The sequence below is a fragment of the Pholis gunnellus genome (genome assembly GCF_910591455.1).
Source record: "Pholis gunnellus genome assembly, chromosome: 10".
Lineage (NCBI taxonomy): Eukaryota > Metazoa > Chordata > Actinopteri > Perciformes > Pholidae > Pholis > Pholis gunnellus.
In genome coordinates this window covers 16,627,788-16,771,966 of record NC_136537.1, presented here as the reverse complement: position 1 = coordinate 16,771,966, position 144,179 = coordinate 16,627,788, and the positions used below count along the sequence as shown (strand labels likewise).

The window sequence follows — 144,179 nt, the reverse complement described above, 5'->3', positions numbered from 1 at the left end:
TAATTAAAGGCATAACAACATGGTAACGTAGCCCAGCTCAGGGCCACATCAAACACTCTTCTTCATGCCAGTCTGGAATCTCATCTCTGGGATGTTGAGGCCCTCTGTGACCTGTGCTGGGAGCCTGCTGGGCCCTCGGCCTGACCTGAGAGCTGCGAAGTGAATTAGAATGGGTCAGGATCACTGTGGGGTGCACCTGGAGCAGACTTACCTGCATCTGTGTATCTGCATACCAAAACGTGGCCATGCGGCTGTGTAGACGCGGGTGCATGGACTCTGACCTGCACAACAAAGTAAAAGAGAGAGCCTGGGTGAGAGGTCAGGAGGAGAGAGGAGGCTCAGGGAAAACACACGTAGGACGCATTGGCTAAAGATGATCAGAGGGACACATATGTCTCAGCTGAGGAAGAACCACGTGCCCTCCGATGTCCTGGTGAAACATGAGCTCAATGTAAACACATCACCTCAGAACGGATTGTGCTAAAGCTATGCTTAATTTAGAGATAAGCTTCAATCAAGAGTCAATAACACTGTTTATGTGGTTATCGCCTGTTAAAAAAAGATTCTTGAATTTGGACAGTTACAAATTAAAAAGCTGTTTACTCTCAAAAGAACACTGAGCTCAGACATAATGAGCACTCTTTCTGAACAAAAGTACCTGAGGCCCACTGAGGAAAGGTTGTTCCAGCCAATATTTATAGACATGCGATAAAAGACAAAAGATAAAAGAACGGATGGTTGACTCTCTCCGGGTCCGTCTGTTTCTTCTCTGTATCTGTATGTCAGCTGTAGAGCCTGTGTGTAGCTAACTAGAGAGGCATATACAAACACATCTTTTATGAAAACCGTTGCTCAGATGCAGTTGCAGCGATGATACAAAGCTGTGGAAATAGTTGTATCACATGATAGAAAATACTGAGTATTTATGAGTTCATTTAGGTAACCTTGAAAGCTTGTGCGTAAATAAACTGCAATTTTATGTTTATTCCACCGTTTTTAGTTTAAATTCTCATCACCTTCTGAACCAAATGTTTTCCTGTTTACTTACTTGGAAGTCAGCTTTCAAGGCTCAAAATGATGGGGCTGATGAGCACGATCATATAGGTGGCAGTTGCAGTGCTGATTCAATATTGACTCTAAAAGGAGTGTGGCAGAAGGGTGTGGGCGTTATCTAGGTCCAGGGATCTGGCCCTGTTAGGTGGAAGGCTCTGGATGCTGGTGCTAGTGCCCTTCTGCCAAGTCTAAGAAGATATCTGCAGTACGGCACCATGGTGCGTCTCCCCGGGGAGCCACGCTGCAGCACCCGGCCCACCTGAAGCAGGTCTCTGTCTCCACCTGCCACACGGAGCGTTGACACAGCGTCACACAGCGATGCATGCAGGAGAGACCTGTCTGCAGGCATGTCGCTGTCAGCTCAGACGGACACAATTTGCCACCGTCTTGGGGAGGTGACACACAGCACATCTGACGTATGCAAAGAACATGTTCCAAACTGCACCATTCAAAATAGAGGATTTTCTTTTTTTTTCTTGTCTGCTTACACTTCAGAATTACAGAGAAAAATTAAATCCAGCTTACGTTGGATATTTGTGCGCCTGGCGAGCAGGAGGCCTGAACAAAATGAGAAAGCCCTTGACTGGATTTCGGGGGCCTAATATTATTCTGCCACCCTGGGCAGCCCAGGTTCTCTTGTTGTGTAAAATAGAGCGAAGGCAACTTTCCGCTTCACGTCTTTATGGCTTCATGCTCGGAGTGACTGGCTGTGAGGGTCTGAGTGCTGTGTTCTTTCAGCAGTCATCGTGTGGTCTCAATCTCCTTACACGTTTCACTGCCAGGCTCCTCTCCACCAGGCCTCCACAAACTGTGTAATCAGCAGATGTCTTTATAGAGCAGCCCACTGCCATGTGCACACCCTGCATTCTTTGCCAATTTCATTCTGGCAATATATAATTTTTTTTCTTTTAGATTATTATTTTTATTCGTTGGTTGGTTCTTAATGTGTCCTGGGGTTGCAGATATCGTTTCACTCAGCAGTTTGAATTCACATGTCTGAATGATATATCCCGAGTGTACTTAAGTTAGTCCAGTCTATTATCCCTCAGACCTGCTGATTTAAACAAACTGACGTAAAGTAATTCAAAAGATTCCCTTGACCTTCCCAAAGACAAAGTCAAACTAGCTGAGCAGGTTTTAGGGCTCAACATCCCTGAATAGTTTCAGTTACATAACATTAAGAAACCAAGGACTCGACTCTCATGAAGAACATTTTGTGAAAAAACAAGTGTTCTTGAATTGCTTCAAAGACATGAGAACTGTAACACAAATCCAAATTATGCTGAGCACACATGGTGATGTGAAATGTATCAGCAGTGAAATTTGTGATATTGTACTAAAATTATTTATATTAGAAACTGGTATTGTAATGATTATTTGTGATGAAATGGCTGAAATACATGAGACACACTCATAATATCAGTGCAGTTCCTAAAGTATAATTTTACGGTACTTGTACTTTACTTGTGTTTTTTCATTTGATTATACGTTGCACTTCTACTACACTACTTCTAAGAAGGAAATATTTAGTTTGTTATATTACTCCACTACACCTTTTTTTTCAGATTACTGTATGATGTTTATAAAATGATACATTGTGAAGGATTAAACTCAGGCGGCAGCTATTCCATCATTTCATTTTTAATAATTTAAATTAAGTGTTAAGTGTATGAATCATCAAAAAGTAGGGAAAAACACCCAATACAACTTTGCAGAGCCCAAAGCGATGTCATTATTTTTATCCGACTGATAGTCCAAAACCAGAAGATATTTGATTTACTGAAAAAACAAGCATGAAATCCTCAAAAAACAAGCATGAAATCCTCATATTTTGATAGTCCGATCTTTTATTTTGATTGACCACTCGCTGATTAAACTACCTGACATTATATTAAACAGGTAAACTTAGCTCCACCATGTACAACTGGAACATTAAAATGCTGCTCATGAATGTGATACTATAATATAACGTAATATAACACTGACAAGAGGCCATACAGTATTTTTATTAGTGGGAGCAAAATGTTTTTTTGTAACTCCGGGGGTCACAGCATGGTGGTGGCAGCACTGGATCTAACCAGTCTAACGGTAGCAACAGAAAGTTTGCTGATCCGGCTGTGAGTCGGGGCGGTCCGGTATGTCGCCCGCTTTGTTGAGCAAGCACCTCAAAGCTTTCAGTGATTATGAGCATAATGACCGACCAGGCAATCGATTGTAGTTTTCACGAAGTCGATTGTCAAGACCACTGAAGTGAGTTAACATATTTGTGACAGAGTTGCGTCTTTCTTGCACTCGCTTCCAAAAACAAAAGCACGTGCTAGCTAGATCAAGAAGGTAACAACAAGAGGCAGTGGTGCTCATGGAAAACACTACCGCCAACATCAACGCAAAATATAAGTTACTTGGAGTTGCTTTAAGTAGAATTTTGAAAGCAAAACTTTAACTTGGAACAACGTATTTCTACAGGGATGTACTGTACATCAGTAAAGAATCTGAATATTTATTTTATAACTTTCAATATGTTTGTTGAGAAGTCAGTTTGCAAAACTAACTTTTCTGGCCCGAACATGGCTCCGCGAGGCAACACCCATTGATCCATGTGACAGCATGCATTTCAGCACCACCTGGACACCATCAGGGCACCAACATGCCAGTGTTCCTTGTCTGTCACCATCTTCAACATTGCTGCAGAAGGTGGCAGACTTGTTAAGGGTTGGGTACTCGTGAAGTGAGCTGTCAAAATTAGCAACGTTGGTTAGTTTAAAAGGCAAAACGGGTTGCGCGCCGTATCAACAGCTAAGACCCAAGAGGGACGCCGTGATGTTCGCCGCTGAGAAATTATTCATTACGTTATCACATCAAGAAAGTATTTTTTTTTCATTACCATCTGAAATAACCTGTCAGTAATGGGAACTAATTATTTCTTATCATGGTGCCATATTAAGTCATATAACAGTGTTGATACTTCTGTTACTTACTCCTTAATATCTAACCTGACCTTTGATGGCGATTGTGTTAATGACAACTCCATGAATTCCCTTTTCATTAATTGGCGATTTGTCTAGTGTAATGACATGGTGTGTGTGTGTGTGTGTGTGTGTGTGTGTGTGTGAGAGAGAGAGAGAGACTCATAAGTGGTGATGTTGGACTTGTGCACTTGGCAAGCTTTTTTTTCGCTCCATTTGGTGACAGATTGGGTTTAAATAACATTATATCTTCACAGTTGTGACTCACAAGCCTCAGCGTTGCAAAGTCAGGGTGAGGTTTAGCACTTCAGATGAGGACGAGAGAGGACCAGGTCGCCTCGCTTCGTCTTTTAGTTTATCACTTTCTGCTGAGGCTAATCTGGGACTCAATGAAACAAACCATCAACACTCAATGCTGTCAATCAACCCAGTAAAGCCCATTCTTTCTACACCTGTCCTATTACAGCCAGTGCATATCTAGTAATATAAATGATAAAGATAATTTGATTTAATGTCCAAAATAATTTGAAATATAAATACAGGTAACCAGCTGACATTTAAACAAAAAAAAAAATAGTTTGCAGAAGTTGTGATACGCAGTTAATTCAACAGCACAAGTGGCCAGTGTTTGCATGCCTGCTTTACTAGAAACACACTTTCGATTGCGGCATGTTGCTTTGTGGGTTGCTAAGCATTGCTGAATGCTTCTTAGCAACCATGCTAGCAACAGCGCTACAGTTTTTGACATGACTTTGAATTTTTCCGCCGAGGTCATAGCAGGGTGCATCTCCTCCCTGAGCCCCAGGTAGGAGGGCATGTAGGGGGATATTTTTTTTTTTCATTATTGATGCTCTAGGCTCGCAAAGCTCCTTTAACAGTAAAAACCAGTATAATGTATGTTACTGTCGGCCCTACCCCCCTCATCAGCCATGTTTGTTTTTGCTGGTGCTATCAAAGGCTAACTGCTGTACAGCACCTCCTGGTGCTCCCCGGGAGCAAACTTTTCCTTCTCGAATAAAGAACTCAGCCCACAGATTTAAAGGTAATAACAGTCTGTTTCACTATGTCCTTTCATAATTTAACAAAACGTTGTTGATTTGTAGCGGTTTTGCTGCAGGGATCCAAGATCTGCCTGATATTGAGGCTTTTAAAAAAAAGATGTGAGGATTTGGGCTGATGGATTCATTACAGATCGACTTCACACACTCAACAGATAACTTCTTGCTCATGACCGTTGCCCTTTAACTTTTGTTTAGCTAAACCTGACTGTCTGGCAGATGATACATTCACTGTGACATGTCCTTTTAAAGCAGTGGGTGTGGTGTACTTGTTGTCTGAGGAAGATACACTAGAATGTGGCCTTTTGCTCTAAAGCTTTGCTTACGCTCTGCTTTGGCGCACTTGTTCTGTCCTGAGCTGCCTGTCCTTCAAATCCAGGGCTTAGTATGAGGTGAGGCACAGAGGAGGGATAAGGGCTGTCACTGCTGCTGCTGGGGTGCCCACGCCAGCATTGCATATTGACTAATAAAGACACACACTGGCAGGACCCCGCCGACCGAGCAATGAGATGTCACCACAAACAAGCTGCAGGACGTTAGCAGTCAACTTCCTGCTTCTACAATGCTGACCCATTTGTCAGGATTATGTAACCTGGAGGAACACCTCAAGTGTATCACGCATAGAAACACCAATATTAATATTACTTTGCTTTTTGTATCCGCTGGTTTTTATATTTAGACACAATTTTACCAATCGCTCCGCAGTAGAGATGGCAGGTGTCGTCTAGCTTCACTAGCTAAAATGTAGCTGCAGAAACATAAGCAGAGCGAAAGGTTTCTAAATCTCCTCACTTTGTCAGTTGCACTTCCTCTTTCAAACTTGAACATCAGAGTTCTTCAAATCAACATCAGCTCCAGCTCTAACATGTGCACAGGTCACATATCATGTATGTCATCTTCTGCAAATATTGAGTGACATGCAGCGGATATTCCCAGAGCAAAACGTGATGAATGACAGCACTCAGCTCAGACGTGTGTCGAGATGTGATGTGTCGTGATGGTAGGACAGGTAATGCCAGTGATAACAAATTTTCACCCAAAATATACATCAGCAGTCAAAATAGAGTACTGATAAATACCAGATATGACTGCATGTCTTCAAATCTGAATGGGACCGTTATAAGTTGCAGAAAAGCAGCGACCAAAAAGTGTCAATCCATCAATAGTCAAGTCTAAATGCAGGTTAAAATGACATGCAGTATATTTTAAAGAATTTCTTAACAGTTGAAGTGTTTTTACAAAATATAAATAATTTTACTTAATTTAACTCCAAAATATAATTTCTCAGATTGCATAAATAATACCTATAAGAAAAAAAGCCTGAAGACCAAACAGCAGGAATAACACTCATGGAACTAAAGTATAAGGGTGCTTTAATTTGACGGTGTGAAATTGGAGCGCCTTTGAAGAACGTCCACAAAAACCTACTCGCTATTTATTTCTCCTCAATTGTGTGACTCTGACATGTCCCTTTTGTACACTAGAATTATGGCCGAGCTCATTTAAGGTGCATTTAAAGAAATATGTGACCAGAACCTTCAGGTGAATCAATTTAACTCGACAAAATTAATGTGGGGCCTCTGTGATATAAGCAGGCCTCCCACCTCTTTGAATGCATTTGTGTTCACAATTCTCTCAGTCATCATCATCATCATCATCTTCCTCAGCTCAGTTTCCTTTTTTCTGTGTATTCTGATTGGTACCAAAACACTCAGTGTATTTATTTTTAAAACCGAAGACATTTTATCGCTCGCTTTTACTAAAAGACAGTTAGTGTAAAATAATTATTATGAAACATTTAAAAAAAAAGGATTACCGTGTTTCTTTAGCAACGGAAACATTCAAATAATACTACAGTGTGATTAAAAGTGTTGACCTTTTCATTTTACAAATAAGTAGTGCTCCATAACCGTTGACTTTATAATATATGTGAAATTAAAGTGGGACACATAATAATTCATTTGAAATTGTTACTGACATTAAAAGCTGAGGCTGTAGGGTGTGCAGTTGTATTTAATTTAATTTTAGTTTTGGTAAATAAATCATGTTATGGAAAAATTGTTTTATTCAATATATAAATACAAATAAAAAAATATATAAGACTATTTTAAGATTAAAACGATAGTAAAAACAAAACTATTTCAAGTGTTTTTATTCTAATTTAAAAAAATACATAAAACACTTAAAATGATCATATTGATCAGATAAGTATCAGGGCCATTTTGGAATTTTAAAACTATTGCTAAATTTAGATAAAATTGTACAATCTCACTGTCAGGGAGCACAGGTCTCTTGAAATTAAAACTCTCAATTATATTTCTAATTTGTGTGCGCACGAACTTGGTTTTGAATTTGTATACACACCCAAATACTTTTCACTTAAGAGAAACAATTAGAAATCAGCATTATAGTTTTAAATGTTAGTTTCAGCAGATGGAGAAAAGAGAGTTATTGTTGCGTCGTTGAAAACTTTTCCAGCTTATGTCAGACAAATGGTATCTGCGAGAACAATTGGAAAGTGATTATACTTTGTGTTAGTTTAGCTGTTTGTTGAAGAAGCCATCTGTTTGTATGTTTCTTTGTAATTCTTTTTAATTGTTTTTTTCATTTGCAAAACTTCATGCGCTGCATCAAAAGACAACGAAATTCATTAGCTCTCTGTTTCAAGGTGGTGTCTAACCAGCAGAAGATTCTTTTATTTCAAGTCTTTTTATTTCTTCAAGGGACATTGTCTAGAATGGGAGGCTCTCATCATAATCTAATAATATGCGGTGATAAATAAGAAGCAGAGTTTTTGATCAAAAACTGTGAGTCAAATCAGATGTTTCTCCTACGCTGAAACGAGAAACTTCTCTCAGTTTGCAGAATGAAAGGCCACCATCTGTTTTTCGTATGTTCATCTGTAGAGAGGACAATCATCTGTCAGCAGAGTCCCTCCTACTTATCTAGACACTCAGACATCCCCACAACACAAATCTTCAATTCTATATGAATCTTTTGTGTTGTATTTACATCAGTGGGTCAACTGTATTAAAAGTGAATGAAAATTATGTTCATATAAATCGATTTACTTACACTAACTGCTGTGATGTTAATGTGAAATTGTATTTTACAGTAAAAAATCTGATGACAAAATTAATATAAAGAAGTGGTTTGAACAAATGAAATACAAATTTAATTTCCATTGTTTTTCAAAGCTTTTTCTTTCTTTTCAGTCCTTTCTTTCTTTTGCTATAACCAACTTTAAACTGTCATAGAAACTTTGAAACATTATGAAGCATACTCAAAACCCCCCAAAATATATTCACCTCCATAACCTACACTTTAAAATCTGACATCAGTTGAAAAGTATACTGGAAAGTTACCAATCTTATCCTTTAAATCTCGATTACAAAGAAAAATATCTCTCACATGATTTCCCAAAGTTAACGCATAGGGAGAAAAAAAAGGATAACACATTTGAAGGCTTTCCTTGTGTCATACTATGAAGGCTTTCAACTGCAAAGACTCAAACAGACTTTCATATGAAGCTGTCACATTTTACTCATCTCATAACTCCCAATTCAGGCTGAAAATATTTAAGTAGTTGCCTATTCTGCTACAGAAGTTGAGTGAAGTATGTGCTGTTTATTTACACCATTGTTCTCAATATGGTGTAAATAAAAACAACCTCATGCTAAGAAAACTATTATGTGTTTCAAAAGTCAATCTGAAGCTGTGATGTCAGGGGACCTTTGAGAGAGGGAACCGCCTGCATAACACAGCACATACTAAATATCTGAAACAAAATGTTCGAGAGAATTAAGCTGCTTAAGCTATTAGCTGCTCAAACAAGCTGGACAAAAGAAAAATTCCTCCATTGTGTGTGTTTTTTTGCTTTAATATCGTTAAAAGTCAACTATGAACGTGCTGCTTTCAAATAGCATTCAAAGAGTTTCAGCTCCATCTTCCTCCTCCACCGTTAGCTTAGCAACAGCGGCCATTTTGTCTGCATTTGCATTGGTCAAAGCGTATTTTTCAGGTCATGCCTAATTTCTTTGAAATTCTGGTCGGGTGATGATGGTAATATCAATTTCAGGGCAATTTGTAGCAACGCGATCTCTTAATTTGCACCTTCAACCAAGATATTTGGTGCAAAATGTGGATTATATCGGACGTGCTCCGTGCATGTTCCAAGCAGTAATGCTTTCATTTTTTTGCTCAGAATGTACCAGTAAGTGTTTAGTGTTAACCACATGACTGTCGCATTAAATGTATAAACATAAAAGACACATACGTGAGCACAATGCAGGCACACACACGCACAGACACACACACATAAAATAGGATGATCCCTTCCTTGGAGTCTGCGTCAACCACCCGCTGCTCCCACCTCCACATACGTAGACAACCAACCATGGGATGTATAAACCCAGCTCTCCAGAGGTCACCTTGGCTTGTTTACTTGAAGTGGCTGCACAGTGAACATCTCACCTACCAACACGCGTTCAGCTCTTATCTCTCATCTCTTACTGGATCCTCAGTCAGTGTGGGTGAGTACAATCTGTAGATTTTACCCAAGTCAGATGCACCAAAAAGGAAAAACTGTGGTGGACAGACCTGCTGGAGACGGTTCTCTTTTATGTCTTTCAACTCTTTGAAAATCTGTAATTTACACACGAGTCATCAATTAGTTATACTTCTACCAATTAGTGTCTTCCTTTTCGACTTTGCCAGAATAACTCACAGGATATCAATACATTTTTAATCTAGTGATTCACAGTAGTTAGCTTGGGCTACCAGGGGATTACTGTAAAACGCTCTTCCTCCAATACTGTTCTGAGCCTTAAATAGAAATGACCACAGTTAAAGTCATGGAGATGGATATTTTCATGTATGAGATCTTCAAATTATTGCATTTCTATGAAACTGCAACTGAAAAATGGATGTGAAAATGTACAAAGATCTACAAAATAAAAACCATTTTACCATCTAAAGCATGCTGATGTGTTAACTGTCTGCATTTCGTAGGTTTGTGGACCAGTTGTCACCTCGCAGGCCGAGCCACCAATCCTGAACACGCTTATACGTACCAGGTACTAACCCAGCTACTGTCCGTTGTCGCAGACAGCACTGCACACACACAAACACACACACACACACACGCCCACACAGACACTCACCTCTGCACTGATGAAACACACCACTATTGAAACACTGGAGACTCGTCTGATTCTGGTAATGTCCAAAATGTCCAGGTTATTGGCACTGAGGGGTAAAAGGACTTTCTGGGATTGAGGCCCCGGAGACTGGGCTCTCTGTGTTTCCAGAGAGCTGCCCTGACCACCCTGTTAAATATAAGAGAAGAAATCCTTTTCAGGTTGAGAGTATGACACAGGACTGCCTCATAAATCAGTGCAGGCCCAGCCCGGCACAGGCTGGGAACGCCATGGGAGTGGTAGGCGGCTCTACGGTGAGGTTTTTGGGGAAGGATTATGGATTGAGACGTACAGCTGGGAGGCTAAAGTTACACTTTTCATTACCACTTCGAGGGGGTCTTGGCTGCCTGGAAGCCAGTCAGATTTGTGAAGACCTCTTTCTCCCCCTGGAATGGTTGTAATTCTGCAGGCGCATTCTTCACCTGAGGACAATTGTTTTTGATATGGCAAAAACAATTTGGTGAAACGCGATGGGAAATGCTGTTTTTTTCTTTTTTTTTTCTTTCTATTTTTTTGCCAATAGAAGAATGAAAAAAAATAAAGAAAAAAGAGAGGGCATTGTGAAAAGTCCTCATTCACCAAAAGACCAGAGTAAAGAGAGAGCAGTATGCCCCCTTCTGGCTCTTTTCTTCTCTCCCTCTTTTCTTCTCCTTTTTTCCCTGGCGTCTGGAGATGTGAAGAAATGTCTTTTGATCAGCTCTGACAGAGCCTGGGCCATGTGAAGAGGGTGGCTAGCGGGACTCTGCCAAACCATGCAAGGCAAAAATGTTCCTAATAAGAGAGTAATAAGCTAAGGAGTGCTGGGTGTCTCTCTGATCCACATTCTGGGTACTGTTTGTGCCAACACACCCAGTGCCTTCTGACGTGTACCCGACTCTCATCAGTCTTTGGACTGTTTGCCAGGTCACTGCGTTTCACCTGGCTTGTCCCATATGCTCTCACCAATGGTGCAATAGTTGGAAATGTGGAACCTTGTGGGTCCAACAAAATTGAAAGTGGGAGTATTTCTATTTCTGATTTTACACACATCGCAGGGTTGTCAATGTCCAGAATGTGAAATATGTTTCATATTTGCTTTGCTGAAAATATATATACGGGTGGAAAAATAAAGTGCAGGGTTGGTTTTGAGCAAAGCAAATGTGTCTCACCTTGCCCACACAACATCAACTTGGGCTATTTCCACAATTGACTGCTTCCATTGTATGTGTGGGTTTGAAGTGGTCACATATCAAAGGGCTCTGTCTCTGCAGGGTGGATTCTCTGGTACTCTGTAGAGCACAACAAGGAGATAGTTACCTCTCACAGCTTCTCACTGCAGCATCCCAGCCCAAATAAACACATCACCTCCACTGCAGGGGGAGGAGGACAACAGCACAGCTGCCAACCCCCTCTCCTTTTTCTTACCCAGCAGCAGCACCAGCCAAGTCCACAGTGCTGCGGGGCATCCCAGGCATGAACAGGTGCTCTGTTGGTGGAGTTGGGCCTGGTTTTAGGCCAGTCTCTGGGCCTGTTCTAAGTGCTGGATGTGTGATGGCTGGTGAGGACTGACTGGCCAGACTTTAATGGTGTGTTAGTGAGTCCTAGGCTCAGCACTGGTAATTATGGTGGGGAGAAGGCGATTAGGCAGTGCTGAGCAGCCCAGCGAGGGGGACGGGCCCACGCCCAGCAGGGAGGGGAGTCCTGCCACGGGAGGGACCAATCAAGTGTAAAGCAGAGCGCAGACCCTGGGCCTTGGTTCAGTGGGAAAAGGCTTGGCCACTGGTTCAGAGCGCCGCAACTTTCACGGATTAGTAGAGACACTATTCTGAAGACTGAAAGGGGGAACACAGCACGGAGGCAGCATCAATGCATGCGTGCACGCACACAAACACACAGTCACACAGTCTCTCTCTCTCTTACCCTTTCTCTCTCCCTCTCTCCCTCTCTCTCTCTCTCTCTCTCTCTCTCTTTCCCTCTCTCTCTCTCGCACACAAAACCCACCAACAGCTGGGAGGAGGGCGACAGCCATTGCCATATTACCATAGCAACGGCATATCTCACATTTGAGCCCAAATGAAGACACTTTGGGCTGCAACCGGGGTATTTTCTTTCTCCCAGCTAATGGAAGTATTTTAATAGTTTCTCTCCGTGCTTGTAGAATGCTTCCCCCTGACTGAGTTAATGAGCTGCAATTGGAGGTGCTTGGTGCAGACAAGCATCTTGTCATTTTGCAAATTACAGGATATCTTCACTGCAAATTTAACTTGTATATTTACGTGGCAAAGGGGCTTCAATATATGCTGTGAAGTCATTCAAATTTTGGTTAATCTTCATTACTTCCTTAGGTCCACTGTGGAATTTAGTGCAAACAAATGGATCACATTTGAGAGAAGAAGCACTTTCAAGTAAAGTGATTTCAGTTTGCTCAAATTAAACAATTTTCCCTGTTCAATGCCTTGAGCAGGTCGAACAACTTTGAAGAAAAATGTTATGCTGCGCTTAACATGCATTAGATCATTTCATTCATTTGGTTTTAAATGTAATTCTTGAAAAGCAGATAAGAAACTTGAGAGCTGTTAAATAGCGGGGGTTGGTGCTGTGAGGAAAAAGGGCCTTAGTCATGATGAAAAAGACAAATGACTTAAAAGACACGTTTTAAAAAACCTGTTTGTACTGTGAAAAGTTTAAAAGTGCTGCAAATTGATTCAGATACACTTTCAATGAACGTGCCACTTATCTTGGAACTTTCTTGTAACATTCGAATAAAGAAATGAAATAGACCATTTGGAATCACTGTGTTCACAGTCTAATCTAAAATTACACAGGTATATTGTCTGCTGAGCTAGTTAAACAAGCGCATTGGCAGTGAAAACACAAAATGTAACTATCACAGTAAACATCTGGCTTTGGCTGCTGTTGTCGAGGCTTTGGAGGCTTTCATCAAACATGACAAACATCTTCAGTTTCCTTAGGTTGCCTATTTGCCGTGACTGTTTTGGTTCAGTTTTGTCCTCATTTTGGAAAGAGAGTAAACTCATAAATGGTGACGCTGATTTGTTTCTGGATGGGTTTGGGGTATGAGAGCTCAAGTCCTATTTCATTCTGTTTAATGGCGTCTATTCCCCAGACAGACTCTGTGTGTGTGTGTGTGTGTGTGTGTGTGGGTGTGTGGGTGTGTGTAGGTGTGTGTATGTGTGTGTTATTTAGCATTCTTTGAGATGAGGAGTATTCCTGTATCCAGGGGCCTCCCCCCCAATCCCGTGCTTGCTTTGAGTACAATCATTTTGCAAAGCGTTCTCTCTCTCTCTCTCTCTCTCTCTCTCTCTCTCTCTCTCTCTCTCTCTCTCTATCTCTCTCTCTCTCTCTCTCTCTCTCTCTCTCTCTCTCTCTCACTCTCTCTGTGCATTGCTCATCATGCTTCGACTTTGAAGTCACTGCTTTCTCTTTCCCTTTTTTGTCTCTGTGTGGCTTTGATTCAATAACATTCTGTGCATAGTTCCTGTAATGCCTGGCTCCTTGCGCCTTTATTTTTCTTTCTCTGCCAGTGTAGGAACGGTGAGTCTCTTGGCTTTGAAACGACGTCCATAAATTACAACTTGTCAAGTGTCATTTTCCTTGTTTACAGCCATTTTGGGCTCCTACTCCCTCGTGTTCCTCTCTTGTGTTTCACATTTAATTGCACCAATAATGTTGGTGGTGCTCACCAGCTCTGCACATGCAGCTTGTTGCCACTAAGGGGGTGCGGAAACTATTAAAATATTTTCCAGGCTTTTTACGAGTTTTATGTGGATAATTTGTGTGGATATACCCCACTGTGTTACCACCAACTAGGAGAACAGAATGAGATTGTGCTGTGGCCTGTGTTAAAACAGTGAGAGGGAGTCAAGAGGAGACGGAGGGAATGGGCTGAAGGGTAAAAGGAGGAGTTAGAAAGGAAGAAAGGGAGAGAAGGAGAGTAAAGTCTGTACAGGAAATCTGCACTAAGTGTTCCTAAAGAGCTCGTGTTTTTCCTCCCCTGCACAAACAGCTTAATTTATTGCATGTCTGCTGAAGTCAACAGCCCTTTATAACCCCACAATAATTTCCCATATGTTCCATATATCACCACAGAGAGAGGGCGGAGGAGAGAGGGAGAGTGGAGAGGGAAAAAAAGACTGAGGCAGCAAATACGTTCAAGACTCAACACACACACACACACACACACACACACACACACAAACACACGGGAGATCTGGCCAATTGCAACAGGGGCAATACCCTCATCTTAATCAAACCCGCATTGTATGTGTGGATGTATGTGTTATTCCCAGCACACCGCTACACCTGTGGGTGGGCCATGAAATATTAAACACTCTTGCTCATGTTGTTTACTTTCATCATTAAGGGAGAGTCCTTGATAATAGGAAACTTCTCTCCTCTGGCTCTGCAGCGGGGAGTGCCTTGTAAGGCGTCTGGCCCAACCTCCACTTCTCTAGCAGGACCAGTTTGTTCTTGTCAAAACCGATGTGCCACGACGAGGCTGACGAGGTGTAGGAGTTAAACTAAGAGGGATTTGAGTCAGCAGCCCGCTAAATCTCCTTCTTAGTTTTAAGTGTTTGGAACGAACGAGGATGGGCAGAGTTTTACCTTTGCGCTGTTGAAAGGCTATGAGTAATAGCCCAGTCTCAAGGCAGTTCTTAGAAAAAAAGTCACGAAATTCTAATATAGTGATTTGTGTACGTGGACACGAATTTTCCTTTTTTTGTGTCGCTCAGCACGTAAACAATGTCAACGAAATGTCAATTATGATCCATTGCGTGGTGGACACACAAATCATCCAACGGTCAGAGCTAGAGACGGAGTAATAAATATTGAGGAAGACCACTGGTGGCTTGACCAGGATTTTGAGCCACGAGACCAGTGTTCTACACAGTGTCCCAAAGTGTTGTTTTGAAGTGATGCGCTTCTGACGCTATACCTAAACATAATGTTCGTTTCGTTGCCTAAACCTAAGTATGTACTTATTTAAGCCCAACCATTCTGTTTTTCTGAAACCTATAACTTAGAGGTTTTGTTGCCTAAATCAAACAGGTTTTGTTGCGTAATGTCGTCCCTACTGATGAAAAAATACATGGTGCAGGCACGAAAGATACTTCTAATTGAAATACATTAGTTTGAAAGTCGTGCTGAGAGACACAAATTATATATGCACAAGTTAGCAAGTATAAGTCCATATATAAACATGTAATAAATGGTTAATAAAAACGCAGGACCATCACCCAGGAGTCCGCTGTTCATGGCCTGTTGGAAACCAGAAGTAAACGTTTACTGTTGGTACGTAACATTGTTATGCTTATGTTACGTTATTATTTTAACACAAACCATGATCTATTTTCTAACCCTATCCAAGTAGTTTTGTTGCCTAAACCCTAACTAAACACAGTCTGACAGTCTATTTGTCTGACAAAGTAAATCATGTGGCATTGGGCTTTTCTTCAAGCGTGAAAAGAGGCTGATATGAAACCTCATAGACATCATTCAACGTACCCCGTGATCTGCAGAAACATACAATGCAAACATATGGTAAATAGGTTGATATGCGTTCAACTCATCATGTGTTATAAACCATATTTGATAAATGCTAATATGCAGCCTTTAGATAGATGGGGAGGGAAAGTGAAGTGTTACAGATAAATGCTCAATAAAAATAGAAAAATGCATGATTTAAATTCAGGGTAATACAATAAAGTGTTATCTAAAACACTTATTTCCTTTTGATATATGATATCAAACAAAATAAAAATAATTTAACATACAGGATATGCCTGAAAAAGTCAAAATTATCCTCCTATCGCCTATTTCTCAAATTGCTCTACATGCCGTATTGCATATTTATAGTTTGTGAGTTTTGTGTCAACTTACGTTGGTATTTGTGTCCTCTGACATCTTACTGATGTTAACTTCACTCAGGCCAGAGAAATGAAGAAACAGGCAGCCCCCGATTGGTCTGCGTGATACAGCCAGGGATGGGATGGGATTCTGGAGGTGGGGGCCGGTCGGTGGGGGGTTAGGCTGGGGTGCCAGAGAGCTGATCGATCCCCAGCTGCAGGTGGCCGAGCTGGAGAACAGGCGCCGAGCACTCCAAAACATGGCCTGACTACAAAGCACACTGCAAACACGGGCACATAACAAACAAAAAAATCACATATGGAGGGACTATACGCTCCAGCAATCATCGGATCAGACAGATGTATACTAACTTGAGGAAATAGTTTGAGAGTTGTCTGATTCAATATTTCATTATGATCCTCACACAGAATGCTTCATCATTTGATGACTTTATACATGATAGCAGAGCCGGAACAGTTTGAAATAAGACATGATTTCTGTCAAGTAAGTTATGATCCTTGTCTGTGTCTGTGATTCATGATGTATAATAAAGTTATATTCTATTTGTTGATGGGTTATTAAAAGCTCAGAAAACATCTCTCTTCTTATAATGAATGAACATTGTGTTTGGAGATTGAACTTTTCCACACTACTGCACCATCATACATAAGAAACATTGTGGTCGATGAGATACATATTCAAGTAGCAAAACGGTTCAATCTTTTTCTCTCCACGTATCCACGAATGACCGACTCATCAATATACGGTGAGAGCAGCCCCATCCCCTCCAACTCCTTATTCATACAGAAATAGGTTAAGCCTTGATGTTTAAATCACAGGCAGAGTTTAAATCTCTTAAAATCCTTCCATGCTTGTAAAGACAAAAGGGGCTTGTTTGGGAACACGTCTTTAAGATCATAGTTTGTAGTGGCAGCAGCTACGTTTGAATCAATATAAGGTGGAATGGTGTAAGAGATGGACGCAAAGCTGGAGACAAAACACAAGAGAAAGAGAGAGTCAGGCAGGAAGAATGAGACTATTCCACTTTAAAGTTTGTCTACCCTAAGAGCTCTGGCAGCTCGGCAGACACACAAGTTAGCTTAAAATGAGAGAATGATTTAGTGTTTGGGTCCCTGGGGATGGAAACTGTCTGGACACAGTGTGCACTCAATAGCAGATCAATATCTCTACAATATCAAGCAGACCCAACTTGGCTCCCTCCTCCCACTATCCGAAGCACAAACAACATGAAATGAAATGTTATTTGATGTTGCACTGTGGGCAAATGATTGAAGGTTGCCTTAGGCTAAAGACAATTTGGTAGGAAAAGAAATCTTAAATACGTCCCCGGTGCTTAATGACTTACTGTACATACAGGTTCTGCAGTGAGAAGCACAGACGTATCTCAAGTATTTGCTGCTCTATTGCTGTTAATACCCTATATTACCTTATAGGCCTGTGCGCTCAGGGCCAGGACGAAAAGGGGAGATGTACTGCCTCGCCAAAATGTAACAAACAGGCTTTATTTGCTCTTTTCTACTGATACACAGGGAAATTATTATCCCTGACGTGCAGCAGTAAAGAACTGATATTAGAGTGGTGATGGATCGAGTATGTTACAGCTGAGGCTACCAGTCTGGCTCATGACTCCTTATAGAAGTTGTTAGAATAGATGAAGTGAAAATTGGATCCTACCTGAAACCCTGACCGCTCCCTGGTTACTTAATGAAAGCCATATCCTTAGAAATTTTCATCAATGCCCCCCCGAAGACTGTGTGAAGATTAGGGGGAAGATACTGTATGTAGCGGTGGCCTAAAATGAAATTCACTGGCTGCAACTGCCATTTTCTGGATAACAGGGTCTTCTATTTCACTTTAATTTCTGCAACACAGAGCAAACAAAGACTGGGGAAAAGAGAAAAATCATGTCGTTGATTAGAGGAAACGAGTGAAATGTCAAGGACTTCTCTTCATTACCAGAACGGCCTTCTCATAACTCCTCCTGGTGAATGAGCTCTTGTGAAAAGACTGCAGCATTCACCCACTATCCTATGCAAACAAGTTGTCCAAGAACCACATTGTTTCAAAAGACCTTGTGACACACAAAAAAAGCGGTCAATGTCTTGGACACACATGCTATCCCAGACTCTTTCACGCCCAGGCTAAACGTTTAGCCACCCTGGCTAATTAACTGCTGTGAAAGAGCGTTCATCAAAGGGAGGCGGAATTTGGAGACTCTTTGACCAACCCTCAGGTCCAAGGGTCAGCCCTCTCCAAGACAGAAGTTAGAACGTCCTGGCCCTGGACCTCTGGACGCTAACCCTTAACCCCTGCCGGAGCATATCAAAGCTCCGGCAGCAGAGGGTTGCACAGACGTCCCCCAACAATAACAGGAGGACATCAAAGAGCTGGTTGGAAAAAGAAGAGAGGAAAAAAAACAGAAAAAAGCGAGCCAATATCAAATTCCCTCTTATTCTGCAGATATTCCAAAAGATGAATATAATTCATCTCTCCAAGTTGTCATGGGTCTAAAGGGCTCTTGCTGTGCTGCAGCCTCCTTGGGGCACTTGAGGAGAATTATGTGATTAAACAGACCTGTGAATTCTGGACACAGGCGGAGAGAAGAAAGCTTCAGTCCCCTTCATAATGCCCCTAATGAAGTGGCTGGTGGCTCCGTCATCCCTGGCTGGGCCTTGTGCAGCCTGTTCACAATCTGTCTAATGACAGAGCGGGGGCTGCCGAGCGCACCAGTGCTTCCCAATGAGCCACAAAGGGAGATCACAGGCTCCATTGTGGCTAGGCACAGGAGCTTAGCACTCATCAGGCCCAATAAACCTGTCTCTAGTCAGTGTAGGACACACCCCTCCGCCGCCAGCCAAGAGCCCCACGCAGCACACTCCTTCAGTCGCTCACTCCGTCATTATGACATAAGGGTGACATGGCCTTATCACCCACTGAAATACAACTTACACTCTCTCTCACTACTGTTTATATTTACATGTTGACACTGGAATAACAAGCCTTTTTTCCCTCTTGGCCACTGATGTTGTGTGTGCTGTAGTGCAGATAATGTATGGGTATGTATCTGCATACACTGGGTGTTTACTTGCCCGCCCTTTTGCCTCCATTTTAAACAGGGCCGCTCCTCTTGGCCTGTGCTGCCTCCCGGAGCTCCTGCCAAACGTATGCAAATGAGCATGTCCACAATGGTGCCCACAGCTGCACGCAGTCGGCCAAAGACAGAGGACAAGGCGGCCGTCCCTTTCATCCGTAACCCCTGATCCCCTCTCAGTGACACGTCATGTTCACCCCAACATTGGTCCCCGCCAAAGAACCATGTCGCCTCCCAGCCCAGATACCCACTCCCCACAGCTTTTCTCTATACACACAGATGAGGCTTTGGCCTGGCTGTTAGGAGCGTTGGACAGAGTGTCCAGAATCTGCTCAGACATTCTGCATCGTGATTCACATACCTCCACCCTGTCGATGGCTCTTGAACCTTTGTTAGACCAAAGTGGAAAAGGAAATGTGGGGAAAAGTAAACAACTTGTGCCTTTTTTTTCTCCTCCACACTTTTTGAACAGCCTTTCCTCTGTGGTCATTATTTGGGCTAAAATGACTGTGCCGAGCGGACGGGTACAGAGGGAGGAGGGAGGAGGAGGGTTATCCAAAAAGAGTGGGGGTAAAGAACCTGATTGCTTTAATCTCAGTGCTCGCGGCGCACCCCTTTTCATAAAGCTCTTTGGCCGTGTGATTCAGACCCAGGCCCCAGTGTTCTGCGCCCCACTATTGTTCTCACATGAAAATCAATTCCCTTGAAGACCCTCCTTAATCCCGTTTTTGGCGTCAACAATGGCCACTTGTGCACGGCCTGATAGACTAAGAGCTGGGATGATGCGGCTGTCTGCTCTGATTCCAGCCCATTCAGGTAATGGCGGCCCGCATCACTTTGTAGTGCCAAGTGCAGGACTCGACAGGAAGACGTTTGCGATCATAATTTCCTGCAGAGCAGAGGCCCAGGCACCCTACACACCCACAAGACTTTTAATTAGGGCAGACAACCACAGAGATTAGAGATCGGCCTGTAACAATGACTGTCCCTTTGAACGGGCCTCAGCTTCTATCCCCACTGAGCCCATATGGAGAGCATAGTGCCATGATCACGCTAATAACAATCACCTCAGCAATAGCACACAGCAGTAGTCTCCACACTGGACCACATGTTCTGCCGTTCTGGACATCTCTCTGTATGCAAATGCAAATATGGAAAAACACAGTGATGTCTGTCACAGTCTGACTAAATCGTACTCAACTAAACTTTCATATGGTTAATATTAAATTGAGTTTTTTTTTTTTATAAGCTAGATTTTCAAAGGAAGATCAAAGCTTCTTCTGAGGCGTCTTAAGGACAACCTAGAGTTGGTCCTGCAGGAGTGTGTTCATAATTCAGTTTTTGGTTTCAGGTAGATTTTCAGATTTTTTCACTCTTTGTGTGTTGAAGACAACACAGTCATGTCTTGGCATGTCAGTTACTGGTTTTCGACAAGTTCTGATGTCAGCTGATCTTTTTATTGGATTCACACATCAGAAGAGTGCAGTTTGTGTGTTTTCCGGACTCCAGCTATAAGCTTTGATGCAGCCTTCCTCTAAATCTCCAAAGAGCAACAGGAAAGGCAGCAGAGAGCAGCATCACAGCAACAATCCCCATTAATTACAGTCAGAGCTATATCTAAAAAATCCTGATGAGGGATACAAAGGCCTAAGTCTACAGAAGAGATTTCATTACTCGTTCCTCTCCTTACCTTTTCTGTGTTTGGTAAAGAAAAGGAACAAAGGAGGAACCCTACTGATTGAAAACTAGCAGAACAGTGAAACAACAGGACACAACTGATCGCTCATGCATGGCTGGGATTAGGATAAAAGTAGAAAGAGCATGGAGAAGAAAGCACACAACAAAAGAAACAGGGGACTGACAAACTTTTTTCTTTTTCTTTTGTGGTGAAAAGGATGGAATGAAAGGTCTGGTCATATGAAAAGATAGAGAGAGAATGATTACCAAACAGAGGCGGTCCTTTTTAGCCTCTGTACGCCTCCACTCTCGTTCCTTTTAACCAGCTACATGAAAGATGAAGCTCAGGTCTCTGGTGGCCAATATAAGACAAACATACCAGATAAAAATGAATTGTTTATCATGATATTAGTATTAATTCATTCATTATTTGTTTAAAGACAAGGCGCTACGTGCCAGATATCTTCAATGTGAATTTCTGAGAGCACAAGAATGGAACATTGTGATTTCTATTGACCAACTGGCTTGTGAAAGTTGTTCATTACACACTAACTAACAAGACAGCACTCTTTTCAGCCCCTGCCTTCACTAAGTGGAGATCATCCAACAATACTTTGAGTGCCTCCCCTGCCTTTGGCCTCAGTTCAAATCGTATTCTATTCTTTATTTATCTCCCCCAACAAAAAAGGAGGGAAAGGCAAGTGATTAGAATTTTTGTCTTTGACTTCTCCTCATTTAAGGGGTATTTGTGAATGTGGGGAGGTGATGGCTACGCCTCTGTTTCGGCTCGTTTTGAGTGGTGCGCCACTCATCCTCCCTCAGTTTGGACTAAGGGGACTCACCCTTGAGGGGGGGGGGGCATAGTTAACTTGTCTGGAGGTGAATGGGGTCACGATGTGAGTGTGAAGAGGAGCACAGGCTTCTTAGAAAGAGGATGAAGAATTAAAAGCCACTATGTGGATGATAGCAAAGACTTAACTCACAACTGAACACCTCAAAGTGTTTTGTGTTTCATGCGTCGTGTTTGCATCAGAAGTAAATGGATTGATTATGTACACAAACTGCATCAGGCACGTCTCACTTTATGTAAGATGGTTTATTGGAATATATATCTGATTAATTCAAGTTTTCATCAATTGGGAATCAATTCATGTTGAACTACCGGAGAAAATCACGTGTTCACTAGGCCTACTCTTAATTGAATTCCCAGGTGATATATTTAAAGGAATCTGATACGATGTAAGAGCATCATTAGAGTTTTCCAGCAGAGCTAACCGGGTAAATAACCTTTGTGTTTTGTTCACATTGGCTTTGCTTCCAAATTTGTTTGTGGGCCCACAGACTCAGAAACAGAAAGTTTTGCATTTAGAAAGAATAACAATAACTTTTCTTCTTCATAGCAGTGATATTTAAAAATGAAAAATTGATACACAAATGATTATGATATTATGTAAATATTCCAGTGGCTCTTATTAAATCATTTTATTTATACAGTCATGCAAACTTTCTCCCTAAACTTCTTTTTAGAGTTTAATTCATTTGCGAGACAAAGCACACAAAAGAAAAACTTCAAATTTTCCATAGATAATGCAATACTATCGTTATCATGGATTGTTATGGCCAAGAAAATCGTGTAGTGAAATTCCGATACGGTGACAGCCCTACAGAGTGAAGTTACTTGTGTTTGAGGTCAGTAGATTCTAACTCCCTGTTAAATCTTTTAATGAACCAACTGTTAAAAAACGTGCATAACAGAAAACCGAATACACTTAATTGGGAATGGGAGGGGTAGTGCTGCTTAAAACGTTCTGTCAGCACCAATCACGGAAGAAAATCTATTGTATTTAACAATGTTGAGGTCTCTGAGACCCAAAACAGAAGTAGTGCGTCATTTTCTGTAACGGACTTCCAAAACATTTCATCAGTTCAAAATCAAGTTTATAAGCAATTCTCAGATAATTAGGAAATGTCATGAAGTATTAAGCTGATGTGTTTTTTGAACTGTGGCAGAGGGCCCGAGGGACCCAGGACCCAAAACAGACCATGAGGGTTAACATAACTTAAAGCCTGATAAATCAAGATAAAGTAACTGCAGCGTGAGAAGCAATGTGTATTAAATGTTATTAAATGTTATCAACTGTAGCATGTTGAATTGTATTGTGAGAGCAGTGCAAAATCCAAAGTGTCCCTTTTCTGAAAATGTATTTATAAAATCTTCATTGGATTGATCAGGATAATGACAAAAAGTAGGACAACAAAGCCTAGGCTGGAAATAACTACTTTAATTTTGTAAGTATCTCTTGTGAGCATTGACGGATGCAGAATAATCCAACAATAGCAGAGAAACTAAAACTCAGTTTGATAGATATTGTGCTGCATCACATCAGCGAGTCTCTGGAGCGCATAGAAATCCCAGAAATACAGTTCGGCATAAATGAGAGAGATGAGTTTCTAAGTGGTTGCTGAGAGAAAATAGTCTGTCTCACTGGCCAACTGTGCATGCACCAGCAAAAAAAATACCCTCAGCCGTATGAAAGCTGTGTGTGGTTTGTATCTGCAAACAACAACTACAGGCTCACACTCTCAGACATTTACAAACAGAAAAAAAGTCCTAATCTGAGTATCTTTTGTCAGTTTGACAATGACATTTTGTTCGAGTAAAGACTTGTTTTGTCCAGTTTCTCTATACGACTTCTGCAACTATAAAATGAACACTTGCATTATGCTACATAAAATAATGAAATCGCTTAATGCGCATCTTTTTCCTAAACATTGTCTGGATTATCTACGAGTAAAGAAGTAGACATTCTACACTAACGAAGCATTTATTCCTCAGAATTATTTTTCCACAGAAGAGGCGGTCTTGACTAAACCCTTTGTGCTGATGGTGTAAAAGCTTCGGTGTTAAACTAGCAATCAACCCAAAACTGACTACAACCAGAGAGAAATGTAAATGCATGCTCAAGTGTCTGATTTCTTGGATAAAAAAATACTTAACTATAATCCATACTAAGCCCCTGTCATGTATTCACCAGCAACTACAACCTGTGCAAACGTTTTTCATGCATGTGCAGACTCACTCAAACAACGATCAAAACAAACAGACACTGTCACATGTTGTTCATATGTTTGCTTAGGTGCTGCTGCCTCTTTAGAGGAAGCTCTCGCTATTATCCTGAAATATAAACCACGCATGTTGTCAAAGTGGCTTTCTGGAAAACAATAGTGTCTGTCCTCGAATGCAGGGGTCCACGGGGGGACTTTCCGTGCCACCCCCGATTCTCTCGCATCTTGTAGATGGCTCCTCTAATCGCCATGACTGGCTGACCTTTAGGCCGGTCCCCTTCTGGGATTTACAGCTTTCAGTGGCTTGACCTTTGCCACTCAACACTCCTACAGACCCTCCCTTCACGTGGACGCAGCTCCAAAGCTGGACAAGAGCTACTGCGGACCGGTGTGTAGGCTGCTACTGCTACCTCGGCATGTCAAAACCTCTCTAGGTGGTATGATTCAGTCAGTGGTTCATTAACCCCCACCTCTGCCCACCCCCTCTACCCCCTCCTTCCATAAAGAAAGTTTCCCCTTTGGCCTGGAGCAAGGTAGACCTACTTAAAGCTCAGCCTAATGACGTGTGCCATGGTAGAAGAGGCTAAATGCCACCACCACATGTGGGGATGATTACAGGAAGTGGTGCAGAGTTGCAGGGGACCTCGGGACTTTGGGGTGGGTGTGGGGTACTCAGTTGGGGCACTGAGACAGTGAATTCCCAAAGGCCATTGTATTGGGCAACTCAGCACAAGCCCCATCCTGGCCAGGTCACGCAAATTTAGGACCCAATGAAATTTAGATCCGATGGGGGGTCGTGCTCTCTTAATCTTTAATTAAACAGCCCTCACACTTTGCCTCAGCAGATTTAAAACAAAACAAAAAAAAATACCAGTGGTCTTCATTTAATGGTACTACACAAGCGGGGTGACACTGCAGTTTTGGGGCTTTTGAACAAAACCCGGCGGGCTCAGTCTCAGGTCGAACTTCTTAATCTACAACACTACTCAGCATAACACTTCCCTCTCGGAAACACAGTAGCTAAAGAAATACAGCATTTCCTCTTTGGGGGGCAGTTAATCACCTCTGAGCAAACGTGTGTACCGGAGCGTGAAGGCACCATTTCTCGCACACTTCACAATGAACCTTGTTTTAGTCCGCTGCTCCACCATGCCACACCGGCGAAAACCGCCAAACCAGAGATTGCTTTTCTGTTTTTGTCCACATTCGTCTGAGGAAAAAAAAATGTCCAGGGTCAGATTATAATGAAACCATAACAATAACAGGTTTGCCCTTAGCCCAGCAAACTGTTTTAACAGGCCGGAGGAGCAACTTTAACAGCTCTTATTTAGACTTTCCAGAGTGAAGCTCATTCTTCCCACTTGTCAGTCTGTAAGGCTCCAAAGGTCACAAGTTATTTTTTATTGCCTTGTTTGAGTGTGGCTTATGAAATCCCTGATGGCTCGCTCCTTGATGGAGCAAGTTGGTACCCTCCTACCCAATGAAGTGGGCTTTTCTCTCCTTTCTCACAGACAAACAAAAACACAACAACAAAGAGAGGCGGTACATAAAGGAGCTTTGGTCAGATGGGTCACATGCTGTCCATTGAGTCTCCGGTCCATCAAGACCATTCAGCAGGCTCTATAAAACCGGCAGGCTGCTTAAATACCTGACAGTGAGAAAAGAAACAAAAACAAAGAGAAAGAGGGGGAACAACAGATAAAATAAATAAGACAGCCCCTGTGACTGATGTGTATAGATGGTGCCGGAGAGTCACTGACAATTCAAGAAATGTGGCTGTGGCCACAAAAGGCGGCTGGAAAATACTGAAGGAGCTTGCTGGGCACATTTTTTAGGCCTTTCCCTCTTGGACCCCCTTTTGAGTCTTTGTCTGTGCTCTGGGTCCATGAGAAAAGTCAATCACAGACACTTGGCTGTAGATTTGTGGTTTTCCTTATTGCAGTTAGTTCCCGTAATAAGCCATAACCAAGATACTCTGTATGCCTAACTAAGCAAAGATGGGGATCTCTATTCCAGTGAAACTAAAAGAAATAGTAGAAATACAGTGCTTTCCTGTCATACCCTGATTAAGATGTTACTCATATGTTAGCCTTAAAATATGGCAACATCAAAAGATGAGTGGAAAAGAAAGATAAATACTGGGCAGTGATTAAAATCCATATTTATGCAGCCCAATTTTCCTTGCGAGGGAATTCAATGTGTTGGTTAGCTGGCTCCATTTGATCTGTGCAGAGAAAAGAGATGTCTGAACCTCGGGGGCCTGTGATCCCAGGCTAATGCATGGGCAAAAACAGTCAATTATATTGTAAATTATGGGGAGAGGGGCGTCAAAATGTTTGAAAGCCACCGTTTTTTTTTTCATAGATTAAAAGAAAGTCTGTGGAACACAAAAAAATGTGAAAATAAACAGGTTGGATCAGTGAGCATTTGGGGAATCAGATTTATCAACGCTGACGTTTAATTATAGCAAAGTAATCGCACAGTGTGTGCAACAGAGCAGCTCTACTCAGGCAGACAAAACAAGAAAAATAAAATGACATGACCTTAAAATGCGTCTTAAACCTCACACAGCACACAACAATGACATAGGAATTCTTTCAAAAACTATAAAGAAAGAAGTTTACATCAATGCCTCTCTACTTCTATGTCTGTGTCTGTTTTCCTGTCACAAACAATAGGCTAAACAGTAAGATGTTGTTTAGATCTTTTACTTCCCAATTCCAGTCAAGTAATCCACCATAGCATCCCCCCCCCCCTTCTTTAACATAGCCTTTAAAGAATTCAAACTCCTCCATAACTCTGAGCAAAGATTTCACAGCCTGCAAAATAACAGTAGTAGCAAAGTTTACTCTTTATTTGAATAGGAAATGTTTTCATGTTCAAGCCCAGGAATAAGTGTATAATTTCCCCAATGCCCCATTTTCTTGCAGTGTTTGCTATAAATCAGAGTGTGTGTGCCCTTGGGCAGTGGGGAGTGGGGAGCATTTACACTGTGTTTCAGGCTGAAATCCAGCTCAGCCGATGTTCTTTAACCTTGTGTTCATTCTGACCCTGCAGATATCCTGTAAATCGCAAATATGGACTTAATGCTGTTGAAACAGTCGGCGGGCCTTTGCACTGTTTTGATCTGCATAGCCTGATCCTCCAATCCAGACCGAGACATATTTTCCATTGCAGTATCATCCCTCTACAGCGAGACCAAAACACACTTCATCAATACTGTGCATGTTTTATGTTAGCTTTCATAGTGATTGATAAAACGATCAATCAATCTCAGCAGTTATTGAAAGGAATCATATTCTTCCATTATATTCAAACACGTTGCTGAGAACCAGGCCTGGTTTAGATTCTAATAACTGAAATCTAAAACTAAATGATGCACTAGAGAATGCTGACAAACAAAATAAAATAAAACTCAAAACATCAAATGGAACGATGGAAAGATATACTGCAAGATCCACCTATTCTGTCAACATTGTGAAGGCAAATGATCATGTGTTCATACCTTCATGGAGCTATTTTGATTCCCTCTGTCTGGCATTCTTCACACGTGCGTTCCAAAATTGCAATTCCACTTTGTCACTGTGACCAGTGGGCAAAAACTAAACACCAGTTAATTCTCTGCTTGAAATAGCAAATACGTGAGTAATCATCTGTCGTAATCTTGGCAGTGTTTCCCAGTAATGGAATAGATATTATGGTATTTCTTGCATGATGAGATGTGGTCGGCTCCCTCTTTGATCTCGTGCACTCGCCAGGAAGAGGTAGATTAAAAGGTTTTTGAAATTAAAATAAATCTTGAATTGGTTTTTAGTGGGGCGCTTGAATACAAAAATGTAAAACATTAGGGGCACATGGTGCAATACAGTGCGCACAGAGCAATACCAACAGCTGTCTCTTCATACTCATATAACCTGGATCTTTCAGTGCAGTGCGAGCCAGCCGGGTGCAGTTTTATTAAGGGATCACGTGTAACCTGAAAATCCACACTTTTAGGTTATGCTTTTACATGTGCTCAGAGATCACAGTCTATAAAATAATAAGCATGTCTTTGGTCATATTGGTGTGTGGTCAGAGGAAAGATGAGGGCTCCTTTTAGTGCAGGGCTGAAGGCAGGGGGGGTGGCTATTTGAAGTGAGCGCAGAGAGCTGGGTTTGATTGGATAAATCTAGGGCTTCACAGAGGAGCTGCCACTGGTACAGGAGAGGGAGAGTCGATTTTTTTTTTTTTCCTGTGGCATTTTTCCCCATGCAAGAAAAAAAAGATGGGCACTGGAGCTTGGCTGGAACGTGATCATAGGCCAGCACCAGACCAGAGAGCTCCCCATTAAGGTTTTGGGTTATAAACAGCATCTGTTTCAAATAGGGCTAAGACTAGAGGAGCACTCGCTCCCTCTTTCCCTCTGCCTGTACCACAGATCTGGCACAAACTATCAAGTCTCTTTTCTCTCCCCTCGCTTCTCCCATCTCATCTCATCTTATTGCATCTCTATTCTCTCTCCTCTTTAGCGTTTTATACGCCTCCTGCTCATTATGGCCATAAAAGAAAAGGATTTATTTAGTGAAGAAAGGCATGCATAGGCGTGCTAGTTTGTATTTGGTGCCATAACTTCAACGTGCAGTGTCAACACAAACGTGTCAACACAAACCACTAAATCACCAGGTTTTTTACTGTATTCGGTAACCTTGTTGTTGTAATCCCTGTAAGCACAAAAGAAGGACAAGGGTATTTCGAACTCAAATGGAAATTACACATGGACCGGTGGGGATAATATTCCTGACAGTTAATAAATATATTATTGATATTACAGTATTACCAGCTTTTCAATTGTCTTAAACTGAAAACAGTCTTTCCAGCTGAGGCTGTGTCTCTTAGAAAGACCCTCTAAGAGGCTGTGTGCCGCCCTCTGCTGGACACGATATTCAATTATGTTTGTCACTGCTTTGAGATTCCACTTCATGAACATCAAGCAGAGTGACTCTAATAAAGATATCACAATACCCTTCCATAATTTATGTTTGATTTATTGAGTTATATTTAATTCACATGTATATCATCAAGAGGGTCATTTACAAACAATTCCAAGTGACAGAATAACATCTTTGTGTCAAGACTGATGCATCCACCTTGACATATTATAAAGCCTGAGAGAGAGAGGCTCAAGTAGCTTCTGCACAGAGTAAACAGGAAGTGTGTTATATTTACACCAAAACCCCACTAATCCTTTCTCTGTGGACTGGTATCATTAGGGACTGAGAGTGTTCTTGGCAAATGGCCTCTTCAAATAACAGCTATTAGGGGGCTGCATCTTGTTTTTATCTAAGACCAATGGACATTCGATGCTCAGACTTTCTCCGGAAAATGTCTGAGCCAATTTAATTATTTGGACATTCAGATTTGCTGAAATAAAGAGGGAAAAATAGGCACTTTATTTATCAGGCGTGCCTTTTGTTGGTAAGTGATAAGGTGACTGATTTCAAGTTGAAAGGCTGAGGAGAGGGTGGAGGTAGGCCTCTTTGTTCCCAGCTTGCTGAGTGTGTGTGTGCAGAGCTCCAAGCTGCACCTATTTGAACACTATGTATTAAAGTTTATAGCAGCTCGAGGCCCCTGGAGTGAGAGAGGGAGAGAGAAGTAAAGACTTTCCAGAAAAGAGAAGTCACAGCTTTGTCTATTCAAAAATGACATGACACAAAGTTGCTGCTTTGTTCCTCGCCTGACAGCTGAGCTGCGATAAGAAATTTGTATGCGGGGAGTACGTATGTACACTCAGCCACTCTCTGTCTGACACCCATGTCAAAATAAGCCCTTGCAAAACACATTTTTACCCCTTTAATTTCCTTCAAATCAGCCAAAGGAGAGAAAAACGAAAGCATGTCAAATGGTCCACTCCATGATTTAAGAGGCTTTCTGACCAGACAGGTCTGCTACAGTGTAATAGATTGGCCATGCTGCTTTGCACGAAAGGTTGGGTGAGGACCGGCTTACACTATCACCGGACACTGTCTGGACTGAGACTGACCAACAGATGGTCACCTGGATTAATAGAGTCAATTAATTCATCCCATTATGTAATTAAGGAGGGAGTCTGATCAGCAGAGAGGGTCACGCTTGGCTTCCTAAGATGTTAAGCATCTGATTTATCTCCTAAAAAAAGCAAACCGGCAGCAGATATCTATCAAACAGCACCACGGTGTGGAAAACAACAAGTTGGGGGAGGCCACACCTTTTATTTTTTCTCACACTTCGCTCGTTTTCTGTCATCAGGCCGAAGATGGAATGAACTATGAGTCCATGTTTGGTCAAAAAACATAACAAGAGTCACTTGAGACAGAGGTAGGCTCTTCTTGCCCTTCCTCACCCTCACAGAGGAGTCCTGTCGAGCAGGGTGTTGTTGTAAATAGATTTGATGTCAACAATGATAAATGACAACTGACAAACAAGTAGTTTGCTATGTGTTTTTGTGACGCTACACTTCATTCAATGCATTACTTTATAACCTAAACAGTAGATGTCAAGAACAAAGTAGGATTAATTGTAGTCACATATGCCTCTGCAGCGACCCCAGTTTCTCCACTGGAGGGAGCTCCAGTGTTGCAGCAGCTCTCTGATCCACTCAGCTGCACAAATTGGCTTGCTGTGAGTTGCAGAATGGATCTGAGGTGAAAAAAAAGCATTTTCAGGGCACAGCTGACGAAATGTTGGATCACAGTGTGGAAAGGGGTGACATGAAAGTGTTGATGTCTTACTGTTCACGTCCTGCCTTCCTTCCCTGAAATCTGCGAGCACGTCCATTGCATCTGGATTCAGACAGAATGAAGTAATCCTCATTATGTGGCTTCCTGTGTTATTGCACATTGCTTTTTCAAGTGCGCGCAAGTCTGTCTGTGCGGTACCGTTGTGCATTACTGTATAATAAATGCTGTATTTACTCACCTGGAAAAAGATGTATGATGAGCATCAGTGCTGCAATAGTCAGTGTGAGTGATTTCCTGTCAGGATCAATGCATACGATCTTAAGCTGTCACCACACGCCTCATGTTTCAATTATAAATCTTACTTCTACTCTAATGAAAGCTCCCTAACAACATGTGTTCTGAGATGGAAGATGAAAGCAAAAGACGGAGAACATTCACAAAGGGAATAAAATTGTGTCTGCTCTATCTTCATGTCACTCATAAGAGTTGTGTTAATTTGGCTAAAGGGGCAACGATTTAGAATAGCAGGAAACCTCTCAAATAGGGACCTTGGCTAGACACTTCCCAGTAGGGAGCACAGTCAGTGGGGGGTATGTCCAGCCGAAGACCTCCTGTGTCACACACACACACACACACACACGCACACACACACACACACACACACACACACACACACACACACACACACACACACACACACACACACACACACACACACACACACACACACACAGAGAGATACAAGCATTTTGTAATCGCAGCTACTCCTGTTAATTACCACTCTATAATCTCTTAGGGTTTTCACACATATCAAGAGCTGGCCCTATGCTCATTTAATTTAATATAGGTTACTACGAGAGGATAAGAGGCAGGACAGTTAAGCTGATCTCTCTTGCACCCCCCCCCCCCCCCCCCCCCTGCCTCAGCATCCCATTGAAAAAAGAGGATGCTGTCTAAGACACGACTAATCTTGGCACACATTCCTTGTCTAGCCTGCTTGCAAACTGTTAAATGTTTAAGAACAATGTTGTTGTCTGAATCGCCTCTGAGCCTTCTTTGTTTTTGCCCTAAAAGACGAACGTTTGGGACCTGGTGGATTACACTGCCTGTTTATGTGGAGCCTTGAGGTCTGAGTGATGGAGGGAAATAGGGGTGTGTCTCACTGCCCTTTGCTGGAATGCATTTGCTACATCAAAGAGCCTTACCTTCTCTGTGCTTATCCGAGAGCAAAGCTATCCAGTGTGGAGTTTAGATCTCACTGGGGAGCATGGGGAAATAAGGTTAGTGCTGCACACTTTAGAGGTTAAAGGGGAGGAAGAGAGGAGAGGAGACAAGGAGCCAATGAGGTGACACCAAATTTATACTATATTTTTAGCTTCTACCATTCTGTGAGATGCTGTAATTAAACTTCACTCGGCACTTAACATTCCTGAAATAGAAACTTAACTACAGCGTGAAACAGCTTTTACCCAACCTAAGTGGAACAGTTGAAAGACAAACCTGTCCACCTGTTTGTTTTGATCCTAGTGAGATGTGACAGCTAGGTGGTGTGAGTAGAGACGTGTCTTTCAGATGCCAACTCTGTGTTGATCCCGTCTCTCACTATGCAAATATAATCTGCACCAGGTGAGATGAGACACCTCGCATTTCGTCTTATATTTACCTGCTTACATTCAGTAGTTTTCTCTGCTTTTCTATACCTTAGAAAACAGTCAAACACATAGTTTCGTTAAATTCCCAAAGATATCACACATCTCCTTTTGTTCGAGTGGTAAAGGGTGTTCCTACATAAATCAGTTCCTTGTTCTTCTCAGCAGATGGCAGCATTGCACATAAAATGCAGCCAACGGAAAGAGGAACGGAAAATCAGTAACATGTCTCAGGGTTAATAATTAATTCCATCTATCGCCTTGATGTATTTTTATCTACGGCACTTTTTGTTGTCATCAGGCAACAAATGGCACAGGTTCTTTTGTGGCAGCCAGATATTTTTTCACACTCACGTAACAATGACAGAACGCAAGTGAACATGTTTTGACGTGAGTCTCATGGGATTGTTGCACCTCTGCACCCTTATCATCTCACTGCAGTAATGTCTTTTTGAGAAATGACTGAAAATAGACGAGCTGAACTATTTGTGTAAAATACATCAATACTTTTAAAAAAGTGCAGATGTGTGTGAGGTCCCCTGCTGCACAGAGAACAACAGCAACATAGCCACATTTTAGTCAGTTGTCCTGTCGCATATTATCTTCCCACTTGAACTGAAAAGAGTAGTTGAAGCTTGAGCCCTAAAGCCACAGAGTCCTGAAGTACTCTTGTGTCTTATCACACAGGGCCGGTTATTGACTCTTCTGTGTGAATACTCTGGAACATTTCCACATGTGAGGGCTAACCTCTGGAGCCACTTTGTCAAAGCACTAATACATGCTGCGGCTGGTTGTCTGCGGACGCCTAATGCACCAAAAAGGAAATAGGGGGTCGAGCAAAATCAGGAAGTTGGTGCAGAAATGAGATGATACGATGGTGCTGAGGCGGAGGAGGACTGGCGCACTGAGCCAGTGGAGGAGGTGTGGAGCTGTAAAGAGAAACATGACCCCAGGGCATTTTCCTACTGCAGAGAACTGTGTAAAGTGAGATTAGCTGGACCACAGGGGGCATTAACACCGGAGTTTGTGGTGTCAGTGGATGATTGCCCAGGGTTAAGACCAGAGAATATCTCAAGATAAGATGGGGGGAATGTGGACAGCCAGGTATAGTACAACTAAAGTGACATGAGTCATCTCCGATAACCTCTGTGAGCAGCTTTCTGTTCTTCAGGGTTCCTAATATGAGCGTTTCCATGTTTGTCGCTCGTTGGAAATCAAACAAGTCATATTCATGGATATTATTGCTCTTACAAATGCGACATTATTCAAGACTTGGTTAACTTTTGAATAAATCTAAAAATGACTCTTTAGAAAGAGACAGGAAACTCATCTGATGCCTGCTTTTAGCTACAATGCAGATCATTTTTTTTTCTTTTTCTTTTCAGTTAGGCGCCACTTCAATTGTGCATTCATTTACTGCTGTGCACATGCATACACGCCCAGACACCTGCACACATGGCTTGGTGTTGGCAAGGAGAGCAGTAAGGATTCAGTCTACCATGCAAGGTTAATGGCAAGCGACAGGGCTTTGAGCATCTCCTGCATGTACGCTGTCTTCATTTCTCCCGTGTCACAATTCATTTTGGCCCGGCAGGAAGATGAAAAGTACTGTAGCATCAAACGCACTGCCCCTCTCCAGCCACCCACCCACCCACTGTGGACAGTTAGTGGATTGAACTGCACTCCTTTTAAAAATACATTTTCCCACACAAGACTCTGAACTTCTATCTTCTCGGACAAAATCATTCACAAAGGGAGACAGCGCTGTTTCGTTACTGCTCTTCTCTCTCTCCATCACTGTCAACTGTCGGCGGACGAAGTCCACTTCCTTTTTTACCTGATCTGTTCTACATCCATGCCGTTGAACTCGCCGATTTTCTTGTTATTGAGCTGTCAAAGATGAGCATGATGCGCCCTCAGTGATATCCCTGATTGATCCACATGCCCAACATCATTTAGAAGAAGGTATGGACTGCTCTTGAGAGCTCACGGAGGCTTTCAGGTTTATAAAAGATATATCTATATACGCAGCCTAACATCCAACGCTGTCAGCCTCCACAGACCCGGCATGCTGTGATTACATAACCAGAATCTGAATATAGGAGAGAAGACAGGAAGGAACAGACATACTGTACTGATGATAATTATCAAGCACTCCATCCCGGCACTGTAACCTATAGCCTCTGATAACACTGGCTGTAGAAAAGATCAGAGACGCGAGCTTCAAATTGTGATTTCTTTAGATTCTTGGTAAATAGTTATCTCTTTTTAGGGTGACACTAATGCTTAAAAAAGTCTCTGCCAATTGAAGGTAGCACCTCTGGCTTTTTTAATAATGGCAAATCTAATGATAATCATTATGTAATCTGACTGCACTATCCGTTAATAATGGATGTTAGTTAATAAGACAATGAGGGGATGAGTCAAATCACAATACGACGAAGTCAAAAGACCTCCGTGTTAATTACATTTCACACAGTTGTACTTAAATAAAGCAAAGACAGCATTGAGATGATACCTTAACCATCTAAGAGGAAGTCTCCTGATGAACCAAACGTATATTATCAAGCCACAGCTACGCGTATTTATAAAAGGAGGCGCACTATTTATTTCCTGGCCTGAGTTTTCTAATTTCTTTGATGAGCAGTGGTGCGTTTTTGTTTACTCTCTATTGATTGATGACAATAATTTTCCCATCCAGCTTAGCCAGCTGTCATCTGGCTGAAGTAAACAAAGGAGCTGTTGTGGGAGATAATTTGTCATGCTTTTTGTGAAAATGCAAAATGTTTATACCGTGTGAACAAATGTGAATACAAGCTACTTAAACTAAGTTCGTTCCATGCTCCAGAGCCTAATGCAGATAAACTTCATGCTTTGAGACTTTTACACAGGGCAGAGTTTATGACACACTTGCCCCTCCAGGAGTCGTGTTTATAGGCCTAACTGTGTCTGATTGTTATGTTGTGTCCTCCTGGGAGCCGTGAGGTTGGGGTTAAGTGTTGTCAGAGGTTAGGTTAGGGTTAAGGCCATGGGTGACACGACTGGGCTTGTAAATCACATGAAGGAAGCAATGAGACAGAAAGTGAATACCAATCTGTGTGGAAGGAAGTCAAGCATTTTATGCCTCCTCTGCTAAGTGTAAAACTCTGTGACCAAAGGCTTATCGGTGCTGCAACAGCTTAGGAGGCCGGATGGAGACAGAAGAGAGAACGACCGGCCTCTGATGTGTCACTGAGGAGCGGACAGCACTGACACAGACCCCCGGTACGTCCCCTGAGAAACTTAAAAGGCCTCTAAAGTCAGCTACAGTGCCATTAATCTCCATCTATAAAGCTGCAGCTACGGTAGTTTACTTGAACAGAGGGTTGCTTCTTGTTTAAAGTCAACAAGTGTGAGGTTAAATCAAAGCCAAACCTGAACATAAAAATACTATACAGTAGTAATTTCCCATACGGTTACAGATGCAATGTTAGTGCAAATGCAGATTGGAAATACATACCAAAAACATGGACTATTCGATCAAGGCTATTCATGGTGACTCTGACTGGTGCTTGCTGCAGTATAACCCTATTGATCTCCACTCTGTCCTGCCTCGTATCCAGCGGTTGAAGGTGGCTGCCTTCTAATTGTTAGATTTAGTATATGTTTGTGGTTGCTATATTGTTGACACAGAATATTTCAGAGGTAACCTCTCAGATTATTATCTAGAACACCCATGGTGACTTTTAAGGAATACAACTTTCAAAATGACACTTTCTTTCTTGCTACGGTTCCGTAAACAGTGTCTTTGTGACTGTCTTGCTCTTCGACCGTCGGTACATTTTCTGTTAGACCACGCCCGTGCCTCAAGCTCCCGCTCTCCCCTCCATCCCTTCATCCTCTGTGGCGCCTGATCCTCCCACAGCATCAGCCTCCTTCTCAGTGGCTCCGACGGTGGCTCCTCAGCTCCTGTGCATGTTGTCCCGGGTGACATGAATTAATGATAACAGCAGAAGCTTCACAGACCAGGCTCGTCCATTACATAACCCAGGCAGGTCTGCTGCATCCACTCAGTTTTTGACACTTAATGCACACTTTTGTACCGCACCTTCCACAGCTGACCTTTTCTGCCCTCCTTTCTCATCCCCTCTGTGTTCGGCGCTGCGCGACATATGGTACAGTTATTATGCAGCCATGTGGTAAGTGTCACAAGTCCATAACCTGTGCAGTGAAAGGTATATTTTTGAACACAAAATGTGGCTAGCAGAGCACTGCAGTATGAAAAGAGATGAACCTGATTTGATGACAGATGTTGAGGACTTTAGAGATGTTTTCCCACACTAACTTTTCCCTGAAAGTAATAATCAAAACTTCCACAATCAGGATGTACTGGTCTGTAGTTGCAGAGAGGGAGGCTCAGATGCTACCAATTAAACGGATGACAATCTGCAAGTCATCTCTCCAGTGCCATTATACATCAGAAGGCTGTTGTGCATGATCATTAATAGAAATTCATCTGCCTCAACACCCCAGGGTGGCCTGAATGCCATGGGCCCCCTCTGCACCGAGATACACCTCATGACATATTTTCTGTAATGCCACACAGGAGATGGTAACTGGTCACTGAGCTCTTTTGTTGGAAAACTCTTTAAAATACCAATTAATCTGCAAAATCTGGCAAATTAGCTGTGTTCTCTGAGGGGAACACTGCATGGGACAGAATGTTCTACATGAAGTGGGAACAGAGTATTCTCAACTTTGCTCACCCTGAATAATTAATCCTTTTTAAACTGCTCACAGTGTACCCAATAAGATAACTGACATGATGAACTAAGAATTCCCCCTTTGAAAAAATACTGTTTGTGAAGTGAGGAGTATGCTTTACTGCAGAGGTGTTTGGTCTAACGATTAAAATGAAGCTTTGTTTTCCCCATGAGGACTGTTTCTGTTCATCCTTCTTGGACATTCTGCACAACACCCTTATGAAATATTGAGTTACTTGCAGAATAACAAACCTAAAGTACAGTGCATACTGCCTGTTTTTGTTTTGAACTTTTTCCTTGTTCCTCACATGTTGGACAAAGTTAGTGCACCGACAGAATAAAATTAGTGCACTCCTATATTGTAGAGCACTTTTCTAGTCTTCCGAAACACTCAAAGCGCTTTAACACGACATGTCATCATTCACCCATTCACACCCATTGACTCACTGATGGTGCAAGGGGCCACCTGCCCATCACCTGCTCTATCTAACCATTCATACCCTTTCATGCAACGCAGGCGCAGCCTATGGAAGCAATTAGGGGTTAAGTTACTTGCCCAAGGACACATCGATACGGACTAGCTGCCAATCTTCTGATTGAAGGTTGAAGCTGCTCTACCACTGAGCCACAGTCGCAATACACTTTACGATTTAAGTTTAATGGTATACAGAATGGTGTTGTTGCCTCACAGATGAGCCTTCAGGAAACTATGCTGACTGCTCGAGAAGACAGTATCAACACGCTGTCTAGAATTCTGAGACTGCTCACTTCACTGTTTCGACTGTTAAAACATCTCATCCCAATGTGTGATTTTTATGTGTCATACCATCATGTATTTGTTTCTTTGTTTGCAAATATGTCCCTTTCCTGCTCCCCGTTATGCAGCTTCATGGTTAAAACTGCCATTAAAGCTGTGGAAAACTTGTGATAGGCCATTAACAGTGTATTGGTTGTAACAATTCCATTTCCTCTCTCTTTAGTTATCACACTGTCAAATGCTCCAAACCTCTGATTATAGGCTGTTTAATCATTGTCTCGAGACAAAGGCCTGGGCTGAATCGACTGAATTCAATTTACAAAACGCAAAAGGTTTGTGCCAAATACAAAATGATTCTCAGGTTACTGTACTGTACATTGTTACATAACTCACAGCACCCAAATTGGGTAAAATGCCAAGTGGAAGGCAAGCCGGTATTGACATAATAACGATTTTTTCTCCAATTCTTTTACATATTCATCTTTTTCAGGACTCTGGGCTGACAGTTTACGGTTCAGCTGGGTAATCTAAATCCAAAAGGCATAGCTTTCAATATACACACTCACACAAACACACAAATGCCAAAAATGATCTTAATCACTTCTGATCTCTGCCATGATGGCAACTCTGCACAGCTGTTAAAAAAAAAATAGGAAAAGCATGGAGGAGCACTATGGCTGTAATGGAAGTGTCATAAATAGTTGAGAGCAGTTTTCCAGCAGGCAGCAGCAAGCACACCTTGCAGCCTCTGAATTGCTGCTTGGCTTTCCAGTGGGAACTCCTCCAGAATTACATAATGCACCAGAAGTGTGTTTTGTTTGGCGTTATGCTGGCACACACTGTGAGCATGGAATTAGGAGACAGTAAAAGAAGGTTATCGGGATTCATCTATCCAATAAATCCTAATTTGTGAACTAGATATTCCAACGCATGTGATCCCAGCTGACGTGCCTACTTCACTGTAAATGTCATCTCTCTGTATGGGCAGACATTATAGAATCTAAGCTGATTAAGCTATAGAAAATAAACCTGGAATGTAACAGGGAGCTGCAATGGATGCTGAGCGGGAGCACGACTGGTGAGCATGTAAGCCTAAATCCCCTGTCTAAATATTTCCATTAAACAAGTCCTTATTTAGAAATCACTTGGGGAGGTGCCTTTGAATGTTTGCCTGAATGCTTATTGTGGAGTTGAATCACAGCTGGGCGTGAAAGAAGTTAATTGAAAAGGAGAGGGTTGTTGGGAAACAGATATATTGTCTGTGTGAGGACTCACTGCTTCCCTCTCTTGTTGTTGCTGCTAGCACTGAATGGCCATAAACAGCAATTGAGATGCTGCTGACATGCTGGAAAGGAGGAGAGTAATATGAAACCAGTCAAGTCAAATCTAATTTGATTTAAAGTGACCAATCACCAAGACTTACTTTGCAGTCTTGTTCAAACTTTGACCTCCAGTGCATGCTAGGAGTTGTTGTGATGAGAGTCAGAGCCTCAAAATTTGCAGCAACGATGCTCTGCAAAAAACAAACAATCAGTACAATTGTTCCCAGGTTTTAGAGCTGATTTCGAAGGACTGCCTGATAAATGAAAGACAGGGGAAGTTGAAAACAAATCGGCCATTTTCAAGTTAGAATCTCCCCCTGAAACACTCGGGTCATTGATTTCCACATTAAGCAGACCTTTACATTGACATTATTCCCAGGCGCTGCTCAGAGAGCTTATTGATTGTGGTGGACAGCCAGACACCGCAGATGCATCCTCAATCACTGATAGCTAAATTAAACATGTCCTTACGATAGCTGGGTATCTAATTGTAGTTTGAGTTTGGAGGAGCTATGAGCATTACCGAGAAGAGAAACAAATAAAAGAGACAGTTAGACCCTCTGGCCTCACGTTGCTAATGAGCTGAATTCATCCTGTGTGCAGATATGGTACTGCCGTAATTCTGTGTAAATTAATGAATGGTATGAAATGGTATGAAGCATCTAATGACCTCATGTTAAGATGGTATAAAATAACTGCAACCGGTATATTAATATCAGAGTCACATAGTATTAAGTGCATCTTGGTTGTAATATCAACATAGACTTCTTACAGACATACACATTATTCTCAATATCCAGAACATCAAGACTGAAAAAAGAAAATGTGAGGAGTCAACCACAGTCTCCATGACAGCGAGATTCGGAGGTGGGCGTTGAACTATATTCACCAGGGACCGGCCCCCGCAGTGTGACCCTGATCAGTGGAATCAGAGGAACTAAGCTACTCGCCTCCGTTGCCTTGGACCTGAAGCCAGGCTCTGGGATGCCCGCTCTTCTGCTCCAGGCTACAGCCTTCTCAAAGGCATATTATGGCTTGGGTTGCTTTATTGAGGAATACAGTCAACACACAATTATAGGCTTTTGCATGGTGTTTGGTGTGGAACTCAGAAGCCAGTGGGCAGATTGTGTGGGATTGGATCTGCATACTGTACTTGGCTTTCTGTGTGTGAGCATAATGTGGTTGAAATTCGACATATAAAATTCGACATATAAAATATGCATTTCTTTAGAAGTAGGTCATAAAATGTGAGAACATGGAATTGCAGATGCGGATGTATTCACTGCATATGTATGTATGTGTGTGTGTGTGTGTATCTGTATCTTTATCATTTCATTGCAGAATGGTTAAAAGACCTGTTGTGGGAGTTTGACATGTGACAGTGGGTTTGCATGTAGTTTTTACCATCAGAGTGTTGTTTTCTTAATTAAGATGTCCAAATGACCTGCACTACTTATATATTATGTATATATTAGACGTATTTGCTTGCATGTACTGCAGGGATCACTGCGGTTGTGAAGCAGAGGCACGTACCTACGCTTGATTGGGAAAAGTGACGGAGCATGTCGGCGGCCAGCCTTCTTCTACCGAAGTGAGGTGATCGACAGGGGTGCGTTTCGGCCCCCTGTTGAGGCGCAGCAGGAGGGTATGTAAAGGTGAAGTTCTGGGTCTCAAGGCCCACAAAGCAGACCTCCCGGGGAGGGTAATCACCATGAGGCCAGCAACAGTCAGCACAGCAGTGGCCCCTCGTCACAAAGACACTCCTCTCCAGAGACATGGCTGTGCCTTTGTGCTCCCACACACTCTGAGTGTGTCCCACTCCAGGGGGCTTGAGAGGCACCACAGGGTGCCCATTAAACCATTAGGAGTGGAGGACAGCCCTGACAGACTGATACACAAATACGTACACACACACACACACTCACTCACATACAAATACACACAAGCCTATGAGATCCTGGACATGTACTGTACGTACACAAATGCTCTGAGATGACAAAAGCAAAGCGTTGTTCACTTAAAATCGCTGTCAGCCGTTTAGAGCTTGAATGGCAGGACAATCTGCCATTTTTGTTTGCTCACTCACTCACTTCCTTCACTCATTGACTCACTTACTGACTGACTAACCGGCTCACTCATGCACTGTTCAAGTTCAATAGTTTATTGCCATGTCACCCGAGCACAAATGAAACAGACCACAACATGTTTTACACACTGTATAAGAATATGAATTGCTGACATAACTCGGTGTAATATTGAAGTGCCTGATGGCCTGAGGTTATGTAGGTCTCTACAGTGAGGAGTTCAGCATTTCATGCTCCTGCACCTCCTGCCTGATGGGAACAGGTTGGAGGAGAGATGACTCTCGTTGTGTTTTTTTTTACTTCCACGTTATTCTTGTTTTGAAAGTAATACATGCTGAAAGCTATCTATACTGTTGATGAGTACAAGTACCAGTATGTTGATCTGGTGGCTATGTCCTTATCAAACAAGTATGGAAGAAGTGAGCACACTCGTCATTGAGAAAACAGAATTGTGGGTAGTGAGACATGATTATGAATTTGACAACTTGTTTTCTGTTAGACCAGATGTTCCGGATGCAATGGCCCAGTGATATATCAGCATCTATTGATTGCAGTGTGTGGAGGCCCCGATCAAGAACAACAGTGGTAAACTCGGAACTGAGGTCAATGAAGAGATCTTCAGCATACATGACGTCATTGTGAAGAACAATTGAATATATGATCCACAATCGCACAACACTGGAGGGATGTTTACTGAAACCAACAAGTCTCTTGACATTAAGAAGAAGGTGAGGTGATGTAGGACCTATCCCTAGTGCAAGCAGAAACTTCGGAGGATAGTGACCAAATAAAAAAGGTTGTGAGCGCCAGGGTGTGTTCATCAAGTGCTTCAGGGCTGCTGTATAACACACCGGCCCTGTAGCCATGGTGTTTGTTTGGCAGAGGCGGGTTCTGGCTTCATTTTCTGAGATAGTAAAATGTTGGTTGCCATTAACAAGAGAGAGGGGGTGGATGGTGGTTTACACCAGTTCCGAATCTGCAGTAGAATCATTGAAACAGTCGAGGAAAGAAGCATTGCAGTTGAAACTATGATATGGTGCTTGGTGCTCGGTATCGTGCTTTGTGATGTCTGCCAGCCTTGACATCTTTGCCCTGAAGCTTAGACTATAATTTGTCTTTGAAGCAAGCTTTGTTTTTTTTCCACAGCCTTATGAAATTCATAGATCAGATGTTTGTACTGAACTCTGACACAGTTCTGAAAGGCGTCATAGTTCTTGCTACAGAGCAACCTGACTTCATGCTGTTGCTTGTTGTTGCTAACAAAAAGTTAGAATGCATGCGCTCTCTGAGAACCTGAAGTGAAACATTACAGTATCATTGCCGACATCAATAATGTCCTCTTCATCAGTCTTAAAAACTCTCCGATCTCTGCTGTCTTTCAGCATGGCAGTGTAGCTGACTCAGTCTAACACCTTCAGCCATTCAAATATTAGATGCTTTGTGTAAATGAAATCAAATTATATCTTTGCTCTCCCCATTGGCTGAGCGACCCCATGCACTGCACCTCCTGGTCGAGTCCTGATTTTTTGGCTCTAATTATTTTTATTTTATTGTGGTTGAATCATTGATACTACCCTCTTGCCTTAGTACCATCACTACCTCTCAGTGGTCATTGAGACATCATTTTGTTCATGGATATTGCAAACACAGATGGAAGGTTGTTTTGCTTGAATAAGGTTAATATTTAATTTCATCCATGTAATGATATTACAGGATTAAGGGCATTTACATTGTGAATCACGATAAACAGTGGATCTTAATCCAAGAATGGCAAATCCAGATCCCTATTATTTTGATGATGAAACGGTCAGATTTGACTGTATTATAATGAAAAGATGGTGCACATTAGACATATAGTTTGGGTGGGAGTTGGCTCACTCACTTATCCACTTTTACATTGCTGACTCCCATAGTCAGCATAAGGGTTATAAATATTCCATACTACAATAATCCGTTCCTTTCAGTCATGTTTATGAGGCACACCAAGAATAAACGTGCTCAAAACAGTAGAATGAATGTATGCTGCGTCTGTAATTCAACTTTCATTGCTGTAAGTGTCAGAAGCCTTTTACTGCATTTTTCAACCTCACTCAGTCTGTCGTCACATCCATACACCATTTGTTCTTTTGGTCTTTATTTTGACCTTTGATTCAAATAAATTTGATTTTAATTAACACATTTAATATATTTTAAACAGAATTTAAATGCTGCAGCTGGTAATCGGACTGAGTTGGCATTTCCGTTGGCTTCATTTTTCATGGAAGTTTGTGGCCCCAAATGCTGGTTACTTGGAGAGGCAAATAACAACATAGAGATTTTCTCTGAATTTCTTTTCAATACACGTCTTTTAATCGTTTAGTATTGTGTACTGATTTTCTTCTCAGAGTAGCATTCAGCAACGTGAGCTGGGTAATCTGGCAAAAAGTGTCAAAGGGGCTCTGTTAGAAGTCATGAATAATGAAGGGTGTGGTTACTAATGCTGATTCAAACGCTGAGGTGAAGTGGAATGGCCACATGCAGCATGCAATCGTCTTTAAGGACCACTGCTCGAGGTCTAACCATCACACAGCAGCATTCAGATAGTTCTCTCTCTCTCTCTCTTTCCCCAACACGTCTATACTTCTGTGTATTGCACGTCTCTCCGTTTTAGAAGAGGAATCCATCCTCAGTTGCTCTTCCTGAGGTTTCTTCTACTTTATTCCTGTTGCAGTTTATTTGGGAGGAGTTTTTCCTTGTCCGAAGCAAAGGGTCAAAAAGGCTATAATGATCATTTTCTATCCCAGAGCTGCACAACATGCTTAAAACACACTATATTATGATGTTTACACCAATATATTAAAGCATATTGACCTGTAAGGTGCTTTATTTGCTGGATTAGCCACAGACATATTTAGCATGTGATGATTTACACAATGCCGATAAACGCATGTCAGGGAAACACCCTTCATTACAATACCACTGTAATTCATGTGTTATCACCAAGACCTGCTCAGTGCATCCCAAGGCTTATTGAAGATAATCAATAATATATTTGAAAGGATCAACACATGCATATGCTGTAATAACATTGGGAATAGATGTTCACACAGTGTTTGGAGATGAATTACTTTCATTGAATATTTGTGCCAAAAGGAACTGAGAAAAAAACTGCAAACCCTGGCCAAGCTGGATAGACCATTTACTGTAAATGGAGAGAAACAGTATTTACCTGATTTTGTCACAGTCACTGTTTTACTGGTGTTTTCTTGTGCCTGAGTTGAGTGTTTTGGATTATGCTGTGTTCTGTCAATCTTCTGACACCCACAGAAAAATCCTGAAACGAATGTCTCAAAACACGCTGCCATGAACATATTATTGTTCCATTCATGTCCTCCTTTTTTTTTTTTTTTGGCCTTTAAATAGCAGCTATACCAAAATTCCAGCACTAAAAACGTCGTAATTTGTTCCATTTGTAAAAATTGGTGTCAGTGGCTGTGACCTTTTTCAAATGGATGATTGTTTGTTTTGTAACAAGTCTGTGCAGATGCTAACCAGCATGACATTGTATGGTGGCCAATCTTGTGGTGTTGTGTATTTGCTGCAGGCAGGAACATCTGTCGGCCAGTAAGCGTTTGTGTGCGTGCATGTGTGACGGTGTGTGTGTGCGTGTGTGTGTGTGTGTGTGTGTTTATGTGTGTGTCTAGATAGAGTGTGGTCAGTCACATGGTGGCTCAAAACATCAGGTTCGTTTTAACTACCCATAGTACACCCACAGGTCAGTGCCTCATTCATTGTGCTTTTATCTTGTGTGGCACAGTGGCTTTGGGTGTGGGGTGAGAGTTGCTCCTGTAACTGACATGTCGTGTCACTTGTTTTCCTTTTTTCATGAAAAAAAAACTACCCGATTGTTTGTGCCTAATAGACAGTCATGAAAACAACTTTTTCTGCAGATTGCATAACAGCAAAGCATGACACAGCGCATTACCATTCAGACGTGGCCTTTTTCAAAAGATACAAAGCAACAAGAATGGGAATTTCTTCTCTGTCACACAAACATAATAATACGAGTATGAATCAATACTAGTCCACGACACTTATTCAGTACAAGTATGTGTGTTGCATCTACCAGCTCTTCCATACTCCATATACTATATCTTTGGTAAAGTGCAGTTCAACATAGCCTGGCAGCAGCCTGAAGCCTGCGGTGCGTTTCTCAGCTTAATTTGACTGGCCTCGTCCATCTCTGTCATCGGAGGGCTGTTTTTGGACCTGGCTACCACATTATTAATAATGCTGATACATTCTCACACGCTAGAGGAAATTAATTATTCTAATGGGCCTAATTCCGCTGTAACTCCAATTCCCCCTGCTTAGCATGTGTGACAAGATGGATGGGATGCATTATTGGGGGGGGGGGGGGGGGGGGGGGGGGACAGTGACAAGGATGCATAAAATAAATGTTCTTAAATTAAGCTGTGAGCATGACGGAAGTGTCTCTACGTATACCAGAGACGTTGTGGGGGGGAGGGCGGGCTGTTCGATAAGCAATCATATCATATTGTAATGAATATTAATTAGCGGGTATTAACACAGGGTCCCCTCTGGTCAAACGATCTTTCAGCTGCTCATTTGTGGGAGGTCAGCCAAGCCAGTGTTGTCCAAACAGGAAGACATTTCCACGATCACACACTCTCTCTCTCTCTCCCTCCCTCCCCCCCTCCAATTTTCTTTGCTTTATTGGCATGAAAGTTTAGAAACAGTATTGCCAAAGCATCAACAAAAATTAAACACACAATAATATTAAAACACAATAACATCTCAATTATCAATCTCTCTCTCTCTCTGTGTGTGTTTTGATCCAACCATGCTCTTTTTTGATAAATATGCTGTCCGTGAAAAATCCAGCAACCAGTTGGCATTGCTCGATTTGGTACAAAGCCGTGCTCTAATTGGAAACAGTGCCATCACGCTGGATTTTAATTATGGTTTCCATAGCAACTGCACAAAAAAAAGGCTTCTTCTGTAGAGTCGTGATGTACTTGAGGAAGAAAATATGCTTTTTATGCATGTTCTTTTCCTGCTCTCTTACCTATAATAACTGATGAGCTTACATCCAAATCTGTATGATTTGATGCCATCCTGGCAAAAACAAACGACAGTATAGGATTATGGACGTTCTTCTGTGTATTTCATATCTCATCCTGCCGAGCTATTATCAGACTTATCTCACCCGGGGTGAGAGCACAGGTCTGTGAAGTTGTTAAAAGTTCGGAGTGGGCTCAGTGATCCTCTGGTTGTTGTAGTCAGCTGCCTCCTCTGCTTATCTCTCTCTTTCTCAACTTTATAATAACAGCATGCACAAAGACACACACAAGCAAGCACACATGCACAGACACGAGCACTTGACCAAAGCACATTCAAATATATTTTGTAGGGTTTACAGTAGAAAACTGCTACTGCTTGCCAACCTAAAGGCACAGAAGAAGCAGCTCTTATTGGTAGTGTATGTGTGAGTGTTTTGGACAAAAAACCCTGCTTTGTTAAGTTTAGTTTCACTATACTCTGAGGGGTTTTAAGTTCATGTGCTTGCTTGTGAGAGCTTAACTAGCTCAAGGAATAAAACTGATGATTTATGAGCCTATAAAATGATCAGATGGAGACATCCAAACAAAGTCATACCGGAGTTCATTTGTAATTCCACACTTGATGAATTTCAAAGTTCCCTTTGATGACAAGAGAGAATGGCGTGAATACTTTTTTAATCTATCCATGCACAAGTCTGTATTTTTCTGTTTGTCATTAATTCAATTAAGATCAAACACTATATTTAATGTTGTAAATGCTGTCTCTACTTACAGCTGACATCATGGCGCTTTGTTGTGTGGTGGAAACAGATCCTGCCACATAAAAGGCTAAAAGCTAAAGCCCAGTAATGACTCCCCACAGAGCAGTGTGTGTGTGTGTGTGTGTGGATAGCGATGACGGAGATAATATGACACATGTAGGCGAGGGACAGTGCCTGTGTGTTCTTGGAAACCTGCGTTGCTCCATCTGCTGCTGTTAGGCAACCAGCTGCCTGCCTCCCGTCGGCCCAGCAACACCATCAGCCACAACTACTGGCTGAAACCATGGCAACCGGCTCCTTTTTCTGTGCGCTGCCCAGAATGACTGACCCACCTCCCTTTTTTTTTCTCCATCCCTTCTTCTCATCTTCTTTTTTGTAAATAACGTCAAGGGTCTCGTATTTCTTGAGATGAATCATGAGCGCCTCTTGTTCGAGATCTGCTTCACATGAAGCGTATGCCCTATATATGTCAATACAGCGTGGCTCTGAGAATGAACATTCACTAACCAAGCGAACCCACACTACACACCCACACAGCATCAGTGTGCCGCTTTCTCAAAGGCACGCTCATTTGCAGACGCATTACATTCCAGCCATGCACACACACACACACACACGAGATATTGAGGATCCCTTCCATTCAGCGAGGGCCTCTCTCTTTTCCACATCTCCTGGTGAGACATTGGTTATCAGCACACAGAGCTTCGTAGACCCATTGCCTCAATCCTCATCACTTCACATCCAGTGTCTGCACACTCCAAACATCAGAAAATGCTCAGAGTAGATCAGGGGCGTGGGCGGTGCTCCAGCCACAAATGCACGACAGACTTTAAATTATGTTTTTGATATTTATTATTTTAAATTTAAAAGATAAGTAACTCTCCACTGCATGAAAAACAACCTAGAAAATGTGGGATTACAGTAAACTTCCCCACTACCTGGGAACAGCTGATGTTACAGCAAGCCGGCTGACATGCGTCCTCTAATCTCTACATCTAGGCCTGTATCGTGATCTAGACATGTTTAGTGTGTGTATGTAAATATAAATGACATATAGTTCATACAGGGATTAAGATAGATGGGTATGAATGCTTTTCATGAACTGTAATTATGAGCTCCTGGTGTCATTACAAACAACATCATTATTTAGTTTGTTACAGATTTTGTTTGACATTGTGTTTTATCATTGAAGGGATTGAACAAGGGATTGCTCACAGTATGTCACGTTATGACAGAAATACAGGATAAGTGCTTGCCGTCAGCATTGTTTACATGAACATGATTAAAGTGCATTTAATAAGATGTATGTAAAAACAAGAGCAAAGCGATTGTGGCAACCTCTATGACGGGTGAATCATCATTCATTCTAAGTGAGTGTAGAGCCTCGAGGCAATATGTTCATTCAACGTAGACCCTCATAGCATGCAATCAGCTATAATAGGTAATGACAAATGCAGCGACATGGGGCACACACACACACACACACACTTTTATTTTCCCACCAAAGCAATCGTTGCCCATAGCCAATACAAGGAGACACACAATATGCACACAAAGCACATCAGACACACAACTGACACCACCAGAGAGATGTAAAAAGAGCGATCTAAGAAGTGCATTTTACAGAATGTTTAGCATTGGCGAAGGTCTCAAAATGTTCCAGAGCAACTGTCATTATGCACGACCATGAGGCATGGTTGTTGCTATTTATAGCACCCATACCACTAATGCATCACATGTACCAATGAACCGTCATTAATAATAATCGTCATGTCAGAAATTATGAATCATTGATGATTCCTGTCTCTCACCTTAAAATTCATCTCCATCTAATTATTTCACCTGCATGGCTCGATAAAACCACGTCTATGCACGAGGTTAACACATTCTTCTTATAAATACCACTTTATGTGTTGGCGAATGTTTTTGTGCCTATGTAGTGTTTATACATCCGGCCTCAGTTGTTCATGGCTGTGGGCGGCTGTGCCACTAAGCAGGGCCACAGCAGTGGAGATGCATGCCATGGCTTGGCACGGCTAGAGGAAAAACAGAGGGCACAATTGCAATACGCTTAAAAATGTTAAACCCACAGCACGCACTGCAGTAGAATCATTCCGCCACGTGTGACTAAATGTTGAATTGCTTTCTATCACACACCACGAGGAAAAAATAAACTTGATCAACTCTGCAGAGCTGAATAACAGAATCCATTCTTTCCAGAGAGACACATGCTATGTCATCACTCAGAAATAAGAAGAATGTACCAATAAAAGCTTTAAACATAATATGTACTTGTACGTACTATACATTTTTACTGTATATGGGTTCATGCTTAGGCCTACGTACATACGTGTTGTTGTTTAACAGTGGGTGGCAAAGATGTTGTTTTCTTGCCATCTCACCAAGTGAGACTGGCAGACAGCACTGCGTCTTGGTGAAACAAGCTAAACTCTGTGCTCCCCAATGCAAACACTCAATGGCATTATGCTAATGAGATTCAGATAACTCACCAAAGACATCATCTCTGTCCAAATCTTGCGTCAAAACAGCAGCTGAAATGTCTTACTCTGTTTCCTATCACACTGGCATCGTAACAGTGTTCAGACAGATGTGTCGGTATTATTAGAGTATGAAGTGCTGAGGATGAAGCCATTTAAGGTGAAATCGTGATGTCTGGAAACCCATGAGGCGTGAACACATGTTCAGATAGGGGTGCTGTAGTGGTTGGTCGCACGTAAAGTAAGCAATTCTTTTTAATTTCCTTTTTTTATAATAAAGAATGAATAAACTGTGATTACTGCGGCACTAAAAGATAAAAATTGCTAAAAAAAAGCAGACAGAAGTAGTATAATGGCATACACAATTGAATTGGTTGTTTCCCTGACATGAGATGATATATCATAGTAATCTTTAACAACTGCAGTCCTTTCCACTGTGGTAGTGGCAACAGAGAGTGCAGAGATTCTGTATTTCATTGAAGTTCGGATACCTTCTGCCCAGCAGTCCTCCCTGTAGGCTTCTGGCTCCAGCTCCACTTAGAAAGCTGATCGACAGCCGGCCAAGATATTGACATCCTGGTACATTTGAGCTTCGAGGCTGAGCTGTTAATGGGGATTCAAGCCACAGATACAGATCACCAAGCAAGTGCACTATTCGTCCTTACCACAAGTCCCACTATTCACAAATGGAATCAACACGAAATGATCAGGAATGGGGAAGGTGGATGGGATGAAAACTCTTTCCACCTACTTGTGTGAAGCACAGAGACAACAATCGCATCGATGGAGACTAAAGAGACGACACACAAGCATAAAGCACCAGGCTGAGGGAGAGAGAAAGGGATTGTGCGCAGGAGATAAGACTGGGAGATAGCAGAACAGAGAGCCGCGAGAGAAACTGAGAAAGGAAGTTGTAATGATGTGGAAGAGGAGGGGAGACCGCGTGGAGTTGTGTGATAAGGGGGGGGGGGGGGGGGGGGGGGGTGAGATGAAAGATCTGAAAGAAAGCTCGCAGCTTGGTGCGTAAAGATCAAGACCAAGCCGAACTGAGTCTGTTCTAGTCCGGGCTAGATGCTGTTGAAGATTCAGAGATAAAGCCGTACACTAAATATCTTACGTGGAGAACAGCACTCGAAATATTTCCTTAACTGTATGTCACTCTTCAGGGCAAAAAACATTATAAAAGCTGTAATGAGAAATGCTGCCACTCACAAACGAGTCCTTTCCTTCCCCATACTATCTGCAGGTGGAACAAATGCTGATTTGCATTTTCTTTTGCTGACATTTATTTATTTTAATCTAAATTTGGATGGAAACATACAGCGGTTAGTACAGTAGTACAACATAGGATAAACGTGATGGCACAAACGTTCAATTATTGCAGCAAGCAGTCAACCTATGAGGACTTCCCTGCAGGCAGCTTGGTATTTTTCCCCATATTTCTTCTCCCTTTGTGTTTCTTCCAGCTCACACAAGTCCTAAGTCCTTTTCATTATCTTCTGTTCCCTCACTGTTTTCTCCTGTCACATGTTTGATGTCAAGCCCATTTATTTGTGCGAGGGGGGGGGGTTACTGGTATGCATATGTAGAAGAGGAAATGGCTTTCACTAACTGTCATGTTTTATCAGCAGAGCAAAGCCTCAAATATCAGATCAGTAAATCACACCATCCCATCAATACCAAAGGGCGGCAATATTGATTCATTCCCGGACCTCGACATGTGGCAGTCAATCCAACAGGATATTAAAGAAGCTCTTGCTGTTTTGAGGGACACACATCACAGACTACATCTTTTACACATTCTGATTAAGTCCCGTTGTTTACCAGTGACACCTGTTCAACATAATATCAAAACATTATGACACATTTCATTACGTGAGCTCAATGATTAGATATCAGACATCCTGAAGACATCCACTCTCATGTGTGTTTGACGTAGTTCCACACATATTTTCTGGTTAAACGTTTACCAAGTTCTGTCTACTGTTTTTGTAGCGCGGCAGCAGGAGAATGAGTTTATGCTGCAGAGGCTTCATTAATATTAGATATGGCCCCCTGCCTGCTTCTCAGTGCCTCTGCCTTATTGCTTGACTGCAATGCTAGCAGAGGTTGGTGCTTTAGCTGTCTGGCTCATTTGCTCACCGTTACATGATGCCCGACCTCACCCACTGCAGTGAGGCAAGAGTTGGGATTCCCTCCTGCACATGGAAACTAGTAGTGGGGAGAAGGGAAGAAGTGAGAGGGGAGGGAGGGAGAACACCATGCAGCACAAAGAAAATGGCAAAATGAAAGGAGAGTAGTAACTGAAATGCATTTGGATATCAGATGAGGATAGGATGCTAACAACAACCAAAATGACAGGAAATGAGCAGATTCTTGACTTTGTGGTTGAAATGTGAAATGTGTGGTTCACTATTGGAGTGGCTCATTATGGTAAGTAGGAACTGGGGATGCGCAGTGAGTGCGTTAGTCAGACAGGAGGATATGAGTAGTATACAAAGTGTTTCCTCTATTCCTGAGGGAATGACTTGGCTGTGCGGGACTGAGATTTGAATACAAAGCTAAAAAGTACTGAAGCAAATCCAGTTGGAACAGGTAAAGAGGTAGTCAAACTCAAAAAATGGAAGCAGTACTATTGAAATGTACTGCTGTTGCATAACACACCATGCTGTTTTTTGGACATCTCTTGAATTAACCTAATTTGAATTAGTATTTCAGGTACAGTACATTAATTGGTGATGTCTCTGGAAGAATTGATGCCATTTATATGTATGTGTATGTGTATATATACAGTGTGTATATGTGTATATGTATATATATGTGTATATATCTGTATGTATATAAGTGTGTATGTATATGTAATATATGTGTGTGTGTGTGTGTGTATATATATATATATGTATGTGTGTGTATATATATATATATATATACATATACTGTATATGTGTGTATATACATGTATATAGTGTGGTTGAAAGGTGTTGAAGACTGCAGAGAATATACAAAAAGAAAACTGAGAATAAAGTAGAAATATGAACCATATTTCTACTTTATTCTCAGTTTTCTTTTCTTTGGGTCTGACAGAAGATTACTTCATAGTATCTGATGAAAAGAATCACACAATCCTCTCAAAAACATGACTCAGAAGGTGCCATTATAAATAAAATGGCCTCACATTTTGAAAACAAGCAAACAAGAAAGCGAAACAGAATGATGTAACACCTTCTTTTGAGTGATGTGGAGGAGAGTGGCTGAAACGACAGAAGAAAGTGAGGGTATGACCTCACACAGCGGTTGCTATTTGAACCCACAATATAAAAGTAGATGAAATGTTTCTGATCCTTTTCTCTTATGTAAGACAAACTCAGTGTACCAATAAATCTTTGTTTTCGCCAAGTAAAATGGCACGGAATAGTGATACTTAGAACACAAACTCGTAAAATCTCACACCACAGATCTAGAGACAATTGTCACCCACAAATTCTGCATGAAAGCACTACACATACGTTTCTAGGCCAACTCTGTTTCAGTGTGGTGTATACAGTACATTTCTCTTTCCAATATCATACGCAGGACATTTCAGCAGAGCCAGTGCTAGTTGGTTGCACTAAAAAGTTCTAACATTTCTGACAGTAAACATCAGTCTTTGCTGTCAGTCCCTTAGATCCAAAGAGGAAGAGCTTCTTTGCCAGATAACATCAACTGACATTTAATAATCCTTCAGGGAGAAATGCATAATTAATGAAGCAGGGATACAAACTCCAGACTGTTACCTAAATAGACCAGAATACTATAGCCTCAAGGAAATATTGTAATTTTAGTTTGTTTTGTGCAAAATCACTCGTGGCATTTACAGATCATGTAGAATAGTGAGACGGGACATGTTGCTAAAAAGCTTGGGACATGCTTCATGTTGGTCTGGGACTTTTTCTTTTATGATATCAAGTTAAAAAACATTTTTAAGGCTCAGAATCGCCCATCTCATAAATGTCACCCTCAGGTGTGTCTACAGGCACATTTTAAAGTGCACGTGTCTGCAGAGACTCTCTGAGTATATTTTCATGCTTAAGAGCTTATTTCCATTTACACTAAATACCATACCTCGAGCAGCTAACCAATAAAGTTACTGTAGCATCCCCCTGCCCCTGATAAGAGAGCTTCACATAAAACAATAAGACTAGAGCTGGTGGCTTTTTAACTCCAGGACCACTAGCAATGTGTTTTTGGCCACAAATACTTCATAAAAACTGGGATGAGAACAGCTGCCACGCACAACAGAGAACACATTTCCTTCTTTCATAATTCACATCCAAAGCTGCTCTTCTACATTATTAACTGGGGATTATTCATTGAACTAATGGGTTCCAGTCTTTGTCTGGATTACAGTAACGCTAATCTGACTCTCCTGACTGAGACTGGGATACGTTGGTCAGAACCCTGTCAGGCTGTCAGGCTTTGGTGGTGCTGCATCAACCAAATATTTTTTCTCCATTCAGTCAAATTACTCTTTGTGTGTTTTATTATGTAATCTTTCACACAGTGGGTCTCCTGCAAAACGTCCACATTTACAGCCGATACATGACAGGTGTTCCAATTAATACGTCATTACTGGATTAAGTAAGAGTTGCTCAAACCAGACAAAGGGATTTTCCACCAGCACTTGTGTGATTTGTTATACTGTGTGGTCTACATCTGTTATCTAATATACAGAAATGACAGTGTTGTGCTGTCACTAAAGGCTTACATGATGATGTAATGTCAGAGGTCTTTGAATGTCCAAATGTTTTCAAGCAAAAAGCCACTTGATTTCCTCTCTGGAGAAGTGGTACCTTACTGAAATAACTACTATAAGTCTTTGAGTAAAGTCAACCCGCCCACAGCATCCTTCTCTGAATACACGAGCATTCATTTGCATACACTTTGAACTATTCCCACTCTACACTGATCTATCTGCGTCCACTGTATGTGCCATCAGTTGTAAATGAGAAGAACGGATGGTTAGACAGACCCACACATTGACTATGTTTACATGCACCAAATATTCAGTTTTATATTCCCTTATTCTGAAAAAACAATACTCCTAATAAGCTGTTTTACATGGCTAATGACAATGAATATTCCACTAATATTCCCATTTACATGCAGCCGTGCATTTTCCGATTAACGTAAAATGAGCCCACGCCGCCAAGTTGACGCTTTTCACGTAAAATGCTCCATTCGGAATACGGCTTAATAAGAAGTTTACATGAACCATAATCTAAATCAGAATATTGTCATATTCAGAATAGTAGTAGAATATAATTCACACATCTGATTTAAATGAAACGATGACTGTGAGGTAGAGGTGTCGACTTTTTCAGCCATGCTAGCAGCGTTGTTGGTCGGCCATACGGTTTGGTCAGGAGACCGTAATATCTGGAATATAACTGTCTGCGTGGACATTTTCTGCAGACATTCGTGGTCCTCAGAGAATTGTTTCCACTAGCTTTGTTGATATTTAAGTGCAGCTTCACAGAGTTGCTAGCAAGGCTATAGACTTTTAGCTTAGTTTAAGTATATTAGGGGCATTTTATGCCTTTTCTTTTAGTAGAGTTAACTGGGGAGAGCTGACAGTAAATAGGAAGAGGGACAGATGTGCTACAGAGGGTACCAACTGTACCCGAACCAGGGATGCTGCATCAAACAGCCACAACCTAAAGCTGATGTGCTGACTTTAAGGAAGCTATAGAGCAGGACCCATATCAGACCAGTGAATTACAGCCCTTTCTTTACATAGTCCTAGTGTAGCATGCCAAGTATCCTACATGTAGAAACAAAGCATCCAAAGAGTTAATTATTGCCAAACAGGGGAATGTTGACTGACCGATTGAATCATCTGACCTCAGTCCAACTTAGTATGGTTTTCACTTGCTGGAGACCAGGATGGAGTGAAAAAGGCCCAGTGGCTGCTGTACAGGCCTGATAGAGCATCACCAAGAAAAACCCCAAGTGTCTACTGATGAATGCTGCAGTCCAATTTCTATGCTAATCCACTGACAGTGTTCAACCGAGAATGTTTTATCAAGTGGGAATCCATTTAGTAAATTATGCTCACTACATTTAGTGATTCATTTCCACTTTACCTTGAAGACATTTTTTTTAATTTCAAAGTCAGTGTGGTCTGCTGGATCACAGAGAAAAATGGTCTCTCAAGTCCTGTGTTCTAATGTATTTCCTTTTAGTTTCCTCCTCAGTAAACACAAGTGGGTCAAGCTCCCACCTCTGATAAACAATCAACATTAAATCCAACTATAGCCTGAAGAGCACAAGCAGGAGGCAACACCCCAGCTCCTCTAATGGAGGGAGCCGCGATGTCTTGTGTGCTATTTCTGGGCGATGTTTTCTCCCCGTCCCTGCTGCTCTGATGTGCTGGTGGGGCTGATAAGCAGAGGTGCGAGACACTTTCTGCTCCGGGTAATCTGGTGAGAATGGAGCCACTGCCTTTTCTGTGCCAACCAGGGGCACATGGGGAGGATGATGGAAGAGATGCCGTTAGAGGGACAAATAGCAGCACACTCTATTTGAATTCTCGGCTCTCAGAGGACACCGAGGTGTTGTGGGATTGAGAGGCCCGACGGTTGGCAGTGGTGCATTTCATGCAATTCACAAATCTGTTTCTCTACCTGACTATTTCTCCTGTACGAGTTGAAGGCCCGCAGAATGTCAGTTTATGGTTTCGACTACTGTCACCTGATGAGCTTATTTTGTCTAAGTTCGTTTTGTTTCCCAGGCATAACAGCCAGTGCACTAGTTTTACACAATAAAAGTGTCACTTATTTGTTCTGCTTTCTACTCAAGAGGGAAGTGCACATCTTTGTTTCCTAACACTATAGCTGTCCCCCCCTCCTGCCTGTTTACTCTGAGTATGTCTCCAGGGCTCAGAGCCATATAGCTCGACATTATTTATAGTCTGCTTAGCTTCAATTTCTCTTTCTCATTTGTTTTGGTATAGTCCATTTTTGACAATACAGCTTCATATTCAAATAGACCAATTCTTGGCAACACATCATTTTAATGTACCCCTTTCATTTGCAAAAACATTGAGAGTAAGTTATTTCTAAACTGTCCCCAAGAAATACTAATAAAGAAAGAGAGGAAGGGAAGTAAATGAGAGCTGCAGCTGCCCCTCGTGGGAGGTTTCTGCGTCAGCCAGTCAATTACATTAAGTTGTCTTTGTCTTCTTCCGACGGTTGTAAACGCATCAATATTTCTGGGAAGTTGCGTTTGACTCAGTTTGCTGTACAATAAATTGTGTGCAAAAAAATCTTTCCAGCTTGTCTCATAATTAGAGTAATTTCATGCATTGACTTCTTGACTGGCAGGTGGAAAATTGTTTTCTGAATAACCTCTGGTGACAACGCGGTAAGAAAAAGGATAATGAAAGGCTACCAGACACATCTGTAACATCCACATTGTGAGTGAGAAATAACTAATCCCAGAAATAAAGAAAGTAACGATATGTGAAGTTAAAAGGATTTATTTTACAGCTTTGACTGTAAAACTGGTAAATCTGATCATGATGCATATCCTCTATACACTTGCAGTAAAGCATAGTCATGAACGGTTTTCAAATCGTTATTCATGATTTTATCAACGTTAATGAATCTTTTATTAATGCTAAGCTTGATACTATAATATAATTGCTGATTTGTAAAGCTTTAATGAGTAATTTAGTAATTTCTAATACAGTCAATAAAGAAGCACCAAAGGATCATGCAGTAAGCCTTTCTATTCAGTCCCATATAAAGCACATTATAGAGACATTCATGTCATTTCTTGACATGTAAAGGATGTCACGCTGAAAGTGCAACTGTGAATAAGATGACAAAGATGGAGAGACTGGGTGAGAGAGAGGAAGGAAGGCAGCCAGCGTGTGCTGGCAGTGATGAAGGGTAATGAGTTGTAGCGTTCACAGGTACACAGTGCTCACATATATCACAGCTCCATCAGCTCGGCTCGATTCGTGACGGATTATTGCCGACCGATCCCACTCGAGTTCTCAGAACCTCGCACGCTGGAGTGGCAAAAGCGTTGCTTCCCGTGCGTATACGTGCGTGGCGTGGCGAGTAGGTGCAAGAGACGCTCCGTCAGGATTTGCATCTTCTCTCTTCTTCTTTTCTTTTTTAGGGGCTCCATGAAGATTCATTAGTCTGGCCAAGTGAGGGGCAGAATACCTGATTGGTCAAGCAAGTGAAAGACAGAGAAAGAGGGAAATGGAGAAAGAGACGCCAAAGAGTGAAAGTGGCAGCCTACGTTAATGAATTGGACTGCCCCGTGCTAATGAATGGAGTCCAGAGATGGGCAAAAAGGAAATGAAGGGAGTAGGGGGATGTCAAACTGAACGATGAAGCTGCTCATATCGGGGCCTATATTACAGAGGCCTATTAGTCCTCCTGTCTCTGCTGGCAATGGGCGTAATGAGGCAGTCTCCATAGACCAAATGGATGCCTCCTCTATCGCACCCTCCGACGATGGAGAGTGAGTTTAATGTAGAGCTGTGCAGTATAGGCTGTAGTAACCAGCAAGTCTCTTTTGCCCTTAAAATATTGTACGATGACACAACTTCTCAAGCACATTCCACTACGACCTGATTTTGTTGACTATTCGTTAAATTCAGATTCAGAAAAATTGTCCATCAAAATGCAGAAGAGATTCGTCTGACGTATCTCTCTCTTTTTGTTTTCTTTTTTCTCGTCTTTTTTTCAAATAAACGACAAAGCAAAAGTTTTGGGGTCTCTTGAATCTTTTTAAAAAAAATTGTCAGTTACGATTGTCACGAAACTGTCTTTTAAAAGCTTAGTCTACTATGTCCTGCAGTATTCATTATTCAAATTGAATACATTCATTCACAAGTATTGATAGTAAGTGCGAGAAAAGATTTTCCGTTGTAAATGATGCAGCAAGCCGGAGACTGTTGCGTCAAGAGAGCCTGTTCTCACTTCTGTTTGTGGACCCAAACGCACCCCATTTGGACAGATTTGATCCATTGTCGTTCGTCAGAACCTGGATTCAAGCAGGACATTGTCTCTCCTCTTTTTGGACACCGGGACGGCAACAAGAAGAGGCGGAACCAAGCTGTGTGTCGGCTTAGTGTGGAGAGAGAGAGAGAGGCCGGTGTGCTGTGTGGATTCTGTTGGAGAGCATAGTTGTTGTGGCCTCATTGTTAACGTGACAATTAAGCTTACAGCACAGCTTGTACTTACCTCTCAAGGATTTAACCTTTTAATATGCAGCTGTGTCACCTAAAGGAATTTTATGTTCCATGTTCTGTCATGTTTTATTCTGTTGCTTTTCCTAATTTATTATTATAATCTTTTGGCCGTGGTATCACATCAATACCGAGATACTTTCGGCAGGTATTGTATCAAAGTCATAATTGTGGTATTGTGACAACAGTAGTGCAGTTTTGTGTCTACACTATCCAATGCACCATTGATCAGAATATAAGTATGAAAGGTCTTTACAAAATGTTGGAGTTTGCAAATATGGAGATACAGTATTCTAATGCATATTGTATGGGGGTGATGTAAGGCACTCATTCTTTCACAATCTCTCTTTGAGCCTGACAGTTTAAGAAGAAAAGAACAGCGACAGTTTGTCATTCATTCATTTTTAAAAAGCATAGGAGCTAGTTTGCACGTCACTTTGTTGCAAATTTACAGAGGAATTCCTGTGCAGACTGTGCTGCTTCTCGTGTAAACTTCATTGAAATGTTTAAGCACCCAGGTTGAGGAGGATATATGTCAGCAACATTTCCTAGACTTTCAAACTAATGGGTATTATTTTAAAAATGTAAGGCAACGTGTCCTTGATTGACATGTCCCATTAAATACCTTTGTATTCAGGAAATGAATTCAGAAAACCTTCAATTTTCTTGTTTTTTCCATTTCACTACAGTTTGCTCAACAATAGTAGTTTTCTTATATTGCTTAATTCTGCGTCACAGGCTGACACCCTTTACCCTTATCATTCCTCACACGTACTGTGGGCGACAATCATGGACAAAACCCCTCATTAGAGAAAGGGCTTCCTCCAGAGATGACGGAGGCACCAACGGAGAGGGCTGACCTTATTAACAGAGCCTGGCAGGTTAACACAGCGCCATGCCATCACTCAGATCATTCTTCACCACTTTGTTTTAGCAGTGACCGACTCACCAGATCGTTTCTGCCTTGTGTGCATATGAACACAGAAAGAACTGACATCTTCTGATTTTACCCATCATGGGTTTGTTTTTAAACTGCCCGGTTATGTAAAGACTTATTTTGATCAGGCACAACCTGCAGTTCCCTTCACTTAGAAGGATCTCTGATATTTCTGGATGATGATCTTGTGCATTGCCCCAAAGATGATTTCTTTTTTGGGAATCTCAATCTCAATCTTTTAGGGAAATGGTAAAAGTGATGTTTCTTACTTAACACCGTTGCTGAGCCACTCGGCACGAATCGAAAAGCCACAGCAGTGGAGAAATCTCCAGGTGTATATAGACTTCAGCCTCTCAAACCCAAAATGACGTATTGATTTAGTGGACACAATGAGCCCTACAAGCCTTTCCTCCTCAACTCTGAGGCAATTACAGCCATATATGATATGTCGGCGTCCCATATGAGTGTGTGTTCAGCATAGCTGGCTCCCAATTCTGCACCACCAACCAACCATGTAATCCTGCCAACTAAAATCGGATCCCCGCAACCAAGCTCCTCTATAATTGCAATGGCCGGATGGTGGAATACATAGATTAAGTTGAGGAGTCTACATAAATAAGGCAGTTGATAGGACAAAGAAGGAAGTCTGACACATTTTAAAATTATATCTTAATATAAACATTTTATTCAGTGCATTTTTGTGTATACAACAAATAATAAACAACTGGAAGTTACCAGGCAGCCACAACGCCTGCCTGTAAAATGTTGTTTTTATCAGCTTTAGCCTGGTAGTTTGGAACACATGATCCAACGTGGGTTAATACACATAGCCTACATCATGCAGCTCTATACCAGAATTTCCCTGCTTTCTCCCATGCAAGAGATAGTTTCAACTAATACAAACCACCTCTGGAGGAACCTAAGAAAAGAAAGCCTCCCAGAAGCATGTACCAGAAAGAAGTTATGTAGCTGAAGGGAAGAGTACCTAGCCCACAAAAAGGGGTCCTTTTTGTACATAATTGTGTTTGTACATGCCCTGTGCAAGAAAGGGAAGATGTTCATTTTTGTATGTTATTTTTCCTTCTTTTTTTTTTCCACTTTTACAAATATGACGTGTCCTATAAAATGTTAAGCCACCTAAAAGTCCACAGTATTCTTTTTTTTTAAATATAGAAAATATTGTCACCACAATAACTTACTCAAACACATAACAAGCATCCTGGGAAGTGGCTTGCACCATATTCCTATGGTGAACGGTATCGGTCAATAGAAGTCGACAAAAAAGGGAGGCGGGGGAGTCGAAGTATGACACACAAGCACAGAGGGAGGAGACGGATCACGAGGACAAAGGACGGAGACATTGTGACACAGTGGTAACAGAAGGGAATGGGAACACAGAATAGTCGTTTCAATCCTCGGCCATCGAGCAGATCAGCAAAAAGTACAACATCAAGCACGCTGCCACCTCCAAAGTGTTTAAAATCACTTGCTTTGTTCATTGTTCCTTTTTTCCCCACAAAACTTAGCTTTCTTTCAATAAAAATGTACAATGAAAAAAACCAAAATGTCCAGTCTTTATACTGGCTTGGTTTTCAGCGGCTTAAAGGGACACTCTTTCGTTCTGTCTTTGGTTTGCTGGAACCCCTTTCAGTGATGTAACAGCAACGAAAATACAAATACTGAACGATGGTGAGGGAAGAGAACAAGAGGGGACAAAAACAAAAGCCAGTTATCAAATAAAAAGCTCTTGGCTAATTCAGAAAAATAGCCAAAAACCCAAGGTGCAGCTGTGGCATTTCTGACAAAAAGAAAAGAAAAACTCCACACACTGTCCCTTTTTTATATTTCAGGTCGGCTGAACATAGGCTTCATTTTCCCATGAGCTCAGTCTCTGAGCGTGTGCACTAGGATGCAGGAGAGCTACCGTCCGGCTGGCCACAGTCCCGGCAGCGCCGGGCTGGGCCACACCAGGGAGTTTATAGGCTTTGTATTCACAGAAGCATGGAGGAGACAGAGATCAGGGCTCGTACTGTACCACCACAGCCTCGTAGACCAGCACTATCACTGGCAGCCCTGAACGCCAACATGTCTAACTTCCTGTCCCTGTCTCGACAGATGCACGAGTGCTTGGTGTCTAAATGACCAAAGGAAATCAAGAAAAATCAAACAAGGTAAAGATGAGCTAACTGGTATGCGATCATCACCAAAAAAGAGTGATCAAGGTAATAGATAAACCAAAGCAAAAATGTAATATTTCTTTTTTGTAATGCTCAGAATGGTTTCTGTGCTGTTAACTTTCTTGCTATTGATGATCTTTTTGATGATGATTGACCAGGATGGTACCTAAGTGTTTGTTATTGATGGTGTCTGCGTATTGGTGTGTGGTTTTGTTGTCGTAGCCAGTCCTGAACCGCCGATCGGTGAGATGAGTCTGCTTGTGTTCGTGCTCTGCTGGAGGTAAGGTTTTCGTGGTTCGGCCCCAGGCCCCAGGTTTTCGGCTGCCGGGCTACGTCGACTCGTTCTGGCTCACGGCTTTGCCTCCGTTGAGCACAGCGGAGGCACTCCGACTCTTGGTGGGCGTGCCGCTGCCGGACCGGGAGAACTCTGTCAAGTCATGGAGGGATGGCTCTCTGTACATTGCCACTGTGGAAACACAAAATAATTGAGAATCAGACAAACTGACCTTTTTGTACTCATTAGACAAGCAACGACAGACATCAAGGACCGTGATTTGTAATCGACAAATGGCAACAAAGTGGGACGTCGCTCTGTTTTGGTTAGAATACTGTAGTTCCAGTGATGGCATGACGTGGGATCGCGTAGTTCCATGCAAACTGCTGAATCAAGAGATTATAGCATTAGATGCTGAAGTAAAAAAAACATCCTATATTCACAGCTGGCCATTATAAATGCAGGAGCTGCTAGTGCTCCAGCTTTGCTGTGTATGTAGCATTGGCCCAATGAGCGTCTCAGCAGCCGCTTTTCAGAAGAAACATCTGTGATCCGAGTCTTTGGTTTCAGGATGTCGTCAACATCCTTCTGCCTAGAATGCTATTTGATGTTCATTCCTAAGGGAGTGTGTGGCTGAAACAGCAAACCCAGTCCTTCACACACTTCACTTAGCCCGGCATTTTTTGGTCACAGCAGCAATCCGGAGACCATCCTCACACACATCAATCAATGGCAGGGTTTCACTGGGAAACTGCTGATGATTGATTCCAGGCTTGTTAGTGACAGTATTGTGTGATTATAATGGTGGGCGACTGACCTCGGTATTATGGTTCCACCTCAACACCAGTGACACTATTTATATTTAGACATGAATCCCCAGTAACAACCATCCATCTCGTCATTTTTCACATTCCTCCATAAATCTACCACCCTGAGCCTTCCACTTAGCACTTATGGTATTGTATTGTATTAGCACTTATTTGCATTTATTGTATTCGTTTTAGTTTGTTTCTGCACTGTACTTCTGCTCTGGTTTTCGCTCTGGTTTATGCTCTTAGATTCTTGTGTAATCAAGGAAATGCACTTATGACTTCTGGTGACTAGTAGTTCTCTTGAATACCTATGTTGAATACACTTATTGTCGCTTTGGATAACAGCGTCTGCGAAATGATTGTAATGTAATATAAATCTCTGCGTGTTTCGGTGAAAGACGCCACTCGAAGGACCATAGTGCACTTTTCACACTCTTTGTGTCTTGCATCAATTATTTCCAGAAGATTTGCAAGAGGATCTTCCTGTTTGGGTTTTGAATGACGGGAGCTGAACTTGCTTCATCCAGAGGAAGACAGAATGAGAGGCTGTGGGCTGAGACTCACAGACTGGAACCAGAAGCAGTAGTGAGTAATGGCTGGAGGAGATGCTGTCGCCAATACAGAGACAGCTTTTTAATTGGTGCCCTGTAACACCGCCGCCTCTAAATCTTTATGAGCCGCTGGAACAAATTCTCCTTTATTTCTCTCTCTGGTTCCTTTGCAAAGCTCTTTCCAAACCACTTGATACATCTGGAGTTTAAATTATGTACATGATTTAGTAAATATGGTGCATCACTGGATCATTTAAAGTTTGTTCAAAAGAAGGAGAATTACTTACATCTTTGGGTATTACAACAAACTTGTTTAGGATTTGCTGTTGGACTGCAAAAAAAATGTCTCCGTGGAGATGAGATATAAAAAAAGACAGCTGAGGGTAATAGTTTTTGGAATCTGTTAGATTTACTGTCTCACCCAGCCTACATCTATCCTCGTTATTCTTTTTCTCAGTATTTTTCTCTGAGCATAAAGCAAGGCAATCCCTCCCTGGTTATTGCTCGTAAGTGTGTTTGAGACCCCCTCGATGGCTCGGTTAAATGAAAGTGAAAAGCTATTATCGTGATCTGGGAGGGCAGGCACAGACTTTTAATAAGTTGCTGGCCGGAGGAGCTTCACCAATGACGCAAGAAGGGGCAGCATCACATTTGGAAATAGAAGAATGTAACTCCGAGCTGGAATATCCAGCGTTACAATCACACATGAATGCTTTAGTTCAGCCGTAACACAAACGTATATGAAACTGCACTGTACGGATGATCGTAACAGAAGAGTCGTATATTTCTAAATAAGAATATGAATTCACAGTCACAGTGTTTATCTAAAAGAAACTGTTGGAAGAATACACTCTCACACCACCACTCACTATGACCTCAAAAATAAAAAATAAAGTAGAGTTATCAATTTTCTGACATCAACAAAAACTGAAAAAGTATACCCTTTATACAAGTAGACTTAATGGCAGATCTGTTCTATTGGATTGCTTTAGGTTGTAAGTGTGCCTAATGAAATGGTCAGTAAGTGAATGTCAGTTTATTAATTAAAATATCCATTTCCCTGTATATCCATAATGTATCCAAATGTAGCAACTAAAGCAAAATATTTACTGATATCAAAATAAAACTTGATTTACATTTTGCCCAAATCCCCTGATCCTTGATAATTGTATGATAAAATATTTTATCTGGTACTAAATTATCTTCTCACACAGTTACCGTAGAAGCCAGTAATAAATCGACAGCGCCAGTAGGCATGTTAATGTGTGAACACACACACACACACAAAATAAAGGAGTGAAACTATAAAAATAGCAACTTGTGATGGACCCAAACTTTGAAACTCGGCTATCTAAAGGAACGGCCCTCTTTTCTTCATTGTTTGGGCTTTTTTTGTGCTGCAAGCCTTTTATTCCTTACTAAGAAAAAAAAGGGTTTTCTTTTATCCCACTGAAGTGAAAACAGACTCTCTCTCTGTTGACAGGTACATCTGTGTCTTGTTGAAGATGAAAGGAAACGGTGGCCTTTTCAACAGAGAGACCCATTTCTGCCTCTCCCTTCCCATTCCTCTGTTCTCCACATTTGCCACACTATCACACACACATAGCCTGGATGGGTGGGGTTCTCTTTTGACTTCACTGTACTGAAAATAAAGTCCTTATTCGAGGCATTAAAACATGTTGTTCGTGCTGCTTCTGTCTGCAGTGGAGTGTGACCAACTAGTGGAAGCTAGGTCAACACCAGCATCTCTAAGGGGACTGCTCAATGGTAGAGGGTCATGTAGAAAGCAGCTCTTTAGTAAAAGAATAGAAGTTTAATTAGAGAAACGCTTACGGTTCCCAGTGCAGGTCTCTTATTATAAAAAAACAAACTAGAAAAGTGACATTGCTGAATAATTAAGAAACGTTCTCAATAGATTAAGTCGTTACAGCAACTTTATACTTTAGAGTGCAACTGTTCGGAGCAACATTTACTTTTTTTACTGCAGTGTATGAACTAACTCTGACAGAGTATAACTCGACCCCTTAATGGTGTAACAGTAACATGGGAAAGAGGATGTGCCCCGGCTTACCTTTTAGAGGTTTGGGAAGGAAGTGGGCTGCTGGCTTGTTCTTCTTGACGTGGTTCCCCTTCATGATTTCTCCTTCCTTGTTCAGACCGAGGTACCAGCCCCTGCCCGACTGCTGCTGCCGGTATATCATGGAGGAGTATGTCACGTAATAGTTCTCGAACACCGACTCCTTGAATTTGCACTCTGGCGTAAAGTGTTCCTGCGGGGGGGGGAGAAGGAGATACAGTGCATTGTAGATGTTGGACAGTAATTCACAAGGTCTTAAGATTGTTTGACATCCCGGTATGAACTGCTGGAATGGAATAGTTCATTACTTGGGAGTGCAACTTAATAATGGTACATTACACTGCATCTTTTACTCACACGGGCACGGAAAGAGGGAAGAAGTTATCTCAAAGCTCAAGTCCTCTGCTCTAAAATCCTTGTCCCTTGAGAATCTTTTAAAACTATTCAATCCATTTACGGTCGTGAATAATGTAGCACTTTATATCATAGATAACGGTGATATGACAAATACAGAGGAGCATTAATAAAACATAGGGAGTATATTCTCATCTTGCTCCAAGCTGTTCATTATGTATGGGCAGTTCATTATCTTTCACATTGTCCGCTTTATGGGAGATTTAGTTGGACGCAATAATTTAGTACTGCCATTTCATTAATTATATTACGTATTTAAGTACTTACTTTCTTTTAAACTACAACAACTGATGAAATACTTTTTAGAAGGTGGCTTTAATAGGCTTATATGTAATCTGTGTGCAACTGGGTGGTGCATGCAAGGAGGTGTGTGTGTTTGTTCTCTACCAATCTTTTAGTTATCCGGGTACCTTATCTCTTTCAGTATTCATCCACCAGACTCCATGCTGTGCATGACTTCACTCCCCGTTTCTGTTTGGTTCAGTATCCAGTGCTTGTATACGATTTGGCCATGAATGCTATAACAGTGAGGTTTATGTCCTCCGAGGCAAAGATTTTGCGTGCGTGTGAGTTCTTCGGTCTATAAGAGTGTGTGTTTGTCCAATTTGTGGAGCTGCTCGGGCTAAACATTCGTCTAATCATTGAGAAGACGATTCCCCCTGAGAGACATCGAGGCACAGTGTACGCTAGTCAGCAGTGAACTGTTCTTGCCACGCTTTTACATTTCCGTCATAGAAAACTGAAAATGCAAATACCACCATGACAGTATCACACAGTCGTAATAGCCAATGGGCCAAACTCACAGACGGTATTACAAAGGGAACTCTCTCAGATGGATGCTTCTTCAGACCGAAGCAGGTCTACCCAGGATCAGTCCTATCCCAGTGGAAAAAAAACCCACCACTTCGGTGGGTGTCAATGGTGAGAGCGATGACGTGTCCCCAGGGCCAAAGACCCCCTGTGAGATCATGACGAACAACATGTCACTACCAGTCAACGAGTCATCCATAACAGCCTCTCTGGGTTGTTTTCTAACAGTTTAGCAGCATCACTCTTCATTTGCAGAGCTAACAAGACTGAAGTTGACGTCTGATGACGTGCTTTACTGCTGCTGTTCAAGCTTTTGTGTACGATGCAGTTAAAACACACAAAAGCTTTGAAACGTAAAAGCCGTGAACTGGGGAAGTATTTTTAATTACACCACTTTCCTTTGCAGTTGTGAGCTTTCGTCTTAAACTCGCTCTCAGCCAGTCTGTAGCATGTTTAGTTCAGCCTTAATATGTTTAGTAGTTTTCAGTTGTTGACCTCATTTATTTTTATCTAATATATTTTTATTCACTGATTTTATATATATAAATATATATTCCTTTTTTATTTATTTTATTAATTTATCAAATTTTTGTAATTTATGTTTTTACTTGTTTTTTATATTAATAATATTTAAAGGTTTGTTTTTGTCATTTCAATAAATGCACGATGTTTCCAATGTAAATGAGTAATCGTGTTAAATATTCACTGAAATGCCGTAATCAAGCAGCCCTACAGTGAAATCTAATGGGTCGGAAAATGGTCACTTGTTGAACTTGTTAAAATAGCAATCTTGTATGATACCATGTGCTCATTTGATGCGCAAAACCCAGACCCACATACAGTAACTGACAACCACACTCATTCATCATCACTCTCAATGATCTAGGTTGAACTGACCACTCTAGAATCAGCCGTGGCTCTAAGTTAAAGTGCAACATCACAGTGGTACCAAACACTCCATTTAAATAAATGCTAAGCCAAGCAGGAGGGCTGCAGAACCAGATGGGAGCTTACAGCGTGATGCTTAAGGAATATAGTCTTCAAGCCTGAGGGAAACTTGAGGGAAGAGTCAAGTGAAGTGACAACATGCAACTCTTTGTTTCACCTCTGTTCATGTAGACAGATGAAGGTTTGTGTTCAGGGTTTAGGATAATGAAATGTTTTCCTCATATCCCACCACTGTCCTACTGGTGCCCAGTACCAAACTGCAGTCATCGCTAATACAGTGACAATAAGACTTCCCACAAAGTGTTCAAAGCTAACACAATCTCACCCGGATTAAATCGGACAATAAATGCATTGCCCCTATTAACAGGGACAATTATGTCATTTCCTGCCTTGAAATTTATGATGTTCTTTATGTAGGCGTATGGGACCTATTTAACGCGTTATGCAAATCCGTACGCCGAATATAGTAGCTGAATAATTTGATTGCTGAAATATTTCTGCTGTTTAGATCTTGGTAGGGATTCAAGGCATCTTCCGCGATAGACAGCCGTTTGAACAGCATTCTCCTCTCCAAACTGTTAACAGCTCCAGAGTAGTTTGAGCACCAACCCAGTGTTTTGTTTGCATTGCCAGATTTGTTGCCTCTGACCCATGCAGATTGTAGCAATGTTGCACTCCCAACAGCAGAGTGGTAAAGGGTTTGCAATGTCTTTCTGCACACATTAAAAAAACATAAAGACTGCGTTGGCTCTTTCCATAAGCAGGTCACAGTGGTTTGTGATTTCTTGTAAGCTACAGTATTGCAGTATTTGTCAAGTAGTCTGCTGCTCTCCTCCCTTAAAACCTCAATGTCTTCTGTGCTCTCTTGCTCTGATTAGCAGCAGCAGCAGTCTTGGAGAGGCTGGGCAGCATCCGTCTCAGTTATGCACGGGCAGCAAGTGAAAGCCAAACAACGGGCCGCTCGGCTCTCGAGCCAGGAGTTCTGTTCTACCTCTAATAATGAGCTTATGTGGATTTGGCTGGTTACATACAGATACAGGCACATCTAGAGCCAAGCCGGAGGAGCTGCTGCTGGCTGGGTTCTGCTGTATTGGAGTGGGTCTGTGGACAGGCTCACTCAGACTGTTACCAGGCGGGGCCAAATGGCAGGGGATCCCCGTTTCTATTCTAACAGGACTGTGATAGACAGAAACATTCAGATTCTTTTGAATGGGCTCCAGAAGCGTCTCCTTCAGTCAATAGCGCATCTATTGTTCACTGAAACTAATCTCCCGGTGGAAAAAAAAAAAAAAATCTCACATCACTTTAATCATGACTCCAGTGCCAGATGGAGCGGGGGGGAAATCACTTTAGAAATAAAAAAAAGCAGGACACTATCTGCATAGAAATAATAAACCAGTCGTGTCATCCCCCCTCCCCCCACGTCTCTTTGGCTAAATGGACTTTTAATGATCCCATTACACTACATGGACTTTTTCCTTGAAATATGCAACTATGACAAGTCCTTGTCCAAATGATGCACAGCTGGCAACCTCACTTACACAATGTCCAGGCAAGCGTTTTTGTAAAAGAATATTAGCCTGCAGCTTTGTGCATATCGTGCTATTAGGAGCTGTGCCCCTTTCATACAGAACCAAATCGGGCGAAAGGAAAATAAGATGAAAGCCTCCGGTGCGTTTGATACATTAAGGATTTTGATGCATACGTACCCCTGTTTGAAAGTGAATAGGAGGACAGAGGATTGAAATCTTCAGGGTATGTTCATGTTTTATATTTTAAACCTAATACAGTGCCAGCAGCGACATCTAGTTTCACCTCCTCATATTTACATATACATTTTAAGATTAGGTCATATTTGTATGTAGGGTGCCTGACATACTTAGTATATGAGGAGGGTGTTTTTGCACTCTAATGCTGGGCGAGAAATGCTATAACTTTCATTTTTGATCAAAATGACAATTATAGTCACAACAGGACATCAAGATATATCTTTGTCACAGCTTTAGATTGAATTTTGTTAGACGCACAGAAGGTTTGCCTCATAAATCCCTCTCTCCTTTCTGCTCCGCCATCTCTGCTGTCTCCTGAAAGTGCAGGCACATCTCATTTCAGGGCAGCTCATGTCAAACCGTAACATACAACTGCACATGTAAACATACACAAATTCATTTACACTTGTCTTTCTAAATTAAGTTAATTTGATCTGATGGGCAAAGGGACATTACAGCGAGAGGGAAGCCCGGCTGAAGTCTTTATGATCCAATAAGGAGGGGATATTTAAAGGCTGATGCAAGTGTTGAGTGTGACATACTGAAGGATGTTTCCCGGCCCTTTAATATCCATTAATGGCACAACAGGCACACATTGCCCATCTGGGGAAACTCTCTTTCTCTATCAACTATCAACTCTCCACAATTGAGCAGTGGTGAGGGTAACTGTGAAACGAAAAATCACATTATCAGTCATGTCAAGAAAACACGATCAATTGTGATGCGAGCTCAAACAGCAGTCTGGTTGGCTGTAGGGGAGTAATTACGCCCCAGTAGTGTTCTCCTGATCCAATCAGTGGTAGAATAAATACTAGCATAATGGATCTGATCTCCTCTGTAAAGGTATTGGCTGGACTTTTCACAAGACGAGCCAAATCAACTGCCCCCGTGTGTATTCAGCTGCCATATCAATACTAAGATGACACCAATTATGTCAATGGAATCAGGGCTGAGTGCTGTTGTAGTTTCTTTGCAGACACATCAATGCTTGTGAGACCCACAAAAGCTAATTCTATGGCCGGGCAGTGAAGACAAATCTTCCTAAATCCAGCTTTTCAATGTCCCAGTCTTTTCAGTCGAGTGGAAGTGGATTAGAAGGCACCTTTTTCTTTAGCTGAATATAAAATACACTCATGGTATTCATTTGTTTGGCAATACATTGGAGAGCTTTAAGCTGGTGGAAAAGACCCTTGCAAATACCAAACACAAATAGACACACCCACACAGCGTACACGTTGAAGCGCACACACACACACACACACACAACACAAGCTAGTTAATGACACAGCTCAATGGAGTGGAACCTTACTACAGCAGTGGTTATTTACCAAAGGCATTGTGCCTGCTAAAAAGAATGGGAAGGCATGGCTGTGAGCCAACTCCATATCTAACAAGGGTGTACTAAAAAACAAGCACAATGTTATGAGGACTTGTTTGCTGTTTCTATTGTTATTTGTGGTTATCCTACATACAAGTTTAATGAGTCCAATGTGATTTTACACAATCTCTGCATCTTTTATTCAAGGTTTCAGTGACTCTCCTGAAGCATTATTTGTAAGTTAGAATTGATACCTAAACCTACACTAAGGATGGGTGGAAAGTTCTAAAAGAAACTTGAGTGAGAGTGTAGATATAATGCTGGGTTCACATTCATCTAGCAGCCTCTTTTTATTTTAACCTCCTCGTCCTCCTCCTCGTCATCATCATCATTCTTTTGTTGTCTCCTGTGCACTATTCAGATGACGTTACTTTTCATTTCACAGGTTTAGCTGGCACATAATGCATACTCTTAATGCAGGGACTCTATCACAGGATGCGTGACCATTGCAGGGGATTTAACTGGCCTGGCGATTTGGGACAAAACGCCAGTAAATCTCAACGCCAACTTGATAAATATCTCCAACCCAAGAGCCCTGAACTCTCCATTTTACACACAGAACAGTCTAGACGAGACTCAACTCGAGCCTCAGTGACTCACTAATTCAAATATGACCCACCAGGAAATTAATAACACCACTTCAAAGGCACGTTGTGAGATATGTGGACACCGCTCAGCTCAGGATGTCAAAATATAACCACACATCTATAACGTATCAAGAAAAGCTCAAAGCTTTTTGTTCTTCAGATTCTATAGAAATATTCACTGCTTTGCTCGAGACGTGTTCGAGGGTATTGGGAACATATTAGTATCTCCACTATGTTTTCAAAAGCAGAGAGCCAAACGGTATAAGAGAGGATTGTAAAGTCAAACACACATTAATTGGTTCTTCCTCTACCACACATACGATGGATGAATATATTTTCACTGGTGTATTCTGCCTCACCCACACATACAGCACTCTTGTTCTCACTCCTCTCTCTCTCTCTCTCTGTTTTTCTTGGTGTATGCTCTTCTACATACAGAACACACAGTTATGTACAAACAGAGGCACATCGATGCATAAGTGAGGCAGCTCGGTTTCTGCTCCTAAAGCCACTTCAATTACGAAGCTATTCAAGAAAATACATAACAGGTTAAACCCAACTATACATTTACAATTTAGTATGCATTAGAATGTGTGTTAAAAATGTAAATTGACTATACATCGTATGGAGCCTTTTTATTATATCGCAAACATTCACTCACGCTCCCATTCATGCATGCTCTTAAGCACACAATGCCCCCCCCCCACGACACGTCATCTGTTGTCTCTCCACTGTTGATTGGGAATCTCCCCCCCTTTAGCTGACCTGCTATTGGCTGGTTTAATGTGTGGCTTCAAGGCAGCGCTTCACCACAGCAGCAAGACAGGCACTATTAGGCAGCCAGCTACACATTCAATTCAATTCCCTCTCTAATTTAGCTGAAACCGAAAGCTCTACAACCCATCCCCCAACTGCTTTCTTCCTATTTAAAACACCTACAGGATGTACTGTATTGTACATGTGAGAGCTGGTATTTAAAACACCAAAGATGATATACTATATGCAGCCAGCGGTATTCTTTTTTTTTTGTGGACTTTTATGATTTTCACCATTTGATTAAGACTTAACAAATGTATACATCACAAAAACAAGAGATATATAAATCATAATATTATAAAATTATACAATTTAAAGATTACCACAAAAAACATAAAATAAGAAAGTCAACAAATGACCAACAATCCAAAGTGGTAATAGTGAGTTTTGAAGTATAGGCTCCACAGCCTCAAATGAATTGAGTCCTTTGGTTTTAAGCCTGGAGCCAAGGTATAACACAGACACAATCCAATCAGAACCTCAGAGACCATCTAGTGATATAGTGCTGTAATAGCTTACTGATGTAGGTGTGTGACACATAGAAAGCTCTAAATGTGATCACATGGACCTTGAACTGCATTCTGAATTTGGTGAGGGGACAGTTTGGAGAAACCAAGATGAGTGTCCGATTAGAGGAGCTGGTCAGAAGCGTTGTAGCAGCTCTCTGAAGCACTGAATGGGTGAATGTTCTCCATAACATCTAAAGGGATGCACATTATAATTGGATCTAATTTGCATAGCAACGATAAGATATAAACTACTTATTCTCAATTTAAATAAAACCATATAAACAACAACAAAAAATAGGATCCGGACAAAACAAGAGCAGTAAACGCCTGCCTTTACTTCTACTGCTGCTTCTACATAGATTAGGAGAGGACGGTACATCTCTATGGCGAGGGATGCTACTTTTTTTGCTGAGCCAACCCTTGTTAACCAATCATTAACCGACAACATTAGTGCCTGCAGGGGTGCTATTGCAAGCCCTGAGTAACGTTAGCGGGTGTCCGGTGCAGAGAGGGAGAGTGTGTGTGACGATGAGTACGAAGTCAGCAGTACGGTAATTATATTCATTCATGTATATTCAGCAATGCTGCTCACTGTTGTAGCTGACCCCAATACATCAATCTCCTCAATGCTGGGATCTAATGCTCATACATGTGATTGCTGTTTAGGGTGTTGGTCCTTTCAGCAGTGGTATTGTTGCTTCTTGGATTCCTTGAGAGCGCCCTCAAAGAGCAGAGTCTATTTGTATAACCATCTGCAATTCCTTGACGCAAGTGCATTTAACTGAACTAATGCTTGGTGAGAGCTCATTTGTGTGTTTGTGTGTATGAGAGGAGTGAAATCCGGGTGGGATAGAGAGAGAGAGAAGGAGCCAGAAGGCCTGTTTTCCTTCTTCCTTCATCACATTACTGTCTAATAGATCATTTGCCAGCAGCAGCTGCAAAATAAAAAGCTACAAGATCATTAGGTTTTCTTTGCTTTTTCTCAGCTTGTTTTCATCAATCCCCATTGTGCCTGTCTACTTAGACCTTTACCACACAGAACAATCTCTACTAATTTGATTTAGAGGATTGTTTGTTAACAGTGAATGTGTGTGTGTGTGTGTGTGTGTGTGTGTGTCTGCACGCCCTCTGGGTGCACATCTTCCCCAGTGACACCTGCCACACAATGTGACAGTGGCGTTTGGGGAAAAAGACGAACAGGAACTGGAACATTGTTCGTTCTGCAACTTGAATTATTAATAAGCTCGCACATTTAATCGAAGATGAAGAGCCAGCTGCCACGATCAGATATGTCGCTGCTCCACCTGCTTACACTAGCCTTCAGCTTTTTATTGACACCGAATTATATCATAAAATTAGAGTTAGGATGGCGTGCCTTGAGTCGACACAGTGTGAGTGACTATGATAGAGTCACACACATTCACACAAGCACTCGCACACACATGAAGTGAGACACTTACTGATGTGTAGAGGTAGCCCTCACTGTTCATAGCCAGGTAGAGTTTGGTTTGCACCCCCTGGATGGCCACCACTCGCAGCCCCACTGGAATAAGGTTGAAGATGGCTGGAAAGAGACAACAGAGACAATTAAACACAACTTGTAATTTCATCTCCATTAATACACTTAATACCATTTTTTAGATAATAAAGTAATGAATAATAAAAAAAAAGATGGTATGCAGCCTCCATAAATTCTCATGATTCTGTTATACTTGAGATTTATAGCACATTCAGTACTTGACTTATTCAGTGAGCCAGACACAGAGTTCCACTTGATAGAGGCAGCATGAATACTGCTGATATTTCTGTATTAAAATCACAAGCCAGAAAGTGGACAAATGTTCAAATCCACATTTCAGAGCAAGCCCAAGGCGCGAACTGTCAAAACCAAAACCACAAATAGAGGTACGACACAAGCTCAGGGACTCGGCCGCTCTCTCCCCGGCGTGTTTCAAAAAACAAATGAACGGAATTAGAAACAAGAGACAAAAACAGAGCCATTGTTGAAGTGACAAAGCAGCTCAGGCTGTGGGAAGTTTAAGTATTGCAAACACAATTTGGAGAATTCTTTGAGATGCAAAAACAAGGTGAAAACAAACTGTGGCCAAATGTTATTCTGTGCTATGAGGATGACCGCTGTTATCTGACAATGCTGCTCTCGCTATGGGCCAGTTGCGATGCGGCATTATGAGGAAAAAGAGGGAGAAAACATAATCTGTACATTGGCTTCATGATCACACACACACACACACACACACACATATATACTGTATATGTAGACCTGTCCGTGACCAGCGTGCTGAGCTCGAGTCGGGAGGCTGAGAGCTGAGAGCCAGCGGCAGCCCAGCTGGTCAGTGAGGTACACTTCTACCTAATTAATGTCAGCCAGCACTGTACACAAGTGTGTGTGTGTGTGTGTGTGTGTGTGTGTGTGTGTGTTTCATAAGAAGCTGCCAGGGATCCCACGGGCTGAGTAGAGGAAAGCACATGTACAGTACATCCTCCTGATAGTCTGTGGTTGTGCTTCTTCTTGCCTTTTGTTCTGACAATTGTTGGACATACTGCCAAACAGGGATCTGCTGTTGGATTTATTTTCTTTTTTATTACCTTTTATCTACCAAATCCAGTAAATAATGTCAACAGGAGAATCATAATATTGACCTCAAGTTCCCTATTTGATTGTTAAGACTGGACATCGTCACGTTAGGATAGGAACTCGGTGGTCAAGACATGCGAGAGGTTGAAAGTAAACTTCATTCTCACGCCCGTTGATCTGTGAGTCAGAGCGTGCCTTCGCTATAGGTCTTCTTGTCAACCACTTAGTGGATCCCTATCTGCAGACTCCTTCCAGCGAAGTGCACTATAGAGGCTTGTTGATGGGCTATTTCATCTGCCCTTATCGCTTTAACACTGCACACATCCCTCTCTCTGGGCTTTCATTGTAAACAACAGCCACGGGAATGTGTAATGTATTTACTTGGTAGAGTAAACAGGCATTGCCAGCGTACTCCTGGTTCAGTGAAAAGGCGTTGAAGTCCCAGAAGCACTCGTTTTGTGGTTCTCTACCTTCCCCTTCTCTCTACTTCTCCCTCTCTATCTTTCTTTTTTGTTTCTTCAAATGTTATATCCTCAACTCACTCTCTTGTCTCTTCTCCTTGTCACCAATGACCTGTTTGAATGTATTTAACAGTCAGAGCATATCAACAGTAACAACGAAAGTACGTCAGGCTCTTAGATAAAGATCCCGCGAGTCCATTTGCCAGCACTTTAGGGATGATGGATATATTGGATGGTGATCGGAAGCAATTAGTCTGAAACAGCGGTCACAAGCATACAGTATCATGCTTTAGTCCAGCCTGTAACATCACGCTCCATAACAAGAGTTGTCTTGTTGTTCTTGTTTTCATGTAATGATTATATAATCAGGACTCCTGTCCATTCCTCCTAAAAATGACTTCTCCTTTCTCTGTGCATCTTATATCCTCAAATACATCCTCAGGTACGGTACGGTTGAGTTACCTTGTTAACTAACAGCTCACACTTAAATTGCTCCATTTTTCAAACACATATGACATCTCGCTGTATCTCGTTACAGCAATCAAAAGATGTCTGAGGAAAGAAGCACCGCTCTCCGTGACAGATCGGTGTGTCTATGTTTTTTGGGTGGCGCCTGCTTTGGCAGATGCTGCCGGTAAAAAGTATATCTCAAACAAATAGGACTTGTATTATACAACCTCAATACCTGCAGTGTTTAACATGCACTTTACAGTAATCTTGTGCATTTATTAAAGCTTACCAATGATAGATCTGCTGATTACTGACTGTAAACCAAAGACGGCGAAACTATGACTATAGATTTTGTAATTATGGGTGGAAGAAGAACAGCATCCTCTCTAAACGCTAACATAAACTGTAATTAGTGTATGTACATAATTACTGAACTAGTTCACACCAGCAGTTACTACACAAATAATTGGAAAGAGTGGGAGAGCATTCAACACTTCTGGGTTTGGTAGTTTTCTTTCATTTTGACAAATGTCCTTCCAACTTTTGCTACTTTTTGGAGCGTCCTTCACTACTGCAGTGCGGAGGCTGAACAATTTCTTGGCAGAAATTCATGGTTACAGGTTTCAACGTTCTCCACAACCATTATTCAGACCAAACCATCTTGGCTTTGCCGTACATGGAGCTACAATGGATGGTATAAAGTGTTGCAACCCTGAAACCTCTTGCTACCTGAGCACTTTTTGTCTTTATAATGGAACCATTTCCACTCACTGAGTCCCCCCCCCCCTCCTTCGCACTTTCACCACGATGCACACATAACACATCTGCAGTCTGCTTCATTTCAGAAGGATTACCAGCCGGTGGACTGATGGAGATTTTCAAGAGGGGAAACTCAATTACTTCCTGGCTCCTAGAAACACACTGAAGAGGATGACGGGGCCGCCGCCCACTCACAGACATTTCAGTGCCGAGAGCCGCGTGGAATAAGTAGGGTGAGGACGCCTGAGGGACAGCTTTCATGATTGCCTGCAGGCTCTCTACGTGCCTAGAAGTCATGACAATGGACTAGTCACATTTTAATCATTTATCCTATCGGTTACTCATTCTGGGAGCAGCCTGCCGGCAATTAGAGCGGGCGAGATATGACAGAACCACAGATAGAAAGCAATGTGTTGTAGAACCTGTGTCACCTCCAACACCTGAGCACACTGAAGAGGCTCTCTGGCTGGGCTCAATAGGGTTACTTAAGGACAAATGTAAGGCTAAATTAGGTCAATATTGACTATATCTAGACTTACATTTAGCATCAAAAGCATTTGTGCTGATGCATACAGGATGGCACTGTTTTTATTACTATTGACTTATTATTATTGACTATTGTTTGTTCAGGAAGCTCGTGTATGCTCCGATGAAGGTCCTTAAGCACAAAAGCTAAAAATAAGGTGTTCTCTGCATAGATTTTAAGTGTGCGGGTTTCTATTCTACCAGTTCTGATACTTCTAGCAGCTCTTTGCCAGGTGAAGCGCTAATTAACCTGCATGTTCAGGAAGTTTAAAAGGGTTCAAGTTAGTTTCACATTAGTAAGGATTAAAGTAAGAACACACACGTCTGTTCACTGTTAGGTCAGGGTATAGGAAATCCATGAGCAATTAAAGGCATTGTCTCAAATTTGGCTGACAGTACATTTTTTTAAACTGCACATTTTAACAATCTTTCAAATCCAAACATTATTTTCTACTTACAAAGATGAGGATTGAAAGCAAGACATCATGGACACGACTGAGAATGGGCTGACTTTTGAACATTGAACAGTAACCTCTTTCTTTCGAAGAACAAAAAGGATTCACAGTTGCCTTACAGTAATGCTCTTCTGTTTTTTTCTTCACCCAGTGGGTTTGCTCAGTTGTGATGCAACACAAGAAAATGGGTGAACCAGTTTGAAATGGGAGATAAATCCCTGGGATTCATGAGACTTATGAAACTTCTTCATTGTCAGATCCAAACGGCCAAGACTTCTCAGCAAGCAACTGTAGCAAAGATCAAATCCATGTTTTGTGTGTGTGTGTGTGTGTGTGTGTGTGTGTGTAGGTCCTCTCCCACCATCACAAGACACCAGTAGCTCCAAGAGGACTGTGCTCTCCGTCACCATGGAGACAAGCGCACCCAGCGCCTAACAACGCTATTTTTGGAGCGGTGCAAAGAGCTTCACTTTTCCTCCTTCGCCACTTCAGCAGCACTCTTTAATTTTCTTTGCCAAATGCGGGACAGTTATTATGTAAGTCAACAGAAAAGTGAGCCCTTGCAGACATGATGGTGAAGGATAGTATTGTGTGTGTGTGTGTGTGTGTGTGTGTGTGTGTGTGTGTGTGTGTACTTACACCATGTTCTCTGTGTAGTACTTTAACTTTATTTTGTTCGGCAACATCCCCCGATCACAGAGCTGCTATTTATATGTACAGTAAGATACACACGCCATCTCCACCGGGGGAGTATAATTGAATATAGAGGTATTAATTCAGAGGCTCCAGAAGTGTTTACATCCGCTTAGTGTCAGGATTACACAGCGAGTATCACATCAAAGGTATTTCAGTGTGCCATCTTTCTCTGGGTATGGGGGGGGGGGGGAGAGGGGATTTCACATCAGGTCACTAACTGCTGTACTTTTATTATCTTCAAAAGCGTGTAGTGTTCACTGAAATACCTAATTATAAGGTGGTCTATTTCTGCTGTATCGTCACCAGACAAGTGGCTCTTCCATTGATCTCCTCTCTAATTTGTCCATAGGAAAACAAAGAGCTGGTGGGTGTCATGGCGGTGATAGCGACGCATCAACACGGAGTATATAAGACATAACTGGCTCTTACAACAGAGGAGTAAAAGGACAACCATCATCAGTTTTAAGGTTGCCGTGACTTTGATTAGATAAGATTAACCACCACTCACTACTGCAGTGGCAAAGAAAAAAAGTTTTCTCTGTGTTATGAAATATTTTTTTATCCGCAGGAGTGAAAATCAAAACAAGCTCAGTTTTGAACAGTGAAATTCTGCAATTCGGATGCAGTATTGAGCATTTGTAATTCTAAGAAAAGCAAAGCTGCTCTGTCTCTCTCAAGTTGCCATAATGTTGATACTCTGTTAAATGGTACAGTCTATAATGCATCCTGTCTGTGGTACAATGAAATGACGGTAGCAAGGTGAAAGGTTCCACCCGGCCAACATCATAGCATGACGTTGGATGCATGATACACACAAAATATTGGAGTGAAACTTACTGTAGCCATTGTCCTCCTCCTTCGTTCCATCAATGGTTCCATCCGCCTGCAGCTGCAGGTGGAAACCTTGTCGACTGTACAGCTTAGTCACGATCCCCTTTAGCTGGGGCTCTGTGGAAGCAGAGGGGACACAGAGACAGATAGACACGAGAATAAAACACGGACTGTAGGAAGAAAAAAAAAAGAAGAATGTAGCAATGAGATGTCACTCGGAGCCTTCTAAAAGGACATTTTCAAGCTTCAGGTTTTGGGTCACGGCTTGCCGCCGTTTCGGAAAGCCACAAAATCCAGTTTAGTCAAAGGATAGTAAGGTTGAGAGGAGAGGAGGTGGGACAAAATGTAGCAATTACGATGACTGTGATAGGCTAATGCACTCGTCAATCGAGCAAGCAAGCATGATCGTCACCAAAAACATGTCAGAAGAATCTGATTCAACTATTACAATCTGGCCTTTTGTTCCCACTGATCCTGTAGCCACTTTACACGGGCCGTTCCACTTTTCATTATACAGGGGGTAAACAACATAACAAGACATCTGATGAATTGAAACAATTAAATATAACATCTACGCTTTAGTGAGCTGTAAGATCGACGCATTGATTGATAATAGTATTTAATTGGCAGCATGGTAAGACCTACAGTTTTAATGCTGCTGCGTCTACAGTCCATTAAAACTCTTTCTGTCTTTTCTCTGCAGCTGACCAGAGGTGACTAAAAGGGCTCCACAGAGATTTAGGACCACAGATGGACAAGAGCGAATAATATCACATTTAAAAATGGCTTTGGAGGCGGAGCATGTGGTGAGTCAGTGGTCTAAGATGGCTGAGGACATTTCTTGTATGTCACCCCCTGTTTTCCCCCCGAGGCTTCCCGTCACTCGCTGCATGTGAACTGTCCGATAAAGTAGAATTTTAGAGAGAAAATATTTGAAAAAATCTCCCTTTGTTTTTTGAAAATCATAATAACTTGTTTAGGATGTATACAGTTAAAACAAATATCTAAATTGTAATCAATTCAATAAAATCTTTGACTAGGATTTGAAGACCATTAACATTTACTTGCAAATTATACAGCTTGTGATATATAGTGCTCAACATGTGTTATATTTTTGACATAGAAAAAAAGGAGCTGTATTATAGTTTTTTTTTTATCTCTGTTACTGCGTTAGATTTAAAACAAGGACAAAATAGAATTATTCAATGAGAATAGTTATAGCTTTACCAATCAAATGAGCAAAGGCCAAATTAGACAATAGCGGCATAGACAACGACCCACAGTAAGTCTAAAAGACGTTTGAAGTGGCAGATCATTTACTTTTGAAGTGGCCGGGCAGCCTGCCTGTGATACATCAGTGTAAGTCTGATAAGCACTAAGTGCTCTCCATGGCCTGGTTACTGTCCCTGGTGGAGTGTCCTTTACTGTGGTCTACCACACCTTTCATCTCTCCTTTCATCTAACTCACCTTCCAATGCCACCATATCTTGCCTTATAGGGTTACTTTTGCTTCAGAGAAGGTTTATTAATTAATACACCAGAAGTATTGTAAAACTTTGTACTTTTCAGTAGAACACCTTCACTTTACAGTAAAACATGTACATATGTTAGCATGTGCTGTAAACAGGAGGTCCCTGACGATGTGCACACTGCATTACCAGACAATGCAGCAAACTATACGGCGTAAGTCACACACGGACAACGCCTTCTTCTTGGTACTCATTGCTTCCTCCACAGGATAGAAATGGAAATTGGAAGTGAGCGGGGTGCAAAGGCTTCAGGATAGTTCTGCACCCTTACTTCCAGATGCATCGTATACAGAGTTACAACAGTTGGAAATGAATGGGATTGAATAAAGTTTGGGAGAAAACCGATTTGAATCTTCGCCCTTTCGTCGTCGTAATGTCCACACATAAAGAAAGTGACACAAGTGACAATAGGTGATCTTTGTGCCTGATGTGATCAGGTCAGATATGCAGCTGTGGTCACATCTGCACTGGATTTGTCAGGGAGGGGATGCTTTAGGCTACAAAGACAACACCTCTGACACCACTGCAGTCAGAGTGCTTAAAGAGCATCTTGGCTCACATGTAATATTTATATATAAACTCATAATGCCCATCATTTCAACTCTGACAATCAGGTATCACATATTGCTCATTATCTGCTCAGCATTTGTTTTCAGTTGGATACATATCTGTGGCAAAGAACTTGACCAACATCTGGGGAAATATAACTTTTGAGCTGAGTGTGAGGTCTGCTTAAAATTCAAAATGAAAGTTAAGACCTACTTCTTCAAATCTCTTGGGAAACTTGTGTCTCTATATATTTAAGTAGTCTACCCGAGGCTGCCATGTAGTAATAGTAATGCATTTTAGAGACTCATAATACAGAATAAGTTAATCACCTGGTGAACTGATCATCCAGTGTAATTTCAAGAGTGAACAGTGACCAGTAAGTGACAGTGAAGTCTTCAGTGATTTTCCAAAATCCACTTAATAAGCACTTTTGTGTATTTTGTCCAGTGCGGCCTGAATAAGTGGACAGTGAAGGATGACGTAACTGTTTAATATGTCCCTCAGCAGGCTGAGATGCCAAAAGGGACTTCTCTGTGGACAAACTTCACAAGGGATTCTCCCACCAACCCCTGACAGAGTGATTCATCTTATGAAATTTGCATAGAAATGGAGCAGTAGCTACTCAGTATTCTCTGTCGTCAAAGAGTAATTTTTGAACTATTACGGCATCCTACAATAGATGGAAGACTTATTGATCCCGATGAAATTTGCACAACAGACCTGGTCGTCTCCTTCGCCTCTTCTTGGAGCCGAAGAGTTTGACCCGGGAGAAAACGTTCAGTCGGTTGGGTTTTTCACAGGTCCCTTTTGCTTTAGTGGGGCTGCTGACGCAGCGGCAGGCATTCGACTTCTCCCGCTCCCTCGCCTGCCTTTTCTGCCGTATGAGGGAGCTGGCGATCGCTGCAGCCATGGCCAGTGTGGCGGCGCGCTGGAGACAACTTCAGCAGAAGCGTGAAAATGATCACCCAGAAAAAAAACTGGATTCCGAACGGTACACGTCCAAGACGCAGTAGTAACAATCTGCAGTTATTCGTCAAATAACAAAAGTGTTTGCTAAGTGGACTCTGACGAGTAGCCGGTAAAATAGTCCCAGTGGTGCGGTGAAGCCAGTTAGATAATGTCCCAATAAATCTTTCTCTTTTTTTCGCGAATTTGGGCGTTATTCAGTCTCCGAGGGAGAAAAATAAGTCAAACTTAACAACAAATAAAACCCACACGCTCCACTGTCAAGCTGCACGAATACTCCCCCCCCCCCCCCCCCCCCCCAGCACGTCGCATGTTTCTCCAACTCTTATCATTTTATCTGCACCTCAACAAAAACGCACAACCCCGGTCTCCGTGAGCGGGTTCCCATCATCCCTCCTAAACTACATGGCCGCGCACATGGTGCTCGGATAGGCAGGTGGTCGTGAATGAACCTCAGCGCGCAGCCAAAGGATGGAAACACCTGTTTGCAGACAGCAGGAGTGTTTGCAGTGCTCTCTCCTCTCTTTCTCTAATCCCTCACTGAGGCTGCCGCCTGCCACAGAGGCACTTAGAACCGAATTTTTGAAAGGCAACGCAGAGGATGTGAACTAATCTCTAAAGAGATTCCATTTATTTTGTTCTCTCTCTTTTGTTGAAGCGGGTTGACGTAAGGCAACGGCGGCGGCAGCGGGCGCATGATTCTGGGTGCAGTATATCCGAGCACAGCGCAAAGCGCAAAGACTCCGCTCAGAGCATCCCACCGGTGGGGAGGAGGGAGAGCGCAGGGAGTCTAACTAGTGAGCCAAAACTCAATTGCTGTGCACAGAGGAGAACTACTCCATACAGGCCGTCATATGGGGATAATTCATGGTGCATATCAAGAGAAAGGGGCGTCGATGTGGGGGCGTGGAGTTGGCAAACAGGAGAAGGACGAGAGAGAAAGAGAGAGAGAGAGAGGAGGGATCACCTCCGATATTTTATTATTTTCTATATTTTATCAGACGAGAGTGGACAGATAATCATGGAAAACGTAAAGAACTACTGGTGCAGCTCGGTCGGTTTGGCGGTTACGAATTTCAAAAAGATGAATCCCATGTGTCTAACTTGTGTGAGGGTGAAACGTCCAGCCGTCAAATATGATTTAAAAATGTTATTACACTTATTCAATTGCCCGCTTTAGCGTGCAGATAACTGCGAGGGATGAAACAGCGTGTAGCCATCATCAGACAGGGATGTAGTGGGATGAAATAACAGAAACAGCCTCTAGCCGGTGGATCACAGCTATACGGCATCATACATTCACATATAACTCATAATAATTATTTCACTGCAAAATCTTAATACCCAAAGCTATTCCACCTTTAAGACGCCTATAGGCTGCATTGTTAATGGCCCGCTACTGACAAATTATGAATTTACATAATGAAAAAAGGCAACAGAGCGAGTGGTCTTTTAGTGCTGTTTTAAACTCCACAGCAAAAGTCATGTCCCGGCACTGATGTCTGTGTCATCTCCACCAATGACTGCCGGCCTCATCTCTCATGCTTTGCCTCAGTCCTGGACTGAGCCCAGCTAACAGCCTAGCCAATGGTGCCATCTACAGTCGTCAAGCCAAACTGTCGTCGACGCTTTATTTATTTCTCCTGATTAACAATAAACTGCAGCAACACACCTCAAGATGATGTACTTTTGCGTTGATTAAATATGAGGCGTGGCTTAGTCTGAAATCCTCGCGAAATAGAAGTAAATATAGGAAAGAACTCTTTAAAACTAAACAAATAAAATATAAAGCTCAAACAAGAATAGACATAAAGGCTCTAACCAAACCGCGTCAAAACTCCAGAGCAAAACAGGGAAGAGATAGAGAGTTCAAACTAAAGCCACTTCAGCACCACGGACAGCTCCAAGGCGGTTAACTGAGCAGCTCCAAGAAAATCACTACTGTATCAATAGAATAAAAAATAAAAAAAACATCAACTACATTTTTACTTGTGACCACTTTGGAAGCCTTTTCTTAAAAACACACACTATAAATATGAAGTAAAAACAAGTTCAGCGTGCATTCAAAGAGAAAACAGCAGCCTACCTGAAACAGCTTTTCTCAACGGGAAAGTCATGCTTGTCTACAGTGAAGCCGAAGCGATGGATGGGATACTTGCAGTCCTTTTGGGTGGTGAAGTGAAGGCGAGTATAGTCTACATTCAGCAAAGTTCAAACCACTGTCAGACAACTGTCAGAGGCGTAGTGGGAGACAACAGCATCGAGGCGTGGCCATCAACAGGAAGATCATTACAGGACATTAGCGACATGCCATTATGACTTTTCTAAAATGCTCATTAAACATTCATTTGGAGGTCTTGTTGATCCGGCAAAACACGGGCGTGTGTTTACTGTATATCGCTGCGCGGGCTGAAGAAAAGTGATCGAAAATGCAGGCTGAGCTTGTACTTCCTTCTTGGGGAAGGGAAGACTTCGCTCTCATATTACAGAAAAATGCTGTAAAATGATCCGATAATGCGTTGACTAAACTGGTTATACAGGCCGGTCCACTTTGGACCGAGGAACATATCGATGTACAATCAACTGAGACAACATGCATTAGGTAATGTGTTTATACAAAGACAAATCTTTCTTCTTCTGCCTTTTTTTTTCCTGAAATTGACCAAATATGGCATGCTATTTATCCGCATCTGAGCATATATTACTGTCAATACAACGCATGGAGTGTGGTCTCTTGGCTTGCTTGTGCAGCTCAATGTCGTATTAATCAAATTAAAGCATGTTATTAAATGTAGAGTATCTTCTTTATGACAGTATTGCTGCAGTCAGTGTATGTAATGATGGACTACTAAACAACGAGCTTACAGTAGGTACTTGTGAGGGTTAGTGCACTCAAGTGACAATGCTTAACTTTGAACACTAGAGGGAGCAAGTGGACAGGCTATCGAGAGCAGCAGATTCACACAACTTTTTAGACAAATCAATGATTTAATCACACTTTTTGATGTTGATCTATTGACATTAAATTAGCGTGTTTCTCTTTGATCTTTGACCGACATCACTGTAACTGTGTTTAATTTATTGTTGCGCTAATAGTGAATCAGAAAATGTTCTCACGTAAAATCCACCACTATCCATAGAGCAGCTCTAGGCTTTGTCTCTAAATGACTAGATGCATAACCACAGTCTCTTCCTCTGCCCTTCAGATTACTACCGAGCAGCAAACACAGAATGTAGTGTGGAATCAGGCACTTTCAGAGAGTACTATATATTTACAGCTACAAATACCTAATCAATGAAGTCCCCACTGCAAAGAAAAATGATATTTAATTCAGAGATTGATGACATGTGGAAGAAAGCTATTTTTGTGACTGCGTACTGAAACTAGAATATACAGAGTTCATGGATCAATACCAATATATTGACTTTGGCTTAAATAACACAAGGAATACTGTAGAGATACAAATATTTGTTTTCCAGTTTACTGACGTTGATGTTCTCACTAATGGCATAGAGGGAGTCAAGCTTAACACACAGTGTGAGAAAAGATGGTCACCAAAGTTGTTTCAATGTTGAACTGGGTTTTATAGAATTTTTGTACTCTAGTTTTTGGATTTGGGAGATAGAGTTGTTTAATTTTACTAATATTTTGAACGGTCTTAGATCTTAGAAACAACATGTATGAAATATAAAAATGGCGGAAGTTCCCCTTTAATACTAGCATTAAACGCACATGCTACAATATGTAGGGAATTATGTAAGTGTTGCACATAAGAGATTTTAATTATGTGAAATTTATAAAAAACACATCAGATCAGATCAAATCAAAGGCAAAATATTGATATTGTCGACGAGCTAACACTCTACTTTGACACTGTGACTGTAACTTAGATGTCTCAAGACGTTCTTATTTGGACAAAATGGGAAGATTGTTTTAGAAATATGAGTCACAAATATTTATTTAGAGAATATCGGGCTATAGGGAAGTCAGAAGTTTCCCGTGCGTGGCCACGATGATCAGCGCACTCAGTCCCGACCAGAAGAATGTGATGAGGTCGGGCGATTCATATCGACTAGTTTAATATAATCTAGGTTTATGTTAAAAGACTACCACGTAATGATTTGCTTATTTACCATTCATTTCATTGATGATGCTTAAAATTCCGTCCAGTCAATATAAACTGACTCGATGGTGCAGCCTATTATTTATAAGAATGGCAAAGCATGCTAAAGTTGTGTCCTCTCACTCCTCTATTACACAAAAGTCTGAAATCTAAGTCAGTTATTAGTACAAAAACAAAGTCACTAAAACAGCGACATCTTGACAGCTGCACGATCAGCACTGTTATCCTCCTCTCTCACATACCGATTACGCTGCTCAATATTGGCAAACCTGCACTGCAAAAGATCCAATATTTTGTAACCAAACAAAAGAAGACAATTCAGGAAACACCTTTCACCAAAACTGAAAGGAATAATATGATTTTGGCCTTCTCTAACCTAGCTTTGTCTTGACTTATTGTTGGCATATTGTCTTACATTGATGCGTTCATTCATATTCTGTTTACAAATTAAGAGGGCACTATTTGTCGCTGTCCATTGACGGAGGGTTCTGAATTAGTATTGCTGTAGCATATTATGAAGGAAGAGGAGGGCATGAGCAATGTCCGTAGCCTCGGGGCCTGTGGTAGTATTAAGGTGCTTCTGTTTACAATGCGGCAGACAATATACCTGCCTGGTTCTATCCAATGCCTCTTAATTCTGCCACGAACACACACAGACAGACAGATGGCAACACTACCACAGATCCCAGGTTTCAGTCGTCGCACTACTGATAAACCTGGGCCATCACTCAAGCAGACAGTGTGGCCCAACAGGAGGACGGCTGGGTTTATCGCCGACAGTTAGGAGGACAGAAATAGGTGACGAGAGTCGGGCTGCATTGTACAAACAGCGACACTAATCAAACACCGAAGATGATCCTAAAGAAAGTGCAAATGTGTACGGGCCTGATAATGTCTGTCTCGCTGTTAGTGCCGTTCTTAGCAGCAGCCGAGCAATGATGGAGGAGGAATAATACAAAAAAAAAAGCACACAATAGCACAAGTGGAACTGGTGAGATAAGTACAGGAGAGAGATGTTTCAAATAGACAAGGTGTTTAAACAAAAATAGTATAAATCATACGCATGTGTTGTATCCTAACTTCTTCAGTATCATCTGTAGTCTCTGAAGAAAATATAGCTTTAGCCCCCTTAAATAGTTTTGCAAGACAAAAGTGGATGATATAGCTATATTTGCCTCATTTGAAGTCTACCACACATCTAAACTGAGCTCAGTTTACAAGTGGAAGTTGGCAGCTGACGAGTTCATGCATGAACTATGCTTTCAGAAATCAGATGAGAGATAACGTACCCGCCTCTGGTTTCATCCAAATGCAATAATCGTGTCTGTTCCAACAAATATAGACACAAGTGACCTCTGTAACCTACACCTGTAGTCACTGTTAACAAGGCTGGCAAGAAAGACGCAAGGACATTCATCACACACACACACACACACACACACACACACACACACACACACACACAAACACACACACACACACACACACACAGATACTGCCCCTGTGCGCTGTGTGATTTGGTTGCTTGTGTAGCAATACGCCACGGCCACATTAATTACTGTAGTGCTTCAGAATGCCAGTCTACTGTGGCCTCCCGGGGGCACCTTCACTGTACTGCACTCTCTCACACGCATACACACAGTGAGAGAGTGTGTTTTGCAATATAATCAAATGTATAAAATTATTAAAAGTCCAAGACTAGATTTAGATTTGATAAACGTCAGACTTAAAAGGATGTGTTTAAAAGCCAGGACTGTGGAAAAAGTGTTCTTCAGAAAGTGCTGTCACAGCGAAGCCCCAGAGGTAGTGTTTACTCTTCCTCACACTGTTAGCTGTTCAAACATAGTCCAACGAACATCTCCTCTCAGTCGGCAAACACACCTAATCGTGCAAGGACCGCATGACTTCACACAGACCCAGAAGGTCCCGGCACCGTGCTGCTCTTTCCATCTCCGGCCACTAGAGGGCAGAGCTCCAAAGTAAAAGTGTGCAAAGTAAAAGCTTCTGCTGCTGCCAAGGTTGAGCCCCGTGTTGACCTTTTGTGTTATTAAATATAACCAAACGATTAAAGCTATCTCGTCTTATTAATAACCCCGGGCTATCATGATAACACCTTGCGTTTAATGAATTGTTTTAATTCACAGAGAAAAGTGGCCTCCAAGGGCAAACACTGAATAAATGGCGAGGTTAACCTTGCTCGTTGTGTAATAGGGGGCAAAGTTGAATACTAAGACTGCGCCACTGATTGTATTGAGATATTAAATCTCCAAGGAGATACATATCTTAACATTGGAATCTCCAATAGCAGTGTTTATAGTTGAACCTCTTGTTACAGAGCGAGATGAAAAAGGAATGATCTCTGATGAGCTGCTGCTCAAACCGTTCAGCCCTTTGGCAGCGCTCTGCTCGCTCTCTGCTCTTTGTGCTGTTACAGTAAATCCACCACAACAGCAGCAGCTTGCCGCATGCTAGGCCACCAATGCCATAGTGATACCACGCGTTACCATGGAGACTGCACATACGTAAGAGGGTGTGTGTGTGAAAGAGAGAGAGAGAGAGAGAGAGAGAGAGAGAGAGACGTTGGGAATGGGGGTTGGATGCTACAGAGCAAGAAACCATAACTCAAGGTTCCAGTAGAGGAGGGGGATACAATACAGTCATGGCTGACTGCAACGGTCGTGTGATCCATCCCACCCCTTTAAGAACCAGAGAGCTGTGTTCGAGACATGAAAGCAAGGAGTCGGTAGACTGAAAATATAGAGGACATTAGTCCCATTAATTCTCCCAGCATGTATGTCAGGATGATCTCCACCTTGGGGACAAAAGGTGTAGAGAAAGTGGCCACAACCCCACCATGGATGCTAAAAAATCAGCGAGGAACAGTTACATGTCACATCTTTTTATAGCCTGTAACTCGTGTGTTTTTATCCAAGTGTCAGACAGAGTTTTACCATATTTATTAACAGGGTAAATGTTTTTTTTTTAGTGGCAGTGAAAACATCATAAGACACATCTATTTTTAAACACCACTGCTGTATTAATAGAACGATATCTGTGTGTGTGTGTGTGTGTGTGTGTGTGTGTGTGTTTGTAGCTGTGTGGCAGTCTGCTCCTCATTAAATCATCATAAAATCTCGCTTTACATCACCAAAACTAATTAGGAGCAGAAAAAACGCAGTGCCTGCCATATTTCATTTAACCTCTCACCTTTTTTTTTATAACAACTGGCTTCAAAGTCCTTGTCAACTGATCAGCGCTGCCATATTTTCTCTCTCACGGATAAAAACAATGGAGATATTTTAGTTTCCCAAGTGAAAGGAGCAGCATTCTACTTCATACATCAATAGAAGCTAAATATGGCACTGAAACAGAGCTGAAACAGCTTCAGGAGCTGAGCATCTGCCAGACACATTGTGTCTCTCTGCTTCATAGTGATACAAATGGATGAGGAGGTGCACTGCTGAGTAATGTGCCTCCATTCGATGTGTGTATGCAATCTGGTCAGAAAGTGTGATATGGTGGAAGAAGAGGTTTATGATCATCTCAGAAAATGACATTTCAAATCCTCCTTCATGTAACATACATATTTATGCACTTATTTCATTATGTACGTATAACATTTTGACCAATAGTTGCCGCTGTTGTGATTATAATAGGTCACTGTTTATATGTTTCTCTTCAACCTGTACTTTTAATTAGAAACTAACAATTCACATACAGTAGATGTTTGGGAGTAGATTAAATTAGCTCTTCATTGCAGGTACTTCATATACCTTTTAACACAAATCGGTGAAGAAAACACAGCAAGTACACGAGTGACTATGTTTACTCAAGCCTGGCTCCACTATCTGTCGCTTCTTAATTCTACTGCATGTGAAGTACATCATTTAGCTGGGAAGCATGCTGTGGGCTTTCACATGCTATAGCTTCTGTGCCTTTTTCTGTCTCTGTGTGTGTGTGTGTGTGTGTGTGTGTGTGTGTGTGTGTGTGTGTGTGTGTGTGTGTGTGCGTGTGTGAGAGAGAGGCTGTAATGACATGGAGAAATCTCTGTCAGAGGCACCAAACGGTGTGTGAAATGGACAGAGTTCAGACAGCAGCCTGCTCAGAATGACTAATGCCAGACCAGCGATTTGCCCCCCCCCCCCCCCCCCCCCCCCAACACAAGACTGTAAAGCTGCAGGCAACAGAGGCTCCCTGTTTCCTGTTGCTATCAAAATTTAGAAAAAGATGTGGACGGTTCACAATACTTTACTAAAAAAAACCTGAGAGCCTGAAGCTGATTCTCTCTGATAATAATAAAGTCTGGCTTGTCTTCTTAGCAGCAATATGAAAAAGAAGCAGGTTTATCCAACACTCAGGATCGGTTATGAAACATCAATGAGATGATGTCAGCAAGCTACACGCTTTTGTTTGGGCCACTAATGGAAATTGAAATATAATATCTGTGTGTGCGTGCCGTGGGTGCACTCGTGTGTGGACGTGTCTACCGATCTCATGACCCTGCAGTTCTCAGGTCCCCTGAGGGATTGTGGGTGAATCATAGCCGATGTTGTCGTAAGCCGGAGGAAGGTGGCTGATAGTCCCTGTGACTGATTGCTGTGTGTGGAGAAAAACATGCTTTAAACAGCAGCGGGTCTTACAGAACATTGTGAGGTCGATTCAATAATCAAGACAGCAAATTCCTGGCTTACGATAATTTCATTTAGTACATGTTGCCTTTTTCTGGTTCGCCACAGCACACAGTGTCTAATGCCACATTACTTTTCCATCAGCGAGCTGAGGCAGAGTGATTGGAAGATAAGATGATGCAGCAGGATGTATGCACACATGCACTTGTGTATAGATAATTCAACTAGCACACATACATACATGCATAACACACGCACCCACAGGCAGCCAGCCCGCCAAATCTAATAGGAATCTCTAAATGCCTGTTATCAGAACAACATCCACTATCCATCATTGCCAGCATCACAACAGGAGGTAGCCGAAGGAGGAAATCAAGTGCAAGAGATGCTCCCATGCCAAAAAATGGATGGTTGAGCAGTAACATTTTTTGACTCATAGACGGTGTCTCGATGGAAGCAGCCCTTTGGCAATATCCATCACGGTGGGAAAGCTGCAGAGAGACCATAAACAACCAAATCACTTTTATTCTCTTTTAAGTTATCCCTCCTCTAACTAACCAGAACACATGCGCACACACACACACACACACACACACACACACACACACACACACACACACACAGGAGATGGGCTCTCGCCACAGTGAAGAGGGACATCTGGTATCAAAGAGAAATCAAGGAAGTATGCTGCAGCCAAAATAAAACAGCTCAGACTCTCTGAAAGTTTGTATTAATAACTCCATGCTAATTATACTCCGTCTAGCAAGAGCAGTCTCAGTCCCAGAATACAGTAAGTGAAGTGATGTTGTCCCACATATCCTCTCCAGTATGACACATCAAGGAAGGGGATGGAGCGAGATTAAAGGCATCATCTCCGACACCAGCTGGCTTAAACTGTCTGCTTACCGACGGAGACACAAAGGAACGCTCTGAGACTGGCACCAGAGCACGAGGTCATGCTCGCTTCTTTTTTAAGAGTTTCTAACTTAGGACACATTGTTGTCTTAGTTGATGGACACTTTCTTAGCGAGGAGGATAAAAAGCTGAAACTATGCTACTCTTGAAACTAAAACTGTAGCTGACATGCTGTCTTGCTTTATAAATGGCAAGTATGCAAGGTCTTAAAGGGGCAGTGCACCCCAGAATCAGAAATACATATTTGTCCTCTTTCCTGTAGTGCTATTTATCAATCTATATTATTTTTGTGTGAGTTTTGGAGGTATCGGCTGTAGAGATGTCTGCCGTATCTCAAATATAATGGGCTTATGGCATTCGGCTTGTGGTGCTCAAAGCCCCCAAAAAATATAAAAAAACAACAAGAATGTCTCTTTCCAATAAATTATGACCCAGTTTCTCAAGAACATCCACAGACCTTGTTGTGAGCAGTTTCATGTAGAAACTAAATAGTTCCAGAGGACTAAATACTTGGAAAGACGAAAAAATATGCTCTTGATTTTGTGGTGAACTGTCCCTTTAATTTAGATGAAAAACATTTGGCCTCACTTACTCCTGTCAAGATGTTTATCATATCTTTCATCCAAGTATTTGTAATAGAGCCCTGATCTTGTCCATTAACCGGGTCCCTGTCCTCAAAATAACCCCATTACATCTCTCGTCTGGCCTCGAGAATAAATGTGGATATTATGCAACGAGGTCAAATGTGCAGTGCAGTGAGCTGCGTGTGAACATTAATGAAGCTCATTTAGTCCGGCAACACACTCTTTATTTCCCCTGCCACTGATGCATTTCCTAGAGGAAAGTATTTGGGGTTCATTCCCATGACTGCAAAACAGAGAGACAGGGAAGCTGCAGGGATGAGAATATAGTTCTTCACACAGTCAGCAATAAATGGGTTCTACATCTCTGGCACTTCACTAAAATCTCAAATGAATATTACAGGGAGATCAGAATGTGTGTGTACTTAAAAGCCCCGATGTGTTAAGTTGCGACTAAGCTGGAAATGACGCGACAGGAGACGTGACTCAACTTATGGGAGTGGGTGGATAAATAGGTCAACACAGAGTATCCCACGTTTCACTTTCAGCCCCTGCGCCTGTTAGTGGAGTCAGCACACAGAGAAATCAATGGAAGCATAATGTCAATGCATGATAGTGGACTATAACTGGTAGGAGGAGCTGTGCACAGCTGATAGAACCCTACCGAGGTATGAAAAAGTAGGGCAACACGCAGCAGTAAATGATTGCTGTCTCTCTGTGGTCTGTCGTAGACATATAATATGAAATGCAACACTATTACAGAATAGCACTTGTAAATACTAATAATGAAGGTTTCCGTAATAACACAACATTACCTAATCCCTTTGTGGACCTTACATCATGCCAAGAAATTAACACGAGCCACCAGCCGATTGCAATATTCATGCCTTCTCAAATCCTGCTGTCTTTATGAGCTGCAGTGCAATCTGTGTATGTGTGTGTGGTGTGTGTGTGTGTGTGTGTGTGTGTGTGTGTGTGTGTGGTGCCGGCCCTGATGAGAGAAGGCATCTGAGGGACTTTCAGGTTCTACCTTTATAACATTGCAAGACCCACCTGTCTATAGAAGAGGGTTGGTCGTGTATACCGTATGTAGTGTGTTTGTTTCTTTGTGCATGTGTTGCTATCTTTGCGAGGACCAAATTCAGTTACAAAAAAACCATCATAGTGAGGATATTTCTGCATCGTGAGAGCATTTTGGCCGGTCCTCACTACTTCGAAGGACGGTTCAGACCTGGTTTTCAGGTTTAGGTCAGGGTGATGGTTGGTGTTAGTCATTTAGTTGTGTAAAGGTTAGGGGCTAGACTGCATTATGTCAATAAGGGTCCTCACAAGGGTCCTCACAGGTACGTGTGTGACTGTGTATGCGGAAAGTTGTGGTGATCGACTTTATGTGTCTCATCTCGAGGAGAAAAAGTAGACCCATCCTCCTCTGTTTTGTTTTAAACTCCTGCAGCTAGTCTAGCTTTTGATACAGCTATTGATTCCTCCACAACCACTCCTGCAGCATGCTCAGTGGTATCTTTGAATTCACCACTGCAGCATGCAGAGAATGTGACTGAGGTTTAGTTCTTCTGGGCTCCTCCATCTATCAGGGCCTACAGCCAAGATCGGACAATGTGGCGTGCAGGGGGTCAGAGGTCATGCTTTAACATGATTGAACGATTGCAGTGAGCCTTCTGCTACCGATTTGAAGGATCAGTACAAATGACCGGGGCTCATATTATATTACGAAGGTTAGGTTCTCCCCAAGCAGCACAGCTGCTGTGGTATTTTGTGTCTGAAGTAGCTGCCGCAAACACCCGCTCCTATTCAACAAGTCAGAACAAGTTCAGTACTGCTGGATTAGATTCGTAGGAATCGGGGCATGACCTGTGACATGCACCATGACCCAGGGTCACTGTGTATGTGTTTGCAATTAAGTACATAACATGTGGAGAGATTAGGACATATTAACCGATGCTTTGGCTGTCGGAGGGCACAGATTAGAGATGTGAGGCTGTGTGTCACTGGCCTGTTGGGATGATGGTTTATGTGTGATCATCTGTACTGCTGAAGGGCTTCCTCCCTTCCTGCCTGATTGCTCCCCATTACATCACACTGAACATGCATCTGAGGCCTGTGACATCTTACCCACACACACACACCAGCAGAACAGAGCCAAGTGTTAGTGTTTTCACCGTTACATTGAGGAGGCACTCATTTCTACGGCAACACGTCAGTAACATGTAGTTGCCTTCTTTTGGGTTCACGTTGTAGCACTCTGACCCATCGTGACCTTATGAAGACAGGGGTTTTAACCTTTTGAGAAAACATCAGAGAGAGAGACAGAGGGAGGGAGAGGGAGGGGTTGAGAGGGAAAAATATGAGAGTGAGAGAGCGAGAGACAGCTGTAAGTGTTTGCTGGCCGGGCCTGATGAGATGTTCGATGACTATCTCTCCAGCCAGTGGATTAGCGAGCGAACACTTATGGCTGCCATAAGGCCGTAGCGCCCGGAGAACACACGCACACACACACGCACACAAAGCTGAGAAATGCGTATTTAGATAAGTGCAAGTCTCCTCATGAAAAGAGGATGGATGTGCTATGTTTTTTTTAGTACATTTGGCAGAAGGGTCTGTGGGGTTATCCAGGTTTGAAAATGCATGGTTGGCTGAGTAGTGGTAGGATTCTGCTATGTGCGTCGTTTGCCTTCCTTACTGCCATTGTGTGCATACGTAGGCGTGTGCGTTTGTATGTGAGCATGCAGCCTGCCATGTCTCACCATGTCTCTCTCTCTTTGTTGTTTATTCAGTCCAATGCCCCGGCCTGCTTGGTTGCTCTGTATAAATGCTGCAAAATTAGATCTGGGTCTAAGATAATGACTCGCGGGCCTCGTGTTCACAGCATACTGATGTGAGACGAGCAGCTGAGGGTGTGTCTGAGAACAATGAAGAACAACAACGCCGTAATGGCACAGGAGCACTACGCTCTGCTGGAGCTTGTTGGAGGTGAAAGTGACTTACTTCCATTAGTGCAGAGGGTAATGGAGGAGCACTGTACACTTTAGTGAGCGGTAACGCATGCTGGAGGGGGAACTGATGAATGGGAGAGGAAGCAAGAGGGAACTCTCTTTGACAGTTGAAGAATTATCATTTAATTAACAATATGCATTATTTATGTCTAACCCATCTATTGCTCTGGCACATACATTTACAACGACCTCTTTTCAGGCATAAATTTCATCGTCTTTAATAAAAGATCCGTGTGATGATACTTGCACAAATCCTAAATTTGAGTAGGAGGTCTGAGTATTTGGACTATGACACATATATGCACACACCTGCCTATATAATACACTATTGTCACTTAGATGTCTAAAGCTGTGGAGGGGTACGGTTAAGCAAACCGACCAGGTGTGAAACCCAAAACTCTGTGAGCATAATTTCAGAAGAGCATCGTAAACAGCAATTATAACACATCATTGTAATGATTAAATAGCTTTAGCTGTTTGTTTTTACGGTAGCTGCTGTTCCAAAGTTGGGGAGGAGATTGCACAGCACACAAGTCGGCATAAGGCAACTGTGGAATATCCTGGACACTTTCCAGACATTTAACCACCATTGAAATGGAAGTAAACAAACAAACTGAGTCTCTAGTGCTGCGCACAAAAATACAACCAATAAAGGGTGATGGGGAAAGAAGCATAGCATCTAACACAACTGGTGTTACGAGTCTGGACCAAAGGTTGTTGAAAGCAAGCTGACCAACTTTTATCCAACATCTGTCCATATCACTGTACAGTGTGTTTAACCCATGCATGTAGAGGCAGAACTTTTCTGGTCTTTAAGTTGGCTTTCATCAGGCTCAGTGGAAGTGCCAAGGCCTCTCTTGCGGGGCTGTCAGGCGACATGATGGGAGAAATTGGGTGTCTGTTGGAATCCTTGCCAACATCGGCCCTGGCAGGCTGGCACATTACTCGGTGCTCCCTGAGATGAAGCATGCAAGGTCTTGACAAAACCCCGCCGGCACCCACGATGACCCTTAAACTGCCAGACTGGCCTGTTGTTCTCTCAGTCTCTGCTAATGTGGTGCTGAGGCGGTTCTGGTGTCCCTTCACAGAAATGAGGAAGCTTTTAAGGTCTTCAGTAGTCAAAGTGCAATCTTAAGTGTCCAATCTCGAGTTGCCAGAATTTTGCAAGTTGGATAGTATGTATCGCCATATTTCACAATATTAGTTGTAGTGCAGAAACATGTAGGGAAAGACCAAAATGTAACTTCAATTAAAAACAGTACGCTTTACATAGAGCAGCGGTTTCCAACTGGTCTGGGTTCCACTTTCATTAAAGCTCCTATACTGTATCTAGGATTTTAATATTTCCGACTTTGGCGATACCGAGAACACAGGATATGAAATGTATCTACGAGCAGAAATTATGAAATAAAATGACAGATGCCGTAATGACATAGAAAGTCTCAGTCCTCCCTATTCAATTAAAGATACAGGAAAACTAAAAGTGTTGGTTTATTCGCTGCACGTCTTTTGGCAAAATTGGCCATAAATTCAGGAACAACTCGTAAACACGTTCAGATCACGACCCACAGTTTGGGAGCTTCTGAAGAAATGATTAATAGCGTAACATTAAAATTGACAAATAGAGGTCTGGTCTGTTCATTCATCAAAGTATGAGGTTTATTAAGACCAGGTCTGGGGAGGGTACAGGTTGAAGATAGCAGAAGGTCACAGTCAGAGATAGCAAAAGAGAGATCCGAAACTTTCTCTCGTAAAATCACAGATTTAACATGTTATACAGTAGGGTTCAGTATTTGTTCACATTGAATATATTATCTACTAAATGTCTTCTAAGTGACGCTATTTTGTGTGTATCTGTAATCTCTATCCTGGCAGCTGTTCGGAGCCACTTTGCGAGACTCTCCATTAACGCGGTGCTGACTCAGCAGTGTGCCTCATTGCCCCAATTAAACAGCTCAACGCTTGTTCACTCTGGGGAAAACTTACACACTTGCTTGTGTCACAGTTACTGTAACCTGACTGCTCTACAGATGGTTTGTGTTCAGCTCAGATTTAGAGCTGGTCTGTAGTTAGAAACAGGAACTCTTCTGAGTAAAACGATGATAAGTTATGACCACTGGGATTTTCGGGTCAAAGAGAGTAAAGCTGCTAATGTCTATAATTTGTCTATGTGGTGTAGAAAACAGTATATTGCTACTGTACTGTAAACTGCATCTTTTTACTCACTGGTATGGAGTAAATATCGATCCTTTCTCAGGCCGTTAACATAAGACAAATTATGTAATGTAATTTATAAACATTACCCTCAAAGCATGCACTATAAAAAAATAGTGTGGACTGTTTACTACTACATTCTGCTTCCTTGCACTCTTCCTTTCAGTCTCTGTTGCCATTTTTAAGGATGAACAACAATGAGCAGTCTACTTGGCTAAAAAGTTACATGCTAACGATGCAGACGCTTCCATAAAAGTTGATAATTTGCCAAATATGCTACATTTATCAAGAGCACTGTGTAATATAGGCCCTCCAATTCACAAATCTGATTGGTTTTATGAGATTCCTTAGTATGTTTAGGTGACATGCAGTACCTGGCACGGTAGAATTTAGAGTGACCATTCCTGATATGCATTCATTCCATTTCTGAACAGAATAGTCACGGCCCGTTTGGCTGTTTTTAAATCTGCCACGAGGACTGGACCTGGGATGCTGAGGCGAATACATTAGAATTGTTAATTAAATAGACACCGATGGAATGTAATAGGCCTGGCAACTTTAGTGTGCTTCACCTCTCTGCTGGTCTCCTGAGTAGTTTCTCATTAATGTTGTCATTAACACCCACTCCTGCTGTTTGTTTATGCCTTTAGATTAAGCTCCAGCCAAGCCAGAAATGAACGCTGTGGCAATATTTCTGCCTTAATCTGAGGAAATAAGTATATATAGTAGATATTGTCTCACTGTGGCTTTAATTCCTGCTCTTCTTATCAGCTATTAGAAGAAATTGAAGCCTATTCACTCACTGACCATCTGTTTCAAAGTCAAGGTTCGTGCTAAAACTTCAATATGTGGCTAAACGCACACTTACAGGCGACCAGATAGGTAAGCGCGCAGCAGAACCAATGTGACATTGAAACTCTCCTCCCAGCTTTCGTCTCTCCAGGCACCAAATCACATTATCATACACATTATTTATTCATGCATAGTCTATTTATGTATTGACTGAGACAAACAGAGTTGTTGCTTTCATGCAGATAGACTGCAGAGGAAACAAAAGAAAATTAAGCCAGCTGTTGTTGGAGCATGAGGCTGCATGCTTGTCTCCTGTCAACATTGCAGTATGGTGTGCAGGACTCAGTGAGACACTGCAATGGGATACTTTGTCACGAGGAGCGGGGCTGGACCCCCCGAAATGTAATTGCACTCTGTCGACTTCGTGCTGCATCCAAGCCATGTATTTTACATCGGGTGTGGGGACATGAATGGGGCTACTATTCATTCCTCTTGCTCCTCTGCTTACATTTTTTCTTGGCTGAGTGAGCAGCAGATGAGTTATTTTGCCAATATGGCTGAAACCAATTAGATAGCGGCGTGAATGTCGAGCAACACAGGTGCTGTACTTCATTCTGTCTGTGAGAGACGTATCACATTACTGACGTCTTTACATTTTTTAGTTCAACCGCTCAAAAATGTACCTGCGCTGTTAAAACGGAGATATCAAATCATTCTCGAATGCAGAGTTCTCAAAAACATTCCCTTCTCACAACTGCATGACCATACAAACACATAAACATCATAAAGCAATAGCGATACAAAATTCATTATGATGAATTGCCATTGGAGCAACTTTCACATTTCTGCAAGCTGCGGTGAAATGAGCAGATACAAAATGCTGCCGAGGGTTGGAAGCCAACCTAACAATTTACTGTGTGCTCCACCAAAAGGTCAGCAGTAATGTGAATTATTATGTGACTTGTAGATAAGGGATATAAAACACACAAAACTGCCGGTTTGATACTTTAAAAGGTTAGGTTCACAATTTTCAAGTCAGTGTTGAAACATTATTTTAGTGCCTGTATGAACTATATGACAATGTGCTCGCAATTTAAGAGCTGGGGGACAAAATCCACAGTGCTTGTTCTCAGTCGCCTGAGTTATCTAAATCAAGTGAGTGGAAGCACAAAGAGAACATTTTGTAAGGAAAAGACTAACTATGGAAGAAGGATTCGCTTGGGCTTTCAGTTTCATTCTTGATGCTGAAAAACAGCTGGGTCAACTACAACTCTTACAGATCACTTCTAAACCCTGACAACCTCGCTTGGGACAGCCCCATTCATTTCCAACCTTTTTAATATTAATGGAAATCTCGACGTAATGAGAACACATGTCAGACAATTATCTATTTCTATTTCTGAGTCGTTTGGCATTTTAAAAGTCATCGAGTCACAAATGAAAAAAATACACATCATGCCTTTATACCTCTGTGTTTACATCTCTTTATGGATATCTGTCTGTCTGTGGCCTGTAACTATAAACACCGAGTCTTGCAGTCGTCTGAATTATGAATGGGATATTTACACAGATCGAGCCCCTTCGGGCACCATCTTTTGTTGCCGCTGTGGAGAAACAGAACAGAGCTGAGAGAGAGAGACAGAAGCAGAGGAGACAGGAGAGAATGATTTGAGCATTAAGAGGAATCGAGAGGTGGTGACACAGACTCAGCTGAAGAGCGTGTCAAAGTGACTTTTTAAGATAGATAACAAACTGTCTGACCAACTTGATTGACAGCGTGCAGCACACACTCACACACACACACCTCAGGATGGAGGAGGCAGGTCCAGTGCTCTCTGTCTGAGTTCGTATGCTCCCTGCAGCTCCACAGAGATGAACCGATATGAATTGAACGCCAGAGCCCAGGCCTGTGTGCCGCTAATGTGTTGTTCTGACGAGCACATCTCCGGTGACTGTTGAAACCAATATCTTGGCTCTCTGTAGCAGCCACCTCAACATAGTGCTGCTGGGCTATGCATCAGAGGAATTATACTCGGAGGACTTGATATAGTGGATAACCGACTCTGCCAAAGCCTCAATAGATCTCAATGTTTGTACCTTTCAGAGCACTTGTCGCTGTCATCTACACAGCAGCAGACACACTCTTGCATCTCAACTGAACACACAGGCCTTTTACTACTTATAGTGTGATAAACAACCTAAATCCAAGACAACCAACCACAGTTTCTGACTGGAGAGAGCCTGTGTTGCAATCCACTTTGAATGGCAAGCTATATTGCACATGAAGCTAAATGATCTCATCCATTAAAATCCTTAATAAGTGCAACACAAAGGAGTTGGAGTGTTGTTGCCATGGTAACAATGTGACAAGGCTGACTTTACTGCTCAGATCTCTCAAAACATACACACGCTTCTTGTTTTTCATTTTAATATCAAATACCGTTTACTACAAAAGAAATATATCAACTTCTACTATTTCAATATGCATGTTGTTTACATTTGTTATTTACACGTATTGGCAAAGATATTAGTGTGTGTGTGTGTGTGTGTGTGTTTGTGTGTAGGCTGCTCCTCACATGGTTGAACAAAGTTTCCGTCTGCATCATGCTTCAACATTAATGACGTCCTCACAAACAGCTTACGTAACAGCTGTAGTCTCCCTTCCTTACTTTGTAAATTCAGTCACGTCCAACTGGAGCTGCAGCCAAACTGAATAATACATCTGTACTTTTCTAGCCAGACCTCCGCTAGTATTCCTCTGCTTTATCTCTCTCTCTCTCTCTCTCTCTCTCTTCTCCCCCACAGGGATAAGTGCATGTGCTTGAGTCCTCCAGCAGGCACACAGACATCCATCAACAGGTTAACTGATATCCAAGTGTTGCACTACTGTACCAAACGGGGTCCTCTTTTAGATGCAATAGAGGACACACCAATACATTGCAGAACACATATCAGGAGCAAGATAATTCATATCTTACCTATCAGGAAGTCTGCAAAGGAAAGCAATTTCTACAATCTCAGCACTCTTATCGAGGGATAGATGATAAATGAGGCAGTCAAAGAGCCTGAGTGCCAGACAGTGCAGGGTAAGGAAGCATGCTTGGAGTAAAAGGATCTTTTTTCTACTTTACTGCCTGTCCTAACTGTACAAACGTCAATAACATATTCAGTGTAAGCTGTGCATGCAGGCATATCGTCATGCTGCTACAAGCACAAAAGATGTGGAAATAGAGGTAGAGGTAGGGGGTGAACGGGGACACGGATGCAGTAGGAGGGAAAGAAGTGCTAGGTAAGGTAGGAAGGGAAGGAGGAAAGGAAGCACTGAGAGGGTAGGATGCAGCCATCAAGAGCCACATAGGAAGCACAGGGAACAAGAGGGGATTGGGGGGGGGGGGGGGGGGGGGGGGTTGCTGACTTGCAGTCTGTTGCTAAGTAGATCAGTATTTAGTCATGAATACAACACATTTCATTCTCACATAGTCTTCAGGATAGGAAGATAAAAGCGCTTCACCTTTGTTGTTCTATGAGGCCAGTTGAAGTGGAAGCACACACTGAGATTGCCCAGTCATTGAACTCATTAGGGCAGCAGCTGCCTCCATCTATTTCCCCTTTTACTTTTTGCTTTTTGTTTTGGTCCGTGCATGTGCCTCAGGGTGGCAATGACCGAGTTAATGGTTTGGGGTAGGGAGGGGTGGGCAGGGGCTACAGATGCTGTGCTCCTCACTCAGTCCGACGTAAGAGGTGTGCAGGCACACACAGACACGCGCACACACACACACACACACACACTCGTACAGTACAAACCCAGGCCGGAGGATCCCAGGGAGAGATGCCCTCCTAAAGGTTCTCTGCAAGCAAACATGCCCTAAGCATTCAGTCTTATACGATGCTCAAACACACACACACACACAAGCGCTCACACTTCCGCACACTCGTTCGTTCGTGCACAAACACACACATGCTAGAAAGGGGCAGAAACACACCAGATGCTCTCCAAGAACATGAGACAGGAATGAAAGAGAACTTAGGTTTGAGGGGCGGAGAACTATCAGTTCACACAGAATATGAGAGAGAGGGGAAAACAAGACGGGAGTGGGCGGGGGATACGAGGAGCATCAGCAAATCAAAACAAGGAGGGGATGCGATCAAACCTTCGGGCTCTGTGCTGTCTTTGTTGATGGCTTGCTTCAGCGGGCAGCAGAAGATTTCGTGACACTTAGCGCGAAAGGGGGACCCTTTACTCCTTATATCCGCAGAGTGGATGGAGTCCTGCCGTAACATAATGTACTCCTGGGTACCTGGGGCAGCGTCATCCTGGACTGCGGTGGTGCCATAACAGAATGAACTGGGGTTAGAAAAACTCACCACACACAGAAAGAAAAGCAAACAACAGCAAAAAAACCACAAGGCAGTAACACAGGCAAATGATAATACGTCACATATTAGCTACAGCAATAGCTTTAAATAACAGTAATATAGCACAGAGGGACAGAGAGAGAAGGAAGAGAGAGAGAATAGAGGGGCAGAAGAGGATAAAGAAGGAAATAGACAGGCTTAGATCAAGAACACCAAGTTCACAAATCAAATTAAAGACAACCAACAACAGTTGGGGATGCGTTAAATATAGCCTGTGTCACTTAAAAGGAAAAAAGTGATCAAATAACACAAGGAAAAGGGGGGAGGAAACAGTTATGTTCAAAGTCAGTGTTATGGCGGACACAGATCCATGAGCTGCTGCTGCGCTTTGATGAGGTGACTGTGGGGCCGGGAGAGCAGTGAAAGGTTGTGGGATTGCAGGGCAAGCGTGCAGTCTGCTGCTGTATAGTACACTGTAGAGTACAGTCAGCGCCACTGGAACTGAGGTCAGGTGGTGGGTGAGTATGGCCCCATGTACTGTATGAGTAGGCAGGCAGATGCAAAGGCATGAATGGGCCTCCGGGAGCGGCCAGTGGACTCACGCTAACTATAAGTGACGTTAAGGAGCGCTGTACTATAACATCGCTCTGCACGTGCGTCTGTAGGCTTTCTGGGATCCTGTGAAAAGCCCTTTGTTTCTGTCTGTATGTATCGGATCTTTTGCGTCCGTCCTCTTCTGGGCAGAGTCCCTGCTTGGCTTCGATCATTGACCTATTTTCTCTCTGTTGACGGATTAGCTACAAGAGAATCAACCCAAATAAATTGTATCTTCGTTTCCTAATGGATTCGAGTGCCATGCCTCTCTCTGACACATTTACTACATAATGAAAATGACTGTGGAGAAGGCTATCAATCAGAACCATTACATTACTTAATCCCCCTCCATTTATGACTTATGTGACCAGCATAATTAATTTCATCTTAACTTAACCCACCAGAAGAAATGGTCTCATGAATAGTGTTAAAACGGATGTCCTATTCTCACACAGTTTGTTCTTGATGACCCGATATCCACTCTTCTCACTGTGATAATATCACAATCTTGTACCGCATGTAAGCCTCAGACAGCTTTACCCAGAAAGCTGAAACATGAATGGACTACAGTACCGCCTCAGTTTCTTCTCCCAGAAAGGATACACTGAACTACTAAATATAAACTAAAACATTATGTAGACAGACTCCCACTCACTGACTTCCATGCGCTGTGTTTTCACACAGAGTGCACAGAGTGTCTTCTTCACAAAGATAAAGATCAAGCAGCACACATTTCTCTGCTTCTGTGTCTCAAACACAAACAAAAACCAGCCAGACCACGTGTATGAGAGGCACATGGGTCCAATTAATATTGTTTTTAAACAGTATTTAAAAGGACAGGAAGAATTTAAAGTTACAGAACACTGTGTACACACTACACATGTACAGAAAAGCTGTGTGGTGAAGAGTACCAATTAGAATTTAAGGAAGACAACAATATCATAACTTCAGTCCATGTCAAAGCCTCATGGGAATATAAAGTGAAGGTGTATGTACTTTATTTAAATAGAGTTTTATGAATGAATCCTTAAGCTATTTGACTATACTGATCTATTGAATATTGGGTCATGATCAGATATGTGTGGATGCAGCATGTTACCAGCAGTAAACTACCATAAACCTGACACGCTCACCCTGGAAATATAAAGCCAAAACACCTGGTAATATGTTTACTTTCATTCATAAAACCCCTTTACACACATGAACATTTAGTGTATTCCATTTAAGTTGGAATGCTTCTCCATTGGAGTATAGTAGTATACCAAATAGGTCTTAATTGAAGTAAAGTTACGCAATTAACAGGAGAGTGTAGAATAGAATTATATCAGAAATAAACTGGTTAAAGAGAGGGGATGACCTCTTAAAGCAACTTAATTTAAGGATTTAAGGCACTTTATTATGATATGTAACCCAACATAAGCCCTGCCTTAACAAAATAGAGGAATATCTTGATTTAACATACACATCAAGAATTGAAGCCTTGAACTGACAATATGAATAAATAGCCGTCCCAAGAGTGATTTTATTCTGGTTTGGCAGAGCCGCAGATATATCAACTTGAGAAAGATGGTTGTTGACAAAGATGTCAAGTAAGCCTCATGAAAAATGATCGCAAGTTATCTCTTTCAAACTAAAATAAACTCCTTGTACCAGGTGGACCAACTGAACTGAGCTCTTATTGATCTTAACGTGAGTGTTTCATTGTGAAACGGACAGAAACAAACTGAAAAACATGAATGGCTGTTCAGACCTCCAAACACATACTGTATATATTACACGTCTGCATTATTTTCATATGTTGTAATAATGACAGACAGCAGATAACCGGGGCTCCACGCCCAGCGCCGTTAATCACCACGTGCCTTTTGTCCTTCGGTGCCTCCTTCAGGCTCCTGGATGACCTGCTACACTGAGTGCAGCCCCTCTGAAAACCACAGCACTACTGAAACTTTAATGGGGCTTTGGAATGACTAGAGAGGAGGTCTAAGTTTCCTTCCAGGAATATGACCCCATTATCTGCCCCTGAGGCACAGATGTGCTGCTACTGTACTTGATCCAGTAGAAATTGAGCTAAACTGAGCTAATCTCCCCTTTTTTTTGTAAGAACCTGTAAACTGCACACAGTTTCTACCGTGTGGTCTATTCGTGTACTGTATATAAAATCTATGAAACAACATTGATGAGTAGAAAAAAAGTTAAATATACAACTTTTCCTGAAATCCTGACTATTTCCCTGATGCCTGATTAGCTTCTTTCCTCCCCAAACAAACTACACAAATACTGAAGGGTTTGTTGCACCTGCACACCACAGGTGTGAAGATGCACTGAGACAAATCCACAGGTTAGTTGGCAAAGGGTCAAACTTCAAACTGCTTACTGGCACAATCATTAATACACTGCGCAGTCATTTTCCCTCTTTCATCGCTATCTGAGCTCGTAGCTGAGGTAGAAAAGGTGCGTTTGAGAGATGAGGAGAATAGACTCTCTACAACTTCAGCCAATGTCCAATTCCAGCCGGCGCTTATTAATGAGCCCGCTAACTGGCGGCTCATCCGGGGTAATAAAAAGGAGTGACGGCGGGGCCGAGAGGACGAACAGAGGAGGCGTGTGCGCCATTTTTTACAGCCCGTCTCCTTCATCCTTGCCTCCAGCCTTGATAAAGAGCGCATATTGAGATTGAAGGATGCATGATTGACACGGCATGGACCTGGGATCTCACTCTCAAGACCAGCCCACTCAGAGTGAGCTGTCAGCCCAGTTCATAATAGCTGGTGATCTACAGGCACCGGTGTTGCCACATTGGACCTTCAGCAAACTATAGATGTCCTTGCCCCTCTGACAGGAATAAATCTCACAGTAAAGAGAAATGGATACAAAAAGAAGGAGGAAAGGGGGATGAGACGTGTCTTCGGTTAGTTGCTCATCTGTTTAGTTCAGGTTTTATGGCCGTAGTATGTGTGGGCAGTATTTACCGTATGGAGTACGTAGCAGGTGATATGCTGCGCTTGTGTTTACGTGTAAGAAGAGAAGAGCGGGCTTAATATGACTAAACGTCATCAGTGACACCCAGACTCATAAACGCCACCTGCCTCGTGTTCAGATGGGGTTCAAGGACGTGTGTAATCAACCGAAGCAGCGTCAGGCCCCCGAGAAATGCACTACACTTCCATATATGAGGAGCAATCTGCACCATTTTACTCAACTCATGGCTGAAATCATCAGGAAGGTGGGACACATTCATCATGACTCGACGAATAGCACACTCGCTAAATTAGAATGAGAATTAAGCACAGAAACGGGTCTGAAGCCCGAGGTTTTCAAAAATAGCCGTGGCCTCAATGTGGCTTTACGAGGAGCAGAATCTAGCACATTGTCTTCTGGGATGCCTTTGGTGCATCTCAGGAAAGAATAGTTTTACTTCTGTTGTAAGTCACCTTGTAGGCAGCAGAGAAAGTGAGTTGATTTGAACTTGAGGTTTTCTTTGAAACTCAGAATAAGCTTGTGTTTTTATTCATGTTCTTTCATCCCTCTGAGCTGAATGTTTGTCTCGCTCTCCCTCGCTCTCTCGCTCTCTCTCTGTCTCTCTTTCTCTCTCTCTGTCTCTCTCTCTCTCTCTCTCTCTCCCGCTCTCTGTCTCGTTCTTTGTTGCTTGGCAGTTTGGGTTTTAAACAAAGGCTCTATAGTTTGACATGATAGCTCCGGACAAATATTGTAGCCTTTTGCAATCAAAACATTAAGCGCTGGATAACCAGAGTGATGACAATTCAAATAAATGTGAAAGTGAAAAGAATACATTTTAGGTTTCACTGTATCCATGGTTACATCTTAGTCATGACTTTATTAAACGTTTATAACGACTGTTTAGCTGTAGGATATAATAGTACCATTAAAGCAGCAAATTGTAAAATAAAGTATGTTTTGATATAACATTTGGGCATGCTCCATCGGTAATTTATTGGAACTTACTTTGAATCTACTTCCATTAATATAAAAAGAGTGTGATGCACAACAGAGCACAGGAAAACAATTTCCACTAAGGGTGGCCATCACTCAAATGCAACACAATACGCTCTCTAGCTCTGTAGCCATGACCGTATTGTATTGCATTTGCAAAATAGCAATCCATTTACACACACTCTTCCTCCGAGGAAAGCCTGTCATCTTTTTATATTTATTAATCTGGAAGAAAACTGCGTGGAGGAGGCTCATCTTCCTCTCATCTCCCACCCACTGTGCATCATGACAGTGTGAACCACACACACAAGGGGGGGGGGGGGGCAATGAATTAAGACATGGTTGCAAATACATTGTAACTAGCACGGTGTCAACATTTAGCTTGGGGCCAGACCCAGGCATGCTTTAAAACTGATGAGTAAAATCTTCAAATCAAGTCCAAAACGAACAGGGAGCCAATGGGGTGAATGGAGGGTTGCGGTGAAGTGATGTCGTCGGTTATAACCAGTGTGATTGGATGCTTTTTTTCCAGAATGTGAGTTATATTCAGACGTATGGAGCTGACCTTTGAGGCCACCTGCATGCTGCATGATGAGGGGAAATCCTGGGAATGAAGCACATAACTATATTGAGTAGGGCCACCTCTACTCTGACAGACTGTCACATACAGTGCAGTATAAGCCCCATCATCAGAAATGTGGCTGGTTGGCTCTGGGGCTTGTGAGTAAGTGGAGGAGAGGCAAGTGTAATACAACTGCCTGCCGATACAGCTTGTCTGCAGAGATGAATGTGGCGAAACTGTTGGCGAAGGCCCAATGATCATATGAAGAAGTCTTGTTCCATCAATAAATAAAAATCAAAGAGTGGCCTTGAAAAGAGCTCGTTTTACCTCATTCTAACAGCTTCAGGGTTAATAGTCCGTGCACACACTCATGCGACTCCCACTTGATGAGTCAGAGATATACTGTCGTAGCCATGTGATGATGAGCATGCTTGTGTGTTCCGGTGGGGTAGAAATATAGAATGTCACTCTGATTAATAATTGTCCTTTAATCACCAAAGGGAAACATATAACTCAATTGGTTTCCAGTTTAATCTGTGTTTTTTTTTTTAATTATGAGAGAGGGTCAAAAGCATGGGCACACTAGTCCATTAAGCGCTCAAAGTGGCATTATAATACTTAGTAGCACATCTAAAAACTATGGTCAGTTAACATCCTCCAAAGGCTAAGTCCTCTCACGCTGTACAAGAACAGAACACATTGATGTGATTTCAGTGGTTTCTAGACCTTTGTGGCCCGTGAGCTGTTCTAATGCAGCATAATCTACGTTGAACACCTTGTTTCCTCTGACTAACCAGAGGCTTTAAGAGGTTAAACTACCTAACGAAGCAAAGATTAGAGAAAAGTCAGAAAAAAAACTAACTGATTGTAGCAGAACAATTTTTTCTTCTGAGCTATCCCATCAATAATCTTACAACCCATCAGATTGATACTGCGGGAAGGATCCCAACTCTATCAAGAAGTATCCGTTTTGGACAGTCAACGTCTCATTGTAAAAATTGAATTGTGTTGTTATTAGATACTGCACTTTTAAACCTGAGTACATGTTCCGTCTCACCGACATGATGCATTAGAAAACACACCTCCTTTACTCTTTAAGTCCCGTTTAAGAGACAGAAAGAAAAGCTGTTCTCGTTTCACCTTTTCACCCTGAAAACTATTTTACGCACCCAATAGTTTTATCACGGAGGTTTAAATCCCTGGAATGCATCTGTTAGCTTGAAAATATGCCAAGTTGAGAAAAGAAATCAATGTAGAGAGACTCACTCACTCTCTCTTTGTATCTCTGCCATACAATACATATATTTCCACTGTTTTTCCAACCTTTTTACTATTTAAATGCTTCGATATGCTGCTTCGGATGGCAGAGTGACAGCAGATAAACTACAAAGAAACTCATGAACATATAAAAACTAAAAATCACAACTAATTTCTTTCATATACAATCAAACGTCATGTTGGATTGGACACACAGTCTTTTTTTTCTCCGAAGCAGTGTGTGTTCATTACGGCTACTGCGGGACGATTAAATATTGTCTTCTTAAAAAAGTGTACAGAAATGATGTAATGTCCTGCTGATAATATATCCTACAACAACCCATAGCTTCCCCATAGAATATCGTCAGTCACACATCCTCCCTCTCTCTCATGGATTTAAATGTATCATGGATGTCGTGTCAACAGACAGGGATCAAACACACACACACACACACACACTCCTGCTTAGGCGGATTAATGCTAAGGATCCCTTCCACAGCAATTAACAGCTGACAAGAGCAAATAGGATTGTAGAGTGTCATATACTACCGCCTGCCGATTATTAGGCCTTTGAGTTCAGTTAGACTGAAACATTGTGGGAGGAGGTTCAAGTTTAATGGGATCAACAAAGCCTGAGCAGAAAGTTATACCAAGTAGCTTATGATGTCATATCCGCTCCAAAAGTCACGTATGATGTGTTCGGTTCAGGTCGACTGTGCCTGCTGTCAAACGTCACACAAGAAGGTTGTGAGGACGCGTTGCCCGTCTGTCCCGCTTGTGATTTGCCAGCAGCTGACAGCGTGTTTTATGAGGTGCGGTTCATCTCCAGTCAAGGATTTTAATAGGAAACATCTGTCTTCTTTTGTGCATAAGACGATTAGCACAGTGTCGACAACCTCCTCCGCAGAATTATCGAGAACGAGTGAACTAAGCGCACCAGTGCTCGGTTCACTGGTGTGTTTCACAGCGTGTGTTCAGTTAAGTTCTAAATAAGTTACACGACCGGACCCGCGCACGTCTGTAAACACACTGTGTACAAAAATACACAGTAGACGCAGCTTATACAGTATATCACCTCATACGTTACGACAAATGCTCTTAAATAGTACGTCTTTATTATGATAACGGGTATTAAGTTTACCAAAACACTGAGACAGTGGATATAATAATCAGTATCCACTCATCATTATCAATAAAGTCATGTTTCAACAGAGCAACATTTTGTTGCTTCATGCTGAAGAAACCATACTGTTTATAGACTTCTTCTAAATTCCCAGCCAAGGTATAGAGTGATATATGTGAGCCACTTTGGGGTATGGTATTACACTAGAAATATGTGGATCTATGTATTGAATCAAACCTGCCATTATGAATCCATTCCAAATAAATATGCTCACCGTATATACGACACAAGTCAACAGTGGGAGAGCAAAATAATTCCCCTTTTACAGTTTCCATAAACACTGCACTGCACAAATGTGTAAACCGCTTTTAAAGTTAACAAAAGTCACAAATGTGTCCTTCATTGGCCCAGTGGCCATAAATTCTCAACACAGAAATAAATAAAAAACTGAAAATGTTCTCTGCCAACAGGCCGCTTACGTCTAGCGAGTTGCATAACACGAGGCAATCTCCGAGTGAGACCTGCCGCTCAGAGCAAGAGAGATGGAGAGTCCGAGCTGCCACACATCAGATAAACATCTGCAATCAGAACACGGAGGTCTGATCAGAAACCAATCTGGTGACAAGCATCAAATCCTGTCAAATCAACTGTTTTGACCCACTGATAATAAATAGCATTATAAAATAGGAAAAGTTTATTTAGTAGTAGCAGTGGTCACCGTCCCCAACCTTCTGTTCTGTAATAACCCTCAGAGCACTTATGTCTCAGCGCACGAGCACCATATGATCATATCACCATTAAACCTTCACAAGTTTTACGAGCCTCTTTATTATTTACTTTACAAAATCAACCTCCTAGATCCGAGCGTCTCTGCGAGGAACACAGTCCTTGGCAGAGCGGACCTCTTCCTCTGTCCTCTGCCAACCAGATCTGATCCCAGATGGGTAGCGGAACCAAACACACACTTTACGCAGTTTATCTATGCACATATACAGCTTTTTTCCTGTTGGTTGAGGAGGAAAGGTAGCAGAGGGAGAGGGGGCGGAGAAGGAAAGAGGAGGAGTGAGGACATGAGCACAGTTGTAAAGAACAGGAGTACGAGGTGGAGCGGACAGAGGGAGGGTGACCTTGGATTGAACAATAGCTCCTTACATTGCTGCATAAGTGAATAACATATAAAATACATTATCAGAGAAAAGGATTACGCTGGTATTATGGCTAACCCTTCTGCTATATTAACGAGTGAAGAACACACTGTCAATTCCAATTGACCCAAGAGTCCCAACTAGCTTGGCCTTGATGCAGCATTACATAAAGGATTCAAATCCAGGCATTCAGAGAGAGGAGATTTGGGAGCAGCGAACGCCAACGCTATCTGAATCATCAAAAATATGGGATTAGTGTTTGATGGCTCAGTTTCCTGATGATGCATTTTAAGAGGGACAAAATCCAAACACGCTCACACACACACACACACACACACACACCCCGTCGTTGCTTGTTTCAAGTTGGCTAAACAGCCAGGCATTGGTTGTGCTTTGTGATGTGAACCACAGCAAGAGAGGAGTTGGACCGGAACAAACAGGGTTATTCCAGAACAGTATAGTCTTTGTTGGAGTTAAGTGACGGGACGGCTCAACAATCAGACAAACCTTTTCTTGCTTCCTCCTCATGTGCTTCTTGCATGTGCAGTAACTTTGCACTTTAATTGCTATTTCTATTTTAATTTCCCTACTCGTACCACATGTTTCTCAAAACTCTTCACACTGTAAACGGAAATGTTAATCCTACATACGTTTTACAAAATTGCAACATGGGAAAAATTGTCGATTTCAAGCAAGGATTTGAAAACAACCCAGAAATGCAGTTAATCTGACCCAGAAAAGCGGTATAAATAGATCCATGCTGTACTTTGGAAAGTTCGGCTAAACTAGAAATCGAGATTAGTGATTTTTGTTTTTGCAGATTTATAGAAAGACCCTGTCTGCAGCAGTGGCCGAGTTACACAGCCGACACGGGTTGAACGTGTCGTAGAACAAACCAGAGAACAGTAGGTGCATCACGGGCATTGTAGCACTATTTAGAATGTGAATTTAAAAATATTTTCCAAGTCTTGTGGTCTGACACCGAGGGGATCCTATTCACTCGCAGCTGTTCCCTAGCCTGAACATTTTCTTCTACATCAGCCAAGTCATCCCACCTGTTAACCTATCATGTGCTCAACACACTCCGACGACCACGCACCCACATACTCACATGGGAAGCCAGAGGGAAAGGGACACTGGGACAATGAAGGGTGGTGCTGCAGGCAGTCATCAGTCACGCCAGAACAGTTGTGCAACGGTGACTGTCTGCTGTCGTCTGTTGATCTGCTAACACGTTGTGCTGCACACAGAAGCCTCTCTGTGGTTGCTGTGTTTGCTTTTGACTCTCTGAGTGGATCTAAAGAGTTTGACACGGATCCAAACACACGATGTTCTGCTGTTTCACCGGTCTGTGTTGAAACGTCAGGCAGACTTCCGCCTTTAATGTTTTGCTCGGTGGTGGTTTCTATCAAACTCTTTATGCATGAATCTTTGAGAGCCCAATAGATGTCCACAGGAAAGGTCACATTCATTTTGTCACCCTGTCCAAATACACCGCCAGCACTGTGAACACAACAGCCTGCTCTGTGTGCTCTGTCACTTTGAAGAACTCAAACCGGAGTTGTAGCACGTAACACCGACGTCACAGTGAGACTACAATATCCACTGCACTGCTTATGGTGAGGTCATGGTCTCTGATTATCTTGCTTTTCATCTCAGAACAGACTCACACAAAAAAGTGCGTGCATGCGTGCGTGCATGCGTGCGTGCATGCGTGCAGTGTGTCTAATATGCTTGTATAACAAATATCAAAGTGCACACTACAATGTGTGTGTAGGCTGGCTTGTCCGGTGAGTCCATCTGCCCAAGGGGCCCCAGGGCAACTGGAGGTGTGTGTGTGTGTGTGTGTGTGTGTGAATACACATTGTACACAAAGCCATAATCCATGTTTTACAACGCCATGACCTGTAGCTTTAAATCATCACAACTTAACAGTCAGCCATGATGTTTTATTGGATTACATGTTGAAGGGACTGATGTAGGAGAGATTCACTAAAACCCACCACAAAAACTACAGTACAACAAGACGGTCCATTCGACTGATGTTTGACTGTATGTCTATGTGTTGTTACTGTATGCACATTTAGTAATGCTGCCTTTACTTTCTCATGCTGGCTGCTCACATGTCTGTACACTGTAAGCAGAATAATATCAAATCTTGTTGAACGCAGAGAGGTAATTCTATAAGAAACTCAATGATTTGATGTATCATAGTATCATTAATACTAAACACTTGGGTGTCCTGCTGGCCCAGCGGTTAGGATGCAAAACCCATAATGTTGTCATTTTGATTTTGGAGAGAGAAAAAAACAAGATTAAACACAAACTGAGTTCCTTGTGGGATATATTTAGTGTGTTTACAGGCACGACTTTTTGCCTGTCTGTGTAAGGTTTGTGTATAATAATCTCCGGGTAACGTGTCTGTGTGCGTTTAAGCTGTCTTACCCCATGAGGCCCCGAGAGACATGTAGGCTGCACTGGTCTTATTTGAAGTGGCACTCTCTCCATCGTAACACTAACTCACTCCAGCAAAAGCTGTCCAAATACATGCAGAGACAAGCCTGTACAAGCTCTAGATCGCTCTAGATGTAAATTGATTACTTGGCCCCAGTAGAAATAATGTGGAACAGCTGGTGAATATATTACACAATTATCTTGAAGAGAGCAGACAGAAAGTAGAGCCTCATGAATTATGTAGCTTTCCAATAAATGTTTGCGGATATACCTAACAAAGGTGTCACCAGCTGTAGAGCAAATACAAATACAACGGGGTGAAAGAGAATATAGAGTGTAATTATAAAAAAGATGAAGTAAAAACAGAATGGGATAAGAACATTCTCAAACTTTAAAATGCAATATCCCTCTACTATAGTAGTAGTTTAATGTATTAACTTAAAACCTTGAAAACAAACATGTTTGGATTGAAGACGGTGTGATGAATAAAGAATGGCTACAAAGAACTGGAATTGTCAGTTGAGTGCAGTTCTGGTTCTGACTCTGTACCGGGTTGCGTGTGTGTGTGTGTGTGTGTGTGTGTGTGTGTGGGGGGGGGGGGGGGGGGGGGGGGGGGGGGGGGCATTAGTTGACTCTACCAGCGTTTTATGACTACACAGACAGAAGCCATTACACAGTTGAGCAGTACAGCAGAGGAAGATGGAGAGAGGATTTAGCTTCACACCAAGACATGAATTATGCACTTAGTCCATCCAGACATGGAGCTGAGTATCTTGTATAAATGCCTTACATAGGCAAAGCAAGTTTAGCCAACATTTCCTCCCGCCACTCAGCGCTACACGTCAAGAGAGAGAGAGCCAGGGATAGAAAGAAGAAAAAAAGGAAGAGAAGCTTCTGGCACCACCGGTGACAGAAAGAAAACACTGACATCCCAGAGCGAGGCAGCTAAAAGAGTTCATTCTGTGCTGAACTTGAAGGATTTAAAAATGAAACTTGGGAGTAGAGTTGGCCCCCCTCTCACTTTCGTCCTGAGTGAGCGTTTTGACAAGCATCACATTCGGTCATGAGCGTAAATAGGACGAGGGGTACCGTCTGTGATAAGGGGGTTATCATGTTGAGCCCTGCGGATGGTGACCAATCAAAAGCACAAGTGCTTTAAGTGGCCACTCATTTTGTTTTTCAAGCATTAGACGCTACGATTTTAAGGACAATTCACATATAAACAGGCCCATGAAGGACCAAGAGGCTTCTGTGTGCAGGCGCGCGTCTAGAAGTCCAGGTGTCTCTGCACCGGCATGTGAGTATAAGTGTACGTGAATAAGAGACTGTGTGTCAAACGCTGAGTCGGGCTCCAGGCTAGTTTTACTATCTGGTGTTTACAGAGTGCCTGATCAGAGGGATCACAATTACACAGGAACTGCTAAAGACAGCTGCTTTACTCTGCGTTATTAAAACACCCGTGCTCGCCATATACTGACACCCGACAACACACACACACACACACACACACACACACACACACAACAAGTGGTAAAGGGAAATCTAAACCGCTTCTGGTATTTACGAGCACTTGCAGGAGCAACAGGTGACTAACCAGGGTTCTGGTAGTTTTTATTGACAACATTTCTTCCATTTGGCAGCCAGATATTTCCAACAACAAGTCAAACAGTGTCTAAAAAGATCATTATTTTTCAGTCTCTCTAACGTTTCCTGTAACTGTTCAACCTTTAGGCCCTAGTAGTATTCCATATGATGAAGCCTATCAGTAAGATATACATAGCTAGACATATAACGATGCAAGAGACTGACTATGCTGTAGGTTTTGATTTATAGTTCAGCATCTTATTTCACCCGTTGATAGCACCACTGCAACACTAGATGGCTGGATCATTAGTGCGTTTACATTCCTTTCATTTTGTTACGTTGAGTAATCTCTGCTCTGCTTCGTCTCATTACTGAAGATGAGGCCGCTATCATGCAATCACTTTGTTTACGTTCTTTCGTTCACTGTGATAGGCAGCTTCCAACGAGGGGAGTAGAAGGTTTTTGCGGTGCAAATGGCTTTGCTAGATGTGCGTTACTGAAGAGCAGCATACCTTAACTTCACTACCAACAATCTCTTCTAGATATTGGAAAGGAGAAAGCATATGTGCTCAATCGGATCAATCACAGTTCTTGCGGTCTCCAGGTGCAATGACCGAATTCTCTGTAGCCCCGATGTCAAGTTCTGTTCATTAGGAGGCGCACGTCACGTACAGCATCCTGTAAGCACCGTAGCTCTGCCGTCACCCCTAAAGTCACAACTATAAAACCAGCTCCAGTACATCTGGGTTAAAGCGAACCATGAAAATGATGTTTCAAAGAAATAATCCCGGTGTACTTTGCTTTCTAAAGATGTGTAATCATTCTTTGGCAGCATTGTCTTGGCTCTATGCCTCATTAATTGGCTGATGTACTTGTTAAGCAGCCCTCTTTTAAAATTGTGTCTTACTAACTGCCTAAATGTACCAATACAATATAAAAAAAACATTGAAACAACTTTTAATTTCGACAGCGTTATCAACTGACGGGTAAATCGAGCGTGACTCTTCTGGTCTGGTCTGGATCAGGACGAGGAAAATGTGCTCAAACCGTTGGAGAGAAGCTGGTCCAAACTACATTACTGGGGTTTCAGGTCGTCCCAGCAACTATCTTTACCACAACACAACTTAATCCTTAACGCCTGGAAAGAGAGCGGCCAAACTCTTTATTAATGCCGTGCGAGTGATCGACAGCGTCAGGGAGGGACGGTGTGAGATGAAGGAAAGGGCCAGTTGTTGATGATCCTCATGTGAAAATGGTTCTGTAACTGAAAACCACTTGTTACCCTGCCACGCTATTCCAGAACAGTCTACCCCGCGAGGCCAGGGGAGCAGCTGGTGAACGACACAGAAATACTCCATCTCAGGTTTAGCTCCAGTTAAATGTTTTTGTTTTGTATGGCAACATTCATTCCATCCATTCATTCATTCACTCACTCATTGATTGATTTGCTGATGGATGAATGAATAGCTGAGATACAGAGCCAGTACCTGCCTTCTCCTCCACCTGCACAGAGAGATTATTGTGTTCTCCCCCTCATTAACGGTGCCACAGCGTTTTTTTGGGTGTTTGTGTTTGTGTTCATACGAACAGCCAACAGTGACGAGCAGGAGCCAAGGCCACAAAACACTTAACCGCTTCACCATGTTCCAGATAATTACCATGACAACATCCACGGCTTGAGAGGAGAATTGTCTGCACTGTTACAGAACGGAATCAAATGAGTGTTTCTCATGGGATGCGGGCTATTAGTGTGGTCGATACCTGTTTAATGAGCAACAATTGTAACAATTAGGCATTAATGGCTACATCGCACTTATCTGCCCTGATGCCTACAATTGAGTAAATTGTGAGTGGGCTTCACCTACGGATTTGTGTCAGAGTTGATTCTACTCAAAACGCAGCGATCCCGTCAGTCCAAAAGGAGCGGCGGTGAATCAGTATGCATGTCGGGATTCATGCGGTCGACATGAGAGACGTGTGTACGTCCTGGTCTATACATGCTGCTGTAACTGCTGTTGTTTCTGGCAAAACACATCGTCACTTCAGCAATCACTCCTGAAATGACGTGTTTCTTCTCCTCTGCAGTAGAAATCCTTGTCAGCCACACTATGCCATGTTAAATAATTGAAGGCACATATATGCAGCAAATGGTTATTTACAATGAGCGAGGCTGGCTCAATCACTGCAAAGCGCATTTGTGCTGTATGTTATTTGCACACTTTGTATTAATGCTATTCTTAAAATAGGATGATAAGCATTCAAAGGCCTACAGTTAGTGCTTGAACTAGAAAAAAAGAAGAAGAAAATACTGCTCCCTCGTTTTTTTAATGAACAGATGAGAATTAGTGCCCAGTCGTAAAGCACTTTATTTTAAATGGATGGCACTGATCTTATGTATCTGGGCAGCCATTTGGAGAAGATAATGAGCTGTCCCTGGGTCAGTTTGTACTAACAGCGCTGCCCTTTTTGTTTTAACACAAAACCAATCAGCACACGAGAGCGATGGAAATGGCACTGAGAGAGCATCTTGATACGCCATCTATTTCCTCCTGTTATTACGGTTGTATTGCCACAGGGCCAGATGTCCTATTCAACTGAGATGAAGAGATACTAAGAATAAACCCAATATCCGCCGTGCTTCATGATATTACAGCATGCAGAGTGCAGCATTCCAAATCATGCAGCATGGCTCACATCATATGTGATGATCAATATGGCAGCAGCTCTTGTCTTCAATAACAGCCAGAATTGGACCTCATCCATGACACATTATGCAGATCAGTGACAGTCAATATCAGCTCCATGAACATCATGATCTGTGCGTCTTTTTAGAGGTTTTTAAGAACAACCTCGATGGTCTTACAGACCTTGTATTTTATATAGATACAAATAGACATAAATACAGCTGTTTTCACAAGCCAAGTCGTAGCCTGAAAACTAAGTTACATAAGATGACGCATCTGGAACCTCAGAGATCAGATTTGCCTCGTGTAGATTTGCGAGTTGTTGCAGACAGGAAGTCCTTATCACTATAGGCACATACCGTGTCGTCGTTGCATTGTAATGATGGTCACGCCGGTGTCCCAAATGACATTTCAGGGTTGTTGTTGTTTTGGTTTTTGTTTTTTTTCCCATGCTAGCTAACTGATAGAATTAAATAAAAAGAGAGAAAAGGCCAGGCTTTCACATCGCAGCTGTTTGCTGGCACTCTGGGGTCGTGGAGCCATTAAATTGTCTGGTTGGAGGTTGTTGTTTGTTTTCCTGCCACTCCCTATGTGGAGGCTTTACATCACAGATGGTATAAATGTCAGAGCAGCAAACATGAACGCACTACCGCTGGCTACATACAGTATGTGGAGGAGCTGACACGTGTACACATCATGCTCACAGCTTACACCTGGTGCTCTCTCCACAGTCTTTCAGGTTTGAATCTAACGCAGACCGGACTAGCCTTTGTCCTTCATATAACCTAACCACGCACTCTCCATTATGGCCGGAGGCCATAAAATCCAGAGGGATCGTAGTTCAGGACATAAAGCACCTCTGGTCCAGCGCAATTCCCTTAACTGAACTTTTCCAGCGTAACTCTGATTACCAGGGTATGTCAAAAAGCCATTAGGGTCAAGTAGCCATTCTACACACTGAGCTTTTCTCATTCTGTCTAGTTTGCAATGTCAGTCACTCTGCTTTTTACGAAAGTTGAAGAAGGGGAAATGTTGGTAAACTGGATTGTTACTTTGTATTATGACATAATGTGTACCACAAAGCAGGGCGAGCTTAACAGCAAGGTTTTATAATGTAGAGTAGGAAAACTAATCAACAAAGGGAGCAGCAGTGGTTTTCCTATGACCTTTGCTGCTGCCGGCCTGCAGTTTCACTATCCACAGGGGAGTGTGGGTAAAGCAGCTAGAGATGATGGGAGTTGTCTGTCAGGATAGCAGCATCCTGAGAAGGAAGAGGAAGAGACAGATATCGACAAAGAGAAAGATGAGGAGAGCTGTAAGAGGTGTGAGAGACAGACGCAAAAACAGATAGACCCAGATTGCTGTCTAATGGGAAAAGCAGTCATTCAGTTAATGCAAAATACACTTAATATACATCATATGAATCTAAAAGTATCATCGCTCCATCTACTGCACCAATACCCAATTCAGATTTAAAGAGCCTGTTATTCAAACAGATTCCAAAAAGTCACGTCTAAATGATCGTTGGCTGTAAAAGAGGGCTAAATATAGCACATGTAACCTCAACGACCAAATTCCTTCCCTGACAAGTCGTAGAATGCGCTTCTTTATCCCTCCACCTGTCACACCCCGGCACCTCAGGGGTCACCCTGAAGAAAAGCACCATAACCGCGAGATAAGGCAAGCAATCACCTGGGAGCAATCAACACCGCATCACTCCATCCATCATCATTCTCCTCATCGTCGGCATGCCTTCTCCGTGCCCTGCCCCCTGACCTGGGCCATAAACAGGTGAAATGACACTCTGTGAACATGGCACTTTAAGGCGGAGAGGATGATGACAGCTTAGCGACCAATTAATTCTTTAAATACAAACAACTGACTGCAACTTACTTTGACAACTGAAATGGATGGTGGACTGAGAGGGCTGAGTTCTACAACAGGCCGGAGGGAATATGTGAGCGGATGAGATCGATGCAATTATGCTTCTGACCTTGGGATTAGTGTTAATGTATAGAGAGACAAGAACAGACATAGTCCATGTGGTGCTGGTGTTCAAAGGGGGAAAATCAAAGCTATTTTTGATTGAAAAAAGTATTTTTTTTTTTCACGTTTTTTAATTAATTTTTCTTCTTTTTCTCCTTTAGTCACAAATTGGAATAATCCCCCTGCACTGCAGTCGTTGTCCCATTGTTAGACCAGGGTAAGATGTTGACTGCTATGTGTTGTAATTGCGTGCGATAGGGTGCTGGAGGCTAATCTGTGAATTGAACCTCTACTGCTGTGTCATCCGAGCCTTTAATAGAAAAAAATATATATAAACGCATTCCTTCTTAGCTTGTCAGTAAGACAGAAATCTAAACCAATGAATTTGTGCATGACAGCCACTCGGGTTTCATGTGCAGCTGGAATTGTACGTCTCATCTTCTTCCTCCGTTGCTATGTCGTCTCCATGAGACACACAGAAATAGAGAGAAGACGGATTTGATCTCCAGTCCTCATCTGAATCCATGATCACACACACGGTATGTATTTTTCACTGTCTACAGCAGAGGTTGGAAAGATACTGTATGTGCAAGTTAGCTCTGAACACCAGGGACTAGATTCACTAGCTGTAATAAAAGTCAAATACTTCCTCCAAAGCCTTGAAATGTCTGTTTTCAATTTGTCAAATAAAGAACAGAAAACACACATAAAAAAACAACGTTTTATATAATATTCAAATGTGGCATTCCATAAATAGCTCATTTTAAACTCAATCCAGTTTAGCTCTCAATCATGAATAATTCATTCTACATTTTACAGGTGAGAATGAGCTCATCCACATACTCCTACAGTGCTGCATCTGAGGCAACAAAAGTGACAGAAAATAACGCACCATACATGGTCACATACGTCCACAACCGTACACAACACCAAACACAAGCACTCATTCTCCTGCATGTGTTACATCACATATGTGACACAGAGGCAGCTCCATGCCGACGCCCCCACTTTTAGACACGCATGCTGTGTGTTACCATACTTGGAATATACATAGGCTAGCCTATAGCCTACATTATGACCTAGATGAGAGAAAAGGGGGGGCGGCGAGGAGACTTAAACACTTCTCTCTGTCTGCTGTCTCAGTGGAAGTGTAAGGCCCTCCTTCTCCGACACACTTTACTTCACACACGCGTTAATCCTACCTCCCCTGCCACCAGCACTGCGACCACCTCGCCAGCCACACTCGGCTCAGGTAGAGAGCGTGCTCTTTAAAGTAAATTGCCCAACACATGAGCCTGCAAAAGGCAGGGCTTCATGGGAAATTGCCTGCTATACATCCAGGCCGTTATAAAGTGGGCCGACCCATGCAGGTTTCTGGGTCGAGAGGATGAGAGGATGAGAATTGTCATCTCATGTAAAGGCGCAGTCCGCTGGAATAACTTTGCAAGGTTGAATCGACCAGTTTGAGCACAAGTGGACTGAGTTAGCGGGCTGGTCTAAACTAATCTGGGCCGGGTTGTTCTGGGTCTGTTTGTTGACTGTGCCCTGCTCAGCCCTGTCAGTCTGTACCCAGAGGGCCTGTTATTTTTGGAGCTCAGCTGAGAAGAGATGACAACATCATAGACTGTTTAAGCTGCTTACATTTCCTAAAGCACTCCCATTGCACCCTGGGATGGACACCCTTGTGATGCTACTGCCACTGTTGCTCTACCATGCACCGATTGCCATATTTACATGGCACTATGTTGCATGTGCACACGTAAAGAATTCAAATCGACACGGGCACACGCATGATGAGATACCACTTCCCGTTTGGGCAACAGCCATGAGGAGGGATGTCTCAGGGAAGCAGGTGACTATACCTGATGAATGTGTGCGGATCAAGTAGAGCGCAAAACATGAGGACAAGTCAGCGAAGCTTGAAGATGAGAGGATCCCAGAAGGCAATAGAGAGGGGTGAGATGAGGGTAACACAAAAGTGAGTTGATGGAGGGATGAGTGTGTGTCTAGGGGAGGTTACAGGTAATAGACACAAGTCTCTGATGAATAGAGGCTCTTTTCTACAAGTGCATAGCCAGCGAGCAGATATCCAGTGTTCAAATGGAGTGACTATCTGGTCAAATAGCTTTTCTCCTCATGCATTATTTGTATGTTCAATTTTTTACTACACTTGAATTTCACTTCATTCCTCTGCAGTTATTACCGCTCACTCTGCTCTCATGCAACCAGCCCCAGATACAAACAGCATGGACGGGCCACAGTAACACTTCTGGCCCAGGATGTCCCAAGCTCGTTGGTTTTACACATAAAATCTAAGTGTCGCTGAGGAGGAGAACTAAAAAAAAGGGAGTTCTGTGTTAGTGCTATCATTTGGATTGATGAAAAATAAGTTAGTGGTGTGAGCAGAAAGGAAAGGTGAAAAAGTTGAGAGCAGTTTTCTGAGTGTTCCAGGATAGAAGTGGGCTTGTTGAAGCACTGACAGAATAAATCTTTGGACAGGGTAACATAAGTGATGATGATGTCTCTGTCACTGGAACACACTGGAATAAGCCAACAGTCCCTGAAGGTAGCTACTCATTTGGCAGCACACTTGCTCCAGTTCTGCACAGCTAGGTAGCTATAGTGCTATGCTGTGTAAACTCCAGTCACCCGGTTAAATAACAGTGTCTTCTTTTTTTTAACTTGCCTGGCTACACCAGGGTTACCGTTGAGGAGGGTCAGACAGTGAGATCAGTCGCAGGTTATCTGTGCAGACAGTCGTCAGCATTCAGACGGCTGCTGGTTCAGACAGCATCCTACAGCATTGAAAGGGGGAGAGATGGAGAGAAAGCGGGAGGAGAGCGAGAGAGGCAGAGAGAGACCCCTGCAGCCAGGAGGAGTCACATGAAGTAACCTTGCGAGGCCTCGTGCATGGGCCACTGACATGCAAACCCTGCACAGCACACACATACATTAGCCGTCGCAATGCTCACAAATGCAGATAATCAGACAGCTGTGTCCAGTGAGTGGGAGCTGATCACATCTGACCATTTCTGCATTTCATCACGTGGGAAAAATACGCTACCTGGCTTAAAAGCTTAAAAGAACAAGTCACTTTGAGTGTCCCGGGAACTATCTTATATTTAGCGCTGACGAAATATTTGAATATGGAATCTCAGAATTCACTGATATGATGAATATTTGAAATCATGCCGTGGTGTTTTGATGGGAGTTTGTCGTAATCGGAAAGGCGATGCTGTGCCTTGACTAAGAATGAGCGTGTGTAGATTATTCTGCGTGTTACCACACGCTGTGACCTCCTTCGCACTAGAACATTCACGCTTGAACACATGAATGCATCTACATGCTAATGTCCATTTATGTACTCGACAACACATGTGCATACAGTACACACGCACACAGTCTTCACATTCTATTATCATAGATTCAGTCAGACATGCACAAACTCACACTTTGCTGTTCAGGATAAGCTATACCTGACTGGTATTTCGTGTTTTAGATGACAAAAAGTCACTTTTCACTTTCCACTGCACATCTGGTCAGCAGGGATAAGCTACATATGAGACTATCCCTTACTTATTTATCCTCTCTCCTTCCACTTCTTTCATCTTTAACATCCCCATCTATGGTAAACTACAATTGCAAAGACACAATTATCAAGTTATATGCTGTAAAAACTGATGGAGATGGAAGGTAACTAGCTGGGATTCTGCAAAATACCCCGAGCACAATGTCGGGGCTGTTTGGTTCAGGAAATTCCCACCACATAGAATATGGTTCATGGGTGCTGGTGTGAGACTTGTTCTTCAGAGCCTTGAAAGATTTGAGTATGAAACTGACTCCATGGTCGACTTTACAGATAGGTTGAATCCATAATAGCTGTGAAACAGTAAAACCATTCAATATGGCTTCGTACAGTTTGGCCCATCACAAAGAAACTGCAGCTATAATCAGCTTGAATTCACTTCATTAGATTTAGAAATAGAACGTTGACTAGTTTTTAGGGTAGAACAATATCCTCTTAAACCCTCATAGCACCATAATCCACTCTTCCATTGTCCATCTGGTCAGTATGTTCCAGCTATTGTTTTGCCAAAATATGAGTAAATACACTGCTTTAGTGTCACTTTATGGGCCTCCTCATGCCCCGTATTTAGCCATATTTTGGCAAAAACTATGAGTCTTTGCAGCATACTGAGCATACAGATGGACAGTGAAGTAGATAATGCTGCAGAGATTTGATGAACATTGTGAAAACCTGCTGCCATGGGAATGCAATTTAACATTGAATTCTCAAGCGTATATGACATGAGTGTGGAGAGTCAGCATCTAACATCTTAACTGTATAATTCCAATGAATAAGCCTCCAATGTGTAACAGCGGAGCTTAATTTCTCCTTAAACCTCGCAGTGTTGTCAATAACTTCCACGGGAACCTTCAGAGCACCCACACAACTGCCTGTTAACGAGCCCAAAACTGGCACGACTCGGTGCCGTGAATGACGGTCTCGCCCCTGGCAATTAGAAAATCTGCAACCATCGGGTCGTTTTTCTTTCATTTTTCTGCTTTCATCACCCCCTCAATCAGCGGGCAGGGTGCCGTGACACAACTGCTCATTAGTAAGCAGCAGTGGGCAAGCAGAGATCGCTTTGCGAAGACAAACAACTTAATTAGCGGCGGCACGGCTTTAATAAGTCCGGCTCAAAATAGTTTGGAATAGCGGGTGAGAAGCATAACATTACCGGCACTGTAATTATGTCTGGGCAAGATTTGGATTTCACATTTAAAGGGGAGGGCACAATTATTGTGGTGGAGGTTTACTGTAATTTTTACTGTTTTCATGTTGTTCTCCTGGATGTGATGTCAACAAGCCCACGAATGATGCAACTGTTTGTATTGTAATGACGGGGTGTTCGGGAGCTTTTAATGAAACGGCACGCAGACAAACAACCCTTAAGTCACATCCTCGTGCAAAGAATTCCTTTACATTCTGAGTGACTAAGAAGATGCATGCACCTGCAATGTCGACCCATATCCTCTGCTGAGATTTGGTGAATGCGTGTGTAGTTTTGTGTGTACTTGTGTGTGTAGTTTTGTGTATGCGTTCACGCTTAGACTGTTAGGAGCAAAGAGGGAAAAGGCGCAGTGCTTCCTGTATAATCGCAGCTCTTTATCTGCCTCAGAATCTGCTACAAAGGAGAGCAAACACAGAGATGATTGAAGAGAAACACTTCTACTTGCACCCTTACACACCTGCAGACACATGCAAATATATATATATATATATATATATATATATATATATATATATATACACCCGCCAGGGTTTTCAGTTTTATTCAGAGCAGAATGAGCAGAGTTGGAGCAGTCGTCGTCAACTCTACCGTGAGCTGTGGATATATTAACCGTTTCTCATCATTCCGCTGTCTCTGACTTTGAGATAACTATTTACGCCGAGTAAATTCACACTGCGTCATTCATTCAATTTGCACACACAATCTGCTCGTAATTAGAGCTTAAAAAAGGAATAGTGGCTAATTATGCAATCAGGGACTGGGACTGCCTTCTTATGCGCATCTTCACTGGGGTGACTTTGTCTGAGAACTGCAAACTCAGAATGAAAGTTATAAAGTAGTTATGCTTCATGAAGATACAAATATAAGATTCAAACACATTGAAGGACACAGTTCAGCTGCATATGAGAAACAAATATTTGGGCATTTATTGCTCTTCCAATTGTAGTGCAATGAATGCAATAAGAGCAAGATATTTATTAGCGTCTGGGACAGAGGTTTTCAAAGGGTGAGGTTAAGGGGGACGCAAAGGAGACATGGGGCAAAGAGTGTGCATGAGGTGAAAGGGACGGGTGCAAGTTGTTCTAAAAACAACAGGAAGTTATATAGTTTATCCTGCTGGCTTTCAAAACAGTCAGCAGTTCCAGGCAGCAGTAGTCACACAGCTCGTGGAGCCAATTAAGGTACTTTAAAACCCTTAGCGTCTGCTACACTCATCTCTGAAGTTCAGTGCAGACACAGGATTCATAAATCCGCTTAGAAATCATAAAAATAAAGACGGCTCCTAATAACTGCAGATTTGGCCTGAGAATCCTCACATTTATGAGTTTTCTTCTGCATCAAAGTATTCCTGTGGCGGTTGTCTGTATAGATGGTTACATTGCAAAACGGATTACAAAAAGCTAATTCTGCGTAGGGCTGGGCAATGTGGAGATTATCAAATATTCCAAACACCTCAATATCGATATTACAACGAACGATGTTGACAATTGGTGCGTCACATAATATTTTACGAAATTAGATTTTTGATAACCATCACTAACGTGGATGCAATGACTAAGTGGGTGAAGGCAAATAATAGAGCTGGAGAATAACAACTAGTGTGCAGTTGTCGATAGAAAACCCCGGATCTAAAATAATAAAATCCACTGGCATAGTCATATTCACAGTATTCTGTGAATACATACAAGTACATACAGTGACTGTACTATTGCAACCCTCATACTGAGGACGCTTTTAAGTCAAATTAATGTTAAAAGAAAGTTTCATAGGTTTACATTTGCTTGTAGAGTAATGTGGAGCCATTAAGTTTAATGAAATAACCTGCTGAGTCAGTAGCCTGTCGCAGAGATTAGCGTGTTGCTGTAGATTCCAACATGGGTCAGGTCACTTTCAGCAGCAGGGTTACTGGTTATCGCCGAGTAGGCAGCTTGGTTAGCCTGCTGGGTATGTACTCGGATAATTCCAAGTGATGTGTGTGTGTGTGTGTGTGTGTGTGCACGCGTGTTTATGTGTGTGTGTGTGTGCGTGCTGTATGGGTGGGTGGGTATTACTGTGATGCTACAGCCAAGACAGGATGGAGACCAAGAGCCAAAGACAAGAGACTGGTGGAGCAACTCGCAATGAGACTGAGCAGCCATCTGTCCCTCAGAGCTTTACACCCACCCACACAAACCCTACACACACACATTTATAAGTGTGTGTAACACATCTAGCTTATGGAGCCTGTGCATTTGTAGAGCATGTTGTTAGCATTAAGCTTCAACACTTCCTTAATCTCCAGAATCGGTTGCTGCTCGAGGTTCTAACATTAGTCGTCAAACATATCATCCCAGAATGAATGAAAGAATGAATAGATGAATTTGAAAAATCATATAGTATATCATCATTTTTGTTTTTCTAATGATTACATTTTTGCAATCTACTAAAGTACAGCCCCTGCTTTGTTGATGCATTACGGCCATTTTCATCTGCACCACAAACAGGATTGCCTGGGGATGGGTAGAGGAGCTCAAACTGTCAGTGGCTCAAAGAAAATACACAATGAATAAAGTTCAACGACCGGGCAAGACAAAATAGCACTTTTATTCTATTTCACTTTCCAGTTTTTTCCTAAGCAGCCATGCAAGTATTTTTTTTAACGGGTTTGTGACTGATTTTAGATCAAGTGTGAGGACTGCCTCCACACAGTGTTAACAACACATTCTGTTCATCCCACCAAAAGTGCCCACAGTGTCCAAATACAGCTTCTTAGAAGACACACTAGTTCACACAATACGCAATGATGGTATGAGCATGAAGGCACTATAATCATGTGGAAATGCGTGAGTGAATGCAAGTGTGTACAGTTCACATTTCATAAATGATTCATTGTCCAGTGTGAATGTCACTGTTCCGTTTTAAGTGCGGGTATAAGATTACGTCATATTATCTTTTGGTGACGTTATTTTTGTCAATCGACTAATTGATCTAGAGACTAATTGCTCCTTTTGTACCACACACACACACACACACACACACACACACACACAGTCACGATGAGACACACAGACTATATTAAGATCCATACATGCAGCATAGCACACATAAGTCTATCCCAATGCAGACACAGAACAAATCTGAGCCATAAACAAACACCAGATGCCTTCCATTCTGATCTACAGAGTACAGCCAAATACAAAGACAGCCCTGCAGAATCCTGGGAACACACTGGCAGGCCACAGAGAAAACACACACGCGCACACACACACACACACACACACACACACACACGTATACACATACCATCATGTGAAAACAAGAGCCATCTCAGAATCTGCTGGTTGGGGGCTGCAGTATATGTCCTTCACTGTCAGACATGTTCTGAAGGTTACTGTGATAAAAAGGTCTTTGTGCTGTGAATGGTACAATGAAGATTGAAAAAGAATATTTAATGCGTCTGTTGTTGTGTGAACAACTGGCCACTTGAAACATGAAACACATGGACACTGCACAAAGTTTTAAAAAAGGATTGGCTACAGCTATCGAGTATTAAGCAGCACTTTAGTGTCCTGAACGCATCTGCTCATTAGAAATGACAGAGACGACTTTCTGAAGGGAGGCATTGAATCAAACTGGCATCAGAAGTGAAACTGCAACGGATGCTCTAAGAGGGTTTTTTTTGTCAAGAAATCACAATAAATCAGACGACTTAACATCGTCCCTGTCTAAATGTTCCACTGTAACCTTTAAGCAAAGCTGAGGCGTTTTGTCATTACTGCGCTCAACCTTTTCATTTCGCCTACAGCATCTTCTTTATGGTGGCTAGTTCTGCTGTTATGGATTACTGTTAGATCACTGACTGCCATCTCTCCCTCACTCACCTCCCTTTGTCCCTTTGCTATCTCTCTCTCTCTCTGTCTATGTCTCTGTCTCTCTCGCTCTGTACTGCAGTGTAGGCAGAGACTTGTCTCCTCTAATTACTTTGACAATGATGTGATCATTCACCACAGAGAATCTCTTGATGACATCTGACAAAACAAAAAGAGAAGTTGGTCAGGTGGGAAACTGAAGTCTCACTGCAGTCTAGCTGAAGGACTACTGGTAAGGTTTCTGTGGAACTACAGCCCTGAAATGGCTGAGATTCTCAGTCCAATTAGGGAATCGATAGAACAGTTGGTGTTCTATTGATTCCCCCCTTTTGTCTACATTATTTAGGAGATAAACTGTTTGTGATATGTCGTTTGTCATTGGGTTTTTAATCACATAAAATCATCACATCAAGTACCGTCTGATATACTGTAGCCATATAGATGCTATATCTGGTTGCAAGTGTTGTATAATATATAGACAATATAATTGCTTTGTGTCAGTTTGAAACATAAAGGATGAATATTAAAGTGTTTTGTTTTGGTTGGCAGAAATTCCAATTTCATGCTGACAGAAGCATCAATAGATCTTTTCTCATTTTTCTTTTCTCATTTTGAATTTATGCCTTTTCATTTACCGTACATTGCCTCTGCTACCATTGCTGTTGGTTATGTAAGTTGATATGTAAAGGTGTAAGGCTTGGTAAATAACTAAGACTAATACAATAATAGAATGGGCTGTCGTCATACACACCAGGTATCAAAAACACACCAACATGCTCAAAACACCAAATCACATGTTCACAATGCACAAAAACACTCAACCCCTCCACCGACAGCACCCAGTGGACTGCCCGTTAACAGTTGCCTTACCGTCCTTTACTTTCTAATCAAGTGTGTCTCTCCACACGGACTCTCTCTCTCGGGCTCAGAGCGTATGTGTGTGTGTGTGTGTGTGCGACGGCGTTCACAACACTGCAGCCTCCAGCGCATCAAGTGCGCATGTTAGGAAGACCCCTTTGGTGCCCACCCCCCATGACTGACGACTCCCGTGCTTATTGGGGCTTTGTTGCCGTGGCAGCGTCTCATTATGCAAATGATATCTCCCCGATGAGGAGGAGGCCGGCGCAGCCGTGATGTTCACCGCTCCAGACTGTGTAAAATTGGCTTCAGGGACCAGTGAAGGATCGTTACTATAATTAGCAGTCATCTCAACAATGTCTTTATTCCCTATTCTTCCTCACGTCCTCCAAACAGAAGGCCCCTCACTTTTAACGCTTGCGTCATCGTTTTCACACAGTGAGTATTAAAATATTATTAAAATGAACACTCGGGCACATATAAAGGCGCACGGACACATTTTATTGGAGAGGATTGAGGTGATTTTTGCCAACTGCCATTTTTATCTGAATTTCTTTTATCCTCTTGTCTCCCCGTTGAATATTTTGCTCCGAATGTATTAACCTTCCATCCTCTGTCCTCATCAATGCTGAATGAATGAGCTTTCTCTAAGGAACGGTACTAATGGCTTTCTGCTATATATCAGCTTTCATACTCCAGCTCAAGAGAAGCCAAGTGCCTCAGTCATTCCAGACATTAAACATGGCCCAAAGATGTGAACCTACACTAAGCACATATGACTTTAAAGTTGGTGCAGCTGTTTATTTTGTCCCCTTCTCAGCATGTAATATTCATAAAAGCCTTTCAGCTGTCTCATGTCCATCTCCATTAGAGATCTAATCCACACTTATGTTAAGTTTGTGCTGATGCCTCTCCGCCTGAGTGAACACACAAACACGCTCTTATTTCCTGTACCCTCTGCCTTCACTCTAGAGACTGTGTCCATGCCTTGGTTCCTATGAAAGAGCTATTTTGAGTGAGTGACCTAGAGATCAATATGGTCAATAGTATTAACCTCCAGAGTGCACACAGCTTGGTGGAGGTGAGAGGGGGGTCTGTCAAGACCTTTATTAATGAGCAACAGCTCTAATTGCTGACTCTTCTTCAGGCTTCCAACTACATCTTCTCATCCAGCCAAGTCACCGTCCGGTTACACAGAAACTCTCTACAAATGTATTTGATGTACAGTAAGTAGTTTACAATAGCAACAACATTTTCTGCATTTTTTCTGTTGGTAAGGTTGATTTTGGCAACTAAAACCACTTGTTAAAGGCTGGAAAATTAAAACACGAAAACATCACACTACGCTTTCTGGTCGATATTTCCATCACCACAAAACCTGATTTGTGATACAAAATAGTTGCATATGAATGTAATTTACAGGTGGAGCTGCTATTAAACAACTGATCTACAATTGCCAGAACGCGTGTGTCCAGAAGTGCTGATAATGAGTCCCAGCCTCTCCAGTTAATGGAGAATATATCTGACAACTGAATAGCTTTGCTTTAAGCTTGCATCACAGCTTTCCTTGAACAGTTTCTATAATAAATATCTTGAAATGCAGTTTTCAGCCAACAGCAGCATTTCAGAGATACAGTGCACCGGCACAATGTCGTTAAAATAAATGCAAAGCGATTCAATCTTTAAACCCGTGCTCCTTACCGTCAGCGTGGATATCATTAGCTGAGCCTGCTGGCTGCTATTTTGTTCCTGCTGCCACAAACTTCCCTTCACACACAAGTCTGTGAGTTAAGGAACAGTTTCCAGGGTTTATAAGAAGCAATGTTGTACATTTTTTTAAACTTGGCATCCCCAGAGTGCCACAGGTTACAAGCTACGAATCAGGGTTCATAAAGCCAAATAACAGCCTCTTAAAAAAAACACCTGCATCAGGTCAGCTCAGGACTTCCTCCTTGCTGTCCACACTCATAGGCAGTGAGACCTGCTGAGGTGGAACACTGATGTGAGGCCCTGTTTCTAACTTGCTTGTGAAATGAGCTGCAGGATTGGGGAAGAGCAAGACGCGGGTAATCCTATTAACTATTCTCTGCATGTGTGCAGAGGAGATGGTGGTTTGCTGTTCTGGTGTCTTCCTGGTGAATCATCGCTACAGAGACGACGGCCTTGCTAAAAAAGTGAAGAGACTGCCAATCACTAATCTGCTAATTCTGCCCAAACCAGAGGCAATCATTGGCCCTCACCATCAGCAGCGGCTCTCCCAGGCCTGCTCTGTTCCAGCCTGTAGCTCCTGTTTATTACCACCAGCTATCGCCTCCCCTTCTGACCTCGCATTAATCCCCTTTTATAATTTTCACCAACTTTAATAAAAGTCATATCCAGAGCAACTATTAATCCTGAGCGTGATTTAGAATCCAGCAGACCACAAAACCTTTGTACATGACATGATTTTGAGACCCTGACTTACGCTCACAAGTATTCCACCAGTGACGCTCTGACCCGAAAATGTCCCTCTCTTCAATCTTTAAGTCAGCACTATGGGTGCTTCAGTCCCACCAGGCTCTTTTCAGGTTGTTTTGGATGATGGCGCCAAATAGTGGCTTCCGCATTGACTTTGGAATATTATAAATGATTCTCTGAAACCTCCAATAGCTCAACTTAAACTACGAGTTCGGGTTGCTTTTCTATATATTTTTGTGTTTATTTTGCAAAACATTTTTATTCTAATCTGAAACAAACACGATCACATTTTCTTGGGAGGACTGTCATGACCACCTTCCGTAGGGCCGAATTGACTTTGGAGTTATAAGTGAAGAAGACGTGTGTGGTGTTCAGCTTCAGTAGAAATGCATGTGGCACATACTGTACACAGTCTGAAAGTGAGCTCAGGGTGGTGTGAAGGCTTACAGATAAATGAGTCAGTGCTGCCACATGCTCAGTTGAACAGACGAGCTCTCTCCTTCATCTCAGATGAGCTAAAAGCATTTGATCTGTGGTGAGCCCATTAGCACTCAGAGTTGGATTGTCATAAAGGTATTATATGTGCACGAATTGATTCGGTTTGCCACTTGTCATCAACTCTATATGATGAGTGTAAGAAAGGAAACTACACCATGACATTAAAGTGTGCTCTCTTTAGAGCAGCAGCGGAAATCAGACCAGCTAACAATAACTAAAAGAGCATTTTCTGCTTATGTCATCTTTGTCTAATTTGGCGGATAATCCTTGAAATAACGGTCATGTCCTCTGCTTCTAACACTGCTAACCTCAACATGGCTTTTACGTAAGGATTAGTAGGTCCCATATAGCTATTGTCCCATAGAGCCTTTTGTGACGTGGTTTTGAATATGCAACGAAAAACAGTGATCCCACCCTTAAATATTTCAGTGTTCTGTGGAGAGACATCATTTGTTGTTGCCGGGGCAGTTTGACACACACAACCACAATTACGGGGATTATCTTTAGATGGGATTAACTGTAGCATAGAGTGCATTTCTAAAAGTAATCCAAAATCCACAGGTAGTAGTTAATACCACACCTATTTGTCAGAGTGCAGATCTGCACCGTTATGTAGAAATGATCATCTTGATCAATGTTCAACATCAGTGGGCCACAGAACAATCTGAAGCCTATAGAAAGAGCATGATTTTGTTGCAATAAAATCAACTTCAACGCTGAAAACTTCACATTAATTCTATGAAACTTATTTCACTTCTTTTTTTTTGAAGTTTTGTGCATCCATTTTTTATTTCATGAATTTTGGCAAGGCCCTCACAGCTACCGTGTCACTAACACACACTTCAAAACACATTTTTAGATGGCTGATTTGTGACATCACACTCACATAAGAACGTCTGCTGCTGTGTATTCCTGTGTTTGCTAAAGAGCAGTGAGATTCAGCGCGAGCGCCAGATGTTTTAACATTCATGGCCATTTTGTTAACAAGGATTAAAACCCTTCAGTCCCTCTGAGTGACAATATTTAGAGAGGAAGCCAGATGACATGAGCAACTTAATGTCTATCCAGAGGAGTATTACCACATCGAGAAATGACGGGAATAAAAAAGACGAGAGAGCATAACGGTGACTGAGCAAGAGAGAACCATGATGACGTGTTTTCACTGGTCCCGTGGCCTGGCAAATTAAAACCAGAGGCTGGCATGTCCCCGCAGGCACTGAGAGGACGGCCCACAAAGCCATTCACCTCAGCAGACACGCAGCTCTGTGGATTACTAGCAGCAAGCTGACTATTGCACCAGAACAGTCAGGTATTTAGAGATTTTAAGGGCAGAACACTTCTGGCAGCGATGACGTAAGACAGAGCGTGATTCGAGAGAATTGAATAGGATGCAAAAAATGTGTTTTGCCGGAACATTTTAGCAGACATATCCCACCACTAATGGAAGAGTAACTGACCACCTCAGACTTTGACAACGCCAATGATGTGGCTGACGTACTCAACTTTCTTTTCAAAGAGACAAATTGTACAAAATGCCAGAAAACAGTACAGACCGAGAAGCAGAAAGCAATGCACCAGTCACAGGGCACCCTGTGTCACTCAGAATCCTAAACTGACATTAGGAATTGAAGAGATGGGGCTCTCGTTCCCAAACAGCGATCAGCGTCCGAGTCAGCGATGTAGAGTGGCAGATCTCTGACGGGAGGCGAACCCGTTTCCTCTGGGCAATGTTGCCGGATCTGCGTCAGGGAAGCATGTGACAGGCAACAACTCATCCACCCTGAGACCACAAATACTTCCAGAAGAACATGTCCTCACAAATTAAAATTACTTTTAAATAAATCCCTAACTTTTTATTGACTGGAACTTTTTCAAGTATTTTTTTTTCCGTATTTTCAGGCTTGTTACTGAGTCAAATCTACACCTAAAGAGAACATGCTTTTTAAAAATGTGTGCTCCCATGGATTTTGCATTGGTAAATCGTGATATACTGTTAAGACAGTCGTTGACACAAGTGGTAGTCCAAAAAGTTAAATGTTTAGATTGTACATTCACTAAGAAGGAAATGAAAAAAAGCCCGAACTGAATTTAACTGAGTAATAGTATCTTAGAGGGAAAAAAACATCATTTTAAGCTGACCCTGTCAAATAGCTGAAAATCCCATGAGCTTGCTGGGTTCAAGATTTATTTAGAACCATTTTCCAAATCTTGGGATTAGAATTTGAGGACTCCCCACATTACCAGCTGAGCTCACACACACACACCAGTGTGACTGCTGTAACCTGTCAAGGTATGCACTGTAGGGTGCATAATTTACATATATATAGGTATCCAGCACATTACTTACGGCTCTTTCTGCCGCTGCAGATATCTTTCAAACATTGAGAGTGAGATGACAACTGAAGCAGACAGTGCAGATATTGACACCGTATGAACTGATGTCATAATTAAACAAAGCAAATTCCCCCTTGCCACCATATGCTATTCAAAGAGGCTTCTCAGAGATCCGGCCATCAGATTGAAACACTGTAACGACACTATAGACGGCGCGCGGTTCCGCCGATAAGATTAAAGCAGGTGTCAGTGTTGTGGAGGATCGAGCTGCCTTGCATTGTGATTAATGAAGCGGCTCTGAACTCCTCTCTGGGTCTATCTATTGATTCAGTTCCGTGGCGGGCCTCGTGCTGAATTAATCTTCCCTGCAAATATGCAAGACTTATGCCCTCTGCTCGGCTCGGACCTGCAATCTGAGGCGCTCGTGAATCCACCGGCCGACAACAACTCGCACCCAAGAGTGGAGTCTGTCGCTGCACTGCACTGTGATGAAGCGACAGGAGTGCAGTCAAAGTTCTTTGCTCGCATGAATGTGACATTCATGAACTATCCGCGAGAAATATATACACAGGAAAAGTGATCGTAAAAACTATCTGTGTGATGGTGACTATTGGGTGAGATTATATTAATGGCATGAGGCCAAGCAGAGTGGAAATGTCTGCATAATAAATGTGCATCCGTGCAGCTCCGTTGTTGAACAAGAGTGTCTAGCTGAGTTTTCAGGCTCTGGAAATTGTACAGCTGAGAGTTTGTGTATGTCACACTTTGACACATCACTTTGTCTGCACAGCTTAGCTTCACGAGGACAGGGTTGGGGGGGGGGGGGCAACTAACGCAACATGATTCGCTGGTGTTGATACTGGAGCTCCTCTACACACCGCCATGGCTCTCTCTATGTCTCTGCACACGTTGTTTGTAGCCTACTGCTAAAGGATGAACTGTTACCTTTCTGACTGGGCCACAGAGGAGAGAAGAACACATTACTGTCACAAAGCTGAATAGTTGTAATGGCACATGTTTTTTTTTATATATATATATATATGATTACAACTGGGACCACCATAGAGAAAATATATTAAATCAGTATATAATGTTATTTGTAGAAGTAAGTGGATTATGTTGAATCAGTAATCAGCTTTAGTCGGGTGTACATGTTCAGAGAGCTTGATAGGCCTCGTAGTAAACACAAAGCTAATATAATAATGATTATATACATTCAAATGTAATTGTATCAGTCTGGTAAAAATTAGCAGAGATAGCTGAGACACTCTGGAACGATACTCGGAAACGATGCGGTCGATGAGACGAAATGCGGGGTTCCACTTTAGCTCTGAATAAGGAGGGCAGGCCGAACTTTCTGCTAACAGCTTGCAGAAAGAAAAAAGAAAGCTGTGGAGATGGCAGGTGGTTCCGGCTTTAATGGACTGTTTCCCTAAAATAATTTGTGGGGCAGGTGGTTGCCAATGTTGGCAGGGTCAGTACTGCCCCCCCCCCCCCTTGTGCAATTCCCTGCTCTTGTGCCATTCAAGGCTCTGATGGAGGACAGCTGGCACCAAGTGACCCTCTCAGTGATGCAGATAATGAACTGCAGATATAATTTTTTTTGGAAGGCAGCGTTGGCTTTCTGCTGTGAAAGAATAAATAAAAGTAGACCACACTTTGTTGAGCATTCTTTCGTTAAGGTGAAGGATGTTTTTTCTTCTTTTTCTTTTTTAAAATCTCATCTGAGAGTTTTGGAGATGGTGCTGCCCTCGGGGTTAAGTGAGTCAGCAATTCGCATACAGCCATTGATTTCCAGCGGGAGATGAGAGCGAAAGGTGCCGTGGAGGTTAATCTTGAAATCAATTCTTTTGAGCATATTTTGCCCACTGTATTGTCAGCGCATGCCAGGCTATCTCTATCCTGTAACTGCTGTTTGGTTTGTTTTAATTATGTCTTTATAAATTAGTTCTGTTACATGCATTTGTCGGGCAACAAAAAGCACGAATCACATACAAAGAGAAGTGTTTCTAAAAAATCCGGAGAGATGAGATGAAATAACTGGCATCTCTAAAATTAAGTATGTAATGTATGATATACACAGCTGAAAAAGTGTTTTTTTCACAGCTGTTTGTTGATCATATTCCTACTCTTTTGGAGTTGGTGCAGTTCTCTTTAGTATAGCAGCTTATAGTGGTGTAAATGTTCTTATCACAATAGTTCATTATCCATTAATATTTGGCCTCTAAACTGCTATAGTTCTGGAGGATAATAACTCACATGGTCTATAAATGTAAAGAGCAACATGCAGGACAGTTTTGTTTATTGTAGGTTGCTTTAGTGCCACCACTGTATGTATTTATAGTAACATAACCTGGCACATCATCACTTGAAGCAGTGCTGCCAAAATAAGCCAATTAGATTTATCGATTTGTCGTGAGCACCTTAAACAGAACCGGGAACCTGACAACAAGGCGAATTGAATAGTAAATAAACAGGAAGGGTTCGACGGGCAAGCTGCCAAAGTGTAGTGCAGGTTGTTATTATATTACACTCGTGTTTATTTATACACCATAGAAATATATTTAGCCTATAGAAAGTCATAGATGCCGGATTCCATTCAAGTATATACAGACAAAGGACTACAGTCTGATTGTTGCATCTGGAAATACATTTGCTGACGCAATAAAACTGCGTCATTGTTAACCACCATGTGATTCATTCATTTATTTATTTTATTTTTTGGGTAATTTAAAAAATTGAGCACCGAGACAAAGGTGCTGTAATGAGTGCGCCGGTGCGTAAAGTGTCGTGCACAGCTCCCCGGTGGAGATGGAGCGGGTTATAGTCCCGCCAGGTTTCTCTGGCAACCCTGTCTCCGGTCCGTGTCCATGGCGATGGCGAGGCAGTTCACCTCTTTGTTGACTGAGAGGTGAAGGAGCTGATTTCTCGCGCAGTAGGTCATAAACTCGGGCTACGAGACCGAAAGGGCTCCGCGCTCCGTGATCGCATACAGTTGTGACGATAATGTGCGCATCGGTATGCGGATAAGGTGCGAGCGAGAAGCACAAAGGGACATTTCCACAGGATGCCAGTGACACGATGGGGTATCACTGTCATCATTTCAGCGTCATAGCCTAATGTTTACGTTTGGTGTTATATCATTATTCTTATTCTCAAACGGTGACACTGGAGCCCACTGGTCTGCAACGTATTGGTTCTTCGCTTTGCCTAATTGTCTCCGCTTTTTGTCGATCACCAAGTCCATGCAAGTGAAGCATGTGATCTCAAACCAACACGTCGTGCAGCTTGTAGGCCTATAGAATAGCGACTGCTTGGATCTCAAGCAACAACATCCACATGCACCCGCGCTGGAAACGGCTCACCATCCAGGGGCTGCTTTTGTTTTCAGGCTAAGCTCAAAGGGTGGAGGGAGTAGGACCGTGTGTGAGGGATGAATGGGTGCATGGTCGCGTTAAAGCCTGGTGTGATTTTAGGGGTAGAGCATGGCTGTGCGTGGGGCTCGCCTCTTACCCTTGGAAGCATCCTTGTCTTCTTTAGGCTTCGCCACTTTTCCGCTCATAGATCCCAGTTTGGATGTGTAATTCCCGATTGAGACAAGAATCGAAATCCTTTCAATTGCCGACTGTCCTCAATGAAATCCTTACCACAGGTTCCAGGTGCTGAGATAAGGGTTCTGCGAAGAGAGACATATTCATCAGAAATGTTCCTTTCATGACACAATAACGGCAACGTTTTGGCGTCAAAGCATGGCTATACACCGAGACAATGGACCGTGTGTGTGTGTGTGTGTGTGGGGGGGGGGGGGGGGGGGGGGGGTTTACTGGAGAAGCAAGGTGTTGATGGAGATGCCAACTGGATATCAGTGTTAACATCCAACTATTGTCGATCTCCAAACACAGTAGCACGACAGAAGAGCCCATATGGTTTCAATGAACACAAAGAGCAGCATCTCTGCACAGCCTCCCCGTGGTGTCTTTAACCTACCTTATCTCCTCCACGTTTCCTGCTACATCAATGCACATTGATGAAAGGAAATGCTCCCACTATGAATCCCATACAAAAAAATCACGACCTGCTGTACTGTGACAAAGGAGAAGAGCAAAAAACAAAAAAGCCAAAGAAATGAAGCGCAGGTTGTTGGTCTTCAATCAACGTTGAAAAGAAAGAAAAGAAAAATAGAGGTCAAAACACCGAACCGTCCTATGTGAAAGCAAACAGGACAGATGTGTCACCCAGTGTAGCTTCAGCGACCAGGTTTTCTTGTCTGAGGCTCTGCTCCTCTAAACGCTCGAGAGGCAGAATCAACAGATACTCAATGTGAGCGCGCGCTCCCGCCGTCACAGCGCCAAATTCACACCGTGGACGTTAGCTTCTTTTGACTTGAGCGGCACCGCTGGGATGAGAACGAGCCCCCATTCGCGTGTGCAAGACGGCGCGTGCGAGGTTGCGCGTGTCGATGTGGCGGAGAATTAACGCAGGAGGAGGTTGTGCCGCACGCTGCACACCATCTTGCTGTTGCTCTCAATCAGTTGCCTTTCGCAGAGCTATGCGTCATCTCATTCACATACAGCTCGCGCATTCAGCTCTTACATGATGTGAGGGGTCTTCTTTGACTTTATGTAAGATGCGTGAGGCAAACAAAAAACGCTCGCTGGATTTTAAAAGTATTAAAAACAATTCTGAGGCTTTTTGTGGTTTGTTAGATGTATTAGAAAAACGAAATATTTCAGTAAACTATTCTGTAATATCTGCAGGGCCTGCCTTTATCAATCATGTACTGTTTAGTACGTTTTTAAGGTATTGGTTGCATATTATACAGACCAGGCCTATCAGTGTTATGCAAAACAAGATAACTTAAATCACCTTAACAAAAGTAATATTGAGCCATTTGTCTCTAAAACCATATTAAAACATATTAGAAAATACTATATGACAATGACATAATTAGCTTGTTTTCAAAGTAAATCAATTTATTTTATGAGACCACAGAAGAATCTATTATAAGATTGTTCTTTTTGCCATGGATTTTCTATAGATCTCACTTTTTATTGGAACTACTTCCCAACAAAGAAAAACTATTTTTTTCTGAAAAGACTACTAATTATGAAAGCTATTCTGTTCAGCAAGTTGGCAATATGTATTTAATTTGAAAGCTTGTGGGGGTGCTTACCTTTAAAACCAGTAAAGATGAAGCCTAAAAGCTGAACCTCATCCTTCACTTGGACTCGCGTTAAACTGTTCAGTTCCAACTGGTGAGTGAGCGAAGCTTAAAGTCAAAAATCCAAAATGTTTTCAAGCCTCGGAATCCACTTCTGGAGTCAATAATTATAATTCTGAGTATAAATCGTCTCAGCTATCGATCAGGAGTCCCGGTCCAATCCCCGTGTGATTTCTGCAGGTTTTATGTCTCATCTCTTGACCCTGCAGGTCTGTTAGCACTCAGTGGCAGCAGAGGAAAAAGACCTGCAGGTTGAGGGTTACAAGATCCACATAGATGCTATTTTTAGAGGAAACATGACGCCTTTCAAACTTTCTTCACAGGCTCAAATCTTTCTGAGATCACACTGTGGCCTGTTTGGCCCGTTTCAACGAGTGCTTCAGCCTCAAATGGTCTAATCATTGCCGTTTTAAAAAGGTCAGTCGTATTATTTCTTTCTCTTTAGTTAGCCTCAAAGACAAATTGAACTCAAATGTAGCTAATTGTAATGCCACCAGGGTTCCAGTATTTTTCTTCTTGTTATATTGTTGCATTGGGACTGTTTCTGTCATACTGTATAAGCAACGGGCTATATTATTAACACTCTGCACTAAATGCATAATTAGTATTTATTTGAATCTTCATTTTAAATTGAACAACCTTTAAGCACATACGGACTGGTTATTAGCCATTAAACGTTCACAACATGGTATATATTTTACAGTACTCTATGTACTCTTATTTTGTTATAGGAATCTTTGTAGTATCTTTATTTCTTTAAAGCCTAAAACAGATGCTGTCTTCAAACTCTGGTTGTGCACTAAACAAGTATAGTTCACCTCTTTTGTATCTTTGGCCCTTGACTGGTACAGTTGAGAACTATTCCTGGTCCTGGTGGTTATTGCCATAATTCCTTTGTACAGCTCTTTGTACAGTCCTTGTCCATGTGCCTCTTTATTGTTATTAAATCATAATCTAATGAAAAAGCTCATCTACTGGTTTCAGTCCCCTCCGTTTAGAGCGCTCGACTCATGGTTATTATTTATGATAGTGCTTAAATATTATTATCATACATGCATTAAATGAGCAATGACTCAAGGAAAATGTTCGTTTTAAATGCCGTCTTTTCATCATTATATGTAAGTTGTTGTTGAACTGAATATACAGTGACATTTATGTGGCATATTATATATGCATATTGTAACGATTTACCGGTATTGACAATAACCATGATATTTTAAGAAATGAAATATTTATACCATGTTGATAATACACATATGACACATCTTAAATCATTCTTTTGTAGAGCTATGGTTACAGACTCTCTCTCCTCCCTATACACTCGTATTTTGAGTGTAATTAATTTGCCAAAAAAGAGACACATCACACAATAAACAAACTTGTAAATTGGAGTGATGAAGTGTTTAGGCTGAGACTGACACTGACTGAGTAGCTTTGTGAACTGATATCATCAAAAGGCTCCAGAAGGTGCTGGTGACTTCTCTTCCTTCACCTAATGAGGACAGTGCACGTACATGTATGTTGGGAATGAGGTAGACAGAGCGAAGGTTAGAGAGAGTGTAAATGTCAGTGGGTTGTGTTCCCACTTTTTTGCCCTGGCCCGTGACCCCCTTTGGCCTTTCCAGCAGGGCTCAGTACAGTGTTACATTCAGCCTGTTTAAAGCAAAGCCCTGCAGCACAAACACACTCCTGACTCACACTCTGTCACCTCTGATGTCACATCACAGCCCGTGTGCACCAATGCCACGGAATAACCCAGAATCACTGCTGTTCGTCTGCTGATTGCAGGATTTCTGCTAGAAAAGGCACCATCACCTCATGAAACATGTATAAAGCGTTCTTATGAGAGACTTCTTACTGTAAGAAAGGTTTTTATGGTCCCTACTTTGGGTTGCGTATTAATGTAACTTCCACAATGGTTTTAATATATTTGCCTAAACGTTTTTAAGCATGGAGATTTATATTGACTTACATGTAAATGTGTCCTCAACGATACACTTCAGGTATTAGTGTAGCATGTATGCACAACCTCTTGATTGGTAATGCGTGTCAGGCAGATATTTCTAGGATCTAAAAAAGCTGTTAAATTCATATAAAAGTAAATTACAACACAAATTCACCTGTGCCTACTGCACAGGCCTACGGTAGACTGTAGTATGTCAGTGCAGATTGTCCAGTGGAGGAAGTTTAGAGCATAGGTTATATTTGTAATGTAACAAACAATCATTTGGTGAAAAGATGCGTTGTGGGGTCTATTTTTGACGCTGCGGTTTCCTCCAATATTTGTAAAATATGTGAATCAAACGGATTAGTTATTTTTACTTGGGGGTGTCAGTCAAACCCTTACTTGTCTTAGATATGTGACAGGTTGTGATAACATATTTCCCCAAAAGCCACGGCAAACTATTCAGAAGGAGTGTTGTTGGCAAAGAGAATGATCGGAATAATATCCGAAAGATTTAAAGGTTAAATGAATGACTGAATACATGAACATTTTGCAAACAGATTTTATAAATGGTGATGTTATTTGGTCCACCCCCTGATAGCACCTTGAACTATATACATTTCTTTAATCAGGTTCTATTTTTAGAGCTGAAAGTTTATATTCATCAAGGCAGTCAGTTCAAAATCAATTTCAAATGGCATGGATAACAGCCACTCAGCCCTCTGCACACTGAGCTGACTTATAAATCAGTTGCATGGGTTGACAGACTAACACCGGACCAATAGCGGAGGAGCTGCTTGATTTGTAACTTAGCTGGACTGAAAATCACCCACAGTGATATTTGTGGAGGAGCCCGTATGGATGCTGGGAGGAATTAATCCTCAAAATCATTCTTTGGGACCGGCGGTGAGGTGTTGGAGGGTGATTAATGCGCCAATATTGTGCAGCAGGGTTACTCGTCTGCAACTGTTTGTTGGTGTTAGCCTGATTCACGCTCTGAGTGTGGCTGATAAGGTAATCAGGCTGGGCCTGTTACAGGGCTGCTGACTGTGGATACAAGCTGGAGATCGAGGACTGTTTGTGGAATATGTGGCATGTATTTTGTGTAATGTGTGATTTATCACAAACAATCTTCCGTCTCTCACTCAAAATGTTCCAAAAGTTACATGAATCATTAGGACTTGTGACATTTAACTTAGTTAATAATCATTATCAGAGAGGTGCAGGTTCACTAATTTTAAATGTACCGAGTAAATTGTGGATTTACTCAGTAAATAGTCAACATGGACTTTTTACTTACTTACTTTTTATAGTAAATGCTATATCTAGCTATGTTGTCATCATAAATGAATATGTTGAATAATAGATGTGCATGCCGCATGATTAAAGTAGATCATTTAAAAGGAAAATAAAGTCCATACAAGTGTTGGTGCATTTTAGTCTGCGTGTTTATGTGTGATGGTCTTGCACATAAAAGTGATGGATTCCATCAAACACCACTTGCAGGACTATTGCACCTGCTCCTTTATCTCGGAGCATGAACGAGCTCAGGCGCATTGACCTCAGTTCCTCAGGTCAAAATGCGGT

At 42.2% G+C, this 144,179-nt stretch overlaps 1 protein-coding gene across 4 annotated transcripts; it reads right to left on the bottom strand.

Annotated features, from left to right (window-relative positions):
• Positions 1-60,462: 60,462 nt before the first annotated feature.
• fgf13a (fibroblast growth factor 13a) lies at positions 60,463-140,840 on the bottom strand (the record flags this gene model as incomplete). 4 transcript variants are annotated; one of them, XM_079167900.1, is made up of 7 exons in its annotated part: positions 60,463-62,375; positions 65,618-65,816; positions 74,315-74,418; positions 79,634-79,744; positions 103,088-103,255; positions 138,940-139,102; positions 140,600-140,840. In XM_079167900.1, the coding sequence occupies 6 exons, from the start codon at positions 138,986-138,988 to the stop codon at positions 62,239-62,241; spliced, it is 768 nt and encodes a 255-aa protein (XP_079024026.1). In that variant the 3' UTR covers positions 60,463-62,238. The 4 variants fall into 4 exon arrangements, with proteins under 4 accessions (XP_079024026.1, XP_079024027.1, XP_079024029.1 ...); XM_079167901.1 differs by lacking the exon at positions 140,600-140,840 and adding an exon at positions 139,414-139,497; XM_079167903.1 differs by lacking the exons at positions 138,940-139,102; positions 140,600-140,840 and adding an exon at positions 113,039-113,064.
• Positions 140,841-144,179: the final 3,339 nt, after the last annotated feature.